This window comes from Myotis daubentonii, chromosome 5 (genome assembly GCF_963259705.1).
Source record: "Myotis daubentonii chromosome 5, mMyoDau2.1, whole genome shotgun sequence".
Lineage (NCBI taxonomy): Eukaryota > Metazoa > Chordata > Mammalia > Chiroptera > Vespertilionidae > Myotis > Myotis daubentonii.
The window spans coordinates 32,817,378-32,950,718 of record NC_081844.1 but is presented as its reverse complement, the minus strand read 5'-3'; the positions used below and the strand labels follow the sequence as shown (position 1 = coordinate 32,950,718).

The 133,341-nt window shown below is 52.3% G+C and overlaps 6 protein-coding genes, 1 long non-coding RNA gene, 1 other non-coding gene and 1 pseudogene across 12 annotated transcripts in view; 3 read left to right on the top strand and 6 right to left on the bottom strand.

The window, feature by feature from the left end:
- Positions 1-2,087, bottom strand: part of BTBD2 (BTB domain containing 2) — a 16,258-nt gene extending 14,171 nt beyond the window's left edge. The window contains exon 1 of the mRNA XM_059697295.1: positions 1,698-2,087. Coding sequence (XP_059553278.1) covers positions 1,698-2,065 — 368 coding nt within the window. The 5' untranslated portion in view covers positions 2,066-2,087. The remainder of the gene's footprint in view (positions 1-1,697) is intronic.
- A 6,713-nt stretch (positions 2,088-8,800) lies between these two features.
- Positions 8,801-8,907, top strand: LOC132236202 (U6 spliceosomal RNA). Its single transcript, XR_009453169.1, has one exon. It is a non-coding gene; the product is annotated as a U6 spliceosomal RNA (small nuclear RNA).
- Positions 8,908-12,303: 3,396 nt separating this feature from the next.
- Positions 12,304-13,118, bottom strand: LOC132234218 (RNA transcription, translation and transport factor protein-like; annotated as a pseudogene).
- An 11,089-nt stretch (positions 13,119-24,207) lies between these two features.
- On the bottom strand, positions 24,208-25,581 carry LOC132236089 (gasdermin-C-like). Its single transcript, XM_059699500.1, has one exon. The coding sequence runs from the start codon at positions 25,579-25,581 to the stop codon at positions 24,208-24,210; it is 1,374 nt and encodes a 457-aa protein (XP_059555483.1).
- A 3,341-nt stretch (positions 25,582-28,922) lies between these two features.
- Positions 28,923-41,066, bottom strand: MKNK2 (MAPK interacting serine/threonine kinase 2). 3 transcript variants are annotated; one of them, XM_059697292.1, is made up of 15 exons: positions 40,899-41,066; positions 40,618-40,752; positions 38,087-38,121; positions 37,784-37,871; positions 37,583-37,684; positions 37,402-37,499; positions 35,304-35,383; positions 34,507-34,580; positions 34,129-34,233; positions 33,910-33,965; positions 33,704-33,799; positions 33,054-33,248; positions 32,135-32,299; positions 31,347-31,390; positions 28,923-31,088 (listed from the first exon to the last, which is right to left on the bottom strand). In XM_059697292.1, the coding sequence occupies exons 5-15, from the start codon at positions 37,680-37,682 to the stop codon at positions 30,851-30,853; spliced, it is 1,251 nt and encodes a 416-aa protein (XP_059553275.1). In that variant the 5' UTR covers positions 37,683-37,684; positions 37,784-37,871; positions 38,087-38,121; positions 40,618-40,752; positions 40,899-41,066; the 3' UTR covers positions 28,923-30,850. The 3 variants fall into 3 exon arrangements, with proteins under 3 accessions (XP_059553275.1, XP_059553277.1, XP_059553276.1); XM_059697294.1 differs by lacking the exon at positions 38,087-38,121 and having other exon boundaries at positions 40,899-41,038; XM_059697293.1 differs by lacking the exon at positions 31,347-31,390 and having other exon boundaries at positions 30,914-31,088.
- A 4,364-nt stretch (positions 41,067-45,430) lies between these two features.
- LOC132235248 (uncharacterized) lies at positions 45,431-50,036 on the top strand. Its single transcript, XR_009452998.1, has 2 exons — positions 45,431-45,619; positions 47,146-50,036. It is a non-coding gene; the product is annotated as an uncharacterized LOC132235248 (long non-coding RNA).
- Positions 50,037-58,398: 8,362 nt separating this feature from the next.
- Positions 58,399-67,740, bottom strand: MOB3A (MOB kinase activator 3A). The gene is made up of 3 exons (XM_059697291.1): positions 67,320-67,740; positions 60,415-60,617; positions 58,399-60,055 (listed from the first exon to the last, which is right to left on the bottom strand). Exons 1-3 carry the CDS (start codon positions 67,738-67,740, stop codon positions 60,026-60,028), a joined length of 654 nt encoding a protein of 217 aa, XP_059553274.1. The 3' UTR covers positions 58,399-60,025.
- Positions 67,741-78,495: 10,755 nt separating this feature from the next.
- Positions 78,496-80,731, top strand: IZUMO4 (IZUMO family member 4). Its single transcript, XM_059699499.1, is given in 5 exon segments — positions 78,496-78,876; positions 78,879-78,950; positions 79,024-79,101; positions 79,188-79,255; positions 80,215-80,731. Coding segments are annotated over 5 exon segments (738 nt in total). The 5' UTR covers positions 78,496-78,737; the 3' UTR covers positions 80,596-80,731.
- A 1,452-nt stretch (positions 80,732-82,183) lies between these two features.
- AP3D1 (adaptor related protein complex 3 subunit delta 1) lies at positions 82,184-127,995 on the bottom strand. Of its 3 annotated transcripts, XM_059697287.1 has the most exons (32): positions 127,639-127,995; positions 114,568-114,663; positions 113,730-113,810; positions 111,611-111,691; positions 109,299-109,406; positions 107,417-107,546; positions 105,744-105,883; positions 105,498-105,571; positions 103,570-103,619; positions 101,925-101,974; positions 101,071-101,119; positions 100,281-100,426; positions 100,053-100,201; positions 99,741-99,971; positions 99,031-99,262; positions 98,440-98,585; positions 97,918-98,059; positions 97,099-97,170; positions 96,303-96,378; positions 95,842-96,038; positions 95,359-95,432; positions 94,930-95,104; positions 94,568-94,633; positions 93,784-93,897; positions 92,667-92,810; positions 92,314-92,361; positions 91,720-91,909; positions 91,452-91,540; positions 91,066-91,151; positions 90,236-90,357; positions 90,051-90,130; positions 82,184-83,368 (listed from the first exon to the last, which is right to left on the bottom strand). In XM_059697287.1, exons 1-32 carry the CDS (start codon positions 127,732-127,734, stop codon positions 83,273-83,275), a joined length of 3,630 nt encoding a protein of 1,209 aa, XP_059553270.1. In that variant the 5' UTR covers positions 127,735-127,995; the 3' UTR covers positions 82,184-83,272. The 3 variants fall into 3 exon arrangements, with proteins under 3 accessions (XP_059553270.1, XP_059553271.1, XP_059553272.1); XM_059697288.1 differs by lacking the exon at positions 127,639-127,995 and having other exon boundaries at positions 114,572-114,663; XM_059697289.1 differs by lacking the exons at positions 114,568-114,663; positions 127,639-127,995 and adding an exon at positions 114,311-114,515.
- Between the last annotated feature and the right edge of the window lie 5,346 nt (positions 127,996-133,341).

Here is a 133,341-nt window from a genome sequence, read left to right as displayed (position 1 = left end):
AAGCCTGTCCCCATTCTACCCGCCAAAGCAGACTCGGCCACCGCAGCCCACGGCCCCTCGCTCCCCCTGCGGAGGCCTTGCGTGGCCTCCCTCTTGCCCAGCTCCTCTGGGCTCCAGGCCTCACCTCGGAGTCAGGAGCCCTCCCTCCCCCCTCTCCCCCCACCCCCGCTCAGCACCACGTGCTCAGGGGTGTCTACCCTGGAGCAGGTCAGCCTGTCCTCACCCCCAGGCCGTGCCTCCTCCTGCTCTCAGAAATCCTCACGAAGTGTCACACCTGTCCTTCAGCTGTCCTCCATCTCCCACCAGAGCCCAGGCTCCGGCCAGCAGCCCCCTCTCCTGCTTCCCTCCGGGGCTCCTCCGGCCCCACCTTTTGTCCCCATTTTGCCACCAGCCAATGGACCTTCCAGCACAACTAAGTGCCTGTCCCAAGGTCCCCCAGTCCCTCCAGCAAAAGCCCTGAGGTTCCCTCACAGGCAGGGCTCCCAGCCGCACTGAGCAGCCCATCCCCAGGCCTCCTCAGGGGTCGGGTGGGCCGGCGGGTGGACTGGAGGGAGGAGTATTTAGGGGCCAGAGGCCTGAGGAAGGCCAGGGGACTGGAAGGGCCGCCCACACGGATGACAGGGATGACAGGGAGAGGATGGCAGGGAGGGCGGAGCCATAGGGGGGGTCCTGGGGACCCGACCACAGGCCTGAACCTTCGAGGACAGGAATCCAGGACCAATTATATATGAACAGCCATGAAGCCAGGAGGACTCTCAAAGGCGCAGAGTAACTGTCACAGGTCCCGGAGGTGGGAGGACCCTCAAGGCAGGTTGGGGGAGCTGCCAGAGAGGCAGGGAAGCCCCCACCCGCCTCCCCGGGAGAGACCCCCCAGCCTTCCCCACTGAGGTCCTGGGGTGCAATGGGGAGCAGGATCAGAGGGGCCAGGAGTGGGCAGAATGGTGTCTAACATCAGCCCATCCAGCCCAGGGTCTGGGGGCTGCACCCCGGAAACTAGCGGAAGGATGGGGTCTAGACCAACAACGCCCCCTTTTCCAGAGGGGAGACCTGGGGGTGGGTGCAGGGGCTGGGGAAGTCAGGGACTGGGTCAGAGGGCTGGAAGGGGTCAGGGACTTGGGGGGGGGGCAGAGGCTGAGGGGTTACAGCCGGGGAGGAGGTGAGGCGGGGGCCTGGGAGGGGCTATGTGGTTCGGAGTTCTGGGGGGCACAGACGGAGAGGATGGGGCGCGTGGCGGAGGAGGTCACGGGGGCAGGATGCCAGGGCCAGGGCCGCGGGTGCGGGTGCGGGATCTTCGATGGACGCGGAGAGGGGGAGGGGGGGACGGGCATCCTGGGGCCCGGGAAGGCTGCTGCCTGGAGGCCGGGGGATGGGGGCCTGGCAGGATCGCAGGGCCCGGGATTGACGCGGCCCGGGGGAGGGAGGGGGCCGGGTCCTGGGGGGCCCGAGAGGGTGACGGGTCCTCGCAGGGTCCTGGGTCCCGCTGGGGGGCCTCGGGGTCTCGGGGAGGGCGGATGCTGGGATGGCAGGGGCCGGACGGCGGCCCCGCGCTCCCGGAGATGACGCTGCGGGTGTCGGGTCCGGGATGGCGGTCCCAGGAGGGGGGTCCGGGGCGGGGGCGGGGCGGCCCCGGGGTGCGGTCCCGGGAGGGGGTCCGGGGCGGGGGCGGGGGCGGGGCGGGGCGGCCCCGGGCGGCCCACCTGTGCGCCGGGATGCGCTGCGCGCCGAGCCCCTTGCCCACCAGGAAGTGCACGTCGCACAGCACCTCGTTGTTGAAGAGGAAGGCGAAGCGCTCCTGCACCGTGGGCTTGCTGGCCTGCCAGTTGTACACCGGCTCGCGCAGCAGCGCCGCCGGCTCCTCGGCCGCCCGCTCCCCGCCCGCCACGGCCTGCGCGCCCGGCCCCGCGCCCGGAGGGGGCGCCCCGGGGGCGGCGGGGGCCGAGGCGGCGGCGGCCGCGTTGCCGGGGGCGGGGGCGGCGTTGGCGCTGGGACCCGGGCCGCCCCCCGCGCCCGCCCCGACACCCCCCGGCGGGCACGACGCGCGGCCGCCGCTCCCACCCGCCGCCATCTTGTCGGTGCGGCGCCGCGGGGCGGGCGGGGCGGGCCTGTCTGGCGGGGCGGGCGCGGGAGGGGGCGGGGCGAGGAGAGGGGGTGGGGCGGGCGGGACCAGTCGGGGACGGTCCACATCCGGTCCTGCAGACCCCGGAGCGTAGACCCCTTCCTCAGACCTGTGTCCCCACGCGCTAGATGTCCCACTTCAGACCCACACCCCGGTTCTAGACCCTTCACCTCAGACTCCAGACCCAAATCCCGCCTCCAGGACCCGTCCCGGACCCCCGACCTCAGACCCCGGCCCACTCGCTCCGGACCCCAAACTCCCGACCCCAGACTCCATGTCTAAAATCATCAGACCCCGATCCAGACACTTAACCCGGTCCCTGGGTCCCAGATCCCAAATCAAGACCATCCCAGAGCTTGGGCCCCAGATCCGGGACCCCAGCCCTCAGCCTGAGGGGTCTGCCTGCCCGGGGGAGGGGACCCCACTGCCCAGGGGGCCGAGGGCGCCGAGGAGGGGTGATGCTGCCGCATCGCGGGGTGCTCTGTGCTTCCTATGGGCCGGTCCCGTGGCCCTACAGCCAACCCCTGCAGCCTCGCTCATGCAACACCTGTGTGAAAAACAAAGGTGGGCGCTTGCAAATGCAAGAAAAAATACAGAGGGAATGAGTACCCGCTCTCGCGTGCCTATTGTCTTCTTCCGTGTTTGTTTTGTTTTGTGTTTTACGAAGAGCAGAGTCTTTTCCTGTGGTTGGTATCACCCTGAACAGACACCCTTTGGTAAGGGGCTATCGGCTGTTCACCTGGGGATGCTGAAAATGGCTCATCCAAATAAAACCAGGTGCGGCCAGCGATTTGAGAAAGAGTGGAAATCCGGATTCTTGCTTTTTGAGGATAATTACAGATTCAGACTTTAGTCATTTTTTTTTAAATCCTCACTTGAGGGAAGATATGTTTTTATTGATTTTTAGAGAGAGGGGAAGAGAGAGAAATATTGATCCATGGCTTCCTGTACATGTCTCGACTGGGGATTGAACAACCAGCCTATGTATGTGCCCTGACCAGAAATCGAACCTGTAGCCTCTGGTATACCAGAAGACACTCCAACCAACTGAGCCACACTGGCTACAGCTACACACAAAATTTTGGTGGAAAATTGATTAAAGGCTACTTCAGTGGTCAGGAAGAATTGATAAGTATATATATATATACACACACATACATATATATGTATATATATTATATGTTTTTATTTAAATTTCAAAGAAGGGAAGGGAGATAGAAACATCAATGATGAGAGAGACTCATCAAACAGCTGCCTCCTGCATGCCCCACATTCGGGATAGAGCCTATAACCTGGGTATGTGACCTGACCAGGAATCAAACCCGTGACCTTTCAGTGTATGGAACGATGCTCCAATCAGCTGAGCCACACTGGCCAGGGCCGTTGGTTGGTTCTTGCATGTGCCCTGACTGGGATCAAACCTGCAACCTTGGCATTTCGGAGACGACGCTCTAACCAACTGAGCTACCTGGCCAGGGCCAACTTGTGTAATTTCTTATTCGTTTCATCTGTCAACATAACATTTAAGTTCAGATCATAATAGTAATATCAATAGTATTAAAATAACTTCTGGTTGAAAAATAAGATCTAAACTCACAGCAGCTATCATGGCATGAATGACTGGCCAGCTGATCAGTCCAGGGCCTGGGCATGTGACCAGTGCTGGTCAGTGAGAGGAGAGGGCAAGTCTGCATGGTGGGGGCTCCAGGGAAAGTTTCTGCAGACTAACGCCCAGAATGGCAGAATCGGGAAACGGAAAGAATAGGGTCTGAAATGACATTGCTCAACTGTCCTGACGTCCTGAGCCTGGACGTTGCCTTAGCTTGGGGCTGTTTGTTCTCTGAGCTAATAAACCTCTTTATGAAGTTAAGCAAGTAGAGTCAGGTTTTCTGTTCCCTGTGGCTAAAAGCATGTAATTCATTCAGCTGGTCCTGCTGGCCCCTCTGAACACCTCTTTTTTAAAATATATTTTTATTGATTTCAGAGAGAAAGAGAAAGTTGGGAGAGAGAGAGAGAGAGAGAGAGAGAGAGAGAGAGAAACATCAATGATGGCAGAGAATCATTGATCAGCTGCCTCCTGCATGCCCCCCACTGGGGACCTAGCCTGCAACCCAGGCATGTGCCCTTGACCAGAATCAAACCCAGGACTCTTCAGTCCGCAGGCCAACACTCTACCCATTGAGCCAAACCAACCAGGGCTGAACACCTCTTTTTAATGACAGAGAGGGATGTAACTTTGACCTTGCCTCCCTTATAATAATCCTTGCTGCTATGTGATTATGTCTATACTAGTAAGCAGCTGCCTGGTGAGTAGTTCCAATTATCTGTGAGCACATACAAAGGTTTAGAGCAGCCGTTCTCAACCTGTGGGTCGCGACCCCTTTGGCAGTCAAATGATCCTTTCACAGGGGTTGCCTAAGACCATCCTGCATATCAGATATTTACATGACGATTCATAACAGTAGCAACATTACAGTTATGAAGTAGCAACGAAAATAATTTTACGGTGGGGTCACAACATGAGGAACTGTATTTAAAGGGCCAGAAGGTTGAGAACCACAGATTAGAGGCTTCACTCCGTGAACAGGCAGGAATTGGCTGGGAAGGGAGGGAATGTGTATTAGTTCTCTAGGGCAGCGGTAACACATTTTCACAAATGTAGTGGCTTAAAACAATACATTTATTGCACCGTTCTGGAGGTCAGGAATCTGAAATGAGTCTCATTGGGCTAAATTCCAGGCATGGGCAAGCTGGTTCCTTCTGAAGGCTCCAGAGAGAATCATTTCCTGCTTTTTCTGGCTTCTAGAGACGGCTGCATTCCTGGGGCCCTGGAAATCATCTCCTCTGACTCTGACCCTCCTGCCTCTCTCTTACACGAAAATTTTTTTTTTTTTAAGGTCATTGCTTTTTATTATTATTTTTTTAATTAAATCTTTATTGTTCAGATTATTACATTTGTTCCTCTTTTTTCCCCCCCATAACTCCCCTCCTCCCAGTTCCCGCCCCACCCTCCGCCCTCACTCCCCACCCACTGTCCTCATCCATAGGTGCACGATTTTTGTCCAGTCTCTTCCCACATCTCCCACACCCCTTTCCCCCCCAAGAATAGTCAGTCCATTCCCTTTCTATGTCCCTGATTCTATTATAATCAACAGTTCATTCTGTTCATCAGATTATTTATTCACTTGATTCTTAGATTCACTTGTTGATAGATGCATATTTGTTGTTCAAATTTGTATCTTTACCTTTTTCTTCCTCTTTCTCTTCTTAAAGGATACCTTTCAGCATTTCATATAATCCTGGTTTGGTGGTGATGAACTCCTTTAGCTTTTCCTTATCTGTGAAGCTCTTTATCTGACCTTCAATTCTGAATGATAGCTTTGCTGGATAAAGTAATCTTGGTTGTAGGTTCTTGGTATTCATCGCTTTGAATATTTCTTGCCACTCCCTTCTGGCCTGCAAAGTTTCTGTTGAGAAATCAGCTGACAGTCGTATGGGTATTCCCTTGTAGGTAACTGAGTTTCTTTCTCTTGCTGTTTTTAAGATTCTCTCTTTATCTTTTGCTCTTGGCATTTTAATTATGATGTGTCTTGGTGTGGTCCTCTTTGGATTCCTTTTGTTTGGGGTTCTCCGAGCTTCTTGGACCTGTAAGTCCATTTCTTTCACCAGGTGGGGGAAGTTTTCTGTCATTATTTCTTCAAATAGGTTTTCAATATCTTGCTCTCTCTCATCTTCTGGCACCCCTATAATTCTGATGTTGGTACGCTTGAAGCTGTCCCAGAGGCTCCTTACACTATCCTCGCATTTTTGGATTCTTTTTTCATTTTGCTTTTCCGGTTGGATTTTTTTGCTTCCTCGCATTTCAAATCATTGACTTGATTCTTGCGCTCCTCTGGTCTGCTGTCGGGCGTCTGTATAATATTCATTATTTCAGTCTGTGTGTGCTTAATTTCTAGGTGGTTCCCCAATATAAGATCGAGGGTCTTATTAGTTTTCGTGTAGATCTCATTAAGTTTATCGGCAGCTTCTAAACAGTTCTTGAGAGACCTTAAAAGTGTGGTTCTGAACTCTATTTCTTCCATTGACAATTTTGTCCTGTTTCTTTGTCTCCGCAGTTTGTTATGCTTCCTTGGTGCACCCCCTAGTGGTCTTTGTTCGCAGTCTTATAGATAAATCTTGATTGTTGTAGCTAATTCCAGGGAGGGTTTGACCTCCAGGCCAAGTGGCTATGAGAATCAGCTGTGTCAGCAGTGAGAGAACTTCTGTCCTCTAGGGAGGTGCTAATCTAGCCTTTGCCTGAGGCTATCCGGCAAATGCCTCTGTGCAGGGCTTGGGCGGGGCGGGTCGCACAGGATCAACAGGGTGGGCCGGAGAGAGCAGTTATGGCGGCTCTCAGTCCTGTCCCAAGGGGCTCTGCCTCTCTGAGTCCCAGCACCCGCTGCAAAGCTCGGAGAGAAAGCTGCACTCGCTCTGACCGAAGCCAGACAGTCCCGCTTCTCCCGTTTGAGTCTGGGTCCCTAAAGACTCGCCCAGATCTGGTGCTCAGAGTCTGCGACTCCCTCCCGATTGAAAACAACAACCACGCCCTCCGCCGCCAGCCCGCTCCGCGCACTCCGCACCTCAGAATTTGACTTCAGCACTGCGCCTCCTCTGAGTGTCCGTATGCGTTTCTCTTTCCTCCTAGTTGTAGGACTTCCACTCAGCCAGCGTTCCTGTGGTTCTGGGTGATGTCCCTTCCGTTTTTTGGTTTCACTTTTGAAGTAGTTGTTCAAAGCAGCAAACTCCGGCGTTAACCTATGCCGCCATCTTGGTTCTCTCTCGATGATGGAAAAATTTTTTTAAAGATATAAATTTTTATTGATTTCAGGAAGAAAGGGAGAGGGAGAGAGAGATAGAAACTAATGAGAGAGAATCATTGATCGGCTGCTTCCTGCACGCCCCCTACTGGGGATCAAGCCCCCAACCCAGGCATGTGCCCTTGACCGGAATTGAACCTGGGACCCTTCATTCTGCAGGCCGACACTCTATCCACTGAGCCAAACCAGCCAGGGAATTATAGGGACACTTGTGATGACACTGGGCCCCCTGAGCAATGGAGGACAATTTCCCCATCTCAAGATCATTAACTTCATCCCATAGGTAAAGTTCCTTTTGTCATGGAAGGTGACATTTTTATAGCTTCTGGGGTTGGATGTGGACATCTTTGTGGGGAGGGGGGAATTATTCTGCTGACCACAGAGTGAATGGACCATCATTTTTATGATTCTATCGGATGGCTGGGCATGTTCTGTGTTGATCTCACCTACAGTAACTAATGAGAACGCAGACAGACACCTGGAGGATTGGGAGGGCTGGGCTGGAAGGTGCAAGATGGCTTCATTGGCTAGTTCTCCACGCACTAGCCCAGCCTTCAAGAAGCTACACTGGTGCCTGGCAGGTGTGGCTCAGTGGTTGAGTATCAACCTATGAACCAGGAAGTCACAGTTCAATTCCTGGTCAGGGCACATGCCTGGGTTCTGGGCTCCATCCCCACTAGGGGCCGTGCAGGAGGCAGCTGAACAATTTCTCATCATTGATGTTTGTATCCTTCTCCCCCTCTCCCTTTCTCTCTCTGAAATTGATAAAAATATGTGTGTTCGCTTTTTTTGTTTTTGTTTTTAAAGAAGCTACACTGGCTTCCTTACGTATGGAGGTCTAATCCCCACACCTCACTTCTGCCACCTTCTATAGCTCAAAGCAAATCACAGGGCCATGCCTACCCAGGGGCAGAGGGGTGGAGAGCAGACTGCCCCTCTGGGTGGGAGAGGCCTCAACGTCCCACTGCAAAGGGGCATGCTGTTGGAATGGGAGGAATTTGAAGTCACTGCACAGCCCACCCTCATCCTTTGGTCTAGTTGTTTAAGTTCTTGTTCTCGGTTGGTGTTCTGACTCCTGATACTTCTCACCTGGTAGCTTTCCGCCATCAGTTCTTTCCTGGTAATGGGTGTTGGAGAGGTCAGCTCTAAGCAGCTCTAAGCAGCTCTGAGCAGACAGAGGGAAACCTCGGGAGCCATCCAATGTCTGAGGGATTCATGGAGGGTCCCAGCAACCGCCCACCTGCAATGGAATTCGTACGTGGCCGCTAAGTTGAAATTCGAATGCACACGGGCTGCCCAGGCGCCACCAGATGGCGTCGCATTCGTTGTGAAGTTGGAGGGCTCTGGGCTCACCACGCTTGGAAGGCTGGTGAAGCAGATGATATCACCGAGTTTGTAACTCTTCGTGAAATTACTGATTCGGGCAAATTTACCAATGATAGTCAGACCCTGAGATGCATGGATGGGGGGCAACAGAACGATTGTACACGGTGGATTCTCATCACACACAATACTGTCCGTGTTGCTAGCGAGACTTCTTAAACAGCCGTTGTCAATAAAAAGGGGGCCGAAGGACAGACAGATGGATAGACTAGGAGCCCAAGACAGACCATATCCACATCTGGAGGGTTGATTTACAATAGAGGAGGCAGCGCACTGCGGTGCGGAAAGGACGACTTCTCAATGAATGATGCTGGGACAACTGGATATCACTATTGAAAAAATACAAAATGTGACTCCTACCTCACACCGTACACAAGGCAATTTGGGGAGGACTACGGACCTGAATATGAAAGATAAAACAGTAACACTGTAGCATATGATACAGGTGCTCGCTTCGGCAGCACATGTACTAAAATTGGAACGATACAGAGAAGATTAGCACGGCCCCTACACAAGGATGACGTGCATATCCGTGAAGGGTTCCATTTTTTTTTTTTTTTAAAGAAAAGAATATGATACAGAAAAATACTTTTATAACCTTGTGGTAAGGATTTTTGAAATAGGTCACATAACAATAAAGGAAGAGAGTGATGCACTGGGTTATATTAAAATGAAGAACTGTTCAAAGACACCATTAAGAAAGTGAAAGGCAAATCACAAAGGAGGTATTTGTAATCCATGCAACTGATAAAAAGGTCAGATCTAGAATTTATAGAGAATTCCTAGAAGTCACTGAGAAAAAGTCAGGCAGACAAGTCGAAAACTGGGTTACACTTGGCTAGAGGATTCAAGAAGAGGGAAATCTGCCCTGCCGGTGTGGCTCAGTGGTTGAGCATCTACCCATCAGCCAGGAAGTCACAGTTGGATTCCAGTCAGGGCACATGCCCAGGGTTTCAGGCTCGATCCCCAGAAGGGAGTGTGCAGAGGCAGCCAATCAATGATTCTCTCTCATCATTGATGTCTCTATCTCTCTCCCTCTCCCTTCCTTTTGAAATAAAAAAATATATATATTTTAAAAAGACAAATATAGCCCTGGCAAGTTTTGCTCAGTAGTTACAGTGTCGGCCTGCTCACAAAAGGGTTCAGGTTCCATTCCCAGTCAAGGGCATGTACCTGGGTTGCAGGTTTGAACCCTGCCTCTGGTTGGGGGGTGTTCAGGAAGCAACCAAACTATATGTCTTCTCACATTGATATTTCTCTCTCTCTCTCTCTCCCCCTCCTCCTTCACTTTCTCTAAAAATCAATGGAAAAAAGTATCCTCAGGTGAGGATTTAAAAAACAAAAAAATACAAATATACCAACATTAAAGGACAGATTGCTTCTTTAATTATCTTAATACAACTACTTTAACTACTGCACAATTCCTTTCCAGTCGTACATTTTTTTTTAAATATATTTTATTGATTTTTTACAGAGAGGAAGGGAGAGGGATAGAGAGCTAGAAACAGCAATGAGAGAGAGAGAAACATCCATCAGCTGCCTCCTGCACATTCCCCACTGGGGATGTGCCCGCAACCAAGGTACATGCCCGTGACCGGAATCGAACCTGGGACTCTTGAGTCCGCAGGCCAACGCTCTATCCACCGAGCCAAACCGGTTAGGGCCAGTCGTACATATTTTTAAATTAAATTTATTGGGTTTCTATGTTACAAGATATGTGTATTGCACCGTGTGCCACACCACCCAAAATACATATTGTTTTATATCAGCTCATAAACCATTTTGTTTATTTTTTCCCATTTCACATTATAACCCAAACATGGCCAATGTTTTTTCACAGTTACTGTAGCAGAAGCATAACATTCTCCCTGTGGCTGTAATATAATTTTATCAAGCCACTCTCCCGCCACTGTACGTTGGCTTACTGGCTCTGCCTTTTCAAAAGAATTACGTGTTATTCTTGATTCCGTCTCCTCTTAGCTATGAGAATTTATTCTAACAATTAGCCCTCCCTTGCATTTGATTCTTTCCTTGTCTTCACACACCGTCTCTTCTGTCCGCAGGGATTTTCAACCTTATCAACCCCCAAATATATCTCAATCCTGGCATATGCCCTTCTCTGTAAATATACTTGATTATATTTAGAACTGAAAGCTTTCTGTAAGAATCCCTAAATTGGAAGCCACTTTTAATTTGTAAGTATCCATGTTTAGAAATCAGCTGATGATTGGAGAGGGGCCTGCCAGACCTCCCTCTTGCAAGTGTCAGAGCCTTGAAAAAGGTGGAGCTGATCATATTGATGAGAAAGCTCCTTCCTCGTTAGCAAAATCAGCCTGAAACACAAAAGCTGGTGAATTGACGACCACGCTATTTCCAATCAGCGTTTTCAGGACTCATGGGTGGTCCTTAAGTTACTCTGATAATTTACATGATCTGTATTTATTTTTTAAACATCTCACACTGCCCTGGCCGGCGTGGCTCCGTGTTGAGTGATGACCTATGAACCAGGAGGTCACAGTTCGATTCCTGATCAGGGCACAGGCCTGGGTGGCAGGTTCAACCCCCCAGTGTGGGGTGTGCAGGAGGCAGCCAATCAATGATTCTCTCTCATCATTGATATTCCTATCTCTCCCTCTCCCTTCCTCTCTGATATCAATAAAAATATATTAAATAAATAAACCAATAAATATCTCACGCTTCCATGTCCAGCCAGGGAAGAAATCAATGCATCTATCAATACAGGTTTTTATGTTTCAAGTTTTAAAAAATATTTCAAATTTCTCTCAGCACGAACTCTCTTACCTCATGGCATACATTTGTAAGGTCACACTCGTTCGACAGGCGACGAGGAAGGACGTCATGTGTGGTCCCAACCAGATGAATTTCTGGAACAGGCACAGCTTCTGGGGGGAATGGAGGGAACTTCCTGGGAGGCAGGAATGTTCTAGATTTTTTTTTAATCCTCACCCGAGGACTTTTTTTTTTTAAATATATTTTATTGATTTTTTAAAGAGAGGAAGAGAAAGAGACAGAGTCAGAAACATCGATGAGAGAGAAACACCAATCAGCTGCCTCCTGCACACCCCCTACTGGGGATGTGCCCACAACCCAGGTACATGCCCTTGACTGGAATCAAACCTGGGACCTTTCAGTCTGCAGGCCGACGCTCTCTCCACTGAGCCAAACCGGTTTCGGCAGGACTTTTTTTTTTAATTATTGATTTTAAAGAGAGAAGCAAGAGAGAGAAAAAAATCTATGTGAGAGAGAAACATGGCGATCAGTTGCATTACATATGTGCCCTGACCAGAGATCGAACCCACAGCCTTTTGGTGGATGGGACAATGCTCCAACCTGCTGTGCTCTCGATCTTGATGGGGTGGGGTGATGGAGGGCCCTGCCTAAGTTATGCATCACACTACACTCAGGATCTGTGCGGGCCATTGTAAGTAAAGCATATCGCGGTGAAGTTCAGGTGACGTAATGTTACACTTTTACCTTCAGGTCTGGCATCTTCTCCAAGACACAGAATTCGCTGTGAGTGCAGAAAGCGAGCCCATGTTGGCCCCAGGATGCCAAGGGGAGGTCACCAGGCCTTTTTTGCTTCACCTTATTGACATTTCTTGCTGTTTGCTGATCAAACACCTTCCCCCAGGAGTCCTTGAACCACCGCAGCCCCCCACCCAAGCCAGCAGTGGCCTCTAGATGGCGCTGTTTACACAGCCAGGAATTAATTATTTTTCTGCTTCTTTATTTTGTTTTCTTATTCGATTGTTACTACATATGTATTTCTTGCCTCCCCCTCACCCCTTTCCCAAGCTTTATTAAAGAAAAAGCAATGATGGTAAATCTCTAAAACAGTCCATTTTCTGGGACTCTTCCCTTGAACATGTGATGTTTGATTTTGAAACACATACCACCTGTGCATGGTTCCCAGCTGTACTAAACAGGTGAGAGGCTGAGATCCTAACAGATTCCTCTTCCAACTCTCCCCAGCCTGTGGTCTGTCTTTGGATCAGCAATAATTGCCTGGACAGCTACTGTGGCTTCATTCATTTTTGTCTGTAGCTCTCTGAGCTCTTCTACATGCAGCAATCGCAGAATTTGAGCAGCTTCATTAAGAACTGCATCTCCTGTGTCAAAACCAAGACAGGCAACCCCTCTTTCGCTTGATTTGCTTTAGCAACTGCCTCCTGTGTCAGGCGTTCCTGGGCCAAAATGCGAATTGCCTTAAGCATTACCAGGGAATCATCATGACGTTGAATCTGGAGAAGGTTAGCCAAAGCCATTGCACCAGCCTTAAAATCAGGACTATTAACATCCAAATTGATCAATGGCTCTGCATTTTTAGCTGCATTGTCAGCATTTTTTGTATTATCAGATACCGAGTCCTTATATTTTTCAGCGTTATCTCCATATTCGAGTCTAACGGCTAAACCAAGAAGCCAGTCAATTGCTTCTTGTCGATCTTGAATCTTGAAAGGACAGCTAACATCTGTGAGATACTTTTCAAAGAACTTGGGCCGGTCACTGCTGTGGATGTTTCTTAAATTACCTCTGCCTTCAATCTTGTAGTGTCTGATTTTCTGGTCTTAAAGCCAAACAATAAAGTTTCTAAATTCTGTTTCGTCTTTGCAGTTGAAGCCGGCGGGATTGTGGTAGTCGAGGGCCGTCAGCTTGTGGCGGAACATGGTCCTGGCTTCCCACTCTGTCCCCCGGGCTCCGGCCGGGAGAGGAGAGAGAGGCGAGGAGCAGCTGGCGGCGAAGCTCCCCTTCTTGCCATTTTATTGTTCATATTTTTAATCTTTTTTCCCCCTTCTTAATATGTTTTTTTAAAAGAATTGTTTATTGATTTTTAGAGAGAGAGGAAGGGAAAGAAGTATGAATTTGAGATGCAACATTAATTGGCTGCCTTCTGCACCCCCCCCCACCACCACCACCAGGGATTGAACCTGAAACCCAAGCAGGTGCCCTTACCAGGAATCAAGCCATTTATAGTCTCAAACATGCAGGACATTGGTGCATGGGACTACATCCAACCAGCTGAGCCACACAGGCCAGGGCTGTCCTTCTTACAGAGGAGCCTTTACTATTTCACAGAATACTGGTTTGTTAGTGATGAACTTCTCTAGCTTTTTCTTGTCTAGGAAGATCTTCATATGTCCTTGGATTCTAAATGAGAGCTTTGCTGTGCAGAGTAATCTTAGATGTATGTCCTTGCTTTTTTCATCACCTTGAATATTTCTTGCCAATCACTTCCGGCCTGCAACGTTTCTGTTGAGAAATCAGCTGACAGTCATATGAGAGGTCCCTTGTAGGTAACTAACTGCTTTTCTCTTACTGCTTTAAGATTCTCTCTTTGCCTTTAACCTTTTGCATTTTAACTATGATGTGTTTGGGTGTGGGTTTCTTTGGGTTCATCTTGTTTGGGACTCTATGGGCTTCCTGGACTTGGATGTCTGTTTCCTTCACCAGGTTAGGGAACTTTTCTGTCATTATTTTTTCAAATAGGTTTTCAATTTCTTGCTGTCTTTCTCTCTCTCTTCTCTTTCTGGCACCCCCGTGATGCAAATGTCGGTATGCTTGAAATTGTCCCAGAGGCTCCTTACACTATCCTAATTTTTAAAAATTCTTTTTGTTGTTCTGATTGGGTGTTTCCTATTTTCTTATGTTCCAAATCACTGATTTCATTCTTAGCCTCATCTATTCTACTGTGCCTTGTAAATTATTCATTTCAGTTAGAGTGTCCTTCACTTCTGACTAGTTCTTTCTTTACGGTTTCCATGTCTTATTTTATGCTGTTGAACTTCTCACCAAGTTCATCTGCTCTTCCCCTAAGTTCACTGAGCATCCTGATAACCAGTGTTTTGAACTCTGCGTCTAGTAATTGCTTGTCTTCATTCTGCCTAGTTCTTTTTCTGGAGGTTTTTGTTTTTCTGTTCTTTCATTTGAGACGTGTTTCTTTGTCTCTTCTTTTTGGCGGCCGCCCTGTGTTTGTTCCTCTGTGTTAGGTAGAGCTGCCACATCTCCTCAGCTTGGCAGAGTGGCCTAGTGTGATAGGTGTCCTGCAGGGCCCAGGGGCACAGCCTCCCGTCCACCCGATCTGGGCTCTCCGGCTGTGCCCGTGTGGGCTGTGTGCACCCTCCTGGTGTAGTTTAGCCTTGATTGCTGTTGGCATGTCCGTGGGAGGGGTTCACCCCCAGGACACTTGGCTACAAGCACTGGCGGCTAACACTGTGGAAATCGGCTGTGCAGTGGCCCACCCCATGAAGTACGATTTACTTCAGTGGGCTTTGAGCTGAGTCTTCCCCGTGAGCGTGTTGCTCGTGGAGGTGGTTGGGCGGTCCTTCAACGTGACCGGAAGCTGTTCACTGGGTGCACTGGCTCTGGGGCCTCCCAGGAGGTGTAGGCCAACCTGTGTTCTACCTGGGGCCACCTGGCATGAACTACAAAGTGATCTGCAGATGGTTGTTACCTGTGCTGGGCTGGGAGGTGCCCAGGGAAGGCCAACCTGCAAACCAAGACCAGCTGCCATTAGTGCTGGGCCTGGAGCCACTTAGTGAGGGGTATGGAGCACACTGAGGCCAGATGTTGCTTGTTGGAGAGATTTTAGCAAAGTCTGAAGCATGAGCCAAGATAGGCCATTAGCATGGAAAAGCCACTGGAAACAACTTGAGTGAGCCTGCAAGTTGGGTGGGGCAGAGTCTCAGAGAATCCACAGGGCTGGGCGAACAATGGGAGCCAGGTTGATGGAGACTCAGATATGGTGCCCAACCCCAGGAATTTAAATTTATTTTTATAGCTTCTACAATTTCTCTAAAACCCTCATTGGCCAGCAGGTGGGACAATGTCATTTCCCACCCCATCACCCTGACTCTGGGACACCAGGGCTGTCACACAGAGATATCATTCACACCAAACATGCATGACGTTGAAGAAAAAATATTGGACAGTTAGCAAAATACTGGGTGGGAGAGCAACTGCAGGGACCAGGATATGTCACCCCAAAATATGCTACTTTGGCATAAGAATTGTTTTGAGCTGAAGGCATTTGAATTCCTAAAATCTGTTATCTGCCTAGCCCTAACTGGTTTGGCTCAGTGGATAGAGCTGCGGACTGAAGGGTCCCGGGTTCGATTCCGGTCAAGGGCATGTACCTTGGTTGCGGGCACATCCCCAGTAGGAGGTATGCAGGAGGCAGCTGATCGATGTTTCTCTCTTATCGATGTTTCTAACTTTCTGTCCCTCTCCCTTCTTCTCTGTAAAAGATCAATAATATATATTTTTTAAAAAAATCTGTTATCTGCCTAAAAGCAGAGCCTCTTGAATGAATGAATGAATGAATAAATAAATAAATAAATAAATAAAGGTCATAAATCCCTTCCTGTGATCGGCTGTAATTTTCTCTTCTTGGAAAAGAGAAGTGGGAACCACTCCCAGACAGACTTTGTCACAATTGCTATCCCTCCTGTCTGTCCTCCGAGGGCCCCTTTACCGGCCCTGAAGTTCATTGCTGGGCCGTAAGCGGCCATTGCTGCCCTCTGTTCCCTATCACTGTGTCTGTAAGTTCTCAGGCCTCATGGTTCCTTTGGGCATTCACTTATTTATGTAACGCCCCAGCATGTAAAATTAAAAATTGAATTAATAAATATGTAAATTAAGAACGCCTCCTGTTAAAATGTCTTTTATTCATTTAATTTGCAGGTCCCCAGGTACAGAACACAGGAGGGCAGAGGGCAAGGTTCCCGTCTGCCCGTGAGACCCGCTGTGGGCTGATGCTTCGAGATTCCACTGGGCCTACGTTAGTGGGGGTCAAAGGCGGCAATGCTTTTAACAGGCCAACCCCAGGCATCCTGGCCCAGGAGGGGGCCCTCCTTCACGTGGGTCAGTGACCCCAAATAAGTAGGGCCCAGGCTAGGCAGCCGATGCCAGTGCAGTCTGCCTGGATTTATTTTTAAATTTTTTGTTAATTTATTTTAGAGGAAGAAAGGGAGAGAAACAGCAGTTTGTGGTTCCTCTTACTCATGCCTTCATGGGTTGAGTCTTGTTGTGCCCTGACCGGGGATCACACCCGTAACCTTGGTGTAGGGAGGAGGCTCTCACCACTGAGCTCCCCAGGCCACTCTGCCTGGTTTTCATCTTCGGGCCATTTATAGTCTCACACCCGGTCAGGTCCGACCGGGATTGGCCTGCGCACAGAATGGGATGTCCGCGCACAGGGGTGTGGACAGTGCGAACGCCTTTCGGTAACGAGGTTCTGTCCTTAGCGAGGAGGCCTGGCTTGCTTTCCCCGCACTGAGCAGAGACGGAGTCCGAGCGTGCAGCCCGGGGCAGAGTGCGGCGCTGGGCACATGTCACCGGGGACCTGCCGGAGCCAGCTCGGCAGACCGGCTCCGGAGAGGCTGGTCGCTGTCGTCTGGGGCGGCGGGACGCACCGCGTGAAAGGGGGGGGGGGGCCTGGAAAGCGGGAGCCGCTCTGCCTGGCTGGCTGGTGACGTGGAGGAGGTGGCAGCACGGCGTCCAGCCCTGCCCCACCTGTTTCTCTCCACGGGGCCCCTCTGTCCTCCAAATGCTGGCGCCACCTGCCAGCCCCCATCCCGGTGCCGCTCTTGCCTCATTCCCGCTGCAGAGCCAGCCCCGCGGCCCGCACAACCCCAGAGCGGCCACGGCTGCCGTTCCCGCGGTTCCAGGCGCTCCGGCGGCGGCGGCGGCGGCGGGCCGCTCCTGACACCTCGGGCTGGGTGGGCTCTTGTGAACGGTCTGGACGCGACTGGCCGGGAAAAGTCCCCCCGGAAGCCCGGCCCTTCTGAACCCTGTCCCCGTGGAAGGCCCGTGCCTGGGAGCGGGGAGATGCGGACAGACGGGCCCCAGCCACCTAGGAATGGAGCCAGAATGAGCCTATGTGGGGTTTGTTTGGTTTATTTTTACTTTTTTAAAAAATTGTAGTAAAATGCCAAAACCGGTTTGGCTCAGTGGATAGAGCGTCGGCCTGCGGACTGAAGGGTCCCAGGTTCGATTCCGGTCAAGGGCATGTACCTGGGTTGCGGGCACATCCCCAGTGGGAGATGTGCAGGAGGCAGCTGATCGATGTTTCTCTCTCATCGATGTTTCTAACTCTCTATCTCTCTCCCTTCCTCTCTGTAAAAAATCAATAAAATATATTAAAAAAAATTGTAGTAAAAATATACTTAACACAACTTTACCATCTTAACCACTTAAAAACATGCTTTTGTGTAAGTTTATTTGCACCAAACTGATGACGATGCCAGGAAGCAAGATCTCAAAATGCTCGCCATCTTCACCACTGTTAAGGGCACAGCTCAGGGGCATTAGGTCCAGTCATCCTCTTGGGCAATCATCCCACCATTCAGCTCCAGAGCTTTCTCATCTTCCCGAACTGAAAGTCTGTCCCCGTTAAACACCAACCCCCAAATTCTTGCTGTTCCCGTGGAGAAATCAGCCCTCCCCAGCTTCCACCAGCAACCCGGCCACGGCAGGGGGGGACCTGCCGGACTGAGAAGGCAAAACAAACCACAGACACGACCCTGCGGCGACGGTCACATCACCTGACAGGGCAGGACACAGCTGGAGAGCTCCTCTGTAGACGAGACCTGCCCTGGGGCCGCCTGCCCCAGTGGGAGGAGCCGTAATGGCTTCCTCCCCTCAGTGTGGACACCTTATGTACTCACTTACAGATTTGTTAAAACCCACAGCACACACACATTTTATATATTTTCATTCTGGGAAATAAAGTGGTTCAAAATACATATTGCTTTTATGACCAGAAGGCGGGGGGGGGGGGGGGGGGAGGCACGGATCGAGCAGAGAGAGGCGGACAGGCAGAGGAGATCCGAATGAATAAAGAGCAACTTCTAGAGAACCCCCTCCAGCTGTAGACACATGAGCTGTTTTCCTGTGGGCAAGTGACTTGGCAGCTCCAGCCTGCTTCCCCATCTGGAGCTGCCGCCTCCTCCCTGCCCCAGGCCCCAAATGCAGGGGTGCAGGGTGCTCCATCCCCGCTGGGTCCTTGTCCCCTGCCTCCGCACCTCGATTTCGGGTGGAGGTCCCGGCGACCCCACCGAGATGCCACCCGCGGCTGCGAAGTGTATTAATCCAGGTGGCCAGTACAGAGAATGAAACCCGAAGGGAGCCCGCCAGCAAGGGGTGTGGAAGACAGGAGGATGCCCCCACCCCATTTTACAGATGGGCCAAGGGCGGCCTGGGGGCGAGCCCTACCTCACACTAAGGGCACAGATTGGAGGTTAGAAAGCCACCCAGAGACCTCAGTCACCTGGCCTCTCCCTCCATGAGCTCTTATTGAGCACCACATGTGTGCCTAGAGGGACAAACAGACAGAGGACATGAGAGCTGGGGACCAGCCGTGGGCAAACTACGGCCCGCAGGCCGGATCCGGCCCATTTGAAATGAATAAAACTAAAAAAAAAAAAAATAGACCGTACCCTTTTATGTAATGATGTTTACTTTGAATTTATATTAGTTCACACAAACACTCCATCCATGCTTTTGTTCTGGCCCTCCGGTCCAGTTTAAGAACCCATTGTGGCCCTCGAGTCAAAAAGTTTGCCCACCCCTGGCTGGGGACCATCCAAGGACCCAGGGCAAAACACAGGACAACGCCGAGGTTGAGCAATTTCTCCTAAAAAGGGCGGGATGGACCTGTGTTCCCCATTGGGGCCCCAGCCGCCCTGCCAGGCTAAATAAATTTATATCAATGAAAATGTAGCAACGGAAGCATTCTGTTTCTCATTCTCACTGGCCGCCTGTCACATGCTCCAGAGCCACCCGTGGCTGCAGATGAAGAACATGTCCATCGGGCCAGAAAGTTATTCTGAAAGACCCGGTTCCACAGTCCAGTCTTCCCTGCTTCCGTTTCCCGGTGAGAACAGAGGGCGAGCTGAGTTCCCTTGGGTTAAGTACATGCACTGTTCGCTTTGAGACCTGAGGGCGGACAAGCAAGGAACTGGGAACAGCACAGTGGATGCAAGTGGAAGCGGCGACTTCCCAATAAGATGTATTGTAGCAACGTCATGTTGCGGTTGTGACATTGTAACCGTTTTTGCAAAATGCTACTACTGGGGAAAACCGGGCAAAACGTTATTTCTTGCAACTGCATGTGAATCTACAACAGTTCCTGCCGAAACTCACAGCACAGCCCTGGCTGGTGTGGTTCAGCGGTCAGAGCATCGTCTGGTGCCCCAAAGGGTTGTGGGGTCCATTCCCGATCAGAGCACACACCCAGGTTGGGGGTTTGGTCCCTGGTTGGGGTGTGTGCAGGAGGCAACTAATTGATGCTTCTCTTTCACATCTCTGTGTCTCTCTCACTCTTTCCTTCCTCTCTCTAAAATCAATAAAACGATATCCTTGGGTGTGTTTTTTTTTTAGTTTTTTTTTTTTTAAGCAAAGCTGCCTTTGAAGCCATTAAAAAAGACCTCAGCACATGTTATCATGATGAGTGCGGGTTTCTGGCGCTCTCTTAAATTTCCTGCCCAGGCAAGGGTCTTACTCACCCACCCTCTTTGGTTCTGGCCCCGATTAGGAGAGGTTGTAAGCTGGCTTCTTGCCATGCGTGCTTGGCACCAGGTCGCGGCAAAAGGTAAAACCATCCCAGGAGACGGGGACTGGGGTCCATGGTGAAGGTCTGCAAGTTGCACAGGGTTCGGGCCGAGTCACTGGGATGATGGCCTCGGGCCGGGAGTGGCCAGGGCTGGGACCCACAGCCCTTACATGGCCCCCGCACCTGCAGGGTGGGTGCCGCTCTGAATGTACAGGTAAAACTTTAGGCGATGCCAGAGCATCCCCGTTTGTCATTTTGGGAGTCTGTTCTGGGGACTTGCTAACCTCTTGCTGGAAAGTCTCCCAAGGGCCTTTGGCACGGGCGTCCTGGGACCCCAGACACGGAGGTCTCCGTGGCCCCGAGACGAGTGCCCAGCACAGGACAAGCTCCCTGTCATGGGTATCTGGGCCTTCTGCAGGCTCACAAGAGGTCACAAAAGGGAAACTGAGGCAGGGGAGAGAATAAGCTGTTGCCCTCACATTCCACGAGGGGAAACTGAGTCTCCGTGAGAGGCATCTTCTAGGGTTGCCCACAAACCCCAAACCCCACATGGGGAGGGGCCCTATGCGGCTTCGACAGAGGGAACGAATGCAGCCCAGAGTGGGGACCAGAGCCACCGGGCTCCAGCCACTTGTCCACACCCCGTCCCTGGCCCAGCTCACCCCATCGAGCTTTGAGCGACACGGCACATTCTTCCTCACTTCTGACTTGATTCCATCACACTTTGCTTTAAACCCGTTTCTCAGCCCTGGCCAGGTGGCTCGGTTGGTTGGAGCCCTGTCCCTGCACCACAGGCTGCAGGCTTGATTCCCAGTCAGGGCGTGTGCCTCTGCTGCCAGCTTGATCCCCTATGGGGCACATATGGAGGCAGCCAAGCGATGCTTCTCTCATACATTGATGTTTTTCTCTCCCTCTCCTCCCTCCGCTCCCTCCCCTCCTCGCTTCTCCCCACTCCCCTCTCTAAAAATCAATAAAAAACAGATCCTTGGTGAGGATTTTTTTTAAAGCACATAAACCCATTTCTCCTCCTTCCAAGTGAGTCTAAGACCAGGTTTCCTCTGGAGAATTAAGGGGGACAATGAGGTGGGGTGACTCACAGGGAGGGTTTGTCAAGGGGATTAGCGACAATGACAGGAATGAAGACTTGCACAAATCCCTAAGTCTGGGAGGAGATGCCAGTGCTGGCCTCCTCCACACCCCGCAGGCTGGTGAGTCATTCCTTGGTGCATTTATTGAGTACTCGCTGTGTACCAGACTCTACACAAATTTGGTCCCATCATCCTTTCAATTTTTATTAAGAAGAAAGCCACCCTTTTAAATCCAATGCCATTTAGTACATTTACCATATTGTGCAACCATCACCATCACTTCTTATCTAATTCCAGAATGTTCCACCACCCCAAAAAGAAGCCCATTCCCATCAGCAGTCACTCCCCATCCCTCCCTGGACCCCAAAAATCATGAACCCACTTCCTGTCTCTGTGGACTTGCCTGTTCTGGACATTTTACACAAATGAAATCACTGTGGCTTTTTGTGTCTGTCTTTTCTCACTTTATTAAAAAATAAATCTACACTAATGAAAGACAAAGATGCTAATTGGCTGTAACTTTGCTACACCCAAGCCACACCCACCAGCCAATCAGAGCAACTATATGCAAATTAACCCAACCAAGATTGCGGCTGGCAGCCACGGAGCTGGAGCAAGCAGGAGGCTTGGTTGCCCTGGCGATGGAGGAAGCCAAGCTTCCCACCTGCTCTGGCCTCCCCAAAAGGCAACAAAGTTTCAATTATAGAAGCTAAATAAATCCCAGATACCTGCTTCCAGCCAGCCTCCAATGGGAGCTTGAGTGGCTGGGGGCCCCCACCCATGCACCAGGCCTCCATCCTATATAATAAAAGGATAATATGCAAATTGACCCTAACAGCAGAGCGACTGGGAATCACTCGTCTCTATGACACACACTGACCACCAGGGGGGCAGACGCTCAATGCAGGAGCTGCCCCCTGGTGGTCAGTGCGCTCCCACAGGGGGAGCTCTGCTTAGTCACAAGCCAGGCTGATGGCTGCCAGTACAGCGGTGGTGGTGGGCGCCCCTCCCGCCTCCTCAGCAGCGCTAAGGATGTCCGACTGCAGGTAGGCCTGCTCCCCCCTGGCAAGTGGACATCCCCCAAGAGCTCCTGGGCTGCCAGAGGGATGTCTGACTGCCAGCTTAGGCGCAATCCCCAGGGAGCGGGCCTAAGCCAGCAGGTGGTCATTCCCCGAGGGGGTCCCAGACTGCGAGAGGGCACAGGCCGGGCTGACGGACCCTCCTGAGTGCATGAATTTTTGTGCACCGGGCCTCTAGTAAATAAAATATTGTTTAAAGTTTTAGGTTTAGCCCTGGTCAGTGTGGCTCAGTTGGTTGGAGGGTTGTCTCATAGACCAAAAGGTGGGGGGTTCGCCCTAGCCAGTTTGCTCAGTGGTTAGACATCAGCCCGCAGACTGAAGGGTTGAGGATTTGAGTCCCAGTCAAGGGCATGTACCTTGGTTGCAGGCTTGATCCCTGGCCCTAGTCAGGGCATGTGTGGGAGGCAACCAATCGATGTGTCTCTCTGCCATCAATGTTTCTCTCTCTCTCTGTCTCTCCCCCTCTGTTCCACTCTCTCTAAAAAATCAATGGGGTGAGGATTAACAACAACAAAGGGTGGGGGTCCAACTCCCAGTCGGAGCATGTAGGGGAGGCAACCAATAGCTGTTTCTCTCTCATCTCTCTTCCTTCCTCTAAAATCAATAATAATAAAAAGAACATGACACATATCTTTTCTTCTTCTTTTTTGAATCATAGAAGACATTTATTGAGAAGGCCAGCCAACTAAGAAGAGAGGGCGCTTACAAGCATTCTACCGGGGGACAGGGTTATACAGGGGAAGGGGCTGGGGTGAGGCTGGGAATGGAATGCAGCTATGCACAGCCCTGGAGGTCCCCAGATGTCAGCTATTGTCCTTAATCATCAGGTAATGAGATGATGTTGATGAGATGATGTTTTGACTCCTGGTGGCTCGGTCTGACCATGCTTATTGGTTCTGCTTGCTGGGTTCACAGCTGAGTCACCTCCTCAATTGCTTCCCACAGGCCTTGGAAAGGAAACTTAGGAAAAACTAACCCCCTATTCACATAAGTACTAGTGTACGTATTCTAAAATTTAAAATAATCTGATCATTTTTCAGATTAATGCAGGTGCTCTGTCTATCAGATTATAAGTCCCCCTATCATTTGCACCAGCCCTGCTTTCCAATGGGTTGACCAAGGTTGCAATATTTTGAACAGTTCCTGTGTTTGGCTGAATTCATTTAGAAACTATATACCCTGCTTACTGAGCGACATTCAAGCTCTTCACGGCTTCTGCCTGGGCTCAGTATGAGACAACAGGTTTCCCACAGAATCCATAGTAATCCCAGCAGAAGGGCTGGCGTTTCTGGAAACACTGGAAACAGCTCTAAGTTCCCCATAACCCACTCTTACCTCCCAGAGCTCTTTATGGCTTTTACTCAACACAACAAGTGCAGTGTTTAAAAGGAAGGTTCTAGAGGAAGCCGGTGTTGACCCCCTCTGTCCCAGCCCCATTTCTCCCAGCCTATTCTACGTTAAATGCAGCAGAGAGGCAGCAAAGGAGCAGGGGAAAGGCGGGGCGGGAGGTGGGAGAGCAGAAGTCCCAAAGCAAATCAAGGAAAGTGTCTGCCATCACCAGCAAGCTTCCTTCTGTGTGTCAATGCTGCCACCTTTGGGTGTAAATTATAAATTCATTAGAAAATAGGGCCAGTCACGGTCATTCATTAGATGAAGCACAAGGATGAGGTCCTGTGAGTTTACATATATATACCCCAAGTATTCCTGGGATCTATTCCAACCAGAATCAAATAGATCTACTTTTCAAGCTCCTACCTTTTAAGATGTACCACTGATCTTTTAAAAGATACCACTGAGTGCCTGGGCAATTGGAGAAACTCCTTCAATGTTCTCCCTACATCCACGTGGGCAGCCCACCTTCCAACCCATCCCCCACGCAGCAGCCAGAGTCGCCTGTGGTTCGTGACAACATGGACAAACCTTGAAGATCTTGTGCGAAGCGAAATAAATCAAAGACAAAGACATCTCTTCTTTGTGGAATAGATACAGACTCACAGATACAGAGAACAGCTTGGGGGTGTTTGCAGCAAAGGACCGGACCAGGACTGCCTAGCCTCACTGGACTAATTGCCTGGCCTCCCCCCCCCTCCCCCCCCCCCCCCCCGCCCAGGGCTCAGGCCTCAGCCAGCTGGTTCAGCAGGAAGAGGGCCCCATAGAGGGCAGACAGGGGCTCCTTGGCTTTCGGGTCCCAGGTTGACCTGGGGCTGTTCGGCTCCATCTCCAGGCCACACTCATCCAGCAGCTCATAGGTAATGGCCAAGCCCTCCTCCTGGAGTTGGGCGAGGAGCTCAGGCTGGAGGGTAAAGGGAATGTTCTGGAAGCAGTTGAAGTTGGGCTCCAGGATGCTCCTCACCAGGTCCCTCTGCGGAAGGAGGATCCTCCTCTCCATGGACTGAGCCAGCAGATCATGTTGGATGTCACTCAGCACCATTAAGGCTTCAAGCAGGTAAAGGAGGAGGCACTTTGAGCCAACCTCTGGATAGCAGGAGTCCTTTCGCAGTTCAGTCAGGATGGTGCCACCAGGGCCGTCCAAATGACCGCAGGGTTCCTGTTCAAGCTCGTCCGTGAGGTCCTGAAGAGCCTCACGGTCCCTAAGCATGGCCAGGAGGTTGGAGAACACAACGTTCTGCATGTCCTTCGAGAGCTTGGCCGCTTCTACCTCCTGGGAAACCTCCTCTTGTAGAATCCAGAAATTCATTTCAGGCATCATGTGGCATACTGGAACGCCTTGCTCTTCATCATCTGCCATGTACCTGAAGCCTGCTGGAAAGGTTTTCCGATCACCATCGTCTGCGGTGTAAAGAATGTCCCAGCCTCTGCTGCGGAAAACCAGCTGCTTCCTCCTATAGGCCAGCACCGAGCCCTTCGGCACTGTCAGCTGCTTCTCTCTCTTTTCGGTAGCCTCTGCCTCTGCTTTACCCTTGACCCAAATATCCAGAGGGTTGGAGAGTTTCCCTGAGATCTTCTTGCTGCTTAAATCCTGCAGCACAGGGCTGTTGAGCAGCTCCACGGTGTCGGTCACAACATACAGATTCACCCCTGCTTCCCGGCACTGCTTCAGGAAGGCCGGCTCTGAGTCCGGCAGTTTCCTCTTCTGAAGCTCTGTCCAGGTTTCATGTGGGGTGCTGACAATCCGGTACTGGAGGGAGGACTCTTGGCACACAGCCATCCCCCCTGAGATGCCCACTTCTGCCCCAGCATTCACGCTCCCAGCCGCCTGCTGCTTCCTGACCACAGTGTAAGTGAAGACGGGAGACTCTTCCCCAGCCACGTCTGGGACCGAAGAACCTGGTTCCAGGATGTGCATGAGGGAGACATCAAGTGGCTCCTCAGGTAGTTGCCAAAACCGAGAGCGAGCCTTCTTCCTCTGTATGAGAGAAAACCGGTGTATCTTGGTGGCACTCACCAAGCATCTGACAGGTCTGAGCTGTCGGTCTCTGAGCTCTTTGACCAATTTCTTGGTAATTTTCTCAAACATGGAGGGCATGTTGTTGCTTGCCCTGCACGGTTGTCTATCAGGATGTGGTTTCAGCCTTTAAAACCCCAGCTCTGCACCTGGTCGGGGCGGCTCTCTGGACTCCCAGTTGTATACTGTCTTGTCGTATAAAGAAAGGCTGCAATGGGTAGGGCTCCTTCCAATCTCCAGACTGCCTGAGGTCAGACAAAATCCAGAGAACAGAGAAGTGCGACTCTGCTGGTCGTGTTTTCTTCCTACCAGCAGGTCCCCGACTCAAGTTCCAGGGCCATATCCTGTAAAAAGCAGCAGATGAGGCCCTCGCCTCATCCAGACCAGGTCTGGGGCTGAGCTCTGGATCACGGTCTTACCTCTTAAGTCCTTCTCAGTTGAGTCATGACATGTATCTTGAACAAGGGCTAAAAATAGCATTAGGTTTCCAGGAAAACTGTGCCATTAGTGCAAATAGTTCCCATAGCCCACCCTGCTCCTCCTATTATTAGCATCGAACATCAGCATTGCCGCTGTCTTGTCAAGGGGAGTGTAGAGCAGCTTCCCGTCACAGATGTGATTTTGACGGTTCTGTGCAGGGACATGTGAGGCCAGTGCCTGGGGGCAGCTGGGGAGCCCAAGCTGGCATCTCCATTTACCCAGGTGGAGCCTGGGCCCAGGAGACAGGGCAGCCCGTCACCAGCCTGGGAAAGGCTCCCAGCGGCTCCAGTTCCGGGATTTTCCTGCTGCTCCCGGAAGAGAGGTGGAAGGGCGGGATCTACCGAGAAGAAACCACCAAAATACAATCCACAGCAGAGGCTCAGAACAGGCTGTGCCTGGCTGCAGGACTTGGCAGGCGACAGAGGGCAGGGAGCGGTCACTGGCATGGCCTGGTGGGGCTGGGCAGGGCTCTGTGCCACCTAAGAGGGTGGTGGCGTGGCATGTAGCAGCCACCCCTCCCTGCCCACACACCTATGCCAGGCTGGGAAAGGGACACAGGAGGGGCCTGGGAGAACTGAGATGGGACCAATGGGGACTGGTGGGGGCCAGGAGACCAGGCTGGGCTGTCGCCCTGGAAGGGCTGGTGGTGGCCTGGCTCAGGAGAGGGTAGCTGTGGGGTCTGAGAGGAAGGGTCTAGGACAGCTGTGGGCAAACTATGGCCCGCGGGCTGGATCCGGCCCGTTTGAAATGAATAAAACTAAAAAAAAAAAAAAAAAAGACCGTACCCTTTTATGTAATGACTGGAGGCCCGGTGCACAAAAATTTGTGCACTCGGGGCAGAGAGGGGGTCCCTCAGCCTGGCCTGTGCCCTCTAGCAGTCTGGGACCCCTCAGGAGATAACGACCTGCTGGCTTAGGCCTGCTCCCGGGTAGCAGAGGGCAGGCCCAATCCCTAGGTGCAGCCCCTGGTCGGGCTCAGAGCAGGGCCAATTGGGGAGTTGGGGCGCCGCCCCCTGTCATGCACAGAGCAGGGCGGATCTGGAGGTTGCGATGCCACCCCTAGTCATGCTCAGGGTATGGCCCATTGGGGGGTTGGGGCACCGCCCCGTCACACTCAAAGCAGGGTCGATAGGGAAGTTGCAGTGCCACCCCGTCACGCACAGAGCAGGGCGGATCAGGGGTTTGGGGCTCTGCCCCCTGTCATGCACAGAGCAGGGCCAATCAGGGGGTTGGGGCGCCGCCACTGTCACACTCAGGGCAGGGCCGATCAGGGGGTTGGGGCGCTGCACCCTGTCACACACAGAGCCGCAGGGCGATCAGGGGGTTTGGGCGCTGCCCCCTGTCACGCTGATCCCGGTGCCGGGAGGCCTCGCGGCTCCGCTGATCCCGGTGCTGGGAGGCATATTACCCTTTTACTATATAGAATAGAGGCCTGGTGCACGGGTGGGGGCTGGCTGGTTTGCCCTGAATCAGGGTGGGAGTCCCCACTGGGGTGCCTGGCCAGTCTGGCTGAGGGGCTGAGGGCAGTTTTCAGGCTGACGGGTGACTGAAGCTCCCAACCACTCCTTTTTTTCTTTTTTCTTTTTTTATTCTGGGCCAGCTTTAGGTCCGAGGCCTCCGCTGCTAAAAACAGGTTTCTGGCCTTTGTTTACCGTCTGTATTTGATACAATGTTGCGGTCCAGCTGGCTGAAGCCCGGCTGAGTAAAGCAGGTTTCTGGGGTTTTATTTAGCTTCTATATTTGCAACATAGTTGCTTAGAGTTGCAGCTGAGAGGCCGGCAAGTCAGGCGGGGAAGGTTTGGAGTCCTCCGTCACTGAAGCAAGCAAGCCTCCCTGTTCGCATCAGCTGCCTGGCTGCCGGCCGCCATCTTGGCTGCCAGTTAATTTGCCTATCTTGCTGATTAGCCAATGGGAAGGGTAGCGGTCGTACGCCAATTATCATGTTTCTCTTTTATTAGTGTAGCTGTTTACTTTGAATTCATATTAGTTCACACAAACACTCCATCCATGCTTTTGTTCCGGCCCTCCGGTCCAGTTTAAGAACCCACTGTGGCCCTCGAGTCAAAAAGTTTGCCCACCCCTGGTCTAGGAGGTAGCTGAGCAAATAAATGCAGGGGGCAGGGCACAGGCTCAAGAGTGTCCAGGTTTCCTACTGAAGGGCCAAGTAGAAGGTGTGCCACCTGCTGATCTCAGGTTTCTCCACAGGAGGGGTGACCTACTGCACCTCATGTCACAGGGATCCCTAGTGCCCGTACCTTGCCAGGTGTGCCTTCTCTCCAGACAGCCAGAGCACCCCCTTCTCACCCCGCGTCCAGGCTGTCCCCAGATGCCGGCCAGTCACCTCCTCACCATGCCTGGTGTTTGCCATTGTGTGGTCTACTGGGCACCGTCCCCACCAGGCTTGTCATCTCTCATCTGACTGGCTTCGAGGGTGACAATGGTTTATGGGGCCCTTCTGACCCCATCCACACTCCACATGGGCTCGGGTCTCTGCCCTGCTCACATCCCTCCCGTGTGTCCACCCGGAGAAATGAACACATCCACATGTGGAATGTTTTCCATCTGTTTCCACAAATGGAAACCTGTGCACGTGTCCATAGCAGCACGGTTCACTGTGGCCAAACCTGGGAGCACGGACAGATGAATAAACACAATGTGCTCCATCCGGACACTGGAGCATTACTCAGCCACGAACAGCATCAAAGCGCAGGCACGAAGGTGCATGCGCCTCGAACATGATGCCCAATGAGCCTGACACAGAGGGCTCCCGGGGCCAGCACGGATGGGTCACTCAAGGACAGCCTCTCCCCACCAACACGGATCCCCAGACAAGCCAACCCCACATGCCCTGCCCGAATTCCTAGGTCACAGCACCATAGTCACTGAATGGCTTAAGGCCACCAGGTCTGGGGCAGCTTGCTGTGCAGCAATAGAAAACCAGACTGAGTTTTTAAGAGTTTTATTAAATCCTTATAAAACAGAATACAAAATTCCGGCATTGACAGTTGGTGTCAAGGAAAACTTTTGAGCTGTATCAGTTTACCTGGTACAGTGGAGTTAAAGTGCTTGGATGTCTTTCCCCCACTTTTAAAGAAAATTGTCTTTTTTTCCTATATTAACATGGAAACACTGCCATTCCCCCTTCCCTCAGCACTAGAGCAGCCTCGCAGCCTGGGACACCCTGGGACCCAGGCCCTCATTCACAGTGACGGTTCTGGCCAGCCTCCTGGTTGCACCGGAGATGTGATGGGGGAAGAGTAAGTAGCTGTCCCACCTTTGAGAAGAAAATGCTGCTCACAGTCAGCTTTCCAGGCTGAACTGACCACACCGCCTGCAGCCAGTGAGGCCCAGTTCTGTTACAGAAAGGCAGAACCCCCAGTCGTGACACATGGAATCACTAATGGGCAAGAAATGATGGAGGTGGGGGTGGCCGCCCACCCTGGGGTCTTTGGAAAGGCCGGTCCACAGATTCAGGTGGCCAGGCAGGCATCAGCCCCCAGACTGCAACCATTGTCCAGGACTTGGGGGCAGGCAGTGTCTGAGCCCCCAACCCCAAGGCCCCCTGACATTCAAGTATTCTTCAAGAACAGGAAAGGGAAGTCAACTGATGTTCTTAAAATACTAATGAAACAGGATGAAAACTAGATGCCAGAGGGCTCTCCAGCTGGCCTGCCTGAAAGACCCAGCCAGAGCCCAGGCCGAGCTGCCCTGAAGAGGGCTGGGGGGCCGCCCACTGGCAGAAACACGTGTGCATGAAGGAAGAGGAAGCTTGTATTGCATAGTGTTTCCCACCTAAGGACAAAGAGGGGAGTCAGAGTCTCCTTGAGCCCAGCAAGTCACTAGACATCTGACGTGGACTCTGGGGTGGGGAGGTGGGGAGGTGGGGAGGTCAGGGAGGTTCCTGGGTGCCTGAGGGAGGCCATTCCCCTAAAGGTAGGCAGAGCAGGAATGCTGCCTTTGGGGTGAGGGATTCATCGGGAACCTGGATCAGCCCTGGCTCTACGGAGGGGAGGAGACAGGGCTGGCAGAGCTTCCATGTCAACTCAAGGGTCGACAGGGGGCAGGACGTGGCCATGGTCAGACTGAGCCCTGAGAAGGGGCACTGGGGTGCCCGGGGTGGGGGATCTACAGGTCCCCCATGTTGGCTGACGAGTGCCAGTCCAGCCCCACCCATTCCTCCAGTGCCCCTTCCCCCGCCCCAGGTAGACAGAGTCCCCAGTGGAGAGAGTGGGGAGTAGTGGTAATGGTGCAGCCTCTCCCCGTCAGCGGCAGCTTAAGGTTCTCAGTTAGGGGTGGGGGTGGGGTCCATGTGGGTGGCTGTTCACTCCACCTGCCCACACCTAGGACTCCCCTGGCCACGAGGGTGCCTTTCAGGTGGAAGGAGGTGCAGGGTTAGTCTGGCCTTGAGAACGCTAAGGGCAGGGAAGGGGGAGGGGCGCAGGTGTGTTCCCGGGTCCCCCAGCTCTGGAAGACAGCAAATGTCCTCCTCTCCTGAGTCACATTGGGCAGGGACCATGGGCACAAGGCCTTTCACAGTACAGCTGAGCCTGTACGGCCAGGGCGGCAGGGTGGGGGCATGCGCAGCACATGTGCCCTCTGCTCTTCTCCAGGGTGCCTGTTTACTTTTAACACCATTCAAAGGAAAAAAATGGGGGTGGGGGACAGAAAAAAAAGGAAAACCCAACAGCAAAAACTTTATATAAAAAGATACCCCCCAGCTGAGCTGAGCTGAGCACAGCACCTCAGAACCCAAGGGGGGGTGGGAGTGAGGGGTGTTGCACAGCCTGCTGGTCACTGGCTGGCAATAGCTTAAAAAAAATCTTGAGATCTGATGGGGGAGGGGGTGACCTATGTACAGCAGAAGGGAGGGGTCATGCATGGTCCCCCACCAGGACCACGGGGGCTGCAGAGAGGCTGGCTCGCTGCCGCCGCTGGGCCAGCTTGGACTGGGATGGTGGGGACAGATGCAGGTAGCGTGAGGTAGCTCGGATGACCACGGGCTGGCCCTGCCCCACCTCTTCCAACGCATCCTCCTCGCGCTGGGCCAGCTGCCGGTTCATGGCGATGGCCTCAGCTGCGAAGGATGTGAGGTCTTTGGCACAGCTGTTCCTGGGGACAAGACGGGACAGTCACCAAGGAAGGAGAAGTGGCTGCCAGGTATACCCTCTGCTTCCCTTAGGGCCCAGGATCTGTGCAGTGCCCTGGAGGAGGGGCTATGGCCCCAAGCTCCCCCGCCCCCTGGCCTGGGACCTAATCCACCAGCCCTACAAGGTCACCCAGTTCTTGAATGGCTTCCCCTACAACTTAAAGAGAACTAATTTTGCATTTTTATCCCCTCTCCACCCCGAGACCCCATGCAGGCCTCACCTCTGCAGAACCATGGGCGTGGGCAGGGTGTTCTCTGGGGCGCACTGCAAGGAGACCAGAGAAGCGGGTCTAGAGAACACAGCCAGGCTCATCCATCCTGCCCAGGGCCAACCCTCCCAGATCCCCCATGGCCCTGACACCAGTAAGGGTTAATGGGAACACCTGCCTGGAAGCTGGGGCAAACAGGATGTTGCAGCCCAGGTGCCTGTGGTGGGGGTGCCGGTAGCTCCGCAGGCCTACCTGCTCACCTACCACCCCGCCTAACCATTCCCAGCCCAGCCCCGTTCCCTTCTCGATCCATGGGTCTCCTCATATTCCCAGCAGGAGTTCAGAGGCCCCTCTACTGGCTACCTTGAGCAAGCAGTCCTCTCTCCCCACAGGGCCCTCTACCCTGGTGGCCCCAGCTTGGATGACCACTGGCAACGACAAACACAGGCTCTTCTGGGATCGGAGGGGATGGAGCCCTGTCCGAGGCTGGCCACCCACCCGTCCGCCCTGTGGCTGAGTGGAGCTCGCCGCTCGGTGCCAGGCAGGAAGAGATCCCACTGCCTCTAGGGCACAGGCCAGGGATTTGCCAAGCTCCTGCCAGCAGATGGGGAAGATTTCATAACTGTGCCTGGGCGCCCAGAAGATAAGTGACTGACCCCCAGACCCACATCACAACAAGGAGTCCCGACACTGGGCCCCAAGGCTTCTCCGACACTTGTTCCGAGTCACAGCCCGGCCCATTGGAGACTGGACAGAGGCGAGGACCCCATGTCCGGCTGCCCCGTGGGGCTGGCACTCACCCCCTGCACCCAGGGGTGCTGCAGGACCTGGGCAGCGCTTAGCCTCTGCTTGGCGTCCCGAACCAGCAGCTTCGAGATGAGGTCTTTGGCAGCGAAGGAGATGTGGGCCCAGTCCTTCTCCGGAAACTCATACTTGCCCTCTTGTATGCTCTCGAACAGCATGTTCTGGGGAACACATGCAGGAGGGTCGGCTGCAGCCAACAGGGCCGAGGCCCAGGTCCTGGTCTCTGATGGGCAAGCCTGGACCCCAAGGGAGCTGGGACACTGCTCAGTGACAGGCTCTCTCAGTGCCCCAGGCCTGACCTGTGGCCCAAGAACCAGGTGCAAGGACCTCAAACTACTACCCAGACAGGGATGGAACTTGGGCCCTGAGATCAGCTGGCAGGATGGGGAACCCTAAGGGGCCAAGGAAGGAGAGGAAAAAAAGGTCTGGGGGGCCTAGCCAGTTTGGCTCGGTGGATAGAGCATTGGCCTGCAGACTGAAGGGTCCCAGGTTCGATTCTGGTCAAGGGCACACGGGTTGCAGGCTCAATCCCCAGTAGGGGGCGTGCAGGAGGCAGCCGATCAATGTTTCTCTCTCATCATTGATGTTTTTATCTTCCTCCCTCTTCCTTCCTCTCTGAAATCAATAAAAATCTATTTTTTTTAAAAAGAGAAAGGTTAGGAGAGCCGACCTCCTAAGGACTCCAGGGTAAACATGAATCCTGAGCCTCAAGTATTGCATAGAAAACAGGCCTCACCTCATCAAACCATAGGCCTCACCCCACCACAGCTCACTGACCAAACTGCTCTATGCTGAAAGATAGGAGACCTACACCTCGAGAAACCCAGGAGGGTCAGGCAGGCCAGCACTCCTCTGTGGATGCAGTCAATATTCAGGACCCGGCCCTAAGGATTGCACAGGGCAGGGGGTGCGCACCTGGCAGGCCGGGCAAGCCTCACCGCGGTCCCAGCCGCAGTCGCTGCCGCAGTGGCCCACAAAGGGTGGGTAGCCACTGAGCAGGATGTAGAGGATGACGCCCAGGCTCCAGAGGTCGCAGCGCTTGTCATAGATGCTGGCCTCCTCGCTGAAGGCCTCCACCACCTCAGGGGCCATATACTCTGCAGAGCCGCACTGCGGGGAAGAGGGGGAGCGGTGATGACTAGATGCCATGGGGGAGGGGGACGCCACTGGCAGGGACTTTCCAGTGTAATGTGAGGCAAGGGACCGCCCAGTCACCTGAGCCTGAGCCGCAGTGACTGACAGCTCTTTTCGACCAATTACAGGCTGACGGCGGATGCCAGCCCGCCCCCACCTGACCACAGCCCCGCCCCAACCCCCGCCCTGCCCAATCAACAGGTGCTGGAAGCTCGCCCCTCCCTGCCTGACCGTGGTCCCGCCCCGTCACAGCCGAAGGGCCAATCAGCGGCTGTTGCTAAGCGAAATCCCGAGTTTCAAGGCCCCAGCACGGAGACCACAAGCTGCCCCACATCTCTCCTGGAGGTCCCAAACCACTTCTTTGGACAGAATGTAATCCTGTCCCCTCGCCCCGCCCCTCCCAGCTCGCCCCTGACCCCGTGGGTCCTCACTGGGGTTAGCAGCTCCGGGGTGGAGATGGGGGAGCAGTCCCCATTGAGTTTGATGCCACTGCCCAGGTCAAAGTCGCAGATCTTAACCGGGGAGACCTGGGAGGGGATTAGGAAGCAGCAGTGAAATGAGGTGAGGTGGCTGGAGGTCCTGTCCAGCCTGCACAGGGCCCATCCCGCAGGGAAGGCCAACCCCCAGGGTCCCTCACCTGGTTGGGGTGCTCACAGAGGATGTTTTCCAACTTTAGGTCCCTGTGGGCGATGCCTGTGGGTAGAAACATCCGGGAGTCAGTGGTGGGATGGGTGTATCTTTAGGGAGTCCTGGGCAGCTGTACTGGGGGCAAGGCTGGACATCCATGGGACCTAAGCATCTTTGGCAGGATGGCAAAAAGTAGGTGGTACCCTGAGCAGCCACCCCCATCAGCCACCTTTGTTGTGCAGGAAATCCAGGGCGCTGGCCACGTCCTGCACCACCACGCTGGCCTCCAACTCATTGAAGTGTCGTCGTTTGTGAATGTGGCTTAGGATGGAGCCTGGGGCCAGGTCATAGTGGAAGGAAAAAAACATGTAAGAATAACCCCTGTGTCCCCAGGCCACTGCCCAGCACCCACTCCCACCTGGTAGGGAAGCCTCCACTCTGGCCTCCTCGGACCCAAAATCTTTGACCCGAGCTGCTGTGTGGACAGGAAGCTCAGAGCCCACAAGCCTCCTCTGATGTACAGGACCCTCTGACAGGTCTTCCGAGGTGGCTCTGAGCCCATAACCCGTTAGGAACTAGCTGGATGTGTCTCCCAGGCCCCACATACCGCCCCGCATCTTCTCAAACACCAGGTAGAATCGGTCTTCCTCCTCGAAGAATTCAATCAGCTCTAGAACATTCCTAGGATGGGGGAGGGGAGCAGGACAGGAGTGAGACGTCCTAAGGCGCTTGCACATGCCCAGTTCAGCGTCTACACCCCCCCCCCCCCCACACACACACACCCCTCCAGCTGCCCACGGGAAGGCTGGGACTGGGCCCACAGGCTGCTTCCATCTTGCCCACCTCAGACTGCCAGCCTAACACTGGGTCCACTCACAACGGCCTGGGACACAGTGGGAACTCCCTAAATCAGGATGGGGAACATACAGCCCTCGGGCTGTTTAAAGCCTATGAAATCATTTGGTCTGGCCCTGCCAAGGCTTTAGGGATGAATTAATTAAATGTTTGACCAAATATAGCAGGCTTTTTAAAATATGGTTTATTGATTTTAGAAAGTGAGGAAAGGAGAGGGATAGACAGAAACACCGATTGGCTGCTTCCTGCATGCCCCTACCTACTGGGGATGGAGCCCGAAAACTGGGCGTGCGCCCTTAGGGAATCGAACCGATGACCTCTTGGTTCACGGTTCAATGCCCAGCCACTGAGCCACACCAGCCAGGCAGCAGATTAATTTTTAAGTTGATAAATTTGTATGGCCCATGAATGATGTTATCATTAGCCAAATGGCCCTTCACAGATATAAGGTTCCCCACCCCTGCCTTAAATGCTCACTGGGGGTAAAGAGACATTCAGGCTCATTCATCCACTAAAAGATGGCTCGGGGCTGAGGGTGGGTCACATTACCTATGTCCCTGGCACTGATACAGCATCTCCACCTCCCGGAAAACCCTACTCCGAATGTGGCCCGGCTGCTTCTCGATGATCTGAAACGTGTGGGGGTGGGGAGACACAGCAGCTGGGTCAGCCAGACTTTCCCCAGCCCACGGGGCCTCCACCAGAAACTTTCCCTGCACTACACCTGAAACTGTTAAAGCTTTAGACCGTTAGGATCTAGAAAGGTGGCTGAGTTCTCCTATGGGGACCCAGAATCTGCCAGTCAGAACTGCAGCATCAGCACAAGTAGTGGGCAATGTATTTCCCAAGCGGCACCAAGAGAGGAGTGAGTGGGACAGGAAAGGCAGGGAGAAGGAGCCAGCCCTATCCACTCCTGATGGAAAAAAGCCTCAGAGATATATTTGGAGCCTCAGGTCCAGCAAAATACCCCTTCACAATGTCAGGTTCCCTTGGACTAAGCAACCTCCCCTTCATGACCAGGAGACTGGTGGCCACCATGCTGACTAGCAGGGGACTAGCGGGACCTTAGGCACCTGGATGCCAGCCATGCCATATCCACTTGCTTCTGCACCAAGTCCTGCCTCCCCAGTTCCAACCCAGTCTGGGTAGATGTCTGTGACCCCATGAGCCTGGGTGTTTCAGGCCAGCCAGACTGCCCCCCCCCCCCCCCCCAACCAGCAGACACAGCTTCCCAGACCCCAGAGCCACAGGAAGCCAACACATACCAACGTCCCCAAATCCTTTCTGGCACACAGGAGCTCTAAGAATTAGAGAGTTCTGGGCCCATCCCCAAATGCCCCCCAGCAACGTTGCTCAGAGAGAGGTGGAGTTAGCAGGTGCCTCGGGCTCCCTTTGCTGGGTGAGTGGACAGGCGGGGTCACCACCTGTGCCCGGGGCTCCCTGTGCACCACAGTGGCCTGGAGGAAGGGAATGTAGCATGTTCCGCAGGCCAGGCTCCTGCAGCAGGCAGGCACACAAGTCCACTGGCCTCCAAGTCCTGGGCCTATGCATGCCCACCTGTCTAGTGACAAACACACCCGTCCCGAAGAGGGACAGAAAAAACAGATTCCAGGGCCTCTAGAGACAAAGCCACCAGCCACATCCTTCTACAATAACTGAAACTCATCCTGTCCCTTGGGAATCTGGCTAGGACCCCACTTCATAGAGAATACTGCAGTCCCTCGGGGGAGGGAGGTGGCCTTCTGGGAGGTCACACACAGTGTGACTCAGAGCCTCAATTTCCCTACTTGTCAAACAGTGACAGTAAGCCAGGCTGCCCAGCAGGTCCTTAGGAGAAGGCTACTCAGAGACACACCAGGTATTCAGAAGGTGCTCCATTCTTAGTGTCCAATTCTGCACCATCACCCCCACTCCACCTGGGAGCTTCCAGGGGGCAGGGACCACAGCTGCCTTTGTCCCTGGACTTCTACCAGGGCCTGAAGCATCTGGTCAACTGGCCTGCCGGGGAGTACCTGACCTCCCTGCCTGGGCAGCCAGCCTCCTGTGAGCCTACCTAGCTCAGATGCAGGGTCATGAGAGGAGCCTGGAAGGTTTCTTGGAATGCAGGGTTCAACAGTCTAGCCAGACAACAGAGGTCACAGGGCCACAGTTCCCAGGCTGGACCCTGGGTCAGAGGCCACATGGGCATGAAGGAGGCTCTGCCCTGGTCTCCCTAAATGCTAAGACCCCTGGGCCCTAAGTATGGCGTTGCTTTTTAACGAACTATAGAAATGATCCCTGAAAGTATAGTCTTTGGCGTTGCTTTTTAATCCTAGTAACCAACATGGGTAAAGCCCTAGTTATGCCTGGGGACCAGCCTGAAGTAACCCAGCAGGTGAACATTAGCTTTGACCAAAGCCCTCTCAACCCCCATCCCATTCTCAATGGTCACTCTGGCACCAGGTCCGCGGCCACCTGCATTAGGGGCCAAACTTCATGGTCATGACCCACCTCTGCCTGGCCTTGGGGGCTCAGCCCAGGCTGACCTGGATTCTAGGGGTCATTTTTAGACACTGGCTTTCCCCAGTTATGAGTCCAGGAGCCTGAATGCCAGATCTCAGGCATTGCTGGGGAGAGGTAAGGGGACAGGTGAGGGTGTTGTGCTTACCTTGACCGCATACTCCTGGTTGGTGATGAGATTGATGCAGGTCTGCACACGGGCATGGGCGCCCTCCCCAAGCACATCCTCCTGTAGCTGGTAGACATCTGGAGAGCAGAGATGGCAGTGAGAGCTGTCCTGGGCGACCTAGTCACTTCCCCCTATGGCCAGCCCTGCCCACCCCACTCACCTTCGAACCTGCCTGAGAAGCTGTCAGTTGCCCGACACCGCTTTTTCTTCTTGCCCCTCTTCTTGGCGTCTGGGATGTCAATGGGCTGGCTCGTGGGCATATCTGCATCAGGAGACCCGGGCATGAGGCCCACTTAGCCTCTGTGGCTCTCAGGCCCCACCTGGCCCTCACCCACAGTCCCCTCCCTTCCAGGTCCCTCACCAGGGCGGGCTGGGCACTCCAGGCTGAAGTCAGTCTCCCCGGGCTGGGCCTGTTCTAGGGAGAAGGCCAGCTCGAAAGGATTCTGCCCCTGTAGTAGAGAAGAGAGAGCTCTCAGGCTGTAATGCTGCCAGAACGGCCCCTTTACAGAGTGACCCAGCCATGTGTACATATGCCAAGGGGGAGAAAGCCTGGCTTCGCCTGACCATGAAGAAATAGCCCTTCTACCCCCACCCAGGGCCCTTGGGGCCACCAAGGTTAGGGTGTAGCTGTGCAGGGAGGAGGGGGTGCAAGTTACTGTGGCACGTTGGTTTGTTCACCTGCAGAATGGGGACAGCAGTCTGGAGATCAAAGGCAAAGAGCAGTCAGTGGGGGGTGAGTCACGAGCTCTAGGGCGGGGCTCCCCGCTAGTTGCCCTGCCTGCTTTCCCACGGCCTTGTGGGCTCAGCCCTTCCTGTGTCAAGGGGTGCCATCACCCTCCCTGCTTTATGCTGCTCTTTCTTCTGTCTCACCAATCCCCCAGAGGCTTACAGGAAAGCTATCCATGGGATCCAGCATGGATCTGGGCTGTTCTCTGCCTGGGCCACAGCCTGCACTGTCCTGTTCACCCACAGGGACCCCCAGGAGTGAGCACCACAAGCCTAGTACCCAGTGAAGAAACCAGCCCTGTTAAAGTGGGGCCTGCTCAATGTCACTGGATAGCCCCCAAAACTGGGGAGAGGGTACTATATCCTGCCCAAAGACAGGCATGCCAGGGATTGGAGAAATCGCCTACGGGGCCAACAGAAGGCTGTTAGGATAAATGCCATTTCTGCAGAGCAAAAGATTTTGTATGAAGGCTGACAGTCCCTCCAATAAAGGCTGAGAGACACTGAGACCTGGCCAGGTTCCTTTAGAAGTTAGTTCTAATTAGCTCCCAACATCCTGATGGACCAGGCAGCCAGGGCCCTGGTGGGCATAGAGGGGGCCTGTATACATAATTGTGGTGCTATGGCCGATGCTGGGTGACCTGGGCCAAGTCATTGCCCTTCTCTGGGCCTTGTGACAGCTGGGGTTGGGGTGGTGACAGGAGAATTATCCAACAGAAAAGGAACTCCAGGAGAACCCCAGGAAGACCTGGAGGGGCCCACTCTGCCAGGCCAGATTCCTACAGACAGGAGGCCCGGAAGCCAGGCCAGCTGCACAGGGTGCAGGCAGAGGTCAGAAGGAGCAGCTGAAAAACAGGCGGGCCCTCCTAGCCTCCCTACCCACCCTGCAGAGAGTTGCTAGGAGGTGCAGGGGAGGAAGGAGGAAGGGAGCACTGAAGCCGGCCTGCTGACGCTCATCCACCAGTCCCCGTCCTTGCCCACTGAGGAGTCTGGCTCCCATGAGGACGGCATTCAATGCTCTGATAAGTCTCCGTCCTTCCACCTGGAAGGAGTGGCTCCGGGATGGCCACAGAAGGGGTGATTAGGATGGAGAGTGGACGTCAGGAAGCTGCCCCCAACAATCAAGTAAAGGCTCTAGGACCCAAAGGGGCCAAACTTGGGTCTCCTCAGCAATCCCATACATCTCTCCCAGACCCCAATTCAGAAGAGCTGGACCCTGGAGGGCCACTTTAGAGCCCAGATTCCCTGTCCCATGTCCCCACTCCCTCCCTTGGGACTCCCACAGTCCCTCCTCAGCACAGGGCATGCACAGCTCCTGGGTGGCCTGCAAAGACCAGCCTTCAGGCCTAGGCAGTGTAGGCGGGCCAGGCCCAGGGCTGGCTGCGGGCCTTCAGTCAGCAGGCCTTGGCAGGAGGCAGCTGGAACCATCCAGAAAGTTTGAGTATGCTTTGACCGCAGAGCTGGCCCTGCCCACTGACCCTGTCTGAGCTCAGACACAGTCCCAAGAGTTAACAGACCACTGCCAGTGACATCTTGGGTCTACCACCCTTCCACCCAGCCCTGGCCACTTGGGGGACATGCCAAGGCTGTCACTATCCGGGAGTGGAAGCTAGGGTGCCAAGAGTGTGCACCGGGTGGGGCGCTGGCAGGTGAATGCTGGCTGGACAGGCTCGGGAATTCTAACCCAAACACACCAGGCTGGCTCCTCCCACACTGGTGTCCGACTTGCCTGTACACACATACACACACACACACACACACACACACAGGTCCTGCCTCCTCTGCAGGGCAACAGGTTCCTGCCCAAGGAGGCCCAGGAAAGCCATTACATAACTCAGCAGGCGGGTGGGGTGGCTGCTGACATCACTGCCTCCCCTGGGCCAGGCCGCATGGGGCCTGGCCCTGCACCTGCCAAACCCCCCTTGACTTGCTCATCTGAGACTAGAACTCGGAAGCCTTGGGGCCCCTTAGAGACTTCCCACTCCGACAGGAAACAGGACTTGGGCCTGGGAGGTGCATGTCTGGGGGTCATCCGATCCACACACACCCCTACTCTGCAGGCCACTTGGGAGGGGTGTTTGTCGGGGGAGAAACCTGCAACCCTGCCTGGCCTTTCTGGAGGAAGGACCTCACAGACCTCAAGGTGCTGGGGACAGGACTGTAGCCGGCTGACGCCCCACCCAGCACTAGACACCTGGCTGAGGTTTGCAGGGGACACACAACCAAGGGCCCCACGGACAAGCGCCCCTCGACCCACCTAGGGTTCCTGGAGGGAAGACCTGAGACCTCGGGGCCCATCAGCCTGGACTGTGGGCGCACGCACGGCTGGGCTGGGGCAGCCCCAAGGCCGAGACCAACGCGGAGACCGGCACCAGGCTTGGGGGATCCTGAGGGCGAGCTCCGCGCCCCTCCCACCGGCCACTCAGGTAGTCCAGCCCGCGGCGCCCACCAAACCAACGCGGCCCTCACCTTGAACGAACGATGGAAGCCCTGAAGTTCGGCTGTTTTCTTCTGCACCATCTTCTGTCCGGGCCCCGCCAGCGGGGGAGGGGACGCAGGGCCCGGGGGGCGGCCCGGGGGCGGGGGGCGGCCGGGGAGAGGACCCTGCAGGCGGGGGCAGACAAAGAAGGGCGTGAGTGGCCGCGGTCGGCGCACCGGGAGTACAGGCCCAGGCGGCGAGGTTCCGCGGGGCCCGATCCCCGCGCCCGAGTCGGGGCCAGGCCAGGCCGGGGTCGCTGGGCCGCACTCACTGGGGTCGGGCTTGGGGCGGGGGCGCTGTTCCTTCGCCTCCGCCAACTGAGGCGCGCAGCCCGGATCCCGCGGCGCGGACCGCGCGGGGAGTCGTCCCGCCGCCGCCACGACCACCACTACCGCAGAGCCCTCCTCCAGGGCCACCGCCGCCGCCGAGTGGAGTCTCGCGCACAGCGCCGCCTCCGCCTTTATGGTCCAAGCCAGGCCCCGCCCCCAACGCAGGGCCCGCCCCTCCGTCCCCGCCCACACGCGCGCGGCGGGGGCGGGGGCGGGGTTGGAAGGGCGCTCCGGACCGGAGTGCGGCTGCGCGCTCTGGCCGGGAGGCGTGTCTCTGCGGCCGCGTAGTGCGGCGAGCGGGGCTCCGGCCGCGTTAGCTGGACAGGCTTCCGGAGGCTCCGGGACCCGTGCGAGGCCTCGAGACGGAGCCGAGCCCGGCCCTGGCCCCTGGCAGCGCCCCCAGTGTGCCGGCCGGGGCCTAGGATGCACTGACTCCTTCTGGCGACTCTCCCGCTCGGGAGCCTGCCTCGCAGCTCCCCAGCCTGGTCTCAGCTGCCCCGTAGGCGCACAGCATGCTTGGAGCTCCCCAAGAGGTCCTCCCGCTGTTGGCAGGGACCACGGGGGGGGATGGGCGGGATCCTTGCCCAGTCCTGCACAGGAGCGGTTTCTTCTGGACTGATGCGGTGGGGAGCCAGCGCAGGAGGTAAAGCGATTCCGTTTCGGCTGGAGCACCCGACCCCGGTTGAGATATAGTCAGCCCCGGCCAGCTGCCTGTGCCCCCAGCACGGTTGAGCAAAGTTCTCAGACCCTGTGCCCTCCAGGCTCCCGTTTGTTCTTTCAGAAGCTTATGGCCACCCACCCCAAACTCTGCCAACCAGGCCCAGCTGACCTAAAGCTGGACTGTCCCTTCCCTGCCAGCCGCTTCTGTTTATATGCTTTCCCCCCAAAAACCACAGCTCAGGCTACAGGAGCTGTGAGGCCTCACCTCTGCCAGCCCCCTGGTCCTTTAGAAGAACCTCCCCAGCCAGCCCCTCCATGTGTGCGTGTTTGTGCGTGCGTGTGTGTGTGTGTGTGTGTGTGTGTGTGTGTGTAGACACATACATTGGCTCCAGGTGCCTGGGGTGGGGCTGCCAGACCTGCCTGCCCAAGAGAAGCCACGGGTCCCTCCTCATCCTCCCCACCTCTCCTCTCCCTTGGCTGTCCCCTACCACCCTTCCTCCTGCATTGATGTAATCACCTGCAGGTCTTCATACACCTCTGGATGGTAAGGTGGGTACAGACGGGCCACTGCCCCTTCCCGGAAGGTCAGCTCCACGAGAGCACAGTTCTGTCCACTGCCCGGCACAGGGCCTGGCACACAGGAAGGAAGTACTCACTGAATATTGCTGCAAAGGAGGAATGTGAGCATTTGTAAATGTGTTCATGTGCACGTGTATGTGTGTGTGTGTACTTGCATATGGGGATTGTATACGTGAATAGCTTCCTGAGGCTGCTGTAACAAAGTACCATACACAGGGTGACTTAAAAAAAACATAAATTTGCCCTAATGGGTTTGGCTCAGTGGATAGAGCGTCGGCCTGCGAACTGAAGGGTCCCGGGTTCGATTCCGGTCAAGGGCATGTACCTTGGTTGCGGGCACATCTCTAGTAAGGAGTGTGCAGGAGACAGCTAATCGATGTTTCTCTCTCATAGATATTTCTATCCCTCTCCCTCTCCCTTCCTCTCTATAAAAAAATCAATAAAATATATTTAAAAACAAAAACATAAATTTGCTCTGGCTGGTGTGGCTCAGTTGGTTGGGGTTGTCCCATGTACAGAAAGGTTGCTGGTTTGATCCTCAGTCAGGGCACATGATGGTTTCAAACTTGATCCCTGGTAGGCAGCCTGTAGGAGGCAGCTGATTGATGAGCTGTCACATTGATGTTTCTATCTAAAAATCAATAAACTATTCTGTAAACACACACACACACACACACACACACACACACACACACACGTCTACTCTCACATTCTGGAGACCAGAAATCTGAAATCAAAGTGTTGGCAGGCCTCACCCTTGCCATAAGGTTCTATGGGAGGATCCTTCAGCTTCTTCCAGCTCCCGGTGGTGCCAACCATCCTTGGTGTCCCTTGGCTTATAGACACAGGAGGCTGAGCACTGGGATTGGCAGGCATCTATGGGCGCCTTGGCTGTGCTGGCCTAGGTGAGGCAGCCAGCCCCAGCCCCAGCCCAGCCTGCGCTAGGGACAAGGGGGCTGCTAGTGGGAATCAGGGAAGGAGAAGGACCTCTGCGCCCTGCCTGCCAGCTCTCAGGCCTCAGCTCTGTCCTGCTGCAGGCCAGTCACCAGCCCCAGACAGCCAATACCTGCCATCTTCCTGGAGATGGTCCCCTTTACAGGCCCAGCTCCCAGAGGTGCTGGGCGCCCAGGGGCTGGGGAAGGAGAAGGGCTGGAAGGTTCCCAGGGGCATAGCTGGGCCTTCCCACTCTGCTTTTTCTGGGGCCCCCAGGGATATCCCCTGCCTCAGGGAGGGAGATGGCACCTGCCCCTGTGTGGAAGGAACCTGCTAGGCAGGTGAGGCAGGAAGCCTGGCCCCACTTCTCAAGCCTTCTCAGTTTTCAGGCAGAAGGTTTTCTTTATCCAGGCTGGGGCAGGTCCAGCCAGGGCTGGTGGGCAGGACAGGCAGGGCCCAGGACAAGGATACGCTCCACCAGAGGATGCCAGAGAAAATGGCCAGCCTGAGAGGGGGGCTCAGGGTTGCCCTGATGGGGCAGAGGCCAGCCTGAGGTTCCCAGAGCAGAGAGAAGGTCCTGGGAAGTGATGACTAAAAAGAAGAGAAACTAGTAGTAAATGCTCTTCCTGCCCAAGTCATGAGGGCTTGACAAGCCTTGGGCCGGAGGTGCAGGGATCTGGCTCTCTAGGGAGTACCCTGTCTGCCTCCAGCCAGCTCCCGAGAAGTCCCTCACTTCTGTGCGGGGGGGGGGGGGGGGGGGTGTCCACTTTGATCTGGTCAGGTGGCTGGAGCCCTGGCGTCCTGGGGGCTCAGTCGCTTGGAATTCAACTCCTGGGAAGTGTCCAGGGAACCCCAGGGCACCTCACAACCTCCACAACCAGCCCATAAAAATACAACATGCCAGTTAAATTTGAATTTCAGATAAACAATAACTTTTCAGTGTAAGCCCCATGCATAAATAATAATTATTATTATTAATCCTCATCTGAGGATATTTTTTACCATTGATTTTTAGAGACAGTGGAAGGGAGGGAGGAGGGGGAGAATGAGAGCCATGGATTGGTTGCCTCTTGCATGAGCCCTGACCAGGGCCAGGGATTGAACCTGCAACTGAGGTATGTGCCTTTAACCAGGAATCGAACTGCAAACCTTCAGTCTATGGCTGACGCTCTACTTGGCCAGGGCCCAGGCAATTACTCATTGTTTATCTGAAATTCAAATTTAACCGGTGTCCTGTATGTTTTCTGGCAACCCTGCCAAGGGGTGACAGCAAACATCTTTGTCCTCCGTCTAGTTAATCCTCACCTGAGGATATTTTTCCATTGATTTTTAGAGAGAGTGGGAGAGACAGAAACATCGATATGAGAGAGAGACAACGATTGGTTCCTCTCCCATGTGCCCGAGTGGGGCCAGGGAATCCAGCCTCCAACCGAAGTACTTGCCCTCGACCAGAATTAAACCCGGGACTCTTTAGTCCTCGGGCTGACGCTCTATCCACTGAGCCAAACCAGCGAGCGCTGTCTCCCAACATTAAAAAAAAAAAAAGGCACCAGTTTGGTGTGTGTGCAAGTGCGAGCAGGCTGGGGTGTGTATGTGTGTCTGTGCATGTTCAAAGAGGCACAGCCTGGGTCTGTGTAGGACAAACCCTGTGCATCAGTGGGAGTGGAATGAAGGTGTGGGGGCCATGCACCTACTGGGTATATGCACATGTGAAAGCAGGGGGTGCCCACCCGTGGATCTGGGTGCTGTGGGGCTGATACCATTGCAGTTTCCTCACAAGCCTGTGCCTTTGAGGGGAGGGTCACTCTCTTCTCTGCTCAGAGCCTGGCACCTGAGGCTCAGGTGTTACAGGGCTGGCCCTCAAGCACTGAGCTGCTGTGGGAGAAGCCCAGATCCCAACCCAAATTCTAAGCTAGAATCAGGGTATTAGAATCAGGGTCAGCACTAGAGGGTGTGGTGGCTGTGGGTATGGGGGGGCAGGAGTCAGTCCTGGGCTGGCACCCAGCCTGGCCTGCACTCCTTCTGCATGTTCCCACCTGCCTGGACCCCCCAGTGACAGAAACCACAAGCCCCAGGAGGTCCGCATATAAATGAGGGTCATAGGCTGGGGCCTCTGGCAGTGGGCCAGGAGGCAGGAACATCTGATGCAAGTGGCTGTAAGTGTCCCTTCCTGCTGGCTGACTCATGGCTCACTCCATGCCAGTGGCTCAGCAAGTCCTGGGGACGGAGCCAGGGCCCCAGTCCTCCTTGAGGGTGTAGGGGGTAGGGCAGAGAGAAAGGAAAGCAGGGGTGGGTGTGGCCAGGAGCTACCAACTGTGGGTGTCTCTGCAGCCTTGGGGCCCATCCCACTGTGATAGGGGATAGTACTGCCCAAGTCCTGCCTCCTAGGGGTCAGTCTGCTCAGGGACTGAGGCCACCACTCTGCCCAGTGACTGAGGATGGGGCACTTGGCTTATCATCGCTTCTCTACCACATCCAAGGCAACACCCAGGTGACTCTTGGGGGAGCCAGGCTTCCTGTTCTCAGCTCCCAAATGGTGACCTGGGGCATCATGTACAAGTGCCCTAGTTTTCTGTTTTTTTAAATTGAGTTAAAAGAGGAAGGGGCAGGGAGGAAGGGAAGGAGGGGAGGAGGGAGGGAGAGGGAGACAGAGAGAGAGAGGGGAAAACATTGATTTGTTGTTCCACTTATTTATGCATTCATTGGTTGCTTCTTGTGTGTGCCCTGATGGGAGATCCAACCTGCAACCTTGGCGTATCAGACAGGGCTCTAACCAACTGAGTGGCCCAGTCAGGGCGAAATGCCCTAGTTCCGAAGACAGTAGGGGGCTTTCAAGGCATACTATGGATCCTGGGAGGGGCACAGTCAGAGGAGGATAGAGAGAAGGGGCAGGGTATGGCTGGATGGATGTTGGGGGCCAGAGAGGAAGAGGGAGGTAGATGTGGGGGAAGCCCTGTGCCTGACCAGGCCACACCACTAAGCTGGCCTGCTCCCAAATCGTCTTGGCTGGAATCCAGGGGCCTTTCCCTGCTGGCTGACTCCAGGTGTAGTTTAGGGGCCACCTCCTTGCGGGAGCTCCCTGCGCGGCCTGGAGTAGCACTGAGCTTTACCTGTGCTAATGACACTCCTCCTAGGGCCAGGCGGAGGGCAGAGCTAGCTCCAAGCTTCAGAAAGCTCAGTCACACCCTGGGGTCAGCAGGATAACAGCCCCAGAGACATCGCCTTTTCAGTCCCTGTGCCTGCGGATGTGCCACTTCCTGAGACAGAGGGACTTTGCAGGTGGGATTAGTCAAGAACTCTGAGATGTGGTTGATCCTGGATTCCCTGGGAGCCCAGTGTCATCACGAGGTCTTCGTAAGAGGGAGGGAGGCGGGAGGGTTAGAGTCAGACAGATGGAAGAAGTGGCATTGCTGGCTGTGAAGTCAGGAAGGGGTCATGGGTAGAGATGCTGCGGTGCCACTAGAAGCTGGAAAAGTCCAGAAAAGGCTCTCCCTGGAACCTTGGGAAGGACTAGCCCCGACCACACCTGGGTTTAGCCCCAGGAGGTCCATTTTGGATTTCTGGCCTCCAGAATTGTCACAGAATAAACGTCTAAGAAAGTCCCTAAATCCGTGGTACTTTGTTACAGCCGCCCTAGGAGGCTCATATGGGCACTAACCTGGGCACATCCCAGAGTTCTCGTTTTTGCAGATGAGCAAAAACAAGGTGGCTCCAGCCAGGCCTGGGGAAGGCAAACCTGGCTTCTCGGCCAGGTCCCTTGATGGGCTAGGAGAGAGGGGCGACTTGTCCAGGGGACAGGAGAACCCTGGAAGCCTGGACTGCTGAGCCTCAATTTCCGCCACGGAGGCCTCTTGTGGCCTGAGGTGGCGGGTTCCTCTTGGCCACAGGCTGGTGCAGGAACCAGGCTCCAGGAATGTCCTCTCCCAGGGTTGAATTTGCTTGTGCTGCTAAAAGCTCGAGCCGATCTGCTGCCAGGCGTGTGACCCGGCGCCTCTGAACCCTCCCCGCCTTCTGCAGCCCGACGCCCGCGGCGCCCAGCCCGTCCCTGGAACCCCAGCCAGGCATGCCATTCCCGAGGTGCCTCCTCTTCATCCGCGATGCGGGCCTCTTGTCCGGCCACTCTGAGATAACAGGCGGCGAGGAGCGCCAGCGTGGGGCGCCGTGGACTCCGGCGTCCGGGCCAGCCCTAGGGACCCCAGGCGGCCAAGCCTGTGCCCAGACTCCGGCCCAGAGCCAACTCTGCCTCGCCGCTGGAGCGGTTGCCGGGGCAACGCGTTTGCGTCAAAGAAAGTGGCGCAGTGCCCGGGCTGCAGGGAGTAGGAGGCGGAGTCTTGGCGCTGGGCCAATAGAATTTCAGGGACCTAGCAAAGTGGCGTGGCCTTGGCTTTCGCTTCAGCCAATGGGATTGTTATTGTCCAGGCAGCGAGAGTAGAGCCGCACCCCTTTTAAAGGGACCGCACACATCTTTTTGTGGTCTGTCTGCCTCCTAGTTCAAGGTGGAAGGCACAGCCTGCAGTATGAAGACCGGTTCGCAGACCGGTTCCGGCTCTTCCTGAGCCGCAGTTTTCGCCAGATGCTCATAGCAAGGGCATGGAGGCAACGCATTCAGAGCCTGTGGCTTCCGTGAAGGGTGCCCCTGCATTTATGTGGCGCTACAATATGCAACTGGACCCTATGTAGCACCTGCCCACTCTCCCTGGGGGTCACCCGGTCCTGAGGTTGTAGTGCCTTGAGATTGCAATGCCAGCACGTACCACAGGAGACCACACGGCAGGTGGGGGGCCGGATTTGTTCCCCAGGCCTGGGCTCCTACGCCTACCCCTCTTCTCCTTACAGGGACCCTTACCCACCTGAAGGGGCAGAGAGGTTGGCTCCACCCGGCCTCAGGTCTCAATGCCTGGCACTATCCCTACAGGTGGTGGTAATGAGGATCTGGACCCTGTGGATTCTGGGGGGCGGCGACCACAACTTCAAGTCCTCCCATGGTGGACACACCCTCCTCTCCACTCTCCTGCCCCCTCCGTGTCTCAATCCTGGACTGCCTCCCTGGGGAGGCCTTTGGGGGTATGGAGATTGCCTGAGGCCAGGACCCTTGCCAAGGCTAGCCTCAAGGAATAGGGCTGGCATCTGGAGGGGAGGCAGGACCCAGAGATTTGGGGAGAAGAGGGGCAATTAGCCTGGTAGGGTTCCTGGTCCATAGCAGGTTTCGAGATGTGGACCCAGCTTCCCCCTGGTGGCCCTACTTCCTGCCCCCTCATCACCCCCCACCCCAGGACCTTTGGACGCCACTATCTTGGGGTGTCCTGCTTGGATCCTGTTCCCTTGTTCCTTATGTCCATGATGTAAGACATTAGCTTTAGGGAAACTGGGTTGGAGAACTCTTAGTATAATTTTGCAACTTTTCTGTAAGTTTAAAACTAGTTCAATATAAGTAAAATGAAAGAGAGAGCACACACCTAATGTTAAGTAATTTCTAAACATTGTTGTGTGTCCCTACTCCCGCTGACCCCTAAAATATGACCATCACAGCCCTTCATGCAGTGGACATGCCTCCCAGGCGTCACAGCCTCCAGCTCGTCTGCAAGCAGTCTTCCTGCTTCCCCCCAGGTGTGCTGAGAAGAGCTGGCTTCGGTCGAGGAGGGCTGTGGGCTGTCAGTGGTCTCCACGCTCCCCCTGGGCCCAGGGCCAGCGGGAAGCTTTCCCATGGATCCAGGATTCTTTGGGGTTTGTGCAGATACTACTGGGGTGGGCTGTGAAGATGGGGGGAGGGCCCACCTGCCAAAGATGTGGCACCTCTAGAAGCTGGAAAAAGCAAGAAAAAGATTCTCCCCTGGAACTTCCAGAAAGAACCAGCCTGGCCACACCTGGACTGTAGCCTTTTGAGGACATCTAGCCTCCAGATGTGAGGTGATAAAAGTCCGTGGTTTTAAGCCACCAAGTTTTGGTGATTTGCCACAGCAGCCCTAGGAAACCACCGTGCTGTCTCTCCAGGCTGATCCTAAGGGATGATGGTGCGTAGGTCTTCTGTTGCTGCTTTGACATATATAGGCATGGCTCCTCGGCAGCTTTTGAGGACTGGACTGATGGATGAGGATGCTCATTTGACAGAAGGTGAACTGGTCCACCCTCTCTGGGCCTTTCCTAAAGCACTCCTAGTGGAATGCTTGTTCTTTCTTGGCCTGGCTGGGTGCTCAGAACGCATGATGGCCCCCAGAGTTGAACCAGAGGAACAGGCAGAAAGATACGCTCCCACACATGGGTCAGACGGTGGGGGGAGAACAGAGGTTCCAAACGATGCAGGGTGTCTGCAGGGACACTGGGCTTGGGGCCACCTTCCTGCATCATGGCTGACAGGGACCGTGTTGTGGTGCCCCAGCCAGTCTCGGGGCCCATCTATCACTGAGGTCAAGACCAGAGCCTAGCCCTGGCCGGTTTAGCTCAATGGATAGACCATCTGACTGCGGATCAAAGGGTCCCAGGTTCTATTCCAGCCGTGGGCAAACTACGGCCCGTGGGCCGGATCCGGCCCGTTTGAAATGAATAAAACTAAAAAAAAAAAAAAAGACCGTACCCTTTTATGTAATGATGTTTACTTTGAATTTATATTAGTTCACACAAACACTCCATCCATGCTTTTGTTCCGGCCCTCCGGTCCAGTTTAAGAACCCATTGTGGCCCTCGAGTCAAAAAGTTTGCCCACCCCTGTATTCCATACAGTCAAGGACACGTATCTCAGTTGCAGGCTCCTCCTCCCCAGCCTAGACCCTGGTTCAGCGTGTGCAGGAGGCAACCAATCGATGTGTTTCTCTCACATCGATATTTCTCTGTCTTTCCCTCTCTCTTCCACTCCCTTTAAAAAAAAAAAGTCAATGGAAAAATATCCTTGGGTGAGGATTAAAAAAAAACAACGACCAGCCCTAACTGGTTTGGCTCAGTGGATAGAGCATCGGCCTGCGGACTGAAGGGTCCTGGGTTTGATTCCGGTCAAGGGCATGTACCTGGTTGTGGGCACATCCCCAGTAGGGGATGTGCAGGAGGCAGCTAATCGATGTTTCTCTTTCATCGATGTTTCTAACTCTCTATTCCTCTCCCTTCCTCTTCATAAAAAAATCAATAAAATATACTAAAAAAAAAAGGCCAGAGCCCGGAAAGGCAGAAGGTTCCAGCAACTTTGTCAATCAGCACTGGGGACTTGGGCTGGGGGCTCATGGGTGAGCGTGCCTGACTCTAACTTCCGCTTCCAACAATGTGTTGCAGGGAGTTCAGTGTCACCAGTGTGAAACTCAGGTCAAACTGGCATGTGATAGAAACTCAGATAGACCTTTGATGCCAGAACAGGGCAATGGTGACCTCACTGGCCTGGGTGCAGGGACAGGCTTTCACCTCCTCTGTCTCTAGCTGTTTTGCAGTGCAGCGGCCTTTCTGGGAGCAGAATTCCCGCCCAGTGGGAGGGGCAGAGCGTGGCAGCTGATTTTGTTTTTCACCCACTGTCTTTGGTTTGGAAAGCAGGGCAGATAACTCCAGAAATATCTAGGAACACTCTCCTCTCTCTCACCCCCTCCTCTGCCCTGGGTGGTGACTGGTGGTAGCATCAGAAGGTCAGCAGAAGTGCTGTGTAAACAGGGCTGCATAGCACAGCTCCTGGCACAAAGGCACAAAACTCTGCACGTGACTGGGGACAGCCAGAGGTGGCAATGACCTATCGAATGGATGAACCGACAAGCCCAAGAGCTCCCCCACACACTGGAATATCACTCAGCCACAAAAAGGAGTGCAGCACGGACACGCACTGCAACACGGATGGACCTTGCACACACGATGCTCAGTGAGTGAGGCCAGACACAAAAGGCCACATGCCGGGAACCAATTCCAGCGTGTCATAATTTCAAGAGTTTCATCAAAAGGTTGATGAGACTTGGGGACTCAACAGGGTTGAGTCACACCTGTAGTCACCTGTTGGGAATGGCTAAAGGCATTTCCCCAAACCTGAATAGGAAACTGATTGTGGCTGCCAGACAGCTAAAAGGCATCTTAATCTACATGTTATTGCCTCCTACTGGCCAAACACCTGAACAGCCGTAGGCTATTCCCCAAACTGACAATGCTTCTGTACCCTTTGAAACCTTACCCTTTGAAGTGTATTATCTCCACCTTGCCTTAGGACAAATTGTGTTAATAAAAGCAAGGGTCCTACACAAGGAGGGAGTCTTCAGTTCCTTAGCTGAAGGTCCTCTGACCCCTAATGCCTTTCAAAATTATAACTCGTCTCCGGGCTCTTTATTAGTCCCCAGATTCCTATGTCATCTACGCGCAGCCCCTTTTCCAGATTCCTGAGCCCTTCTTGATGCTGGGACAAGAACCCCGGCAGCCACACAGTGTGTGAGTCCATTTACGTGAAATTTCCAGAACAGGCACATCCACAGAAACAGGAAGTGGGTTTGTGGTTGTCAGGGGCTGAAGAGGAGATGGGTGGATGGATGACTACAGATGGGAACAGGGCTTCTTTCAGGGTGGTGAGACTATTCTGGCACTAGATGGAGGTGGTGATTGTACAACGCTGAATGCACCAGATACCACTGCAGTGCGCACTATAAATGGGTGAATGGTGCAGCTTGTCAGTGATACCCCCAAAAAAGATGTTTAACAGATGAGCCCAGCATGGTGGAGGCTCGCGATTGTGTGTGGTGCAGTGGAGCTTGATGGTGCCATTGGGGCACGAAGGGAGACTACTGTCCTATTGACCAAGACTGGACACAAGCAAATCACGCAATACAGCGCCTACTGGCCTGGAGAGGTTCTGAAGGAGAGAATCTGTGTGAACAGAAGAAGGGAACGGGTGGGGATCCCTGAGAGCCTGCAACATGTAGACTAAGAGCTGCACGCCGAGTCTACGCGCACTCAGACTGCACTCTCAAGAGAAGGATCAACACTGGGAAGCAAGGCATTTAAGGAAACGCCTGCTTCTCACTCACAAGAAGTTTCAGGAGAATGAACTGGGAAGGCACCACACCCTGTGCCAGGAAAGTACCCAGAGCCTTGGCACCTGGTGACATGTCTGGTGATATCTGTGTTGGTCACTTTGGAGGAGTTCCTGGCATCAGAGGGTTGGTCTAGGGCTGCTGCTCAGTATCCCATAGGGCTGAGGCCAGAGAATAATCCGGTCCCAGTGCCAGCAGGGCCAGGCGGGGAACTGTTCTAGAGAGACTCTGACGCAGAGCAGGAAGAATCATCCAGAATGTTCCAGCAGCACTGTCTCTAGAAGTGAGTAACTCCAACTGCTTTCATGTCTCTAAATAGCCACCAGATTGCTGTTCCTGTCACATAATGAAACAGGACCTGTGACTCAGGGGGTGTCCCTTCCACTTAGTGAGACAAAGCTGGACCGTTGTCAGGTGGTCACAGTGACCCACCTCCTGGTGGTCATGCCCTCCTGTGGTCCCCTCCCCCGACTCGCTCTGACCAATGAGTGGGGCCATAGTCACAGCAGCTGGTGATGCCCTCCTGGCCACTTTCTCTTGCTGGCTCTGATGAAGCACGTGGTCATGTTGGGGTGGCCCATGTCGCAGCCAGCAAGAAGCGGAGGCCCTCAGGCCCGCACCTGCTGGGAGCTGAATTCTGCCAACAGGCCCAGGACTTGGAAGTGGGCCCATCCCCAGCTGAGCCTCTGGGTGAGATCCCAGCCCTGCTAACACCTTCACTGCAGCCTGAGCAGGGGAATTCTGACCCCGGAAACTGTGAGGTAGCAAACATGTGTTGTCTTTTTTTTAATGTAAAGAGGGTTTTATTTGTAGGGGAGCAGGACTCTAATCAAACAAGCCAAATCCCATGCCAGCATCTGACTCCTCCTTCTTCTCGTTTTTGTTCTCTGCTGCAGCTGGGGCAGAAGCAGCAGCAGGAGCTGCAGACCCTGGGGTGGCAGCGCTGGCCACAGGCTTGCCAGCAGGATCTCTGGCCAGCTTGCCAATACCCTGGGTGATGGCATCTTTGCTGTTTTATCCCTTCAGCTCACTGATGACTCTGTTGAGCTGGTAGTTGTCGGCATCGATGTCCATGCTATCCAGGATCTTCTCTTTTTTATTTTATTTTATTTCTTTTTTATTATTAAATATATATATATATATATATATATTTCAGAGAGGAAGGGAGAGGGAGAGAGAGATAGAAACATCAATGATGAGAGAGAACCATCGATCGGCTGCCCCCTGCACACCCCACACTGGGGATGGAGCCTGCAACCCGGGTATGTGCCCTTGGCCGGGATCGAACCTGGGACCCTTCAGTCTGCAGGCCAATGCTCTATCCATTGAGCCAAACCAGCTAGGGCATATCCAGGATCTTCTTGATGTGTTTGGTGCTGGGGGAGGCATCGCCCCTGAGGGTGGCCAGGAGGTAGAAAACAGTTCAGCCCATCTCAGTGGCAGCAGCCAGCGTGTTGTCTTAAGTGGCTTTGTCTGTGGTCATTTATTATGTAGTAGCCCACGAATACATTTACTTTCTGATTAATAGCTAACTAATAGTTAATACAGCTACTCTTTATTATTATTTATTTTTAAATTCTTTATTGTTTAAAGTATTACATATGTCTCCTTTTCCCCTCATTGACCTCTCCATGGCCACCCCCACCCCACAGCACATGCCCTCACCCCCTCCCCCAGTATCTGTGTCCATTGGTTATGCTTATGTGTATGCATACAAGTCCTTTGGTTGATCTCTTACCCCCATCTCCACCCTCCCCTGCCTTCCCTCTGAAGTTTGACGGTCTGTTCAATGCTTCTCTAAAACAGCTACTCTTCAAGACACACATGTGCAATCTCCATATTACACACAGGAAGTTGGTGTTTAGAGCTGATGTTAGGTGTTCTGACCCTACAGCCGGGACTCTACCCTTCACTCTGTCTGGCTGTTCTCTCTCTCCAGCCGTATTCAGGAGAAGGCTTTGAACGTTCCTATGGCTGAGAGTTATGTAACCCTGACTATTAATCTCTCGTTTTCCTGCATTCTACTTAGAGGCAATCGCCTGTACAATGTTTGTTTTTTATGGTGTTGTTTTTTTGAATTTGACATTTTTCATAGAGTTGAATGTACAGTCAAAGAAGAAAATCAATTTTCACAAATGTTTTTATGATATTCTGGCAGAAAAAGAGGTTCACTCGTTGTCGAGTAAGAAATTTTAAAAATAGTAAATAAACCTTAACGAATTACCTATATATGAAATACGATTTTAATCTAAATTATATATTAATTTAATATGTACACAAATTATATGATATCTAAATATATGAATACATCTATATGTAGTGATATAATGAACATATCAGTAAACTTAGAAATTAATATAAATTGTTAGCCTGCCAGAAAAGTAACTTTAAGTGCTTATGAAATAAAAAATGTTTATGAAATAATTTCACCATGTTTTCCTTGGATTTGTGGCTCATTAATGTATTTCAGCAATATGGTTTCCTGACTGTTTTCCCCACAGACATGTTAATCAGGAAACTTGACCAACATAAGTGTACTCTGTCCCATCTTGCAACTCCTGCTTCCTCACAGTTTGCTTGGCATTGACATAACTTTGCCTGATTGACTTTGAATTCTTTATGCCTTTTTCATAACAGCTTTGTCAGGATAGAATGCACATATAAGACTCTCCCGTTGGAAGTACACAGCTCAGGGGTTTTAGCAGAGTTGTGCAACCATCACCACCATCCGTGTCCGTCAGAAAAGAATAAAGTGCTAAGATTTTGGCTTTTCTCCTCCTGAGGTCCTCATATTTTAAGAGAGAAGAATCAACCACTCTCTCTGTATCAGGGTTGGCCAATTTTTTTTTTTCTGTAAAGGACGGATAGTGGTTATTTTCAGCTCTGAGGGGTGGGGCTGGAGCCTCTCCCAGCTGCTCAGCTCTGCCTTATAGAGCAAGTTCCCAAGATATGCAAATGAGTGAGCTGGGCCATGTGCCAATAAAACATTCTTGACGAAAGCAGGGGTAGCCCAGCTGATGTGGCTCATGGTTGAGCTTCCAGCTATGGACCAGGTGGTCATGGTTGGATTCCAGGTCCTGGCAAGGGCACAAGCTCGGGTTTGCGGGCTTGGTCCCCAGTAGGGGGCGTGCAGGAGACAGCCGATCAATGAAGGAGAGAGTGATAGAAACATCAATGATGAGAGAGAATCATCGATAGGCTGTCTCTTGCACACCCCACACTGGGGATTGAGCCTGCAACCCGGGCATGTGCCCTGATCGGGAATTGAACTGTGACCTCCTGGCTCCGTAGGTCGATGCTCAACCACTAAAGCAGTGGTTCTCAACCTTCCTCATGTTATGGCCCAACCATAAAATTATTTTCGTTGCTACTTCATAACTGTGATGTTGCTACTGACTTCCAAATGGAGAGGGAGCATGGGGTCATGGAAGGGGAACAAGTCAGCGTGACATGGGGGAGTGGGCACTGTGGAAGGCTGGGCAATTTGGTGAAGCCCTGACATACATATATACACTTGCCTCTCTGTTGAGAACCATGCATTTTGTGGATGCCCCATAACCTAGCGAATCCCCTCTTAGTTGTAGCCATTGTGTCATAGCTACAATGAATATTCCCCTAGTCAAATCTTTATAAATATCCCTAATTATTGCCATAGGTAAACCGCCAATATTGGTGTTGGTGTCAGAGGGATTTGCCTGGGAGGATGTTTGCATGGTTGTATAGGACCCTGCAGCTAGGAGGTACCAATTATCACCTCCATGGACATTTTCATGGTTTTTATTTCCCCACAGCCTTCTCCCCACACTGTATATTAGGCCTTGTGTCATTTATCAATTTGATAGGACACATCCTCACTGCAGTAATGCATTGTTGACCATTTATGTTGCCAATTCACATCAGTGGGGAGTGGTCTTTGCTTATTGGTTAGCTAAATTCTTTATATATGGGCTTATGCTTTTACATATTTATTTATAAAAGCTTTTCTATACATATAATTTATCATATATATTACATAAACTTCTCCTGGTTTCTTGTTTGTCTTTAAGAACACTTTGACATATCTTTTCCATTTTTTTTTTTACATTTTTGGTCAATCTTTTCCCTGATGGTTTCTACTCTTGGTGATGAACTTATAGACTTGGGCTGGGGAAGACCTTTATGTAAATATTCTCCTTCATTTTCTTCTTATTCTCCATGGTTTTCTTTAATTTATATTACACACTGGGTAAACTAGAGAGTTTAATTTTCACGTATGGTGTGAGGTAAGGCTCTATGGAAATTTTGATTTTGTTCAATAACAAGTGAAGCCCCATTTCAGCACAAGCAATCCTTCTGTACAGATCAGAAGGCTACTTATTTAAAATGTATTTTTATTGATTTCAGATAGGGAGAGGGAGAGATAGAAACATCAATGATGAGAGAGAATCCTTGATCATCTGCCTTCTGCACGCACCCCTACTGGGCATGTGCCCTGACCAGGAATTGAAGTGTGACCTCTTAGTTCCATGGTCGGCAAACCGCGGCTCACGAGCCACATGCGGCTCTTTGGCCCCTTGAGTGTGGCTCTTCCACAAAATACCACGTGCGCTGCACACATACAGTGTGACTGAAACTTCGTGGCCCATGCGCAGAAGTCGGTATTTTGTGGAAGAGCCACACTCAAGGGGCCAAAGAGCCGTATGTGGCTCGCGAGCCGTGGTTTGCCAAGCCGCAGTTTGCCAACCACTGTCCTAGTTCATAGGTCGAAGCTCAGCCACTGAGCCACCGGCTGGACTGTGCAAAGCATTCTTTCTAGGGGGTGTATGACTTTCCGATGACTGCTGTAACCAATGACCACAAATTCAATAACTTAAATAAGTTTATTCCCTTAAAGTTCTGGGTTCAGGAGTCCAACATGGGTTACATGGAGCTAAACCCAGATATGGGCAGGGCTGATCCTTCTGGAGGCTCCAGGGAGAAGTGCTTCAGGCCTTTTCCAGCTTCTAGAGGCCCCACATCCCTGGCTTGTGGCTCCTTCCTCCGTCGTCAAAGCCAGCAGCTTCGTCTCTTCCATCTCTGACTCTGACCTTCCTGCCTCCTCTTATAAGGACCCTGTGATGACATCGCCCCACCCACCCCTGGGGAGTCCAGGGTCATCCCCATCTCAGATAATTCTATCGGCGAAGTTCCTTTACCACATGGGGTGACATGTCCACAGGTCCCTGAACTGGGATGAGGGCTGTTATTAAAATAACAATAACAGCTCCCAAATTCTTTAACTGGTCCTGGAGACTGAGGGTAAATCAAAGGGTAAGGAGACAATGGCTTCTTTAGACGGTATTTCCAAACAACATGGAATTAATTCACTCTGAAGGGAAACGTCTCCCTTCCCACGGTGTCAGCACGCCCCCTGGGGGCCGGAAGCCACACTGGGCTCGCAGGTTCTTGGTGGTCAGTCCACCCCAAGGCTCTGCGTGGCCCTTGGCGTCCATCAGGCTCCTCTTCCCCATCTGCTCCCGCTCCAGGAGCATGGCCTGCAAGCCCCCTTGCAAAAAACCAAATCCCATTGCCCTGAAATCATGACATTTTACATCTGAAAGGGGCCCCTGAGAGTAAGATGTCTGCTCCCATTTTTCACTTATGAGAGAAAAGTTTGTGTCACTTTGTCCTGTGTCCAAGGTTGCAGGGCTGGTTAATAATGGCTGGAATGGGCCCCAGCCGGTTTGGCTCAGTAGATAGAGCGTCGGCCTGCGGACTGAAGGGTCCGGGGTTTGGTTCCGGTCAAGGGCACATGCCTGGGTTGTGGGCTCGATCCCCAGTAGGGGGTGTGCAGGAGGCAGCCGATCAATGATTCTCTCTCATCATTGATATTTCTCTCTCCCTGAAATCAATAAAAATATTAAAAAATAATAATGGCTGGAACGGGAACATCCCTCTGTTCCCTCTCAACCATTCTTCTGCACTCAGTCCAATGTTCTCTGGAAACTTCTCTCACATGGCAAAAAGCCTAAGAGTTAGAATTACGTTGGTAAGGGGGGGAGTAATTTAAATGAGAACACAAAGCCCACCTTCCTATGGCATGACTCAACCTGTTTTTGACATTTTTATCCTAATAGCCCCACCCTGCTCCCCATGAAATTCCAACCCCCCCCATTCTGTGCACTTGTTTATCTATTGGGGGCACTCTGGTGGACCACAAGCCACCAGACATTTATTTTGCCACTTCGGGAGGAGAGCACCCCAGTGACAACAACAGGGATGATTCCTGACACCAAGCCCCCTGCCAGGAAAACAGAAATGGCAGCCAGCAGCGTCGGGTATAAAAAGACAGTTTATTCTGAAGTTCGTGGTGGAAGACCCGCAGGCACAGAGGGGGGAGGGCCCTCCCTGCCCCGCAGGCCCCGCTGCCTCCCCGGCCTGGCCGGGGCCGAGGGGGAAGCTGGCGGAGACCTGGGAGGGGACACAGTGGTTCTGGTGTTTGGTTGTGGTTTTGTATTTAAAAAGAGCTACATTCGACTGGATGGTTTTCCTTCAAGGCCCGTGTCCCCAAGGATCCGAGAGCTCGACCCGGTGGTATCCAGGACCAGGCTGAGGTTGTGTTAATTGCACTTGTATGGCATTGGGAGACGGGGCCCCTCTTCTGTGGATGCCCCAGACGCCTAGAGGACCTCAGAGGTGGGTGTGGTTGGGTGGGAAGGGCTGCCATGGGAAAGGCCACTGTTGTGCCCTGAGGGCAGGACTGAGATGCAGGGAGCCTGGCACTGAGGCAGCACGTGACTTCCTGAGGTCACTTCCATGCCTGGCCGTATGCCCCAGTGTTCTTTGGGGAGACAGTGCTGGGACGCTGGTCGCCTGGCCACACCAAGGGCTTCATATAAAGTGGGCGGGCACCCGAAGAAAGGCCAAGTTCAGACCCCAAATCCAGGACAGGTTCTGGGGAAGGGTCACTGGGCTACTCACAATGGAGGGATATTTGTCTAGACGGGAGGGGAGCTCACTGTTTATAGATAAAAAGCCGCTTTCCCTTAATATCTACCTCAAGGTGGTTGTCAGTGCGACTGTATAAAAACCTCAATCTTTGCCCCAGCTGGAGTTGCTCAATGGTTAGAGTGTTGACCCACGGACCCAAGAGTTGTAGGTTTGATCCCCAGCCCTGTTAGGGGTGTGTGCGGGAGGCAACCAATCGATGTGTCTCTCTCACGTTGATGTTTCTCTCTGTCTCTCCCCCTCCCTCCCTTTCACTCTCTCTAAAAAAATCAATGGGAAAAATATCCTCGGGTGAGTATTAACAAAAATATAAAAATAAACAGAAGCTTGATCTTTTATGACATGTGAAAGGGCCCCAGGAAACCCTGACGGATGAGCCAAATGTTCTGGGGGCCCTGGAGGAACAGGGGACTGAGGAGCGGAGGAGGGGAGAGAGCCAGGGCCGCGTCGTACCGCTCATGACACGGACATGGGGCTCAGCAGGCATGCGAGGGAACTGAGGCTTGAAGCCCAGCAGAGGCGGGTTCCTGTTTGCTGACTGAGCCTGCGCAGTCTGTCCTCTCCTGGCCGAGCATACTAGGGGCATTACGGGAAAGGCCTGCGAAGGGCAAGCAGAGTTCCAGCCTCCAGGCAGATCCAAGTGCTTTAGAGATAAAGTGGATTTTCCCAGTTGCTCACAGCATACAGAATCACAGAGTTCAAGTTCAAGCTCCCCCCGTGGGGCTCTGGGAGGCTGGGCCCGTGGTGCATGGACCCACAGCTGCTGTCATCTCAGAATCAGAGAGGGGACTTGACCCCGGCGTCCAGTGCAGCATTGGGGGCACAGAGGTCACCACCTGACAACTGTGGGGGTCACCGAGCTGCCAGGGCGGAAACAGTGCATGTTCCGGGAAGGTGGCCCTCAAGCCGAGTGTCCCTGGCACTGCGTCGGTGACAGCGGGGCCCAGGGGCTCTCAGTGGCACATCCGTGCGGTCATTTCTTTCTGTTAAGAACAAGCAGGACATCGGGGACTGACACAGAGGTGACGGGAATCACACACACACAGAAGCAGGGGGTGCGGCCTCAGGAGACTCATGGGCCTGACTTAAGGTCAAACCTCACAGAAAAGGGATCAGACTGCGGCGCGCCGAGGGCTGGGGTGGGAGCTCTGCGAAGGGCTCGAGAGGCCACCTGCCAGCCCTGGAGGCCAGATGGTGTCTGGCTGCTCACCTCTGCCCTGTTGCTGAGAGCAGCAGGAGTAGTAAGTGAACGGCTGAGTGTGCCAATAAAACGATTCACAAAACCCGGTTTACTGGCCCCAGGGTCCCCCTCCCTGGTCCCCTCAGCCCCTGCCCCACTCACCAGTGGCTCCAGCTCCTTGGTGTCTATGAGCCCGAACTCCTTGACGAAGTAGTAGAAGTGCTTGTAGCAGGTGTTGACGTGCGCCTCGGAGCCCATCTGCGCGATGCGGTCGAAGTGGTGGATGTAGACGTGCACGAACACGCGGAAGAGCCTGGACAGTATCTTCTTCACCACCTGCAAGAAGTTCTTGGGGAACGGCGTGCCTGTGAACAGAGAGGGCCAGGGCACTCAGGAAGCAGCCTCGGGCCCAGGCTTGGCGCTGACACCACACTGCCCCTGGACCGCGGCGCGAACAGCCTGTGAACTAGAGGCTCGGGAGGCGGGCTCCTGCCCGAGCTCACACAGCGCACGTCCGGTTTCCTCTGAAGTCGGGTGTTGACTGGGTGGGAGGCGTCTGTCCCCAGGAAGGAGCCCCTTTCTGCAGGATCCTCGGCTTCCTGATCCCCACCCTGGTCTTCTCACCTCCAGCTCCAGGGAGCCCACCGAATGCCACGAGAAACCCACGGTTCTCCTGCGTGACTACGCCCAGGGAACGGAGGACAGGCCTAGAGGTGCAGCCCATCCTCCGGGGTCCGACAGCAGCCGCTCCGGCCCCGCTGGTCCGGCCCTCACTGGGATGTGCTGGGTGCCACACACTCCTTTTGCCTTTGCCTAGCTCCTTTCCCAGAACCCGTAACCAACATTTTATTCCCCGCCCACATGTGCAAACTGTGGATCTGCTATGTGCACTTTGGGATCTGGCCATGTGTAGGTGTGTATTTCTAGTAACATTTCTTTTTCTTTTTTTTCTTTTTTAAGAAGTCGGAAGTGTTCCCTCTTTCTTTATATATGTGTATACATAGTTAAATACAGAGGAAGTTTAAAGAAACAGGCTACAATCTAAATAGAAACAATATACCCAATTTTGCACAAGAAATATGTAACTATTTCTAAGAGAGAGCTGATCAAATGTTCACAATGTTATTTCTCTGTGAAAGGATTTTTGAATAGTTTTCTTTTCATCTATCTAGTTGTTTATTTCTCAAATTTTCTATAATAAATCTGTATTATGTTAAAAATCAGGAAATAGAGACTGCTTTGTAGCAACTTGTGAGTTTTGAGCATCACCTTCAGCTTGAAATCTTTGCAGACGGGTTCTAGGAGGAACTTCAGGCTGTGACTAGACTTGCAATGGATTCACCAGCAAAGCTTAATAACCCCCTCCACTGGGTCATTTTCTCAGATGTCCGATGAAAGCTATTCACTGACACTCAAGCTGTCTCAGAAGCACTAGCAAAAAACCTTAGTAAGTTGACTCTCAACCATAGTATCCAATTCTGTTCCCTTCCACGAAAACATTCACCCCAACAGCAGGACAGAGAAGAAGAAATGCCCGAGTATGTAGTGGGGGTGAGTTATGGCCTGGTCTACAGTAGGAGACGTGGAGTGAGGACAATGGCAAGTCTTAAAAGAGACCTCAAAGGACTGTTTCCAACATGGCTGAGGAGGAGGAATGAGGCAATTCAAAACCGCAAGAAGAATAGGTTCGTGGTGGCATCCTGTCCAGGGTCTTCTTAACGCCAGTTGGTCCTTTCTGCTTAATGATTTCTGCAAGACATCTTGATGCTTTCACAAGCCATCTATCCAGGAACCTACTTCATCACCTGCCTTTTCCTCTGTCAAGTTCCCATCCTCTTCTGCTTCCTGATGCTTATCCAGTTTAGCAATCAATTCTTTCACTGGATTGAAGACGCCATTGGTCTGCTGGTCACAGACGTAGCAGCGTGGGGTCGTGCGGAAATGCTGCAGTGCACAGCTCTCGCAGAAATAATGCCTGCACTTGGTGACGACTGGGTTTTGGAAGTATTTTTCTTAACAGAATGGGACAACCCCTAAAAACATATTTTTTTTTGACCTCTGATATTTTCCACTTGATAACTCTTTCTCTCCATCTTAAGTAGTTTTTAAAAAATCCTCACCCAAGGATGTTTTTATTGGTTTTTCAGAGAGAGAGAGGAAGGAAAAGAGAGAGAGGGAGAGAGAGAGAAAGAGAGAGAGAAACATCACTATGAGAGAGAAACAATGGCTGCTGCCTCCAGCACACACCCTGACCAGGGGTAGAACCCACAACCTTTTGGTGCACAGGACGACATGTTAACCAAGCCCACCGGCCAAGATTTAACTATGTTTTTCTTTCTTTCTTTCTTTCTTTCTTTCTTTCTTTCTTTCTTTCTTTCTTTCTTTCTTTCTTTCTTTCTTTCTTTCTTTCTTTTTTAATATATTTTATTGATTTTTTACAGAGAGGAAGGGAGAGAGACAGAGAGTCAGAAACATCGATGAGAGAGAAACATCGATCAGCTGCCTCCTGCACATCTCCTACTGGGGATGTGCCCGCAAGCCAGGCACATGCCCCCGACCGGAATCGAACCCGGGACCTTTCAGTCCACAGGCCGACGCTCCATCCACTGAGCCAAACCGGTTTCGGCTTAACTATGTTTTTATAATATAATTTCATGTACTTGTCAGAGCTTAATTGAATCCATACACCATGTTGCAATTTCTTCTCCTGTTATTGTATTTAATTTCTTTACTTTAAAAAACTGTGGCCGAAGCCGGTTTGGCTCGGTGGATAGAGCGTCGGCCTGCAGACTGAAGGGTCCCAGGTTCGATTCCGGTCAAGGGCATGTACCTGGGTTGCGGGCACATCCCCAGTGGGAGATGTGCAGGAGGCGGCTGATTGATGTTTCTCTCTCATTGATGTTTCTGGCTCTCTATCTCTCTCCCTTCCTCTCTGTAAAAAATCAATAAAATATATTAAAAAAAAAAAAACAAGAAAAAAAAAAACTGTGGTAAAGTGCACCCACCTTGAGCTTCTCTATCCGAGTCACTCTAGGCGACAGTTTGGTGCCTTAGGCACATTCATGCTGCTGTGCATGGGGCACCATGGGCTCCTCCGCTCCTGCCTGTTTACCCCACCAAGACTTTAGGTCCCCTTCGTCCCACAGGCAAGACAGAAGCCACATGTTCATGAGGTCCAACCAGTGCTACCAGGGAGGTGGCCTGGGACCAGGACTGACAGACTGGCCCATCCTTTTTGTTTTTTAAATTGATTTGAGAGAGAGAAACACATAGATTTGTTATTCCACTTATCTATGCATTCATTGGTTGCTTCTTGTATGTGCCTCAACCGGAGATTGAATCTGCAACCTTGGTGTAGCGGGATGATGCTCTAACCCACTAAGCAAGGGCTAGATCAGCCCATCCTCAAAGAGAGGGGCTCAGGTGAGGACACAGATGTGGCTAACCGTGGGAAAGCTGCGGTGCACCAGACACACACTCTCAGGAGATGGGACCTCTCAGGAGATGGGACGTAATAAGCTGGACAGCACTTGGTCATTGGGCCTATGGTGGCTGAGTAATGGCCCAGTGAAGTCCAGGTGAGTGCAGGCTATCCATGTGCCAGAAGGCTCAAGATACAGTGTCCGCAGCAAAACTGGGACCTGACGCTCTGACATGGGGAGCCAACCAGCTGCTCACCACAGCGGAAGGTCTGAGATGTGTCCATTTAAAAGGCAATTGGGAAAGAACAGGCTCTCTGTACATGGAAGGACCAGCCTGGCTCTGTTCACTCCTCTGACTCTGGGGCCAGATGACCTCCTCCATGTGGGACTGATGGTTCTTGTATTGGAGAGGGGGTATCAGGAGTCAGCAAGGGTGATGCTGGGAAGGGGAGTGATTAGGAGCAGCTCATCCTAGGAGAAGGGCTTAGAAATGTAATCTCCAGGCCTGGCCAGAGTGGCTCGGTCGGTTGAGCATCATCCTGTGCACCTAAAGGTTGCTGGTTTGATTCCCAGACAGGACACAGGCCTGGGTTTTAGGTTTTTGATCCCCAGTTGGAGCAGTAAGGAAGGCAATTGATCAATGTCTCTCTCTCCTCCCTTCCTCTCTCTAAAACATGTCCTCAGGGAAGAATAAAAAAGAAAGAAAAAAAGAAAGGTAATCTCCAGGACTGCATAGCCTAAGCATGCAATGGTATTCTCGTGCAGGGGTTGAAATTTGGCCCACTGCCTGCTTTTGTAATAAAGTCTTATTAGAATACAGGCCCATCTGTTTGTTTACACAGTATCTATGACAGCTTTGGGTTACATGGCAGGTCTGAGTAGTTGAGACAGAGACCTTCTGGGTCATAAAGCTGGAAGAAAGATATACTGTGTGGTCCTTTTTTTTTTTGTTCCATAGAATTTTATGGTTTTATTAACACAAACTAGAGGCCTGGTGCACAAAATTTGGCCTGAACCCTCTAGCAGTCCAGGAACCCTCGGGGGATGTCCGACTGCCAGCGTAGGCCCACTGGCAGGCCTAAACTGGCTGTCAGACATCCTTAGCACAGCTGCGGAGGCACGAGAGGCTCCCACCACCACCACTGCGCTTACCAGCTGTGAGCCTGGCTTCTGGCTGAGTGGTGCTCCCCCTGTGAGAGGGCACTGATGGCCAGTGGGCAGCTCCTGCATTGAGCATCTGCCCCCTGGTTATCAGTACGCTTCATAGCGACCTGTTGTTCCACCGTTCGGTTGATTTGCATATTAGCCTTTTATTATATAGGATACATTCTGTCTATTCATTTTCTTCACTGGCACTGGGATTGGTGACTAATGGCCAGCTGGGCTGCTCTTTCCACAATGGCTTGTGGTTCTTTGAGGAGACACTGTGAGCATCTCAGCACAGGAAGATTTGTTGCACATCAGCAGCACTTCAAGTTCCTTGACACTGTGGACCAGAAACTTCTAAAAGCCACTGGGCAGCATATGCTGTGTTTTCTTGCTGCTCCCATAACCAATGTTGGGCATCAAGATCTGGCCTTACATCTTCTGTGCACTCCATAGTCAATGCCTCTGGGTGTCCACCAGTTATACTTAATTTTGACATATCGGTCTAACTGGTGCTGGATGAACTTCTTGGTCCTCATTTAAAAAACATGTCTATTTTTATTGATTTCAGAGAGGAAGGGAGAGGGAGAGAGAGGTAGAAACATCAATAATGAGAAAGAATCACTGACAGGCTGCTTCCTGCAAACCCCCTACTGGGGATTAAGCTTGCAACCTGGGCATGTGCCCTGACCGGGAATTGAACTGTGACCTCCTGGTTCATAGCTCAATGCTCGATCATTGAGCCACACTGGCTGGGCCTTGGTCCTCTTTTTGACAATCCTGGATTTCACTAGGGGTCTGAGGGAAGCCATGATGCCAAGCAGGAGATGGCTGCTACCTCTGCAAGCAGTGCCAATGAAGAGCTACTGTGTGGTCCTTTACAGGAGAAGTGTGCCACCTAATCTAACATTAAAGAGCGTAAGCTGGTGGCTTGGGGTGGGTGTACAGGTGTCAATGGCACAGGTGTGGGACATGGGGATGAAATTTGGACCCCGTCCTTTCTTGGCTCAGCCATAAATCTAACCCCAGGGAGCACCCGGCAGACTGGTTCTCAGAAGCACCACAGACAGGAAGCAGACACGCTGCTGTCCGTGTGAAGCATTTTATTCCATTGGCTTGACTAGGGGTCAGAACAGGCTGAGGGCCTGGGTTTGCAAACAGGGCAGGAAGATGTGGCCTGGGACAGAGAGGCTCCCAAGGAAAGCAGCGGTGCACCCAGACCCCGTGATGTGGCAGAGGCTAGAGCCAAACAGGGTAGGGCTGCCAAGTTCATTTTCTCTCCATTGGTCATCAGTTTCCTCTCTGGTAAAATTGCTAGAATTACCATTCCATAGGCAAGGAACTGACTAGAGGACTCAGGGTCTAAGTTCTAGGATGAGGACTCCTTGAGGAGCTGTCAGGACTTTAGGGGGACCCAGGAGGCTGTGAGTCAGAACAGCGAGCATGTGCAGACACGGACTCCAGGGCGGGTGGGGGCACCTGTGAATCCCTATTTTGGGAAAGCGTCTATTCTGAGTCAGTCTTTTCTCAGATGGGCCTCTGAGAGCCCTCTGCCAGTGGCAGGCCCGTTCCCTGTACAGAGGGTGAGGGAGGTCCAGAGGGGTGAGAAACTTGACCAGGGGTAGACCCCGTCTGCGACCAAGAGCTGGTTCCCCGCAAACTGTCTTCCATGGTGCTGTGTTGATGCCAATGGTGACAGTGCGAAGGGCCTCTGTGTGGGTCTCCTAGGACTGCTGTAACAAATTATCACCAACTTAGTGCTTAAAATCACTCCTCTGTGCTCCCTCATAGTCCTGGAGGCCAGAAGCCTCACGGCAGTTTCATGGAGCTGATGTCAGGTGTGGGCAGGGTTGCTTCCTTCTGGAAGGTCCAGGGAGGATCTATTTCCTGCCTTTTCTGGAAGCTGCTGACATTCCTGGGCTTATGATCACATCTTCCTTCTCCTGTTGTCACATCACCTTCTCTTCTGTGTGTCAAATGTCCCTCTGCCTTCCTTTCACAGGGACCTTCTGATGAAATTAGGGCCCATCTGGATAATCCAGAACAATCTCCCATCTCAAGAACCTTAACATGAAGCAAACCGTGGCCGATCCACAGACTGGAGTGGTACTCAGCCATGAGAAGGAGGGAAGCTCTGACACTCGCTGCAGCGCGGGCGAGCAATGAACACATGGTGCTCAGTGAGAAGCCAGACACAAAGGCCACACCGGGTGAGTCCATGTATGTGAAAGCCCAGAACAGGCACATCCACAGGGACAGGAAGTGGACTGGTGGTTACTGGGCTGGGAGAGAGGGGTGCTGTGGGGATACTGAAATGTTCTGGAATTAGAAGGCATGGCTGCACAACCCTGTGAATATACTAAACGGCACTGAACTTACACTTTAAATGGGTGGATTTCACGGTTTGTGAATTCTATCTCAGTCAACTGTTATTACAAACACCCCGCCTCCCCCCCTCCCCTCAGGCCACCCCCCCTCCCCCCAGGCCACCCAACTCACCAACGTTGGTGGGAAAGATGTCCTCGTTGTTGATCTGCACCTCGATCCAGTCCATGAGCAGGTCCATGTACCGTGGGGCCGACAGCGCTGTGGGCTTGCGGAACTTGTGCTCGTCCTGCCAGCGGTACTCGTATTTGGGGCCCCCCGACATGATGGGGCACGACTGCTCCGTGCAGCCATCGCTGATGGTGCCGTAGATGAGGTTGACGCGATTGAAGAAGTCCACCACGTGCACTGCCACCCAGTCGTTGAGCTCTTCACCGCTGGGCAGCTGCACGGCCAGCTTCAGGTCCAGCCCCGCGTTCAGCGAGGCCTGTGCCTTCTTGTGCAGCTCGAACCGCTGGGTGCCGGGCTCAAACTTGCGCTTGGGGCGGAAGGTCTTGTCCTTGTTGAAGACCTGCTTCAGGAAGGGGTTGGACATCGTGGTCCTCACTGCACACTCCTGGTGTCGGCCACCGGCCCAGAGGCAGCTGGAAATTCACTGGCACCCAGGTCTTCCCTGAGATCTGAAATGCAGACAGAAAGAATGATCACCTGTTCCTGGAAACCCTGTTCCAGAAGCAAGAGTGGGCCACACCAGGACTTGTGGTTTTGAGTTTTACCAAAAGGGTGCCAGCTCCTCAGTAAAGCGAAGTGCCCCAAGGTGTGTCCCGACTGCCTCAGAGCAGGAGAGGCCGAGTCAGTACCTCTGAGAACCCAGACAGGCAGCATCCTACTCCCGCCCAGCACCCGGCGGCTCCTATAAAGTGGGAGAGGGTGTGCTAAAGCCTGCAGGGGCTCAGGGTGACCGCAGTGGGCTCGGTGGTAGCCTCTGTACAGAGATGTCCACATCCCCAGGACCTGTGATTGGGACCTTGTTTGGATTGTCTGGGTGGGCCCTAGATGACGAGTGCCCTGACAGGAGGAAACACACAGAACACAGGGAGAAGTCCATGTGACAGGGAGGCAGAGATGGGGTGACGTGTCTACAGGCCAAGGGACAGCAGGGGTCACCGACACTGCCAGAGCCAGGAGAGGAGCCTGGAACTATCACTCCCTCTGGCCTGAGACCACCAGCCCACTCGGGATGACACCCTCCCAGGCTGCGAGGGAATACATTCCTGTTGCTCTCTGTGTCTAAATCTCATTAGATTAGGGCCCACCTCAATCCAGTGGGAACTCATTTTATCATCTTGATGATATCTGCAAAGACCCCACTTCCAACAGGTGGACATGAATTTGGGGGAACACTATTCACCCCAGAATACCATCTGAGAAGGGTGGACCAGCTTGTCTGGGACTTGTCTGCGCCTACATGCGAACATGCCATGTTCTGGGGGTCAAGGCCTTGATGTGGGGGCTGTAGCCGGCGTCCCCTGCCATGAGGCTTCAATCTCCTACCCAGTCCACCTTCTCCCGTCTTTGCTGTTTCCTCCTCTGCTATGTGGGGAGAGTAACAAGGTCCACTCAGAGGTGAGAGGACGAAATGAACATGAAGCCAAAGGCCCTGCATCACCCCAATATGACCATCCCTCCCTCTGCCATGAGGATGGCGCCAGCCAACCTGCAGCCTCCTTGTCTCATCTGCAGGCCGGGGGCCCCTCCTGGGAGTGAGCATGTGGAGGAAACACGGAGGGCGGGAGCCCGTAGGGCTGGCGGGGTGGGGTCTTTAGGGAGTTAACCAGAGAGAGGTAATAAATCATCATTTATAATGTTAGAGTAAACGCCCCCCTTTTCTTTGCTTGAATTGAGGTGTGAACAAGAAAGCGGCAACAGAGTAGAACTGAGAAGCTTGGGGGCCCTATGGCAGGCCTGGCAAGCTCAGTGACCAAGAGCAGCCATAGAAGATGATCTGATCGATCCCCTCCCCAGGCAGGTTGTGGCGGGTGGTCACATCCCAGGCCTAAGGTTTCCTCAGCAAAGGTCAGTCTTTACGTTAAGTGAGCCTGCCCACTGTTCTTGTGCATCTAGGTGAACACCTTTGAAATGTCGGAGCAATCTCTCTTCCCAGACCCCTAGGAGGGTAACCACCCCCACCAGCAAGTATATTCCTCAGTGTTATCTGGTTGCCCACATACCATCCCTATTCACTGTAAAGGCTGTTAACTATCCTGCACCCTTCAATGTAAAAGAAGTACATGTTTCTTTCATTTTACTTTACCTAATCCTAGGATTTCCCACTCAGCTTTCTCCTTAATCTCCCACCAACGATTTCATGTAACCTTTCTTATTGTCCTCCTCTGATTCCAAATGCATAAAAAGAACTGCAGCCCTAGCCAGTTTGGCTCAGTGGATAGAGTGTCGGCCTGCGGACTGAAAGGTCCCGGGTTCGATTCTGGCCAAGGGCACATGCCCGGGCTGCGGGCTTGGTCCCCAGTGGGGGCCATGCAGAAGGCAGCCAATCAATGACTTTCTCATCATTGATGTTTCTATCTCTCCCTCCTTCTCCCTTCCTCTCTTAAATCAATAAAGAAATATATTTTTTAAAAAATTTAAAAAAAAGAACTGCAAACTGCCATTCTCTGGAGCATTGCTCAATCCCTTGAAAACTAACTTCCAGACATGTCCTCGGTTTGGCTCAAAAAACCTCTGAAAAATTCTTACAAGATCCTTCTATAGGTCTGGATGTTCTTTTGTGGGAGTTCATTTCTGTGACATGTGGCCAGCTGCACTGGTCCAGTGGCCCACCCTCACGACTCAGCACACCACGTAGCAAATGACCACAAACTAAGGGGATTGGACCTCACCTCCTCTACAGGGATGCTGCTCAACCTCAAGGACCCAGGACAGCCCCAACGGAGTATGATCCATGGAGCTTGCACTGCCAAGGCCAGGCTCAGCCAAAGGCAAGTGCACGTCCACTCTGAACACAGCACCCAGCTCAGGGCAGCAGGGTGCAGGCCAAAGTCAAGTCTAGTCCTTCCCGGGCCCAGAGAGTGAGCCGGCACATACGCACTGTGTCCCTGGGGCCAAGGTGACGTGACTCAGATGACAAGATGGCTTAAGGGTGAGGATTTCAGAAAATTTACAGAGAGCTGAGTCACGGCTCAGGCCACATCCTGGAGCCCAGAGAGAGCCTCCTTCAGGCTTGGCCCTGCCCATCTCTGGGCCCAGGAAGAGTCTCTGAGGGCAGAGGACTCCTGGGCCTTGGTCTTCAAGAGATTTCTCCAGAACCACCGCCAACTCCAGTCTCTGCCATTGCAGGGGTCCGAGGGGACAGGCAGATCTGCCAGCACCACCCTTACGTACTCTATGCACTCAACGAAGACTTCATGGCAGAAGGCCAGGCTCTATCTTCCAAAAGCCTTCAGTTTAATACCAGATACTAGATATATAATAAAAAACGCCTAAACCAGTATTCTCACCTGGGTCATCCTGCCCCTAGAGGACCCTGGGCAATGTCTGGGCACATCTGTGGTTGTCACAACTGGGGGTTATCACAAGTGGATGGGGGATGGCTCCCACATTAGAAGATACTGACTCAGTACTAACTAGCTATTAAGTCAGTGTTTCAGGCCATGCAGCTGGTAGAAGGAGGAGCCTGAGCTCGAACCCTGAACCATGCGGGTGAAGTTGTGGTTCTTTCTGCTGGGCCCCATGTCTCCTAACTCACCACTTATCCATTATTCCAGCTTCCACTTGTTTTATCCCAAATCCAGTGCCAGGCACCCCCGAGGCTGGTCTCTCCCGCACCCGAAACCTCTAAAATGCCAGCACAGAGTGCAGACCAGCACCCTTCCCTGGTTTAGGTGAGCGGGCACAGCCCTGGGGGTACAGGGCCTGGAGGGTGGGAAGGTGGTGCCTCTAATAGGGGAAATGGGCAACCACAACATCCACCTGCCCACCCCTCTCCTACCGTAGGGCAGGACGGGGCCCAGTCTCAGACGCCTCCAGGAAGCTCTGGTGAACCGGCCACCTCGCTGGCCCTTGTCTGAGAGGTGAGCTGCATCCCCCAGGGCTGGACATCCCAGGACCCTCCGTGCCATGGGCGCGTACACTGGACACACCAGGTGCGGGTCCTGCAGTCCCACCTGTGACTGCTAACTGCCCAAGTGGCTCAAACACCTGCCAGCTGATGAATCTGCAAACCAAGTTGCTCTCAGGCCACTGTGGGGGCAACTCACGGCACAGAAACCCCTGTGGGCCACCCAAAAAAGCCAGCCACCTTACCCGTGCCCACTGCCTGCTGGCACCATGGGGACACTTCCTCATTCCTCATCCTTGGTCTTATTTCAGCCTCCCAACGCCCCTCCATGTGGGGCAAGGGCTGCCCCACTTGGTAATGAGAAGACAAACTGGAGTGCCACACCCCTCATCCAGCAGAGCGGGGCTGGCCAAGCCAGGCCACAGGGCCCCGCAGCTGCCTCTACTCCAGGTTCCTGTTTATCCTGCAGCAAACCTTCTACCCTGATGGAAACCCCAACACAAAGAAATCTGCACCCCCCAGGGCCCGGTCGCTACCTTCTATTTTGGGGCCTCTCTGGTATGGGAGCTTAACCGCTGACGTCACTTGGGGACAGGAGACCTGGGAACACAGGAGCCTTAGGGGCAATGACAGGGCCACTGAGAAGAGCCCCTGCCCAGCCAAGCCTTAGGGAGGAGGCGGCCCCACTGTGCCCCACAGGAGGGCCACTTGTCTTTTGTCCACATCCTGTCATGCCATTGCACAGTTCTGGAAGATGGGGTAGGGCAGTGAAAGGCAAGGCTCCTGCTTGCCTTTCTGACTCAGAAGGTGGGAGGATTTTTTTTTTAAGTGGCAGCGATGATTTTCTGAAAAAGTTCCTAGATGGGCAGAGTTCCCATTAAAGATAAACAACTTTGTACCAGAAACACACATTCCAAGCCTGAGGGTGGCCGGCTGTGAACCAGTCCACATGGCTGCCCCATTACCATCTCGGGGCCTATCTCTTCGATATTCTTAGAACCCCTCCAAGGGTGCAGCGTGGGGAGGGGCTGGAGAACCGTCTCAGAATTCAATGCTCAAGGCTCTCCTGGCTCCCTGGTTCTTCCACAGAAGCACCTAGAAGCTTCTAGAGTGACACAGGTAAGATGACAAAATCCCCCACTCAATACACACCCACCCCCACTTATTTCCTGTAAACAAAACAGTTCCTCCAAGCAACGGCCTTGCCTCATGAGGTGCAGCAAAGCCCGGCCCATCACCACTTCCTTCCGGTGCCTCCACATCCTGCCTCAGCTGCTGACATTGCCACCACCTCAAGGACACTACCCCGGACCTGGTGGTGGGGGTGGGTTGGAGGGACAGACCCCAGTCTGGAAGATCAGCCCTAGGCTCAGGCCAGCAGCCCAGGTGTTTAGCTGGAAGATGCTTGCGGCCCAGGGTCTGTTCCATTACAGAAGCCAGTGCCCAGCACTGTCTTCCACCTCCTAATGTTCATTTTTATTTTTATTTTTTTAAACGTGTTTTTTAAAAACTGATTTTTGAGAGGGAGGAAAGGAGAGGGATAGAGATAGAAACATCGATTGGCCCGACTAGCATGGCTCAGTGGTTGAGTGGCGACCTATGAAGCAGGAGGTCACGGTTCGATTCCCAAGCAGGGCACATGCCTGGACTGCGGGCTCCTTTCCTAGTGGGGGGTGTGCAGGAGGCAGCCAATGATTCTCATCACTGATGTTTCTATCTCTCTTCCCCTCTCCCTGACTCTGTGAAGAAAGAAAAAAGAAAAGAATAGAAAAGAGAGAACGAAACATTGATTGGCTGCCTTGTGCACGTCCCCGAGCCCGCAACCCAGGCATGTGCCCTGACCGGGAATTGAACCAGCAACCTCTTGGTTCATGGGTTGACTTCAACCACTGAGCCACAGCGCTGGGCAATGTTCATTTTTAAATATGACCACAGCTCCCTGTGCAGGAAGGCCCCACCATCCTGTAGGGTACTTGCTGAGACTGGTTTCGGGCCTCCTCCTGCATGGGGAGAGGATTTGCATTTTGTTGGCCTTTTGTGCGCAGGTGTTGGTTTTGGGTGATGTTCTCCAACATGTATTGTAGAAAGGCAGGAAGTAAGGTTTGAGGGGGCCGCTCCAAGCCAGGTGCTGTTGAGTGGTTCTGTAGATTCCAGCCCAATTGAGATATAATTCACATCCTGGTAAATTCCACCCTTTTATATTTATTCAGTGACTCAGACCCTTTATTTATTTATTTATTTATAATATATTTTTATTGATTGCAGAGGAAGAAAGAGGGAGAGAGAGATAGAAACATCAATGATGACAGAGAATCATTGATTGGCTGCCTCCTGCATGCCTCATGCTGGGGATCGAGCCCACAACACGGGCATATGCCCTTGACTGGAATTGAACCCGGGACCCTTCAGTCCACAAGCTGATGCTCTACCCACTGAGCCAAACCAGCTAGGGTCAATTCCAACCTTTTAAAGTATACAAGTCAATGTATGGTTTTAGCAAACTCATAAAGTATGCAACCATCCCCAATTCCATAACATTCCCACTACCCCAAAAGACACTGTGCCCATCAGTAGTCACTCCCACTCCCATTAAGAATTGAATCATGTCCCCCAAAAGACATGTTCAAATCCTGACCCTGGTAACTATGAATGGAATCTTGTTTGGAAATGGGGTCTTACAGGTGTAATTAGTTAAGGTGAGGTCACACTAGAGTAGAGTGACCCTAATGCAAGGGCACATGTTCTCATAAGAAGAGGGAGATTTGGACACAGACCCACAGAGACGATGGTCATGTGATGACAGAGGCAGACATGGGTGATCCGTCTACAAGCCCAGAGGCACTAAGGACTGCCAGTAAGTCAGCAGCTGAAAGAGGCAGAAGGGACCCTTCCCAGGGCTGAGAGCTAAGAACTCACAGCACACAGAGGTGGGCTGAGATCTGAACTGGATGTCCCTACATCCCAGCCTCTCCATCAAGACAGAGAGGGGTAATGGAAGAATTAAACAGGGAGGAAAAAAAAAGACAGAGAGGGGTGTGGTGTGTGCATGGACCAGCTCTCTCTGCTTCAGTTTCCCACTGGGGCAAATACTGGCACAGATATATTGTTTGACAAAACCGTGTCACCTGGGGGACAGAGGAAGGTGAGAAAGGTTATGGGTCATTGATGTGTCCACTTAGGGCCACACCTCTTTCAATGTACCTTCACTGGCCAGAGGCATGTCAGGAAGGGCAGGACACATGAAACAGTGCCCCTGAATGCCCATCCACACTTATGCCCATCACTGGCTGTTCACGCTTCCTTTTCTTTTTTTAAATAATAATTCTTTATTGTTGACCATGCTTCCTTTTCACATCGGGATCCTCAGATATGGACTTGACTGTGCACTGACCTCAGAGACAGGGGGCTATGGAGGGAAGGAGTCACAGCTCTGAGCTGTCCTCTGAGGGCCAGGCCCATCCACTCAAGGGTTTCACTCTCTCCGGGGGCGGGGGGGGGGGGGGGGGACAGTCTGTAAAGAGCTCCCAGCAAGTCAGCTACAGCTGTGGGTCTCACCCAGGGTGGTCCTGCCCTCAGGGGACCCCAGGAACGTCTGGGGACAGCTATGTTTGTCACACTGTGGGTGTTCCTGGCATTGAGTGGGCTGGGACCAGGGATGCTGCTCAACACCCTACAGTGCCCAGGACGGCCCCTGCAGAGTGCCCACCCCAAATGTCTTCCTTGGGACTCAGTGCAGGAGTGACCTTGTCTTTCCCAGAATCCAGTTTCTGAAGCCAGATTCCCCTTTTCTGCTTAAACTATCTGAACTTCGTAATTCCAGGAAATCAGAAACAGAGCTCACCAGCTGGGGCACGTCTGGAACTTCCCAGAGTAAAAACCCAGCTTCCTAGACGCTGCTGGGGATTTTCTTAAGCCTCCATTTTATGAGGCTCTGGAGATGTGAGAAGAACTCTCAAAAGGTAATTAATGGCTGACTTTGCCATGAACGTAGAGCTCAGCCGCGGAGCAGGAGCCCTTCCACAGAAGAAGCAGTCTGGCTTAAACCTGTCAGAATATGAATGGTCTAAAACGTTCAGGAACTGAACTAGCACTTCCACGAATCCCCTGAGGCACTAAAATGCAGCTTTTGCTGAGAGAGAGAGAGAGAGAGAGAGAGAGAGAGAGAGAGAGAGAGAGAGAGAAACTTACAGATGATCAGTTACTTGAGAGGCCTGGGACACGGAGAACGTTGAGCTCTGCTGTGTAGGAGATGCAAAGATGATAAAGACACTCTCTCTCCTTTAGGGAGGTTCCAATAAAAAGTGCGTTATCAGCCACGAAAGACATGAGGAACTGTAAATGCCCGTGACTAAGAGAAAGAGTACAGTCTGAGAAGGTGACATTCGGAAAAGGCAGAACTACACTGACATTAAAAGGTCTAGGGTGCCAGGGGTTGGGGGAGGGAGGGATGAATAAGGGGGGCATAGAGGGTTTTTAAGGCAGTGCCACTACTCTAACACTGTCATGGTCGACACATGTCACTATACATCTGTCCCAACCCATAGAAGGTACAACACAAAGAGAGAATGAACTCTTATGTCACCATGGACTGGGAGTAACAGTGGTGTGTCAGTGTAGGTTCATCCTTGTAACAACTACCCTTCTCTGGTCAGGAAGGCTGACAGTGGGAGCGGCTGTACATATGTGGGGGTACAGGGTAATGGGAAATCTCTGTGCCTTCTGCTTAATCATGCCATGAGTCCAAAACTGCTCTAAAAGTCTATTAAGCCGTAGCCGGTTTGGCTCCGTGGTTAGAGTGTCAGTCCTCAGGGTCTCCGGTTCGATTCTGGCCAAGGGCACGTACCTCGGTTTGCAGGCTCCATCCCTGGCCCCAGTTGGGGTGCATGAGGGAGGTAACCAATCAGTGTGTCTCTCTCATATTGATGTTTCTCTCTCTTTGTCTGTCCTCCTTCCTTTCACTCTCTCTTTAAAAAATCAATGGGAAAAAAATGTCCTTGGGTGAGGATTGAGAAAATAAATAAATAAATGAGTCTATTAGAAAAACTGTAGCTAACATTAATTCACCAATTAAAAAAACACCAAGCATTTGGCTAAGTCCTTTAAGTAGCTCACCCTTATGAAGAAGTTACTGAAGCCACAAACAGGAAGCAAAAAACCACGAAGCCTAGGAAAGCCAGAATTGAACACATATTTGCAGAAAAAATAAACACCATGGAAGGCACTAGAAATATAATGTACACCCATGGTTAATTTCAAAATTTTCAGTAGCTACATTGAAAAGTAAGAAAATGAAAAGAAACAGGTCAAATCAATAGTCATAATATATTCTATTTAACATGAGGGCAACAAAATATCATTTAAACACCTAAGAAATACAGAAAATATTAAGGAGATATTCTGCCCTTTAAAAACATAGGAGCCTCTGTGATCTGATGTTCATTTTGCACATATAGCAGGTCCTAATTTAATCCAGCCATGTTTGGAGGGCTCACTAGCTGCCCGTGGCCGCTGCCCTGGACAGAGGGTTTTTTTGTTCATCATCACCCTAGGATATTTTTTCCATTGATTTCTGGAGAAAGTGGAGAGGGAGAGAGAAAATACATCCATTACCTGTCTCCCCCACACCCCAATCAGCCTAGGGATCGAACCTGTCACCCAGGCATGTGCCCTTGACTGGGAATTGACCCTCCACCCTTTGGTGCTCAGCCAACACTCTAACCATTGAACCCACGGGCCAGGGCTCCAGAGGGTTTTAAAAGAAGGGAAAATCCAGTTGTCAGAAGAAAGACGCAACGGGACAGGTGCTGTCTAAGGTGGGTGTCCAGGGAGGAGAAACACAGCTATCAGAGCAGGATCTGGGGTGAAGAAACAAAGGGTGCCTTTTGGGAGGGAAGCGGGAAGCAGGGGGCCCTGGGGCCAGGGCAGCCAGGACTCGCACTTGCTGTGTTCTCACTCCATACTCAGTCTCGGGTTCGACTGACCAGTTGATGTGTCTCTCTCACATCGATGTTTCTATCTCTCTCTTTTTCTCTCTCCCTCCCTTCCATTCTCTCTAAAAATCAATGGAAAAAATATCCTCAGATGAGGATTAACAGGGAGAAAAAAAAAAAGGCCACTCATTTTTTAAGATGTCAAAGGGCAGAGAACAGGGGCTCAGGGCTTTGGGGAAGCGGCAGCCCCGTTGCGTCACTGAGCACTGGGTCTGCAAAATGGGCTTATAAGCATCCCCTCTGTATCGGGTGAGGGAAGGAGGAGAAAGCAGCTGCCCAGAGGCCACGTGTAACACCAGCAAGTCCAAAACCAGGTAGCGCAGACAGGCCCTGGGCTGTGAAATATGCACATCATACTCCAAATTCACCTGCGTGCTTTAAATATGTGCAGAGCATGGATACCCGTTACCCCTCACGTGACCAGAAGAATCTCACCCTAAGATTAACACTGGCTCTCTGGGTGGTAGATCACCCATGATTTATTTTCTGCTTTGTGACTTTCTGTATTTTCCAACCACGCCCCTCTTCCCCTTTCAGTGACATCTTATAGAATACGTGGTCCTTTCCAACAAATGCCGGCCCACCAGCCAGTGCAGGGACGGAACTGACTGCGAAGTCCCCGCAATGGGCAGTGCGGACACGCCAACACCCCGCGCCCAGCCCTTTGCCCAGCGCTCAGGGACTCGGGACCAGGAAGCAAGAAGCTCGGGTCCCGAAAAGCCGACTCCCCGTGGGGCAGGAGCCCTGAAATCCTGCGCAATTGCCCCAAACCAGTGGCGGGGGCCTAGCGATAGTAAGTGGCACGGCTCGGGGTTGATCCCTACGTGACAGTTGCAGCCACGAATTCGACCGAGAGACCACGACTACTCCCTCCCGCCGCCCGCGTTTGCCGCTCCTGAGGGACCAGAACTCCCGCCGCCCGCGCCCGCCACTTCGCGGTCGTCCGCTGTCCACCGCCCGCGTTTCCCGGCCGAGGACCCACCTGCCGCCTCACGCCGACCGGCCGGGCTGCGCTGGCCTCCGTCCTCGGACTTCTGTCCCCGGCTGCCCGCCAGTCCGCACCTCGCCTCCCGCCGAGGAGGAACTCCGCGCACAGCCTGCCCCGGCCCCGCCCGGCCGGATCTACTTCCGCTACAGACGAAGGCCTCCCCGGAAGCGGAGCTGGCGGCCGAGGTATCCACCGAGAGGGGGCGCACCGCGACACCGCGCTCTATGTTGCTTGGCAACCGAAGCCGTGATGCCATTGGTTAGTGCCTGCGGCCGAAGCCTGTGGGCGGAGCTTCCACTGTGCTGGGGATGAGGGGCGGGGCCTCGAGCAGGAAGCGGCCTGGAAGGAGGAGCTGACGCCGCGGACTGTGGGCGCTCGGAGGGTCGCGGCCCGAGGGTGGGGCCGATGTGGGGCTGGGAGACTTCCAGGGAGTGGCGGCTCGTGGGCGAGGCCTGGAGGCGGCGTTGGTGGGTGCGTGGTGGCGAGGCGTGGCGCGGAGGTGCGGTTGGTCAGTTGGTGGTGAGCGTGGCCAGGCCATGGCCCTGCCGCTGTGCCTGCAGCTGAAGGCCGCGCTGGCCCGCAGCTGCCTGCAATGCCATGGCAACTTCTTGGCGTTCTTCACCCGCCATCACATGAACCTCAACTCCTGGTAGGGGGACGACATCCCCGTGTCGGGCTGCTGCTCACCGACCGGAGCCAGGACATAATGAAGGCGCTGCACTTGGCCATCCCATCCCCGCGATCGGTGCGTCCCCGGCCCGGGCAGACCCCGGCCCCGGCCCCGGCCGCTCACCGGACCTAGCCCGGTCCGTCAGTGCCTAGCCCGGGAAAAGCTGAATCAAGTGGCAAACACCGTGTACCAGTAGCTGGATCAGCTGTACCAGGGGAAGATGTATTTCCCGGATAAGGGGACGGCCCACCCGCCCTAGGACACCCCGGACCGCGCACCGTTCGGACCTGACTTCCCTCCTCCTGCCAACCCCCATCAGGGATTTCCCCTAAGGAGCTTCACACCATCTTCTGGGGGCGGGTGCACCTCATCCGGAATGCCACCGTTTAAAGTGAGCTAGAGGGGCGGAGGCAGGGGCATGCTTCCCAGGGCCTAGGGGACCCAGGACCACAGGAGTATTTTAGAGGCCTCTCATCCGCTGGGAGCCCCGGGCCAGGGCGTAGCTGGGGCTGGAGTTATGTGGATAGGGTGTCAGTGCATCCGGGCATTAGAACTCAGAGCCTGCGGCCAGCATGGGACCAGACAGAAATCCCGGAGCAGGGCATCTCCCTGAGGGAGGAACCCTTTCATGCCCTGGGCGCCAGCAGGGCCCCTTGAAAGATAAATCCCATCTCTCCTTCCTTGCCACCTTCCCCAGCTGGCCCCTAGAGGCACTGGTGAGTATTGCTGCCACCCTGTCCAGTAGTCACTCCATTCCAGGCTAGGAGCCACCTCAAGCGACTGATGGACAAACCCTAAGCCTTGGCAGGCCTGAGAAGGTGGGCTGGAGTCAGGGACAGGCAGGGCCTGCTACGAAAGTGCTCTCCATGCTCTGGTCCCTGCACAGGCCGCATTGATTGTCAGCATCACTGTGGTGAGTGAGCCTCTGTCCAGGCCATGGGTGTCCCTCCTCTACCTCCTCCTCTCTGCCTTTCATCACGTGGGTAGGATGGGGTGGGCACCACTGGCCCTCTGAACTCAGGGCCACATTGGCTCCCCACAGGTTGCTGGTGCAGTGGAACACAGCTGTGCAGGGCTTCCTCCTTTACATGTGAGTTGTAGAAATAATTGGCAAAAGTCCCCCCTCTCCAAACCAACATGAGTTTTATCAGAGTCAGTAGGGTATGTGTGAGGGCAGCCACCAGGAGGCAGGACCTGGACCCTGTGCTCCGGGCCCCAGCCCTTCCTTCCTCAAGGGTCTCTGAGCTCAGTTGGCATAAGGGGGGCAGATCATCTTGGTTAAAGCGTCCCTTCCCACAGTTTGGTCTTACCCTGCCCCAAGTGGGTGGCAGGATTGTGGTTAGAACCTAGGAGGAACCCCCACTCCCATGATGGATGTACCCCAGTGGAGGGACCTGGGGGTCATGGGGTTAACCAGGGCCCAGTCGTGTCTTTCAGACAGGGCACCAGCACAAGGTGAGCTCCCCCTCTCCAAAGCCCTGGCCAGGTGGGAGTTGGGTGGGGACAAAACTTTGAGGGTCTGTCTGCAGCCCTGTCACATGCCCCACATGGGAGGCGAGGCCCAGGCCCCTAGCAAACACCTACCAGTTAGGTTGAAGTGGGATGGGAGAGGACGTACTGAGGCACCTGTTTCTCTCTGCAGCCTGATATCACCAAGCTTCGTGGGTCTGGAGCCCCCACACCCCATCACCCTGACACTGGACAATGCTTCTTCTGAGTGCTGACACAGCGCCGATAGCCATCGGGCCCACCGGACCCACCCCAGCTGCAGTGTGGGGCTGGGACTCAGCTGGGCTGTCCCAGCCTGACTCTGGAGCAGGCTTGCAGCTCTCTGGGGGTCCCTGCACAAGCCCATCAGAGCCAGGCAGGGCCAAGGCTGGGGGGAGCGAAGGGGGATGGATTGTATACAGCAGATGCTGGGTGGGATCAGAACTATATGATGGGTGATTAAATGTCCCTGACACTTCTCATCATGGAGCAGTCCCTGTAGGGGCAGGGAGAACCATGTGAGGCCTGGGCAAGACACATCTGGTCATGGGCACAGGGTCCAGAGGTCAGTCCCCACACCAATTTGATGGTGATTTGCCAGAGCGTACCTGGGCAGGCTCACCTGGAAAGGAGCCTGGAGTGAGATGGTTCTGATGATTCAAGGGAGACTGCAGTCTGGTGAGACAGGGTTGGCTTCAGTGTATCATGGGGCTCAGGTCATCAGGTCATGTGGGGCTGAACCTCAGTCCAAGGAACCCTACAGCACTGCTTCGAAAACACTCCACATGGATTGTGATCCAGGCTGTATAGCTGTTCCAAGACGGGAGGGCGGCTCTGAAATGCTGCCCTGAGGTACCTTTCCTGCCTGTCAGTCTGTCCTGAGCAGGCACTCCTTTCTCGGCCTGGGTGCTACTTCCCTGACTTCCTCCTCCAGCTCCCTCTTGTTCTTGTGTCTGGAGGGGGAGAGTGGGAGTTGAGTCACAGGCCTTTTGAGGACCCCACACATGCTGCACAGCTAGCTTCCTACTGAAGTTTCCCTGACAGAATGCTAGCCACATTTTCACCTATGTGTTTATCCGGTAGGATTTAAACAAAACAGCATGAGAGAGGCTCAGGTGATATTTGGATAGACTGTCAGATAATGGAGTCGTGGGACGTCTTCAATAAACACAGGGAGGGGTGTGTGCCAGGAGCAGGGCTGGCTGATCACCAGGATCTGGTCACCCCGTCACTATTTCTACATTGGCCTTTGCCTTTCCAGCCTGAGGGCAATCAGGGGATTGGTGTGCTACACGATGCACTTTTCTGCACTGAGAAGTGGAAAGGGCCTGCTGGCTGACGGTGGTAGAGGCAGGACTGGCGAGGCCTTTCTCCCCACTGGTGCTCCAAGTGGGGTTTAATGTGGGGCTAATCTCCACCCCCTACACTAGGAGATTCCAGTTGTGATTGATTTGGGCTCTGTCCACTGACCCAGCCTGACCGGATGTGAGTCACCCTGTCCATGTGTTGTCAGGAAAAGCCAGTGGCAACGTGGTGAATGAACAGCAGCAGGGCTTTCCTTCTAGCATCTGCTCCTGCCACTCACCCAGCACACCTCGTACCAGTGAGGTTTCTGGGAAAGGGAGGGTGATGGCCACTGTGTGGTGTTGGACCCCATTACTCCCAGTCCAGGGACCTGGATGGCAGGGGGATCATGTCGCCTCCCGAGAGGATGAGGGTGTCCCACAGCCCCATCTGACTCTGAGCGAGTCAGGGATGTTCACAGACCCCCACAACCTCCCTGCCACCAGGAGATGACCCCCCCCCCCCCCGCCAACAGGTAAATGCCTATTTTGCAAGTTTATTGGATCGTCTTGACACAAAATCATGACAGCAGCGTGATATGTCTCCTTTACATGGGAATGTTGATAGCAAATTCTTATATAACACATCATACAATTTCAAGATTCTAGAATCACTGCACAGGATTCTGCAATAGATTACATGCTAAAGTGACAGTTTTCATCAAAAGGATAGTTAAAACATCATTGAGGACCATCATCTCTGAGGAAAGTCTCACTGGGGTGGGCCAGAGTCCCCTTGCCCTGCCCATGAGGCACATTAAGGGACCCGACCTCCCCAGGACGCATGTGCTTCACCATCGGGGCCATGGAACCCAGGACTGGGCCCTCCCAGCAGCTGTGGATATGACGGGAGGACAAAGCCTGTGGCTCACCCCAAGCAATGTCAACCGAGACCTATTTTACTGAAAAGGAAACAAAACAATGTCCAGTCCCTGCTCTGTTAAGGGTCCTGAATAAATCCCTACCCAGACTGCAGCCCTCACCCCTTGCAATCCATTGCCATTCTCTACCCGGCACACAAACACAGCAGTGGGACACAATGCAAGGACAATGGCTTGCATGACCACTTCCCCACCATGTTTCCTGCGGGAGAGAACTGACTGGCTGTGAGGTGTGAAGGGGAATGTCACTGTGGTGAGCAGCCAGCCCATTTCTCGCCTCCCAGGTGGGGACGTGGAGACTAGTGGGATTGGATGACTTCACAGAAGCAGGACGTGCCTCCCTGCCCTGTCCTGTCCGCTGTACACCCATCACCCGGGCCCACCCAGTCCTGGCTTGGACAGTGGTCACACACATTCCTTGAACAGCTCTTGCGGCCATGTACAGTTGACCCCGGCTACAGGAGTCACTGATGGTTTGAGGACTGGAGCAGGGTTTCTCCCCAAAGAGAGTGGGAAGAGTCAAAGTAAAAAAGATGACAGGAAAAATCTGAACATATGACCTCAATGTCTAACCATGACGACAGTGGACTTAACGCCGGGCTGAATAAGTACATGCGACAGAGGAGAAACTAGCAGTTGGAACCCGTCTCTCCTTCACGTCCTCTCTGTGGTGGCCTCAGTGACAACAGTCAGCAGTTGGCCAAGGTAGCCTTCATCTCCTCCAGCAGGTTGCTGAGCAGTGTGGCATCGCTGCACTTCCCATCTACCGATACAGACTTCTCACCCTGAAAAAGGGAAAGCGCAGTCCAGTAAGTTGAAAACTGCATGAAAATCCTGCCTCACGAATACATGTACTGCACTTTGGATTTTTCCAAATGCGGTCCCTATGTGGGGGTGCTTTCAAAACCGGAACAAACGAGGAGCTGTGGAACCTGGACTGAGGCCTGCAGTGGTGGCCAGGGGCCCACAACTGGAATCAACCCTGGGAAAAGCTTGACAGAGCTCGGGGAAAGTGACCTGCAAAACTGTTCATGAGCTGAGGACCTGCCGGAAGCTGAGCACACATGGCCCTCACCCTGACGAGCCAGCACACCAGACTCTGAGAACACAGAGCACCACCCGGCCCAGGCCCCATGCACGGGGGCGTGTGAGGCAGCTCCGTGCTGTGGAGGACAAAGGTGTGAAAACTGCAGTAGGAGCCTATGCATCAATATTCTCCCCAGGACTTAAACAAGGCCCAGACACTAGGCATATTCAACACATCTAGGATATAGTCCCAGATTACTCAGCATATAAAGCCCAGGGCGTCTCAGCTCAGTGGGAAAGACAATCGGTAAACACCATACTGAGATGAAGCAGATGTCAGACGGATCGGACAGAGGTGAGGAAGTGGCTGCTGTGAGAATCTCCCAGAAGCAATCACAACACTCTCGAAACTAAGAGAAAACAGAGCACCTCAGGAAACAAACAGAAGATATACAGAAAAACCTCATGGAAACTTTAAACCAAAAATGTGATAATCAAAATAAAAAACTCACTGAATGGGTTCAACAGCAGAGGAAAGAGTCAGTGAACTTGACAGCAGGTTACTAGAAACACTGCAGTCTGAACAGACAGCACAAGGGACTGAGGGAGTGGGGGGTGGGCAGAACCTCAGAGACTTGAAGAATGGTAACAGAAAGTCTGGGTTCAGGTCTCTGGGCTGCCAGAAAGAGATGATAAAAATATGCAGTGCTGAAATCGTTAATAATAGCCAAAACTCCCCAAATTTTATAAAGAAATGCAAAGATTCACCAAATTCAACACACTCCAAACAGATAAACCCAAAGAATTAAATGCTCGGAAACATCATAAACTGCTGGAAACTAGAGACAAACAAAAATCTTGAGAACAGCCAGAGAAAAAGTTGCACTCCCTATATAAAGAATAAAGGTTCAGAGGAGTGTGACTTCTCACCAGAAACCATGGATTCCAAGTGGAAATGGCATATTTTTAAAGTATAGCAGGTCTCTGACTTACAATTTTTAGACTTTAATGCCAAATTTTGAATCTACTAGTAGATCTTTTTCTGGCTAGTGGTAAGCAATACAATCTCTCTTGTGATGTTGGGCTCCTGCTGCCCCATGATCATGACAGGGAACAACACATTATAATATGTTGTGTTGGTTGCAACATTTTCTGGATATTGTGTTCTGCACACCTTTAAGACAGGCTGCGCAGAAAGGAAACCAAGATGGCGGCATAGGTAAACACCAGAAATTGCTGCCTCGCACAACCACTTCAAGAATACAACTAAAAGACAAAACGGACATCATCCAGAACCACAGGAAGGCTGGCTGAGTGGAAATTCTACAACTAGAAGGAAAGAAAAGCACACTGAGACTCAGGAGGTGCGGAAGTAAAGTGCAGAGGTACAGAGGCGCACGTGGAAAGGGCTGGCAACTGAGGATGCCGTTGTCTTTTTGAATTGGGAGGGAGTCTCAAGATCCCGACTGTTCTGAGCTCCAGTTCCGGGCGAGTCTCTGGGGACCCAGACTCATACGGGGAGAAACTGGACTGTCTGGCATGGGGCAGAACTCGAGGACGGCTTTCTCTCAGAGGTGCTTGCAGCGATTACTGGGACACTGAGACGCGGGGCCCCTTAGGGCAGGGCTGAGGATCAGCCATAGCTGCTTGCTCCACCCTGTTGATTCCCTGAGACCCCACTCCACCCAAGCTGTGCGTAGAGGCTTTTGCATATGAATGCCCTGGCCCTTTGCAATCTAAAATTACCTAACAAACTGCAGCTGGACCAGACAGACCCAGAACTTCCAAGAGAAGGCCCAAGGCCCCACAGCAGCTTGCACTGCTTCACAGCTGGGCCTCATCTGGGAACCTCCAAACCCCAAACAAAGAAGAGGAATCTGTAGATCTCTCCATAGCTCCTGCTGGGTAGCCTCAGGCAGAGACTAAATTAGCACCTCCTTAGAGATCCAAGTGCCAGGGTGCCCAGTGGTCAGAGTGGGACCATCCAGATTACAACTCCTCAGATCCATAAGGGACACACTCAGGGGGCAGACTCAGTGAGCACCAAAGCCCCACTGAAGCAAGTCTTGCCCCAGAAGGCTGTCTCCAGCACAGAATTCTCCCACCATAACCACAGCTGATTCTCACAGCCAATTGGCCTGGAGGTCAATTCCTCCCAGTGATACCTACAACAATCAAGGCTTAACTACAACAAGACTGTGCACAAAGCCCACAAAGGGGTGCACCAAGAGTGTCCACCTCAGGTAATTGGGGAGGCTGAGCCACTGGGCCCTGTAGGACACTTAGCACAGAAAGCCACTCTGTCAACACAGCGAAGCATAAAAAATGCGAAGACAAAGAAACAGGTCACAAATGACAGAAATGGAGGAAAGCAAACTACTGGATATAGAGTTCAAAACCACACTCATAAGGTTTTTCAAGAATTTTCTAGAAACCGCCCATAAATTTAGTGAGACCCTCAAGAAATCTAGTGAGACCCTCGAGGATATGAAAAGGACCAACTAGAAATTAAGCATACACTGACTGAAATAAAGAATATTATACAGAGTTGCCCTGACCGGTTTGGCTCACTGGATAGAGCATTGGCCTGCGGACTGAAGGGTCCCAGGTTCGATTCTGATCAGGGGCATGTACCTTGGTTGCGGGCACATCCCCAGTAGAGGGTGTGCAGGAGGCAGCTGATTGATGTTTTTCTCTCATTGATGTTTCTAACTCTCTGTCCCTCTCCCTTCCTCTCTGTAAAAAATCAATAAAATATATATTTTTTTAAAAAGTATATTATACAGAGTTCCAACAGCAGACTAGAGGATCGCAAGAATCAAGTCAAATATTTGAAATACAAAGAAGCAAAAAACACCCAACTGGAAAAACAAAAAGAAAAAAGAATCCAAAAATATGAAGATAGTGTAAGGAGCCTCTGGGACAACTTCAAGCGTACCAACATCCGAATTATGGGGGTGCCAGAAGACAGAGAGCAAGATATTGAAAACCTATTTGAAGAAATAATGACAGAAAACTTCCCCTACCTGGTGAAAGAAATAGACTTACAAGTCCAGGAAGCGCAGAGAACCCTAAACAAAAGGAATCCAAAGAGGACCACACCAAGACACATCATAATTAAAATGCCAAGAGCAAAAGACAAAGAGAGAATCTTAAAAGCAGCAAGAGAAAAAAAGCCAGTTACCTACAAGGGAATACCCATACGACTGTCAGCTGTTCTCTCAACAGAAACTATGAAGGCCAGAAGGGAGTGGCAAGAAATATTCAAAGTGATGAATGCCAAGAACCTACAACCAAGATTACTTTATCCAGCAAAGCTATCATTCAGAATTGAAGGCCAGATAAAGAGCTTCACAGATAAGGAAAAGCTAAAGGAGTTCATCACCACCAAACCAGTATTATATGAAATACTGAAAGGTATCCTTTAAGAAGAGGAGGAAGAAGAAAAAGGTAAAGATACAAATTTTGAACAACAAACACACATCTATCAACAAATGAATCTGAAAATCAAGTGAATAAATAATCTGATGAACAGAATGAACTGGTGAATATAATAGAATCAGGGACATAGAAAGGGAGTGGACTGACTATTCTTGGGGTGGAAGGGGTGTGGGGGATGCGGGAAGAGACTGGACAAAAATCGTGCACCTATGGATGAGGACAGTGGGTAGGTAGTGAGGGAGGAGGGTGGGGTGGGAACTGGGTGGAGGGGAGGTATGGGGGGGAAAAAAGAGGAACAAATGTAATAATCTGAAAAATAGAGGTTTAATAAAAAAAAAAAAAAGGAAAGAAAACAACAAAGTGATGAATACCAAGAACCTACAACCAAGATTACTTTATCCAGCAAAGCTATCATTCAGAATTGAAGGTTAGATAAAGAGCTTCACAGATAAGAAAAAGCTAAAGGAGTTCATCACCACCAAACCAGTATTATATGAAATGCTGAAAGGTATCCTTTAAGAAGAGGAAAAAGAAGAAAAAGGTAAAGATACAAATTATGAACAACAAACATACATCTATCAACAAGTGAATCTGAAAATCAAGTGAATTAATAATCTGATGAACAGAATAAAATGGTGATTATAATAGAATCAGGGGCATGGAAAGGGAGTGGACTGACTATTCTAGGGGGGGAAAGGGGTGTGGGGGATGTGGGAAGAGACTAGACAATAATCGTGCACCTATGGATGAGGACAGTGGGGGGCGGTAAGGGCAGAGGGTGGGGTGGGAACCCGGTGGAGGGGAGGTATGGGGGGAAAAAAGAGGAACAACTGTAATAATCTGAACAATAAAGATTTAATTAAAAAAAAAAAAGACAGACTGCGCAAAGTTCATGTTTGGTGTGTTAGGTGTATCACATTTTTTTAAAACTTTTTTTTTTGAGCGAGAAAAGAAGAAACATCAATTTGTTGTTCCACTTATTTATGCATTCATCAGTTGATTTTTAAAAAAATATTTTTGTTGATCTCAGAGAGGAAGGGAGACAGAAACATCAACGATGAGACTCACTGATTGGCTGCCTCTTGCACGCCCCGGACTGGGAATCGAGCCCACAACCCGGGCATGTGCCCTTGACCGGAATCGAACCCAGGACCCTTCAGTTCACAGGCTGATACTCTATTCACTGCGACAAACCAGCTAGGGCACATTAATTGATTTAAAAAATTAATTTTTTTAGAGAGAGAAGAAGGGAGAGCGAGAGAGAAACATGTGAGAGCAGAACATCAATCAGCTGCCAACTGCACGCCCCCTAATGGGGACCAAGCCCACAACCCAGTTATGTGCCCTGACCAGGAATTGAACCAGCAACCTTTTTGTGCATGGGATGAAGCCCAACCAACTGAGCCACGCCAGCCAGGGCCATTGGTTGATTTTTTATTGTTGTTAATCCTCACCTAAGGATATTATTTTTTCCATTGATATATATATATATTTTAGAGCAAGTGGGAGGGAGGGAAGGAGGAGAGAAACATCATTGTGAGAGAGACACATCAATTGGCTGCCTCTTGCATACGCCCTGACTGTGGCTGGGGATTGAACCTGCAACCCAGGTATGTGCCTTGACTAGAAATTGAACCTGTAACCCTTTGGAGTGGGGGGGCCTGTCCCTGAGGGCTCCCAGACTGCGATGTGATGGCATCTTTGATGTCTCCAAGTGCAATACACAACTGCTCACAGAGGGGGGGTCAAGGGACAGACAGGGTGGTGACGTACCCATATTCCACCCGAAGTTTTTATATTGATCTTTGAAAAGATTAATAAAATTGAGAGTGTTAGATAAATTCAGGTCAAAGCTGCAGGTACGCAGTCCTCAAGTGTCATAGAAAAGCAATTCACTGATGACTGATCTCTCCATTCAGAAGTGTGCAGTCTCAATGTACAGTGATGAGAAACTGTTATTTTATTATATTTTCATTAAAAGCTGATTAAAAACTAAAATAAATAAATAAAATTGATAAACTCTAGGATAACCAAGAAAACGAGAACACAAACAATAGTGTGGTGAAGGCTTGGGGGGGCGAGTGCGGGATAAAGGGGGTCAATGGGAAAAAAACAAAAACGAAAACCCAAAGGAGACATCTGTAATAATTTCAACAATAAAGAAAATTTAAAAAAAACAAACACAACACCAGAAAAATGAGAGAAGACACAAACCGCTAACATCAGAATTGAAGGAAAGTAACTACTACTGACCACTTGGGCATTCTAAGAACAAGGGGACCACAAATGACTCTGCCCACGTCAATTAATTCGGTAACTTCGGTGAAACAAACTAATTCCTTGAAAACCACAAACTACCAACACTCACCTGAGGGGAAATAGAGAAATTGAGGATCCTATGACTAGTAGATAAAATGAACGTGTAGGTAAAAACCTCCCAAAAAAGAAACCTCCAGGCCCTAACTGGTTTGGCTCAGTGGATAGAACGTCGGCCTGTGGACTGAAGGGTCCCGGGTTCGATTCCGGTCAAGGACATGTACCTTGGTTGCGGGCACATCCCCAGTAGGGGGTGTGCAGGAGGCAGCTGATCGATGTTTCTAACTCTCTATCCCTATCCCTTCCTCTCTGTAAAAAATCAATAAAATATATATATAAAAAAAAGAAAAAGAAACCTCCAAGCCTGGATGGTTCCCCTGGTAGATTCTGCAAAACGTGTAAGGAAGAAGTACATGAATCATACACAACCTCTCCCAGGAAACGCAGGAGGGGAGAATAGCCCCCACCTCATGTGATGAGGCCATGGGTGCACTGATGCTCAAACCCAGCAGAAAACCAAGGCCAACTGTCCTCATGAACATGGGCTCCATGGACCTCAGCAGAGCAGTCACAGACTGAACTCAGCCATGTGTTACATAGGAGAGTCTGCAGGGACTAGAGGGAGGAGACATGGTGTGAGGGCATGGTGGCAGGGAGTGAGCGGCTGCCTTCATGTAGGCTCACCTTTTTCACTAGGAGGCAGACGTGGTGACCCTGGATGGATCGGCTGTACAGGGAGGCGCAGGAGTCCACTCGTTCCACAACTGCAACAGAGCAAGTGGGTGAGGCCAATGTGGCCCCGAGGGGAGCAGAGTGAGAGCCACGTGTGAGCAAAGACTCCCGCCTACCAGTCCCATCAAATCCCTTACCAGAAAAATGGTGAAGAAAGCAGATCTTTGTCAAAAGGTTCTGGAAGGACATATTAATGCCATCAACCTTGATTGAGCTCATGCTCAGGTCCCCAGACTCCAGCAACTTGGCAAAGGCGTCACTGTGGAAAAGACACAGGACAGGGAGGCTGACAATAGGCAGGGTCCCCAGCATCAAGGCAGACAAAGCCCCCAGCTGTGGAGGTGGGACCCCTCCTGTGCGCCAACGACTCGGGAGGTCTCCAAGGGTCTTACAAGGTATCATGGGCTAAACTGTGTCTCCCCCACCCCCACCCCTTGCCCAATTCCTATGTTGAAGCCCTGAACTCCAGGACCTCAGAATGTGACTATATTGGGAGATGGGGGTCTTTAAAGGAGTGACTAAGGTAAAATGAGGTCACTGCCCTCATCCAACATAACTGGGTCCTTGGAAAAGATCAGGACAGAGGGACAGCCATGTGAGGACACAAGTTGTAGTCTACATGCCAAAGACAGAGGTCTCAGGAGAAATCAACCTGCCAACACCTTGATCTGGGCTTCCAACCTCCAAGGCTGTGAGAGAGAACTAATGTTTGCTGTTTGAGCTGCTTAGCCTATGGTGCTTGTTATGTGGCCTGAGCTGCTGACATGGCAGAGGAGCCGGACTTTCTACACTACCTACAAGCTGGTCATCTAACCCTACTGCCTTTTCACACCTTAGGGCAGAGGACTTTGTGAGGTAACTGCACAAAGAGAGCCTCACACAACAGTAAAGTGGGGTGGGACCCACTCTGGCTGCCCCATGGGACTCGGGGTGAAGGTGGGAAGGGAAGGCAGGTGGGCTCATGCACCTGTAGCACGGAGTCGTGATCAAGTATGAGGTGCAGCTGAAGTGCAACTTGAAGTCCAGCTTCTCGTGGGTAGAGCCCTCGTCGTTCTGTGGGAGCAGTGATGCAGGGTGAGTAGGGAGGAGGGGCTGGGTGAGTGGGGTGCAGGGATTATGCCTGAAAGCTCCGGAGCAGGGTGAGTGGGCAGTGGGGGCCAGGCCTTGAGCTTGGAAACAGGATGACTAGGGAAAGGGGCAGGGTCTTCGAGCTCAGATGCATCCAGGTGACCTGGGAGTGGTTCCCAGGCAGGGCCTCACTTGCTCTCTGGACACCCAGCCCTGGGTTCTGGGTGTGCTTGCAGTGGTATGGGGGTTAATGCAGGCCGTTCCACTACCTCAGGCCCCGCATACCTTAGCAATAAATGACAGGGTTCCCTTGAGTTTCTGGGCCATGATGATACTCTGAATGGTGAACACAAACTGAGCTTCGTTGGAGATGCCTGGTGAGGGGGGAAGGGAGAGAGAGGCGGGCTGGCCTGAGAAGCTGCACGAAGCCAGCCCCCCGGAAGCAGGTGAGTGGGCATCCCTAGGACCGAAGGAAGGAGGTGTGATAAGAACGAGCTCAAGCCTGAGAGAATGCCTGGCCTCCACTGAGCCCTGGGCGTCAGCCACTGCTCACCTGGAGGCAGCTGGAAAGGCACGGGGACGCCGTCATGGACAGAGGAGCCCTCTGGCCGGGCCAGTTTGGTGTTGAGTGAGTCCAGCACGTTGAGCTCCATGCTCTTCAGGAAGCTGCTGCTCTGGTTTTCCAACACAATGAACACGGTGACCTGGCTGTCCTTCTGTAGGCTGCCCTGAATGTCGTATGTCTGCAAAGCAAGACTGGGCTGAATGGTTGTGGTGGGAGCCCATGGGGCCCATTCTGGGCCAGCACAGGGACCCAAGGGAATGCAACACCCATTCTATAAGCTCAGAAGAGTGTGAAGGAATGCTTCCCAGTCCTCACTGAAAACCTCATCTCGGTTTTGTCTGCAGTTATTTAGCTATTCCTGTCCTTCGCAAACAGTTTGCCATCCCATCTGCCCCTGACCTCGCCCATGGTGAGCAGGCCTTGCTGTCACACATGTGACGTGGGGTTCTTTCCATGGAGAGGCTGCCAAGGGGGACTCACAGTTGGAGCCACTCATGCCCCCCATGGTGCAGCCACCTCCCCCTCCCAAACAAAGGGACCCAAGCCACCCACCAGCACCTGTGAAATGCCTGCACTGCTCACCATTTTAACGTAGGAATTCTCAGCCAGGAGGGAGTAGCTGGACATGGGCTGGGAACAAAGGAAAACGATTCAGCTTTGGTTCACCAGAGCCTCAGCGTGCCCTCACAAAACAAAGTCGGCGGGAGCTGCCAAGTGCTCTGGGTTGAAATACTAGGATTCTGAGATCTGGGGGCCAAGGAGCACCCCTACAGACAACACAAGTTTACGCCCAGGGGATTCCGATACCAGCATGGTGAGAGAGACGAACCCCGCCCTCCAATGTCCAGTCAGACCCAAGGGACCACCAGCCCACCGCCTAAGGCCCGACAGCCTGCCACAGCTGGCTCCTAAGAGGCAAGTAAAGTACCCCTCACCGGAAGAGGCTCATTGAGCGCGCCGTTCTCCACGGGTTCTGCCACCCCCTCATTTGCAGGAGGCTTCTTCTTGGATTTCTTCTTGTCTTTGGGTCTCTCCTCCTTTTCCTTCTTATGCTTCTTCTTCTTATGCTTGGAAGGTTTCTGAAGCCAGAGCAAAGGTCAGGGTCAACCCCAAACTTTTATGGCGATGCCCTCCCCTCATGTACCCTGGCTGAAGACACAGGGACCAAATGCACCCAGGTAAGGGTCAGATGTCAGGGTGGATGGGCCAAAAACTCCCCAGGGTCCACGGGGAATGGACGAAGCTCAGTACAGCTGAGATAAGAACCTGGGAACTCACTGCCGGACAGTCGCTGCCGATTTGGAGCAAAAACATACAGGGGAAAAGAGCAAGAATTCATTTGATGGCCCAGCAAATAGGAAACTCCTCAGAACACACCCAAGAATTGAAAACCTATGTCCACACAGAAACCTGCCCACGTGTTCACAGCAGCAGAATTCACAACAGCCAAGAAGTGAAAACAATCCAAAAGTACTCCAGTAGATGAAAGGATAAGCACAATGTAGTCCATTTGCACTGGAATATTACTCAGCCGTGAAAAGGAGTGAAGCACTGACACAGTGGATAGTTTGAAAACACAATGCTCAGCGAGAGGAATCAGACACAAGGGTCACAGTGTGTGACCCCATTTATGTCCGAAACAGGCAAAATCAGAGACAGGAAGTAGATTGGTGGTTGTCGGGCTGGGCGGGGGGGTCAGCCTTCCTGGGGTGATGACTACTGATGGGGGGGACAAGTTTTTTGGGGGGAAGAGAAGATGATGAAATGTTCAGATGGTTACACAACTTTTAGAATGCACCACCAACCAGTACAGTGAACTGTTCACTTTAAAGGGCGAGCTTTGTAGTATGAGTTACAACTTAATAAAGCTGCCATAAAAACCAGAACCCCATAAACACAGTGACAGGAGACCACTATCAGGTCAATGGCCCCCACTGGAGGGATTTGGGCAATAGGTAACCATCCTCCACCCCTGAACCTGGTCTCTCCCCCACCAGCCCTCAGTGTAGGTGCATGGCCCACCCCCGTGAGAATGACTCGGTGGGAATCCACCTTCTCAGAGTCTCGCTCCTCTTCCTCCTCCTCCTCCTCATCTTGCTCCTGTCTCTTGGGCTCCTCACGCTCTTCCTCAGGAGCACTGATGACTGTGCTCACCGTTGGCTCTCCCTGCAGGGAACACGGTGGTGGAGGCTCAGGGGTGGGTGGGGGGTGGAGGAGGGAGAGGGTAGCCAGGACTCAAAATAGGGTGTCCTCTACCCCTGTGCCCTGTCCTACCCTCATACTGGGACACACCCTGGGCCTCCTCTGCCCAGGCGGCCTCCTCTTGCGTGCCAGATATTTTGTCAGCACGCAGGTGTGTGGCCATCAAGAAGTGCAAGTGGCTGACAGATGGGAGAGGAAGCCTGGTCTGAGACCATATGGCACTGACTGGGGTCACCGCATAAGACTCCAGAGCCACAGAGCACCGTCTACTTTAATAAAGAGACTGCTCAAGGCTGCTGCCAGACTCGGGGTACTGTGGATGGGGCTGGGGCAGTGGCAGGCTCTGTATTGAGGGCCAGTCGCCCAACCACTGCCACATTGCTACAGCCACTGCCTTGGTAAGGCATGAGGCATGAAAGCTGCCCAAATCTGGCTGGCCTGTGTGAGAGCCCATCAGGGGCCTGGACAGCCAGGAAGGCCCCGATGGGTGATGGAGGGGAAGGGCTTATGTGGGCAGTACGCAGAGAGGGTGTCCCTGCACTCCTTAGAGAGGCAGCTCTGCCAAGGCCATGAAATGCACCCATCCAGCTGAGGACCTTGTGGGGTTAGCACAGTGCACTCATCAGGGTCTTACCATGGATGCGGCTGGGGCAGCGGCAGGCGGTGGTGTGGTGGACAGCCAGAAATCTAAGTCCTCGCTCTGAAACCACAGAAAGATGGGCCTGTGGCCAAAGCAGCAGGACAGGCCCCAAGAAAGCCTGGGTGGAACCTGCAAGGCAGCCCCCACCAGGCACAGGGCCACATGGATAAAACGCATGCAAACAAAAAGTATCTGGATGTTCCACTTAGGGAGGCTGAGAACGGTTCACCTTCCCCTGATCACAACAGGCTGTGACAAGTCTCAGTGCCACCAATGACTGGGGTGCCCGCCGTCTCCCATACGGCTGCCCGCCTGCTCTGGAGGGAGGGAGGATGAGATCCACAGGCAGGCCTCACCTTCCGCTCCTTCTCCTTCCTTCTTTCCCGGTCTTTCTCTTTGTGCTTCTTCTCTTTCTTCTTGGGCTTCTTGCTTTTCTTCTCTATAACAGGTATGTCCTCTTTCTCAGGGGACTTGGAGGTCTCGGCATTTCTATGTTTCTGGACGGGCAGTTTCTCACTGTCGGCTAAGGGCCTGGGGGTGGGGTAGGGGCAGGTCACAGGAAAAGCCGGGCTTGTCCTCCTGCACTTGATCTCTGCCACCAGGCATGCGTGTGGCCTGTGACGAGGTCTGGAGGAGGATGAACCCTTCGCCACCCCGTCTGTCCACACTCGTTGTATAAAAATGTAAAGGGTGGAGAGGGATGGCAAGGACAGAGAAACATCAGGAAAGCCTAGGCCTGAGTCCAGCCCTGCAGGGCCACTACGCAGGCCCAGCCCCACACTCACTTATCCAAGTCAATGTCCAGGGCTCTGTAGGGATCATTAGGGTCTTTGTCATCCTCATCACTGGGCAGAGCATTCTAAGGGAAGAAAGAGATTTGGTGGTGTTCACCCAGCCCATTGGACCCTGAGCTTGAGCCTATCAGGAGTCCCCCACCCCGCCCCCCTTCTTGGAAACAAATGCCCAGGTCCATAGACATGAGAGTATCTGATCGGCCCAAAAGGCTGGAATGGGCCAGTACCTCCAGGCTACAGGAAACAGAGTGGAAGTGCAGGATGGGGGAGGGAGAAGAGACCATACACACACACACACACGTCCACTCATAGCTCAGCACTCCCTGGCCTTTAGGATTGGGCAGAGAACAGCACTGGCTTTGGTCTTCCTAGGGCACAGAGATAGTGGCAGTGAGGCAGCACACGAGTGTAGCTCTCTGACCAGCTGGGTCCCATGGAGGCAGGAAGAAGCCTGAGTCAGGCTAAAAGGCTGACCTCAGGCATCTCCTCAGTGATGATGTCCACCTGCTGAGCCGGGGCAATGTCCTCGTCACTCTCTGTGTGCAGCGAGCTATGGCGTCGCGCCTTGCCCTTCTTCTCCTTCCTCTTTTTCTTCCGCTTGTCCTTCTCAAGCCGCTGCCGGTGCCGCCTCTCCTCCTCCAGCTTCACGTACTGCTCTGATGTGGGCAGCCCTGTAGGCATGAACATGGGCCTCAACCCCATCCAACTCTGGCCCCAGAGCCCTATATGAGCAGCCCGGGGCTCAGGAGACGCACCCTGCACCCTGCCTGCACTAGAGGGTATGGGACATGCAGGCAATGCCCCTCGAGCCACTAGACTCGGGTGGAAGCTTTCTGAATGACAGTCAGGAACTGGGCTCAGGGTCTCCTGCCACCCTTGCCATCAGAGAGCTCCCTGTCCGTATGCCACCTACAGTCCCTAAACTAGACACTTGCCTGGCACCTTCAGGGGCACTGAGAGGTCGATCTGCACTACGGGTATGTGCTCCACGCCCGGTGCATCCTGGTAACGCTGCAGAGGCAAACAGCAAAACATCATTGGGCAGGATGAACGGTGACACCCGAGGAAGGGCTCACTGCCCGATGAGAGTTGTTCTAGTGACGACGACATGGGGAAGCAAGGGGTCCTCCTGGGAGATTGTCTACAGCATGAACAAGTATAGATTGAGACACAAAACTTCCATTAACTTTCTCCCTCTGAATCCCTTTTTTCCAAGTTAGGCAGACAACACAGGTACCCTCTCGCACCACAGGTGGGGAAGGGTCTGTGGGTCCCTTAGGAGGCCAAGCAGAGTCACCAAGCAGAGACCCAGCAAGCCCAAGAAGGGAAGCACCTGAGCCCACTACACAGAGCCACTCTCCTGTGCAGAGCCCAATGTGCCCTCCATTGGGAATCCACTGGGTGAAGGGTACCAATGAAAGCAGCCAGTGACACCCCCGGACCAGTATGTAGAATGTTCCTGCCAGGCAGAACATCCCACGTGCAGTCCCCACATGCTGAGAGGCGCCACCTCTGCAGCCTTTCTGCCTGTTGGTCAGAGTAGCCTGAACTTGAGCACCATGTTTGGGACTGCCTGTTTCCCAGGTCCCGGGTCTGGAAACCTCCTCAGTCCTGCCATGTCGATCTATAAAGACAGCCCATCACTGTCCTGATGGTGGCCCCTGATCTCCCCAACAAGGGCCTCCGCAGGGCCGGTGTATGTCCCTGGAGGATGTTTCAGGCAGGCCTCACCTTTTGGGGGGACGGGGAACTTTTGATATAGAAGGGGTTGTTGGCTTGCTCCTGTTTCCGGGCTTCTCGACGCTGTGGGGATAAGATTCAAGGTCAGTGAGCATGTGGAGCATAAGCCCTTGTTCCTTTCCAGCTGTGGGCCACCTCCATGCTGCAGCTCCCGGGTGGGGGCCAGGGTTCACCGGTACTTTCACTATGGGCCTTTGACCGACAGGGATATTGAGGTCAGCAGTGGGAAGTAGCAGGTGTGGGGATAGGCAGCAGGTGGCAATAACTGCAGGAGGGGGTAACTACCATCTCCAGTGCAAGGACGAGATCTCAAGTGGGGAGACCCCCTCAACTCCAGGGCACAGCCGAGATGGGAGCCGGGTCACACTGCCCAAAGGCTCAGCCTAGGAGGCCCAGGACAGTTCATAAGTGGGGGGCTGGAGGGGTTCCTGAGGTGAGGGGTAGTGTCCCTAATTTCAGAAAGAGAGGAGCCAGGTATGGTGGGGAAACAGGGAAACACAGCATCTCTGTACTTTCTTGGGCTGTTGTTATAAAGTCCTGTACCCAGGAGGCTATGGAGCTGACAGAAGAGTGCTGAGTGCACCTCCAAGGCCTTGGGCACCAGGTCAGGCCCCCATGGGTCTCTCTAGGGTCAAAGGAAGTTTCTCCTCACTGCACTAAAACTCAACTCTGGCGTCAAGGGTTGACTCAGCGCTCTGTGGAGGACAGTGGGACACAGCCTAGATCCAGCAGGACCATGCACGTCTGCCACGAGCTTGGGGTTCAGAGCCTGCTCTGAGCGGGCCAACTGCCCAGAGCCACGCCACTCACCCGGGCCAGCTCCTCCTCATCGGCCTTGGGCAGCTGCTGCTTGGCATGCCGCTGCTCCTCGTCATGGAAGATAGCCTTGGGCATCTCATCCTCAGACTCACTATCTGAGAGCGGCTCATTGATCCAGGCATCCAGGTCCAGGCTGCAAGGCACAGCGAGGTCACACAGCAGCTCCCGCCTGTGTGCCTGAGCCTGGAGCCTGGGCTACACTTCAGGGCCCTCCCCATATTCTGGAGCCCCCAGGTAGGCTCACACCACCCCTGAGGTTTGTGGCAAAGAGTTGCCAGCAGACCCACTTCCTGGGAATGGCACTAAGGATGGAGACAGCAGGGCCCCACAAGAACTGGTGAACTCTGGTATGGCCTGCGTGATGGGGGTCCAGCCTATGGGAGCCTGGGGTACAGGAGGCCCTTTTCTCCTGCTTAGACTCAGGTCCAGGGTGCAGTGCTGCTCCCACCACCCCTCTTGGGGCCACAAACCCTGCCCCCAACTCCATTTCCTCTTATGAGCCACATGGCTCACCCTTCGGGGACCGGAACCTTCTTCTGGGCCTTGGGAGCCACTGGGTTCAGCTCCCCGGCAAAGAGGGCGCTCACTTCTTCTGCCACTGGCACATCCTTGGCCTGAAGCTTCTGGATGTGCTTGACCAGCTGCAAGATGCAGGATGCCTGTGGGGGGCCATGGAGGAGCTATGGATGAGTCAAGGAGCACAGGGCTCTGAAAGCCACCTGACAGTCACAGGCATCACTCAGACCATGCAGGAACCCAGCCCGCGGAGGGACACGCAGCTGCTTTGTCTGGAGCCCTGCCGAGGACACCTGTAAGGCTCCACAAGAAGTCGGGCTGTGGAGCAAGCAGTCCTGGCTCCCACTCCTTCAGCAGAGGTAAGTGTGGAACAAAACCAGGCCCACAAGCAAGATGTGTAGAAGGGGCCATGCCCAGACAGCCAGCAGCACTGTGGAGTTCTAACTTAGGGTTCAAGAATACAACCCACTGACCCTGAGTCTGCCGACCACACACCCTTAAATCAGATCCTATTTGTCCACACATTCCCCATAACTCTCGATGGGCTCCACCTGTGCCCCCTCAGAGGTGCTGCCTACTAGCACGTACCCGTTCTTGGACCTCCAGGTCTGCACTCTGCACAAACTGGGGCAGCCGCTCCACCATGAGCTGTGTGAGCTCCTGGGCTGCCTCGGCATCTGAGTCCCGCTCCTTCTGCTGCAGGATGGACGCGTACAGCTTCACCACATTCTGCACATACACGGCCTGGATGTGGCCTGGCAAAGTGGTGACCTTGGGCTGCAGCATGGCCTCCAGGGTCTGGTGGGGCTCCTGCAGGTGCCTGGTGGCAGGGAGAGGGTGAGCAGAGAAGGGGGGTCATGCGCTCTGCTAAAGGAGGGGCTACTCCCCACCCCACCCAGCATCAGGGGTTGAGGGAGGGGATTTAAGGGAAGAAACCATGGCAACAATGTGACAATCACCGAGTAGCTAAAAAAGAAAAGAGTTAAGAGAAAAAAGCGAAGGACACCATTCACCAGCAAGAATGTGGTGATGGACAACCTGAAATGGACAAGAAAACCTGAGAAAAAACCCCCATGCACGTGAGGATGGTCACAAAGCTTCCAGAGACTTTTCCCTAAAGAGAAAGCAGCAGGGATGCTGCCAGCGCAGAGGTGGAGTGCTCTGTGATGGGGAAACCAGGTTTGCAGACTAGGCTTTGGTGTGGCAGATGCCAGGGAGAGGACGGGTCTGCCAAACACGTTCCCTCATCTTTTCTTCTTGTGAGCACAGGCCCCGGGAGCCCCTTGGAGCCCACTCACTCTGAGAACTCCCCACAGATCCAGGCAGCGGCGTAGAGCACCTCACAGATCCCATTGCGCTGGGTGCTACTGGCCACCAGGTGAGTGCTGTCGAGCAGCACAGACATCTGTGACACGGCGAACTTCCGGATGGCCTTCACTCGAATGGCCACATCTAGCATCTGTGCAGCAATGAGGTGGCCATGGCGGGTGCCTTCCAGCCGGGTCAGCTCCACCAGGATGCTGATGTACCTGCAGGAGGGAGCCACTGAGACACGCCCACCAGGAGGCTGGTCCCTGTGTCCCCTGGCCTATGGACGCACGGGGACGCACCACTCAAAGTTCGTGATGTGCTGGTAGTTGGACTGGCTACAGATGTCAATGATCTTCGTAAGCAGCTCGTCCCGGTAGGTTGTGCCCTCCGCCTTGTCCACGTGGGTCATCAGCTTCTTGACAATCTCCATCAGGTTCTTCTTAGACACCTGTGGGGGGGCCTTGTGAGAGAGGGGTTGGGCAAGGGAACACGGAGAGTAACAAAACCAACCCCAGAGGGGCACACACCATTCCATACAGGAGGTCGAGGGCCCGCAGCCGGATGGACTCGTCCTTGTCATCCAGACACTGCAGAACGAGGTCTTTGTGGGCCTGCACAGACTTGGGGTGCGTTCTCAGGATCTTGGACATGGCCAACAGCCCCAGGTACTTCACTGAGGAGACAGTGAGACACGGTTAAATCCGAACACACTGCCAAAGGCTTCAGGGCTGACACAGAGAGGGGCCAAGTCTGCAGATGGCCTGCCACCTGGCCCTGACCACCTGGATACCCTGAGAACGTGTTTCACTGCTGGCCCCCTTTCACTGCACCCTCCAGAACCCCCTTCAGGCCATGTCCAGCCTGAAGCCTGTTCTGTAAATGAAGCTGAACTGGCACAAGGCTACTCCTGTTACTTAAATGTTGACTAAAGTCGGCTTTCAAGCTACAAGAGCAGAGACTATGTGACTGCAAAGCTGAAGATTTATTGGCTGTCCTGCTCTAAACAAACAGATCTGAACTCAAAAAGAGTAGTCAACACGCCGGGGCCTTAGAAGCCCTGGCCACCGCAGTCAGGCACTAGACGGTGCCACTGGCTGGGATCTCTCAACAGAACACATTTACAACAGAAGAGTGCGCACAAGACCAGCAGGGTTGCTACATTTACAACAGAAGAGTGCGCACAAGACCAGCAGGGTTGCTCCATGTCTGTCAGGAGAGACATCAAGGAGCTACGAGCTGCCATATCTAATTAACGACAAAAAAGTCTCATGCACCCCAGCAGGAATGTGCACAGCTCTACAAAGGGGAGCGACTTACAGTTTTGGTCGGAGTCTTCTATTAATATCCTTAACTTCTGAACACAGAGCTGCAAACGGGGAGATGACACTGGTTACATCTCTTGAAGCAATGATGAATGCAGTGAACTCCAGCCTGCCCCACACCCCTATGAACCCGGGGCCTCTGCACATCATGGCCTCCATACTACGGAGCACCCTTAAGCTCAGGAGGGCTGTTTGTAAGCACCACTGAGGACAGAGAGACAGTAGATACCCAATGTAGATGCATCTTACAGATGGGCAGTGAGAGCACCCACAGAAACATGCATGGACACCCTGGAACTTTCCACAGTGCTCACATGTGTGAGGACACAAGACAGCAGAGCAATGCTTTCTGGGGCAAGGATGAGATCCGGGGACCTACTTACATGTTACTTATGTAATAAAAATAAACTTGAACCCCCAAAACAATGGAGTGACCATCGCAATGGTCCCCAGGCCACTCAAGGAGCCCATGGGACTCTGTGCTCCAGGGTGAACACAGCATTTACAGGGGTCACAAAGAGGATAGAGGTTCAGGACGGGGGAGACCTGAGAACAGAGGACAAGACATAGGCACAGGTTCGGGTGTCTGTAAGGAGAGCCAGGAGCTGCTAAAGAACTCAGAGCTGTACCAGGGCAGTTGAGCAGGTATGGCCACTGGCTTGCTCCCTCCTAGGCATAGTCCAGGGTGCAGGGCACCAGGCATGAATGATGGGGACATACGAGGGTGGACCAGCATCTGTCAGATCACAGGAGCAGGAGGCTTCCAGGGCAGGGACACTGAAGGGAGAAGAGGCCCAGACGATGGCAGAGCCTCAGGACCCTGAGGCATGTGTCTGGCCCGGGACATACCTGGATGCTGGCACTGTGATTAGGCATGCCGGAGGACAGGGAGATGAGAACTGAAACAGACAACCTTCAGTTAAGAGCCTGGCAGACTGACGTCCACTCAACATGTCCAGTGAGCGTTTGAGGGGAGGGACCCAAACACACAGTGGTCATACTGAGTGGGAAATACCATCACATTGGGAACTGCCTGGCCCAGCTGATGTTTGTACAGGAAAGGATTAACACAGCAGCCTGACCACTCTCCCTGGGAAGGCAGGCTTGCAAGGCTGGTCCTCAGAAGCAGAGTCCAGGAACTGAACTGATGGTGGGGTGGGGGGTGGGGGGGAGCACTCCCTGTCCCTAAACTTCACAAACCCATGGTTTATGTGGAGCACCTGCACTTATCCTGGAGTCTGGGCCTCGCACATTCTGGGCAGAGGCGCTTGTGTGACTAGCCTCAGTGAGAACCCTGGGTGCTGGGGCTCTGTGGTCAAGAGAAAATCAAAGCCCTAAGAGTACAGGCATCTCTGTCCAGGGTAGTTCCATAGAGCTCAGGCCACACGGTCATGCCTGGTGCTCAGCACAATCACATGAGACCCTTGGCCTCTGCAATGTGCCAGCCCCTGGACAACCTGACCAAGGCCACTGCCCTCCCAGTAACCCCAATTGCTCCACCTATCTCCAGGGCCATCTCTGATCCTTCCATGCTCCAGCCCGCCCCATCTACTTCCCCAATGCAGGAGACTACTCTCTGGGATCTGTGGTCACCATCTCCAGGCACCAGCCTGACCTACATGCCACCCCTTTTTCTCCAGAACTGTCATCAACCCTTAGGGATACTCATGGCTCAGGCCACACAGCTACAGGCACGGAGCACAGACCCTGGGCCAGCTTCCTGTGAATCACTGAATTGAAGGTTGCCCATGGGTCCAGGATGAAAGACCACGAGACTGCTCAACAGCTTTGGGCAGGGACGGGCAGAGACAGGCAGGCAGTGCAAAGCTGAGTCCCCCGAGCCTCCAGCTCTCACTGCCCATCTGTAAGATGCCCAGCTACAGCGACACACGGTTCAGACATCGAACCAGGAGATAGCCAGCCGGCCCGGGAGTAACAACTTGAGTTCCAACAGATACACGGGGGAGAGAGACTGTAAGTTCTCAATGGTGTGGACACCCACTAGCAGCGTTCTGTGTGGCCCTGGGCCAAGTCCTGACCCTGACAAATGGCTTCTCAGAAGACCTTCTGAGGAGCAGCCATGATTGCATTGCACAAGGTCTGTGTTGTGGATTCCTACACCTAAGTGCCTACAGAGTGTGATTGTAATGGATGGGACAAAAATAGCAGGATTGGACACTGAAGCCGGTGAGGGCAGTGGACTCTGGCTGTGACACTTCCCGTGGGGCTGGGAATGGTTCAGAGATGGAGTAAACATATAGCACTGAGAGCAGGTGGGAATCGGGTGGAGAAGGCTGGGAATCTGCAACTCCAGGTGACCTTGTATACACTGGCAGGGGCTGGGGACGGCCATCAGGGACCAGCCCATCCCAGGCCCCATCACCAGGATAGGCACGCTCTTGTCCCCACGTGAGACCCCATGAGGTGGTAGTGGGGTAGGGCCTCTCACTATGGACAGCCATCTGTTTCAGAACCAGGTAACTGTGGTTCTTACCTGCGATGACGGTGTTCACACATTCGTAGAGAAGGGACATGGCGGATGTGCTGGAGAAGGAACAAAGAGGCGTGAGAACAGTGATGAGCTATTCTGTGAGACACAAGAGGACCCCAGTGCACTGCATCTGAAAAAATATGGTCATGTCAGCAGTGGGTCCATGACAACTCAAGTCGGAAAGTCACATCGGATATGGCTCCGGCCTTTGGCCCAATCCCCCCCTTTCCCTGCTCCAAGGTGGGCTAGGGTGGCAGTTCTGGCTCTTGTCCAGGCTCCTGGCATCTGGTATCTCTGCCTGGTCTGTGAAGCCCAGAGGCTGCTCTCTCGTCTCAGTCATCAGATGCTCTGAAGGACAAGAGCATCTCATCCACTCACCACAGACAACCTGCAGCACTCCCTCCACAGAAGCCTATTCCCTTAACCTTCCACCTGTGCAACATCCATGAGGGAAAGTCAAATTCCCCACGTGCTCTGGCAGCACAAAGACAATTCTACCAGCCAGAACACCACTGCCTGGTTCTACTCTGATGGAGGAGCCTGAGGGGCAGTCAGACATGGCCCCACACAGACAGGCAGATCATAGAAGCCCTAACATCCCCCCAAGGCACCCAGAGAAATGTGAGTACAGCCCAGACCTACAACTAAGGTGGGGACCAAGTGCATCTACTCAGCTGATATTCTCACAAGTGATGCTCTCCAGCCTAATCACCGAAACCCCAGAGTATGGAGGCCACATGTTCCAGGAGCAGGGACACTCAGAGCCAGTCCACATCCCCAGGCACACGACTGATGGCTCCTTGCACAATAATCTCTGAAAACCACAGCTATGAGGTAAACTCCATGATTGGTTATTTATATAAAACCCCCAAAGCCCCAAGCCCAGACACCCGTTGTACCTAATTATCTTGGAACATCTGATTGGTTTATGTACCAGTAGCCTGAAGCCCAGAGGATGTCTTGAGGCCTGGACCTCATGGGGAGGAGCATGTGGCTCTGATTAACGTGGGGAAAAGGCACCCAGCCCCGGTAGAGGGAGCCACAAGCTATGGATTGCTGATAGCCCAAACAGGGTACTCAGGGCCAATCAGAAACAGAGTCTGACAATGTCCTACACTAGAGATTGGGAGTCGACGCAGATCTACCTAATACACAGACACAAACCCAAACAGGCAGCCAACTGGGGAGACAAAAAACAACCCCCAAACAAAGAGCATGGGGACCCTGACGACCACCGACTGGATCCCTGTAAGATCAGAGGGCTTCTCATCAATACGGGGGTGGGGGAGGAGGCAGGGATCTTCAGCAGGCTGACCATTCAGTGTGCAGAGACCCCGCTTATGCCTGGCATTGAGCCCATGCATCACCTGTGGGCACAGCTCAAACCCAAACCCCTTGGAGCCCTCACCACTATCACTTCCCAGAGAAAGTGACCTCATGGCTCTAGTTCCTCCCGCTGCCCACATCTGCCCCACTGGGGGACCCTGGCAGCAGATCTACTGAGCCACGTGCCATTTGGCCCCCACGATTCAACTGCAGGCATCTTAAGTGGCATGGCAGCTCTTAGAGCACAATCTAACAACAGACGAACTAACACCACCACGATCGTTTAAGGCCTTCGCCATGACTGCCGAAGTCCACTATGACCAAGAGCCTGAGTGAGTACCTCTCTTCATTTTCCTTTGTCTGTGCTGTTTTAAAAACGGAATGAGGGAAAGCCAGCCCAGCCTGGACCCAGGAGGGCCAGCAGGTAACGAGTTTTTCGTCTGCAGCAAAGTCATAATGTGTGTGTTTGCTTTTCCATCCCAAGACTTTCCTTGGGTTCACCCCTCCCACATGCCGACAGCCTCCCAGGGAGCACAGGCTTGCCCACAGCAGGTGGGCCAAAGACAGGTGTGTGTGTGGTACCGGGGACAGGCCCCCGGGCTCACCTGTGGATCAGGTTGGTGAGAGGCTCGATCAGCTTCTTGCCCAACCTCGGCTCCAAGGGGGTCAGAGCACCAAACTAGGGGATGAGAGGTCCAGGTCACAGGCAGCAAGAGCAGGATGGCACATTAAGGACTCCACACGACCATGCTGACCAACTCCAACCCGCCCCCCATCCCAGCACTGAGAGCTCCCAGGACACCCTCATGGCCTTTCCACACATGAGAAGAAGGAAAGTTGGGGATACTTACAAGTTTGATGATTTTAATGAGGACCCAATTGTTTGTCGAGGAGGTCATCAGCTTGAAGAATAGCGGGGCCAGGGAAAGGTAGTTTTTGGGGTTGCGTCTGGCCAGCTCACAGATGACATTGACTGCCGCCGACTGGACCCCTGTGAGATCAGAGGGGTTGAGCATATGTGAGGAGCAGATGGCCCCTTCCCAAGATCCAGCTCCCCCTCCCAACGTGTGGGAATGTAACGAAGGCCATCTGTACTGGCCAGCCCTGCAATCGGGAAGGGCCAAAAAGAAACTGCTCTCAAATGTGACCCGGGTTGTAAATAGCTGACGTTGTTATCTCACACAGCTTGTGCATAAGCATGTCTACCCCGCATGTCCTGTTTGCTTTGTTTTCTGTACTCTATACAACCCTGTGCTGCAAAAGCTTGTGCTGTGGAGACTTCACCAGTTGGCTACCCCTGGTGCATACACAAGCTCTAATAAACTCCTGTCTTTCTCAGTCAGTCCTCCAGGTTATTTCTTCAGAACCAGCAAACAATACGTTGAGGCCTTCTTGGACCTTGGCACTTTACATAACAGAGGTCCTCATCACTAAGGGATGGGGTCCTAGGCAGGCTGGCCATTCTGTGTGCAGGGTTCCCGCTTAAGCCTGGCACTGCAGCCATCACCTGTGGGCAATGCTTAAAACCCCAATCTCTTGGGGCTCTGACCACCATTGCTCCCCAGAGGAGAGGACCCAAGGCTGTGAGGTGAGTCCCTGTAGGATCAAAGTAACCCCCAGAACAAGATGCACACCACACGAAGTGACTGTACTCCCCTCCACCTGACGGCAACCACTCTCGCCCCTAGCCCACCATGTCTGCTGCCTTGGCTGCTACTTCTCCAGCCAGAAGTTTCTGCATCTATTAATTCTCTGTGATGCACAGCAGATTCCCCGAGACGCATCGGAACCCACAGTGGATTTAGAGAAGCTAGTTTGAACCTGCTTAGCCCAGACACGGAAGAAACGAGTGAGAAAGAAATGGGAGGAATGAGGGCTGGAATAGCCCCCTGCTGTAGGATGGGAGTCGTAATAAACGTATGACTATTAATATGCAGACAGATGCCGGAACCGGTTTGGCTCAGTGGATAGAACGTTGGCCTGTGGACTGAAGGGTCCCGGGTTCGATTCCGGTCAAGGGCATGTGCCTGGGTTGCTGGCATATCCCCAGTGGGAGATGTGCAGGAGGCAGCTGATCGATGTTTCTCTCTCGTCGATGTTTCTAACTCTCTGTCTCTCTCCCTTCCTCTCTGTAAAAAATCAATAAAATATATTTTTTTTAAAAAAAATATGCAGACCGACAGACAGGCCCCTGCCCAGGGTGTTGGTGTCTGTGAGTGTCTAGGACAGTGATGGCGAACCTTTTGAGCTCGGCGTGTCAGCATTTTGAAAAACCCTAACTTAACTCTGGTGCTGTGTCACATATAGAAATTTTTTGATATTTGCAACCATAGTAAAACAAAGATTTATATTTTTGATATTTATTTTATATATTTAAATGCCATTTAACAAAGAAAAATCAACCAAAAAAATGAGTTCGCATGTCACCTCTGACACGTGTGTCATAGGTTCGCCATCACTGTTGTAGATACTAGAAAAATGCCACAACCCAGTACAATCCTCATCTTATCTCAAATCAACAAACCAGGGTCAGGGTCCTCCAGCTTCTCCTTCAAGCGGGGGAAGGCGGGGCGCAGAGACTCGGGGTGCTTCAGGAACACCTTGTACATGATCAGCACAGCCTTCTTCCGGATGTACGGCTTGGTGTGTGACATCTGCGGGAGCAGCGGGCCATCAGGCTTCTCTCGGCACTACGTCCTGTGCACCGCCCTGTGCACCTACCCTGCTCACCTGCCACACCTCCTACCCAGGACTTACCCCCCCCCCCCGCCCTGCTCACCTGCCACACCTCCTACCCAGGACTTACCTCCCCCACCTGCCCTGCTCACCTGCCACACCTCCTACCCAGGACTTAACACCCCCACCTGCCCTGCTCACCTTTGTGCACACCTTTGTGCTCACCTCCCACACCTCCTACTCATGCTCACCTCCCCACACCTGCATGTTCACCTCTTACACTGCCCTGCTCACGTCCTATGCCTGCCCGTACCTCACCTCCATTTCCCAAAGGAAAACCCTCTCTCTAGCTTCCAACCTTCAAGCCCAGGTATCACACAATAGTGTGCTGAGTGGGACGAAAGCCTGTCTCCCTGTGTCCATGACCCTAGGCTTGCCCTCCAGAGGCCGAGACCCTCCTCCATGGACTCGGTGGGGAGGTGGGGGCAGAGAAGGTGAAAAGAAGTTCACACTGGAAAGAGAGCCTGCCCATCAATGTTGGCCTCAGGTTATCCAGGCTGCCAAGACCTATCCCTAGACCAGGATGCTGAGGGGCGTTCCAGATTCCCTTCAGCTGGGCCTCAGGCTGCTCTGTGCCCCCACATTCCACAGCCCTGGAGCTCTGTCCTCCTGGGACTGTGTAGCAGCCATGAAGGCCTCTTGGCCCCAGGTGGGCACACTCGTCACCTGTCAAGGCCCCTGGGAGCCCCCCCTAAGAAAGCTGTCCCAGACCCCCATGACCTGGCACCAACGTGCACCATAAGCAACTCACTAACACCACTCTGTGGGATCATACTGCTGTCACCTAGTCTGAGTCAGCACACTTTCCAAAAGCACCAAACAGTCAATATTTTTGGCTTGGTGGGCCATAAAGTCTCTGTCCAACTACTTGGTTCTGCCTTTGAGCTCTGAACCCACTATAGATACCGAGTAAATGAATGGCAGGGCCATGTACAGGTACAAGGATTTACAACGGATGGCTGTGGTGTGCTGGCCCGATCTAGAAGCTGACTGCACTGACAGTCCTTGAGGTCATGAGCTGAGACCTGCCCACCAGCAAGCAAACAGGCTGACTGTGTAAGGCCAGAATTACCCTCCATGTGGCATTAACATGATCAAAAGAAGTGCGCACACGCACACATACACACAGTTGGAGACCTAGTGCACAGTGTCTCTGAGGGCCATGATTTCTAGGAGGCCATCCATATTTAGAATGAACTCCCAGACACCCCAAAGATCAGAACTGGTTGGGGTTATGCCTTTCAGATCAAATAAACCGTGAGAAGTCAAACTGTAAACAGACAGAAACAAATGGCACTAGGGGTGGAGAAGGAAGAAGATAACCCTGACCTCACTGCTTGTTGAGACAACCGATACCATCACCTATACCTCAATAAGAGAGTAACTGTCAGGTCACACACCTGATCTCGAGGGAGAACACCCTCAGCTAGACCTCACCTGCCAGCGACACACACCCCTTCCCCAAGCAGAACTATTTCAAAGGAGGTGAAGTAAGAATTTGAGAATGATAGTGGCCACCAGATGACGGCGACGAAGACAGTGACTCAGTTTCCCCCTCTTATCCCAGGGATCCAGACCTATTTCCACATGCCTGAGTGTTCTTAGTGTGACGATTCAGCCTCGATTTTCCAGGCATCCATGCGTTTCAAATTGCACACTCACAAACTCACCAGTGTCATGATGTCGTTGGCCAAGTCTCTGGCAAGATCTGGGGTAACAAAACAGGACAGTCCAGTCAGTGCAACCCCAGTGTCGTATTGGCTGGGGCTGCTCAGGTCCTGGAAAGAAAGGAAGAAGGGTTAGGGGCAGGCGCCAATCGTGCATCACCCAGGACCCCTTGTCCCCCGCCATCCCAAGGAGTAACACAGAGCAGCCAGTTCCTCACTGTCATTGAGAGAAGACCTGGGATAGGTATAAGAGGAGTGTTGCACCTCACTCCTGGCACAGCCCCATGTCCCAGGGATGTGACTAGGGCTGAACTCCCTGCCTGTGAACCCAGGGCGGACGAGATGGTGTGGCCAGCCAGTCCCACCCACCCACTGGGAGCCCCTCTACCTCCATTGGGGTGTCTCCCCTTCAATAGCCAGGGACCATTCCTCCGGGCCCCTCCCCAAAGCCGAAGGTTAGACCTATGCCTCATCCTCGAGGCGAACAGGAAAACCAGCCACAAGGAAGAGCACATGCCTAACCCCATGCCCCACAATGTCACTCACCTGCTGCCCTCAATCTCTAGTTCTAAGACCAACCGCAGAAGTGCCTCATGTCAACATTAGGAAAGTATTCTTTTTATATCACAAACTTGTTTTTGTGGAGACATTTTCTAAGGAACCTCTCAAAACAGTTTATACGTGCATATGTGATAAAAAACAATACTGATGCATTTTAAGAATTGAGCTTCTAGACTATGCTAATATAAAAATTACTGGCTTTTAAAATCCGCTCCAGCCAAGGCTGACGAGATAAAAACACATAAGAACTCACTGTACAGAACTCGGTCCCTGGCTGGCGGACTTTCCATCTCAGAGTGATTCACAAAGGGCCAAGCAGAGAGTGGACACTATGGGGAAATGCCACAGGGCTTCTCAAAAATGGAGGATTGTGAAGAGGACACTGGTGGGCAAGTCTGTCTCAGGTTCATTTAAAACGGCATGCACAGGGCCTGCCAACATTGGGGATATGAATGGAGAGGAGTGGCAGACAGGGCTGTGGCTGCTTAAAGAGAGTTCGCTGTGAGTGAGGCTGAGATGACAACAGGCAGAGGGGGCAGTGGTGGTGGTTAAAGTCACCAGCCCAGATGTTACTATATCATCTGCTTTATTATGAGGACATTCTCAGGCTTGGGCCATCTCCCCAACAGAGCGGATCTAGGCGACATGTCTCTAACACATCTTAATGTGAATCAGGGACAAATCTCTGTCTAAATCAAGGTGGTAAGGATTTGCAGAGAGGGCCAGCAGGAAAACCAAAACTGGGCCTCAGCAGGTGGGCTGGTGTTGGGTACCCAGAGCCCCTCCACCCTCCTGCAACCCTCCCATTTACTGTCCCAACACCCTACACCCAGAATGCTTCCTCAGTCCTTCCCCTCCTCCTCTCCAAGGCCACTACCAGTTAAGCTCGGCCCTCACCACCCCATGGCATCTGATATCCAGCACTGCTGCACAAACTGGCCCACAGCCACGCATCCTCCCTATCCCCCAAGCCCTCAAGAACTGCGCGTGTAGCAGTTAAGTTCTCAGACACACATCTTATCGGTGCCAGCACCAGTACCTAGCTAGTGCCAGCACAGCCAACCTGCCTGCTCACAGTATCCACCCAAGAGCCCATTCTTAGGTCACCATGTGGGATGACCAGAGCTCATGGGTGAGGACATTCTCAGGCTTGGACCAGAGTCACTGAGAGCCTGGGGCTACTGCCTCCAATGTATGGTCTGGGGCCAGGACAGGGTGACACCCCCTCTGACCACAGGAAACAAAAGATGTTCAAAGTACTGGGGCTAAGGAGGACATTTTTTCACTCAATGGCCTTCAAAGCTCATTTCAAAACAAACTTACACGCAACTGAAATATAAACATAGTATGACTGGCGGGAAACCAGCATACTGGGAAGGGCGTGCAACCTCAACAGGCACTCCTGCAAGAGGGACAGGACTGGAGAGAAGAGTGACCGTGAAAGGAGCCCTCCAACGCCAAGAAATAAAAACAAGAGGCAGTCCAGCAAGCTTCCACCTCTCCCCCTGGCCCAGGCAAAAAGGCAGACCTGCTCTGGCACGTGTGGGTGTTACCTTGGGAATGACGTGGCCAAGGGCAGAAGACGCTGCTCGGTAAGAGAACTGTGACAGTGAGATCTCGCTGACCTTAGTGCTTTCTCATCTCACGTAAGTGACAGAAAAACCAGTGCTGGAGAACAGACATTCATGTAGGGACCCAAAGGAACCTAGCCACAGAGCCGAGAGGACCATGGGCCTATGGGAAGGGCAACCTACCTTGCGAATCTGGTTTGTAGTCAGCATGATGACATCGGTCCCCTCATGAAAGCACTGGGAAGCAGCAAGGTAGCCAATGCGCTGTTGAATTGAACAAAAGAAGGCATCAGAGGTGAGACAAGGGGACCATGCAGTATTCCTGGAGGCTCCCAGCCCTTTGCCTGATCTTGGCACCAAGCAGCCCTTGGCCTGGGGGTCACAGGTGGGTGGGCACAGGGAAGCCATTCAAAAACCAAGCTGGGAGTCTTTAAAACTCCAGAGGAGTATATGGTCTTTGAAATACGATGCTCTTTTAAGGTTCGCCAAACCATGGAGTCCTGTTACTAATGCCAACTTTTCACTTGTCAGCCAGGAATTGCTTTTATGATCTCATGCAGTAAGTCATCCTAAGCACTGGTTTTCTTAGGATTCAAATCTCTCAGCCAGGCTGATGCAGCTACCTTGTCCCACTCACACATGCATATGATGCTTTAAGACATATGCAGAGCACCACCACAATTTTGGCAAGTGTGGCATTTCATTCAAGAGTAGCCAGCAGGCAGGACGACCATGTCCTTTAGAGGGAACCTGAGCTTGATCATAGCAGAGACTCACAGGCAGTTGCTTAGGGCCCCAGGGCTGGAAACACTGCCTGGTTGGTGTGCGTTCTCATCGAAAACTGAGCCAACCCAGGAAAATTCCAGAATACCCACAAATGAGCCAGGATGTGAAAAACAGTTTTTCAGAATATGTACTAAAACAGGAGACATGTTTATGTTACAACTAGAGGCCTGGTGCATGGATTCGTGCAAGGTGGGGTCCCTCGGCATGGCCTGAAGGGATTGGGCTGAAACTGGCATCCAACATCCCCCAAGGGATGTAGTAGTGCGTGAAGCGGCAGGCGGCCGGAGAGGAGCCGCTACCACTCATCCCAGCCCATGGAGCGTCTGCCCCCCCTCGCATCTCCTGGTCTGCCACACTTAGCTATGGAGAAGCGGGTCCCTAGGACAGAGCTTCCACAGCCTCGCTAGGGGTGACTGAGGCTCGAAGAAGTGGAGTGGGTGCCCGAGGGGCACCCAGGGTAGACTGGGGAGTAGCGGTAGCTGCACGCCGTCCTGCAAGTCCTGGGGTGGGTCCGGTCTGATAGGAGGCGAGCACTAGGGATGGAGTTCGTGGTCTCTTTTTTCCCGCCCTCTGTCCCTCGATCCCGTCTGCCCGGGGAAGATGCAGCCGGAGGGGTTGACGGGAGTCGGGGGTGCCGTGCCTCTGGATTGGTGGAATTTGAGCTGATGGACTGGCCTCCCAATGCAAACTGCTGCTCTGCCCCACCTGCTTGTGATCTTTCGCAGACTCAATTGCCTGTTTCTCTTTTCATCTGCCCGAGTTGACTGCCCCCTGGTGGTCAGTGCATGTCATAGCAACCAGTCGCTTAGGCTTTTATATAGAGAGATATCAAGTGAGAAGAAAACAGTGTCCCAAATTGCTCACGAGTATATCCCTCAGAAAATGACTGAAAGCACAGGACAATGTGATGAGTGATGGCCTCTGGGTGACATAATCAGTGCTTGTTTTCTTGAAGAGTAATGAATTCATTTTAATTTGTATTTAAAAATATATAACCAGCCTGGCTGGCGTGGCTCAGTGGTTGAGCATTCACCTATGAACCAGGAGGTCAGGGTTCGATTCCCAGTCAGGGCACATGACAGGGTTGCAGGCTCGATTCCCAGTAGGGGGTGTGCAGGAGGCAGCCCACCAATGAATCTCTCTTATCATTGATGTTTCTATCTCTCTCCCTCTCCCTTCCTCTCTGAAATCAATTTAAATACACACACACACACACACACACACACACACACATATATATATATATAGTCTTAGCCAATCCTATAAACCCATAATTTTACTTAAAATTGAAAGGAAAATATTATATAAATAGCATTAATTTGACAAAAACTGGAAGTATGATGTTTGAATGGCTAGTTTGACTGAAACAGGTAACTATTTTTTTATTTTGTTTTTTCACAGTGCAACCTCTGTCCATAGGACCTCAGGAATGCCCAGGGAATTCCCCTTCTCCACCAGGGACCTGCTCTGCCCAAGTCCCCATCACCACAAGGTTCAGGCTCCAAAGCAAGCTCACCTTGAACGTGAACTTGGAGGCACTCATCACTTCTATGATGTTGAAGGCAGCCCAGCTGATGTCGTATCCCAACATTTGCAACTGTTGGGAGAGAAACAGTGACTCACAAGCCTAAGCCCTAACATCCAGCATCCCAGCTCTTGAAAGGACACATACCACTCGCACTCTGAACACACAGGTCACCCAACACACAACCTGGGGCATTTCATTTTTCCTGAACAGTTAAATCTTCATATTAAAGACTAGAGGGACAGATTAGTAACAAACACTATAGGATAATGAACATATGTAGCTGAAATCCTAGCATCCTGTGTATTGGTTAAAATTCTCTACAATGATATTCATGAAACCTACATGACTCTGACCAAGAAAGAGGTGGGGCTGGGGGGGGGGGGGAGAGTGCATGGCCCAGGCTCCCACACCAACCACGGACCACAGCCAGACAAGGAACACTGCAGAAAACCCACCCAGGATGGTTCAGAGCTCCACCCACCAGGCTCCTCAGCACGGCCTGAAGGGGAGCTGGGCCAGATGGGTCCGGGCTCCACCATGCTCTGTGCCACCTGATAATCATTGCTCACCTCTCCCTTGACTCTTAAGAATTAGCCCTGTGTGCTGGAGGCCAGTGCCTGGAGCTGATGGCATCAATCAATGTTTGGCAGGTGGACAGGTGATGGACCGATGGCGGGATGGATGGACAGACAGAAAAATGGATGGACAGACAGAAATGGATGGTGGGCAGAGAAATGGAGGGATAGATGGCTTGATGCTGGAGTTGGTAACAGCACCAGGGATGCAGGACAAGGGCACTGTGCAGAAGCGCCGCCTGAGCACTCACATACGTCAGCTTGCAGACGGCGTTTGCTTTGACTGCGATGTTATCCTGCTTCAGCTCTTGCTTGATTTCATCAATGCACTGAGAGATATACTTTGCCTAAAAGGAAAAAAAATTTTGAGAAATTATGAGTGCCTGGCTAAAATAGTTAAGAATAATTATTTCAGAAAGAAGGGAGACCCAAAACAAAAAGCCACAGAGCATTTAATTAATGTGAAAAGCCACATAGTATTTCATTTATGTGAAAAGTCCACAGCAGGGAAATCCAGAGAGACAGGTCCTAAAACTGGTTTTGTGATAGTGGCACGACTGATATACTAAAAACCACTGAATTTTAAAAAGCCATTTCTTTTTGCTAAATATTTTTTTTATCTTCACTGGAAGACATGATGAGGGAGTGAGAGAAGGAGAGAGGAGAGGAAGAGAAGAGAGAGAAACATCAATCGGTTGCCTTCTATTCGTGCCCTGATCGGGAACCAAAACCACAACCCAGGCACGTACCTTGACCAGGATTGAACCAGCAACCTTTGGTGCACAGGATGATACTCAACCTGCTAAGCCACTCTGGCTGGGCTTTTTAAATTTTTTTTTAAATTTATTGATTTTAGATAGAGAGAGGAAAGGAGAAGGGGATGGGGAGAAAGAGAGTGAGAGAGACAGGGAGTGGGAAAGAAACATCGAATTGTTCTACTTATTTATTAATTCATTGGTTGCTTCTTGTATGTGCCCTAAATGGGGACCTGAAACCTTGGTGTATCAGGATGATGCTCTAACCAACTAAGCTACATGGCCAGGGCCTAAAAAACCATTTCATTTGGATAGGATGCCTCTGATTCCTTCACCATCCTCCTCCTGAGGGCAGGGAGGGCCGGGGAGTGGCACTGGAACAAAAGTGGTGGGGGAGGGGGAGGATGGGCCAGGCCCTGTGGCTGCCCAGGAACAGTGTCAAGCATAAGTAGGCCAGATTGTGTTGGGGCTGTGACCAGCATGGAGGTACAGATAGAAGCCAGCCTAGGGGAAGGCTGGCTGTGAGAAGAGCCTCCTGTCCTTAGGAACCCAGGCATCCAGTTGCTCCCAAGGAACTGGGCATCAAGCACATTCAGCCAGCTCCTCCCCACCCAGCTCCCCATCCCCTCTGAGCGTCCCATCAGGGCAGCCTCTCCCAAAGCAGCACAAGCTTGACTAAGCGTCTCTGCCTGTGGCTTCCTTGCCTCTCACTGAGCATGATGTCAAGGATCATCCAAGCTGCAGCAAGCATCAGAGCTTCATTCCACTTCCACCACTGCATGAGGATAACACTGTTTCTATCCATTCCCCCATGGACACTTGGATTTTTCTCACTTTTTGCCTTTTGTGAATAGTGCTATTGTGGTCATTTGTGTACAGGTATTAGTGTGCCCATGTTTTCAATTCTTTTGGGTTTCCTTGCTAACTCAGAACATCTTCTAAAACACCATTCAAAAAGGTCAGACCTGGCCCTAGCTGGTTTGGGTCAGTGGATAGAGGGACAGAGCGTCGGCCTGTGGACCAAAGGGTCCCAGGTTCGATTCTGGTCAAGCGTGTGTACCTTGGTTGCAGGTTCCTCCCCGGCCCCAGCCCTGGTCAGGGCTCATGCAAGAGGCAACCAATCGATGTGTTTCTCTCTGTCTTTCCCCCCTCTTCCATTCTCCCTAAAAATCAATGGAAAAATATCCTCAAGTGAGGATTAATCAAAAAAACACAAAAAAGTTAAACCAGAAGCTATACCAATCCACAAGGTCCAGGGCAACTGATGTACCTACCCACTGGGAGCAGCAGGGCACCTATCACACGGGCACGCATGGCCAGGATGCTCCTAAATCTCCTCCAGGCACAAGCCTCCTATCACCCCAGGAGATACGCCATGGCAGCCCCAAACAGAACTGAAACCTGCTGCCAGGCAAGGAACAGTCACCATGGATCACAATGCGTCTGTCCAGCACTCCATGAAGTATGAGGAGCCCGCCAGCAACAATAGCTGTCCAGCTGGCACAGGATTCCATGTTCCCCTGCTGCACCACCTAGAGATCCTGCCTCCCAGACACAGGGCTGAAAGCACGCAGAGCAATAGCAGACAATGGGCTCCTGTTCCACGTGTCCTGCATGTTACCACGCGTGCTCCAGGCTCAGTTCTTCAAGGGCAGCCCTAGGGACACTGCCATTCACATGCCACCTTGGACCACACTCTGAGACCCTCAGCCACCAGCAGTCTCACAGGGCAAAGAACTACTCAAGTGCCCTCAGCCACAAAATATTTTATGAATATTTTATGATCAAGAGTTGGTACAATGGAACAACTGTCACCATATCCTTCCAATGGGCTTCAGATTACTAAATCCTGCTCAGGGGACCTCAGCTCCCTGTCCCTCCACACAAATGACTCCTTCCTGCCCCCTGGATCGGGATTATTAATGATTTAAAAGGGAAAGAATAAGACAACAATCACAAGTGTTGGGGAAATCAGCCACACAGTGGCTGGGGAGTGAATAGGGCAGACGTTACAGAAGACAATGTAGCTCCCCAGAAGGGTGAGCACAGTGCCCACTCCCAGGTGGACCCCCAAGAACACTGAAACAGGTGCTCACACACACACTGGCACCCTAATATACAACCTGTGACAGCCCAAAAGTAGAAACAACCCAAATATTCACTGGCTGATAATACACAATGTGGTCCACCTGCCTATGGCAGCTTTCAGGAGGGTGGGGCAGGGTCCACTTCCGGTAATGTCTGAGCAGTTCCCACCAGACCAAGGCCACTACAAATACTGTTTACATCAGCTATCTAGACACACTGGAGAACAAGCAAAAGCACTGGAGAATGTCCTGTTCTTCAGAGCTTTTATATTCTTCTTTTTAAAAAAATATACATTTTATTGATTTCAGAGAGGAAGGGAGAGGGAGAGAGAGAGAGAGAAACATCAATGAGAGAGAGTCACTGATCGACTGCCTCCTGCACGCCCCACATTGGGGATCAAGCCCACAACCCGGGCATGTGCCCCGACCAGGGATCGAACTGTGACCTCCTGGCTCATAGGCCGATGCTCAACCACTGAGCCACAGCAGCGGGGCCATCACTTTTACCTTGAGTGCCAGGCAGAGAAGCTAAGATTCAGGGAAGAGACCTGTGTCCAACTGGCTTCAAGAACCAGAGCAGTGTTTGGGGTGAACAGGGCCACTGAAAAGTGAAGAGGGAAATCCCAGAGAAGAGAGAGATGGGGGTAGTTCCCACATTCTGAATATAAAACCCACATAAATCTCTGGCCGACCCCTTAACAATGCACGCATGGGCACATTCCACACAACCCAGCCAAAGCTAGAAAAATAAGCATTTCACAGACCTTGTAAGGGCGGCCGAGTTGTAGTTTCAGCCCAGATGAATTAACTGCCCACTAAACAAACCCTTCTCCCCACAGAATCAATAATCCTCAGAGAATACAATAGAATCCAGTCTCTACAATGTCCACAATTCAATCCAAAATTATTCAAAATAAGAAACAGGAAAACTCAACAAGAACCAATGAAGGCTGGCCCTGAGAGAACCAGGATAATGAAATTAACACAGAGATTTCAACTCAGCAACTGTAACAGTGCTCTCATGGAACACAAAGAAAATGCACTCACAATGAATAAAAAGAGGAAATCTCAGCAGAGAAAGTGACAGAAAATAACCAGAGGGGTGGCCACTTGAACCCGAGGTAGCTCTGCTGTTCAGGGACCTAGCACACGGGCACGCATGGCCAGGATGCTCCTCAATCTCCTCCAGACACCAGTCGTTACCCCAGAACCTAGAAGGCAGAGAAGGTGCCCTAGGGCCAAGACCCTCCGCGTCAGCCATGGACCAGCACCCCTAGAGCGCAAGCCTGAAGCCCCAAGGAGGTGCCTAAGACCACTGCCCTCCACCCCCACGCAGTGGCAGGGCACCTCCTCAGGCACTTCCTTCCTTTGAGCTGGTCACCAGAGACATCTGGTTGGGTCTGAAGGAGATCCAAAATCTTCAGAAGAGCACATACCTAGTGTTAAGGAAGAACCCCCTCAGCTGCCTGGCAAGAGAAATATGAGTTAATACATGGTGTGGACTTCAATTGGCAAGCCCAGGCCCTTTTGGCCTTACAAGAGGCAACAGAGGCACCTCTAATACATCTCTTTGAGGATGTCTATCTCCTCTCTCTACATGCTGGCCATGTTACTCTCTTCCCAAAGGACGTGCCGCTGGCCAGGAGGATATGAGGCTTCAGGAAGGGCTCAGTTAAGCTGCCACCTGCCCTTGGATGATACCAGGGACTGTCTGGAGCCAGGACCAGATCCATGAAGCCTGAGGTGTTGTGTGGACTTGCTCTGAGTAGAGTGTGCATGTCGCAGAGTGTGCATGTCGCTTTTGTAATTTTTTTTTTAAGGAGTAGACTGCAATAGCTTTCCTCTGCAACAGAGGTTAATGTATAAGAAAAACAACACAGGCATTAGCTGATTTGGCTCAGTGGATAGAGCGTTGGCCTGTGGACTGAAGGGTCCCAGGTTCGATTCCAGTCAAGGGCACATGCCTGGGTGCGGGCTCGATCCTCAGTAGGGGGCATGCAAGAGGCAGCCAATCAATGATTCTCATCATTGATGATTCTCTCTCTCCCTTCCTCTCTGAAATCAATTAATATATATACATATATATACATATATATATATATCCTATCTAATAAAAGAGAAAAATGGTAATTGGCGTACGACGATACCCTTTTCATTGGCTAATCAGGGCTATATGCAAATTAACTGCCAACTATGATTGGCAGTTAACTGCCAACTAAGATTGGCAGTTAACTGCCAACAAGATGGCGGTTAATTTGCATATGTAGGCACAATGCAGGGAGGCGAAAGGGAAAGCAGGAAGAAGCCCCCTGCCACTGACAGTGATCAGAAACCCAGGGGGGAGCTAAGAGCTGGGGGGCAGGGCAAAGGTGGCCCTGGGGCCGCCTTTGCCCTGCCCCCCAGCCATGATCGGAGAATCAGGTGCCTTTTCCGCCCTGGCCAGTGATAGCAGGAAGTAGGGGTGGAGCCAGCGATGGGAGCTGGACACGGTCGAAGCTGGCAGTCCCGGGAGCTAGGGGTCCCTTGCCTGGGCCTAAAGCGGAGCCCATGATCGCGGGGCCGCTGCAGCTGCGGGTCCCCGCTGCCCGGGCCGGACGCCTAGGTCAGAGGCGTTAGGCCTGGGCAGGGGTGGAGCCTGAAACCGCAGGGAGCTAGGGGTCCCCTGCCCAGGCCTGACACCTCTGCCGGAGGCCTCAGGCCTGGTCAAGGGGCCGATCCGGTGATTGTTGATCGGAAGGTGATGAGGGTCAACTCCTCTGGCTGAGGCATCAGGCCTGGGCGGGGGGCGGAGCCGGGGATTGGGGGGATATGATGGTCCCCTTACCCAGGCCTGAAGCCTGGGTCAGAGGCATCAGCCTTGGGCGGGGGGTGGAGCAAGCGATCAGAGGGAGATGGGGGTCCCCTGCCCAGGCATGATTCCTGGGCCAGAGGCCTCAGGCCTGGGCGGGGGCCAGAGCCAGTGATCAGGGGAAGATGGGGGTCCCCTGTCCAAGCCTGACACCTCTGGCGGAGGCGTCAGGCCTGGGCAAGGGGCCGATCAGGCGATCGGAGGGTGATGGGGGTCTACGCCTCTGGCCGAGGCATCAGGCCTGGGCAAGGGGCCGATCCTGCGATTGGAGGGTGATGGGGGTCAACGCCTGAGGGCTCCCAGTATGTGAGAGGGGGCAGGCTGGGCTGAGGGACACTCCCCTCCCCACACACACCCAGTGCACGAATTTCGTGCACCGGGCCCCTAGTATATATATATATGGCTAATATGCAAAGTGTCCTCTTGGGAGTTCGATCACTCGCTATGACGTGCGCTGACCACCAGGGGGCGGCACAGAATGACAGAGGGCCACAATTGGTCCTGATTGCTGGCCAGGCCTAGGAACCCTACCTGTGCAAAAATTTCGTGCATGGGGCTTCTAGTATGTGTGTATGTGTATATATATATAATCAACACGATTCCAGAGGCCTGAGAATTATTTTCGGATAGAGATTTCCAAGGTTGACTTCAGCCTGTAAATTATTCCTATGACTTCTTAGTGATTTTGAAAACATCAGATTTTCTGATATTTGCTTATTATTTTAAATTTTCCCATACCATTAAAGTTTCTTACCATATGTGCATTTACTTCTATTTAATATATAAGGGGAAAAATAAGAGAAGAGCACTTCAGTCAGTTGCATGGAAGAGCCTGGCGCATCTAGCATACAAACCTCTGTCCTTCTGATGAACTCCATTAGTGGCAGCAACAAGCACCTATGTGGACTGAGCCTGTCAACAAATTAACAGCTTTTCGAAAACTCAATTGGGGTGAAAACTGAAAATTTTTTAGGGTTTGGTGTTCTGGTTCTTAATAAATTTCTATCAAAATCATTCAGAAATCCTAACTTGTAGAACTTTATTATTTGTAAATCACAGATGTAGCATAGCTTAGAACTTTAGAATCTTTCATTCCAGGATTTTACGGTATTGACAGGTATTTTTGTAACTTCCAAGTAGAGAGATGCTGGAGAGCAAAATGGAGATGAAAGAGTTAGCAAATTTAAAGGTGGAACCACAGAAGTCAGCCAGTCACAGAAAAAGTTTTTTTTTGGAGGGAGATAAACAAAGCCCTCAGGGACAATGTCAAAAGGTGAAATATATGGATAACTGGGGTCACAGGAATGGAAAGGATGAGACAGAGAAAATAATTGAAAAAATAATGGCTGAAACCTTCTGAAATTTGGTGAAAGACATACACGTCCAGGTTCAAGAAACTCAGCACCCCAGACAGGAAACAGAAAAGAAAACCACACCCAGGCATATCATGGTCAACCTGCCAAAAACTGAAGATAAAGAGAAAAATCTTAAAAGCAGCCAGAGGAAAATGACATGGTACATACAGAAGATAAATTTCTGCCAATTTTTTAAAAAAATATTTATTGATTTCAGAGAGGAAGAGATAGAAACATCAATGATGAGAGAATCATTGACCGGCTGCCTCCTGTGTGCCCCACATTGGGAATCAAGCCCGCAACCCAGGCATGTGCCCTGACCGGGAATCAAACCATGATCTGGCTCATAGGTCGATGCTCAACCACTGAGCCTCGCTGGCCGGGCAATCTCTGACAATTTCTCACTAGAAACAATGGAGGCCACAAGAACAGTAGAAAACACTGCTGACTCAGAATTCTCTATCCAAGATTATATCCCTTTAGGTAGAACCGAGCCCCATTACATCTATCCCTGCACCTCAAAACACTCACAAGGAAGCAAAGAGACCCACAGAAAGTGGCTGATGTTCAGGAAGACTCTGCCTGAACCTTATTTTTAGGTATAAAACAGGTACACAGGATCATGGTTCCTCCACACAGGGAAATATAGGAAAAGGTCATAAAATACGGAAAATAGGCCTGGCCTATTGGTTAGAGCATTGGTCTGTGCACTGAAGGGTTTCGAGTTCGATTCTGAATGTAGGGCCCGTACCTTGGTTGTGGGTTCATTCCCCGTCCCCAGTTGGGGCACATGAGGGAAGCAACCAGTCAATGTGTCTAACATCGATGTTTCTCTCTCTCTCTCTCCCTCCCACCTCTTCCACGCTCTGAAAAAAGCAATGGGGAAAATATCAAGCCCTAGCCAGTTTGGCTCAGTGGATAGTGCGGGCCTGCAGACTGAAGGGTCCCAGGTTCAATCCCGGTCAAGGGCACATGCCTGGGTTGTGGGCCCAATCCCTAACAGGAGACGTGCAGGAGGCACCAATCAATGATTCTCTCTCATCATTGATGGTTCTATCTCTCTCCCTTTCCCTTCCTCTCTGAAATCAATAAAAACTTATTTTAAAAAAATTTTTTAAAGAAAATATATCAAGTGAGGATTAACAAAAAATAAATAAATAATCTGCTTTATACTCACTTAAGAGTGCTAAACATTTATCTAAAACAGTTATGTAAAGCTAAAGTGAATGTGGGAAGAAATGATTATATTAATCTTTTATTTCTATACAGCATTGTTGACAGAAAGAAAAATATTACTCCTCCTTTTACAAGAGGAAAAAAAATGGTCAGGATATACATACATAATTTAGATCCAGAAAATTATGTAAAAACATAAATCAGAATTATTTTAAAGTTTAAGATAAATGGCTTTTTATCATTGACATTTTTTAGAAGAAACCAGAGGTGCAAACATGGTTACAGTTCTCTAACACCTCAAGCTGTCCCATGCCATTCACACTTTGCCACAGGGCAAATCAGCATTGTTTTTATTGTGACAGAACTTAATCTGAAACACAGGATACAAATATCCTTCATAGATGAACCCCTCAGGGCTGTAATAAAATAACCATTTCAACCCTGGCTGCTCAGGAGAGCTCCCGGGGGCACTTTTTAAAAGATCCAGACTCCAGGGCTCTCCATGGGCGAGTGGTCAGGATCTCTCAGGTCAAGGCCCAGAGAGTCTGTGTTTTTACTGAGCCCTGAGTGGACTCCACGGTGCTGGCAAGCTCTACAGCTACATTCCCAACATCGCCCAGTGTCCTCCGAGGCAGAAGCTCCCAGTATGAACCACTGCCCTAGAGCCAGGACATACAGTGGAAGGACACAGGGACCCATAGGTTTGGGGGAGCAGCAACAATATGAAGAGCCACAAATGGCCGTGCTCTTGGGGAAACTGGGAAAAGTGCATGGGTAAGAGGGGTGGGTAGTTTGAGGAGCGTGCAGAAGGCTGAGGGGGCCCTTGTGAAACAGGAAGACCACCAAAAGGTCTGCAGTGGTGCTCAGGGCCCTGTTCTGGGAGTGGCTCCATCTGTGAGATGGACTTTTAAAAAAAAATTTAGAATTATCTTGTGGGGTTTTGTTATTATTCTGGATTTATTTTTAATTCTAATTGACATACAGTAATACATTAGTTTCAGGTGTACAATATAGTAATTCAACATTTACATACTTTACAAAGTGACCACCCCATAAGTCTAGTTAACATCTGACTCTATTCCCTATGTTATAATTACATCTCCAGGACTTATTCCATAACTGGCACAAGTGGGTACAGCCCAGGGCTGGTGTTGCTCAAGGTAGTGAGCAAGATAAGATGGTGGCAGAAGAGCAGCTGGAGACTACCGTGGTTCAGAGGGACGAGGGCGTGTGGCGTGGGGCAATGTGTGTGTGACTGCAACACTTGAGGGGCTTAGGCTGAAGGAGCAGTGGCTGTGTGGAGCTGACTGGGGGAAGGAGGTTAAGACTCAAAAGCCAGCGAGTTGGTCAGTGTAAGTCTCCTGCAGCTGCTGCAACAAGACAGGTGTGACAGAGCTGGTCCTTCCAGAAGCTCCAGGGAGAACATCCCAGCCTGTTCTAGCTTAGGAGATGGGGAGGACCATGGATACCCCACAGGCCCCAGTGTGATCACAGAGGTCCTTATAAGGAGGCAGGGGGGGGGGGTCAGAATCAGAGAGATAGATGCGGCTGTGCTGCTGGCTGTGAAGATGGAGGCAAAAGGAGAGGCATTCCTCAGGGAGGCTCGAGTGTCAGTGTGGGCTTTGAAAGTTGGTAACAAGAAACCAGGTCAGTAAACATGGGCAGAAATCCAGGCTCCCCCACCCGCTCCCAGTAGTAGCTGACCCCAAGATGGGGTTAAATGTGCCTAGATATTGTTGAGGACAACTCCTGTGAGAGGAAAGAAGAGGGAGCCGGGAGTAGGCTGTGTGGATCTGGCCGAGTGAAGGGCCAGGGAGGAAAGGCTGGATGGAAGCAGCTAAGGAAAGACCGGTCACCTGCCTAAGTGGCCCGGCACAGTCACCAGCTGGGAATGGCAGCATGGCCTCTGGAGCACAGGTGATGGGCTTCGAAGCTGGGCCCCTGGTCCATTCAGCGCAGTAGCTGAGGTCTTAGAGACGGCAGCTCTAGGGCTACCAAGGGGCACAGAGGGAGGGCTCAGGAGCCTTGGGAAGGACAGGGAGCTTCCAGGAGACAGGTCTAAACCAAATTCAAAAGCAAAGGTGAAGGGAGGATGGCTAGTCACTGGGTACTCAGCCCCAGGCAGCAAAGCAATAGATGCAAGTGCAATGCTTCCCAAAACCTATTCCACCCAAATACTGAGAGGTACATGCAGAGCTTGTGCCCAACGGAGGAGTGAACTGCAGCCCCAAAGAGCAAACAACTGGAACCACTTAATGCCTACCCAAGGGGGCTGGCTAAATAAACGGAGGGAGGGTCTTCCCATGCTCTCACAGAAAGCTGTCAGAGAGACTGTTCCACCCACAGGCAAGCACACAGGCTCTTAACCTACACTCAGAAACACCCACAATTTCTATGCGGAGAAAAATCTTAACGTAGACACAAACTGATTTACAGGGAGAAATGTTGTCCCCTTTTACCTAATAAACACTGAGCTTATTACAAAAAGTTATAGGTATAATTTTATAAAGATTAAAAGAAAAAGTTTCCCCCAAAATATGAAAAGTGCCCATGAAAATAAAACATTAAGTCAATTAGGTTTTTTCCTAGTCATATCCAACTTTTAGAAGTAAGAACATTCACAAGTGGATTTCCCCTACCTGCCAACATTATCCTTGCTGTATCTTTTTTTTTTTAAATATATTTTATTGATTTTTTACAGAGAGGAAGGGAGAGAGATAGAGAGTTGGAAACATCGATGAGAGAGAAACATCGATCAGCTGCCTCCTGCACATCTCCTACTGGGGATGTGCCCACAACCCAGGTACATGCCCTTGACCGGAATCGAACCCGGGACCTTTCAGTCCGCAGTCCAACGCTCTATCCACTGAGCCAAACCGGTTTTGGCTATCCTTGCTGTATCTTAAGGATAATAAATTTAAGCATCCAGAAATGTGTAAATCAGGCCTATTTTGGGGACTTGTTTTAAGCAATATGTTTTCCCTGGTAATCCAATACATACACACATATACACACTGAATACATAATCTGAAATAAAAGTTTCAAGAAACAACAATTATTCTCTGTTTGAGAATAAACAAAGTCTGGGGTTTTCTAGTTTCTTCTCCTTTTTTAAAGCATAACCCATTAAATTGAATTCATAACGCACTAAAGGGTCACAGGTTGAGGCCTGGAAATAGCCAGGTACATGACTTCCTGGGGTGCTCTGGTGCTCACAGAAGCCTGCATTATGATATTCACTGCTTCCTTGTAAGCACCGTCAAGGAGAGGAGGCAACGTTACCCCCACTTTACAGATGAGAAACCGGTTAGGGGGTCTCCCTAGGTCACTCAGTTAAACAGGCTCAAGAACTTAGACCTCCTAAACTCCATACAAGCTCCACTAACTTACCCTGCCTTTCCACGCAGCTTTTAAAGTCACTGCTAACCTCATTTCTATGATAGTGCGCAGAAGTTTTAAGCTAAAATCTATTATAAAAAGTAACCTTTTGGGGAAAACTATTTCTGCTGCAGAAAAGCACCCTGTCAGAAGTCTCAGTTGGGGTGTGGTGGGGTGGTAGGGAAGAGCCTGTTTTAGAGAGTGGGGGACCAGGAGAGTAACTCAGCAGTCACGGGCTGCGCTCCTACAGGGACAAAGATAAACCGTCAGAAGTGACACCTCGAGATCATAACCATCTTCTGATGACAAAACAACAGCACCCAGATGCTCTGTCCTGCCAGGAATCGCCCACAGGCCCAGGGCGACCTGAGACGTTTGAAGACTTCCAGCACCAGCTCCACCAATACCCCGGTTTCATGGGTCCCAAGACTGTGGGAGAGGCGCTATTAATTCCCACCAATTTCAAATGAAGAAACCAAGGGTCAGGGCACTGCCCAGTGATTTGCTTAGCCACTGCTCAGTAATCAAGGACTATCAACTAAACTACTCTTTCAACTCGGAAGGAAAGATCAGGATAGGAGTTAGCCACCCATTTGTAACCATTGCCATTTCCTACAAGATGCAAAACACAGTGAGAGGTTATGGAGATGAACGAAAATAACCTAATCACATTTCAGTGAGATCACACCTATTCTGAAAAAGTGCCACAGAGGCAGAAACTCGGGCTCCCAGCAGAGGGACCGGGGCTGAGGGCGCAATTGCCTCCCGGCGAATCCCACTTCCTTGCACCTCCTATTCTGCAATGCCCGGCTTCCTGGGCGCCATTGTTTGGAAGGCGGGTTGGCAGCTGGTAGCGGCACCTGCACAATATCCAACAGCGGCTCTCCTCAGGGCACCTTCTTTCTCTAGCCAGGGAAGCGGGGACTTTCTTTAAGATCCCACGTGTAAGGACCTGCCTGGGCCTTTTCCATGAAGCCAGAGGACTGGGGGCCACTAATTGTCCCTATTCCTCCTGAATTTAGGTCACACAGGTTGGGGGGCGGGGGGAGGGGGGAGGGGAGGAAATATGCCCACGGCTACAATTTTACTTCTGGAAAACCTTTCCTTCCCCCTGGCTTTTAGGCTTCGCTATTCCAGGACCCCTCAGCAGCTTCCTTATTTTGGCCCGGACGCCAGCTGCCGCCGTCTCTCTCCCGAAGGGGGAGGCCCCACCTTCCCCGCCCCCTCCCAGCCCCCCGGCACCCGGCCCGGCCCCAGGGAGCGATCTGGACACGCACTAACCCCATAGGGATTACACGAGGGTCCCTCAACCAAGAGGCCTGCGGCGGGTCAGGGACCCGGTATATTTTGAACAGGTGATCCAGACACACAAGACTGGAGGGCCGCCGCTCCGAAGTCTCTTCCGGGGTCACCGCGGGAAGGGGAGGGAGGGCCCCATCACCAAGCGGGTAAACTGAGGCTCTCAAAGGGAGGCCACCCCGCGGCAGGTCCCCCCAGGGCAGAAGGGGCTAGGAGGGGTGTCGGAGAACCGCGGCTTGGGGACCTTCGGGGTCTCGTCTGGGGCCGCCTTCAGCCCTCGGGGGTAAACTGAGACTCCGGGAGGGAGCGGGTGTGCGGCGCCCAGGCCCGGGGCAGGCGGGGCTCAAGCTGGGAGGAAGCCTCCGGGACCAGCCGGCAGATCGGGGTCGCGGGCAGGGCCAGGCCAGCCACGCGGCCGGCTCACCTCCTCCTCCTTGTGGTTGCGGATGCCGCGCACCAGGTCCTGCAAGTTCTTGTCGAACATGCGGTCGATGCTGCCCTTGACCATCTTGAGGGCCATAACGGCGGCGGCCGGCGGGCTGGAGCCCCGGGAGGCCTGATGCCGGGTGCCGTGCGGGGACCCAGGGGCCGCCCTTGCCGCCCGCGGAGCGCTGCGCCGCCGGCCGCCACTGCGGGGCGGGCAACCAGGCCAGGCCTGCGGCGGTCGGGGCGGAGCGGCGGCAGCGGCGGGATCCGCTGGGCAGGCCGCGCTCCCCTCCCCTCAAGCTCCACGGAACTTGCAAATGGCGGACAAGATGGTGGCGGGTCAGCTGACAGCAAGCTCCGGGGCCGACGGCCCGCCCCCGGAAGTCCCTCCTTCCATGAAGATACCACGTTCCTACGCGACACCAGGCCGCCCAATGGAAACACGGACAACGCCCTCTGAGCCTACTTAGCCACGCCCGCCGCGGCTCAGAACTCTTCCCTCTTATTGGTCAGTGTCCTCCGGAGCTCCACCTACTTCCTCGCTTCGGGCAATAGCCACGCCCCTAGGAAAAACCTCCCCATCCTGCTCCTTACTAAGTGACAGCCGTGGGCGGGGCGCCCACGTGGAGCTTCTCTGGCAAGTTCCTGGGGAAGAATCCAGCTCTGCTTTTTCTGATTCTAAAAGCTGACGCTACCTGAAACTTGCAAACCCGACGCTGCGGTGAACAGATCCTGCATCTCCTGCACTTCTCACAAAATCCTGTGATATGGGCAGGACAGGTATAACCATGGCCCAGAACTAGGCAGTCATTCATTCAACAAACTTTTTTGTTGTTGTTAATCTTCACTTGAGGATATTTTTCCATTGTGGGAGAGAAAGGAAAAGACAGAGAAACATCATGTGAGAGAAACACATCAATTGATTGCCTCCTGCACGCGCCAACGTACTGCCCTTGACCGGAATGGAACCCGGACCCTTTGTTCCCCAGGCCAATGCTCTATCCTCTGAGCCAAACCGGCTAGGGCTCAACAAACATTTACTGAAGGCCTTCCATGTGCCAGGAATGGTAACGAGATAAGTACAGTGCCAGTCCAACAAATACACCATTCAGAGGGTAAATAAGCCACAAACTGAGATAAGACATTTGCAATACATATATCTGACAATGGACTTATAGCCACAACATGGCTCAACAAAACAGAAAACCAAGAAGAACGATACAAAAATTCTTACAAGTCACGAGAAATGGCAAAACGAACATGCTCATCACAAAAGAAGACATCTGAATGGTCAATGGGTATATGGCTCCATCTCATTAGTCATTAGGGAAATATAAATTTAAACCACAATGAAATACCTCTGTACCTCTATGAGCATAGCTAAAATTAGAAAGAATAATGACATCAAGAGTTGTGTGGGGTTTTTTTTGGGGGGGTTGCTCTTTTTTTTTTTAATTGTTTAAAGTATTACATATGTCTCCTTTTTCCTCCCATCCACCCCTCCCTGGCCACTCTCCCCCCCACACATACACACACATACACACATCAAGCGCTGAAAGGAAGTGGAACAACCAGATCTGTCTCTTACATTTCAGGTAAGAATGTAAAACTACACAGCTATATTGGACACCTGTCTGGCTGTATCTTTTTTTTTTTAGGCTGTATCTTTTAAAACTAAAATATGTATAACCCTGTGACCCAGCAATTCCACTACTGTTCCCACCAAAGACTTGGACAAGAATGTTCAAAGTAGCTGTATTTTAGCTACTTTAGCTGTATTTTAGCAAAATCCACCCAAAATAGCCCAAATGTCCATCAACAGAAATGGATACATAACTTGTAATATATTCACAACATAGCCACATGGAATACTATGCTGCAACTAAAGAACAAACTACTTACACACAGAATGAAATGGATGAATTACACCATACAATATTGAACAAAATAAGCCAGGCACAAAAGAGTGTATACAGTATGATTCTACTTCTGTGAAGTTCAATTACAGGCAAAACCAATAGTTAGAATTAAATATTATAATTAGTACTTAAGTATTAGTATTAATAGTTAATACTACGTGATATAATTAAGTCTTAAGAATGACTAAGAGAACCCTGGATTGTGTGGCTCAGTTGGTTGAGTGTCATTTCATGCACCAAGAGGAGAGGTCACTGGTTTGATTCCCTTTCAGGATACATGCTTGGTTTATGAGTTTGTTCCTCAGTAGGGAGTGTGCTGGAGACAACCAATCTCTCTCTCTCTCTCTCTCTCTCTCCCTTCCTCTCTCTAAAGTCAATAAAAACATTTTTTAAAAGACTCATTATAAACCTGTGGTAATCAAAACAGTGAAACAGACAAAAGAGAGTAAAGAAAAAGTATTTTCATGTTTAGATAGTCAATTGCTACCACAAAGGTTAAATAAATGAAGGACAGAAATAGTCTTTCAACAAATGGTGCTGTAATGACTGAATAACAAAATGGGGGGAAAAAAATAGTTGTCCCTATCTCTTGTTTTTAAAATGTGTTTATTGATTTTAGAGAGAGAGGAAGGGAGAAGGATAGAGAGATAGAAACATCACTGATTGGCTGCCTCCTGCCTGCCCCCTACTGGAGAATCAAACTAGTGACCTCTTGGTTCATGGGTTGATGCTCAAACACTGAGCAACACCTGCTGGGCTCCCCATGAACTTTTTTTTTTTTTTTAATATATTTTATTGATATTTTTTTACAGAGAGGAAGGAAGAGGGATAGAGAGTTAGAAACATCGATGAGAGAGAAACATCAATGAGAGAGAAACATAGATCAGCTGCCTCCTGCACACCCCTAACTGGGGATGTGCCTGCAACCAAGGTACATGCCATTGACTGGAATCGAACCTGGGACCCTTCAGTCCGCAGGCCGATGCTCTATCCACTGAGCCAAACCGGTTAGGGCTCCCCCTGAACTTTTAATGTCTATTGTGTCTATTGGTTTGAGACTTGCTGGGACACTGGGCAGCTTCTGACTTTTTTGTCTCAGGGCCTTCTCCACAACGTGCCCCAAGAGCCCCTCTCCAGAGGAAACCGCCACTTGTAGTTTGATATGTCTCCTTTCAGACCCTTCCCTCTGCATTTATACACTCCATTCCATTAATGGGTGGGTGCATTTTCACATAAGTGAGATCACACTGTTTTATTCCTTGCTGTCACATAGTATGTCTTGGATGCTGTGGTAGGCAGAATAACGGCTCCAAAAGACATCCTCATTCTTGTCCCAGGACCTGGGGACGTGTCGCCTCATGTGGCGGAGGGACTTTGTAGGTGGGATTAAGAACCCTGAGATGGGGTGACCCTAGATTCCCCAGGAGCCCAACGTCATCACAGGGTATTCATAACAGGGAAGCAGGAGGGTCAGAGTCAGAGGCCGAAGAGGCTGCGCTGCTGGCTGTGAGGATGTAGGAAGAGGCCATGTGCCAGGGAAGCCATGCCTCTAACCCAGGGGTGGGCAAACTTTTTGACTCGAGGGCCACAGTGGGTTCTTAAACTGGACCAGAGGGCCGGAACAAAAGCATGGATGGAGTGTTTGTGTGAACTAATATAAATTCAAAGTAAACATCATTACATAAAAGGGTACGGTCTTTTTTTTTTTAGTTTTATTCATTTCAAACTGGCCGGATCCGGCCCGCAGGCCGTAGTTTGCCCACGGCTGCTCTAGAAGCTGAAAAGGACTGGAAACGGTTCTCCCTGGAGCCTCCAGAAGAACCAGCCCTGCATTTAGCACCTTGAGGCGTTAGACTCCTGACCTCCATACCAGTGTATTACTAATGCTGTTTTAAACCACGACATTTGTGGCAATTCATTGCAGCAGCCATAGGAATCTCATACAGGTAGTTTTCTGCAATAGATTATGAAGCTCTGTCTTGTTTTCCGTTTTATTTTTGAGACAATTTTAATCTTACCACACCAAGTTTTTTGAAAATACATTTTTATTGATTTCAGAGAGAATGGAGAGGGAGCGAGAGATAGAAACGTCAATGATGGGAGAGAGAGTCATTGATCGGCTGCCTCCTACATGCCCCACACTAGGGATCGAGCTTGCAACCTGGGCATGTGCCCCGACCAGGAATCAAACCATGACCTCCTGGTTCGTAAGTCAATACTCAACTACTGAGCAACACCAGCCTGGCCTAAGTTTTTTATTTTATTTTATTGATTTTTTACGGAGAGAAAGGGAGAGGGATAGTTAGAAACATCGATGAGAGAGAAACATTGATCAGCTGCCTCCCGCACACCTCCTACTGGGGATGTGCCTGCAACCAAGGTACATGCCCTTGACCGGAATCGAACCTGGGACCCTTGAGTCCGCAGGCTGATGCTCTATCCACTGAGCCACACCGGTTAGGGCAGTTTTGGGTGTTTTTTTAAAAATGTTTTTATTGATTTTAGAGGGAGGGGAAGGAAGAAGAGAGAGAGAAACGTGGATGTGAGAAACAGCAGTCAGCTGCCTCCTGCACGCGCCCACTAAGGATCCACCCCACAATGAGGATATTTTTTTCTGTTGCTTTTTAAAGAGAGTGGAAGGGACGGATGGAGGGAGAAGGAGAGACAGAAACATCATTGATGTGAGAGAGATACATCAATTGGTTGCCTCCCACAAGCAGGATCGACCTGCAACCAAGGTATGTGCTCTTGACCAAGAATCGAACCCGCAACCCTTTGGTGTGCTCTAACCACTGAACACACCAGCCAGGGCTGTTTTCCATTTTCTTATTTAACCTATTGACGGAAAGACACATTGTTGCCATGTTTTGCCCTTAAAGCCATTGCAGCTACCATATTCAGAGTGAGAAGCCTCCTGGGGAGAGGGGCAAGGAAAATAAAGGCAGGGAGGTGACCAGCATCATGGCAGGTTTGGAGCCTGCTCTGTGTATGTGGAGGGAGACAAGAGGTGGGGCCTGGAAGGAACTTGGGGTGCTGCGATGAAGAGGGGGTTGGAGACAGAGCTTTCTGTTTCCCCTCCCCTGAGCGCTGACAAGGTAGAACTGGGTCTCCTTCCTTCTCCATCCCTGACTCTCAGGAGTTAGCACACAATAAGGTTTATGGTAGGGTGGGTGGGTGCCTAGATGAGTGACAGGAATGTTAATTCCCACCTTAGCAGCCTAAAGCAGCCATGGTCCCACAGAACTTCCTGCCATGAAGGACACGTCTTCTACCTGTGCTCTGCAGTGTGGCAGCCACTAGCCACACATGGTTACCAAGCACTTGAATTGTGGCCAGCGGGATGCAGAAACTGTATTTGGAATGTTACTTAAAATTGAACATGTCGCCCTAACTGGTTTGGCTCAGTGGATAGAGCGTCGGCCTGCGGACTGAAAGGTCCCAGGTTCGATTCTGGTCAAGGGCATGTACCTTGGTTGCGGGCACATCCCCAGTAGGGGGTGTGCAGGAGGCAGCTGGTCAATGTTTCTCTCTCATCCATGTTTCTAACTCTCTACCCTCTCCCTTCCTCCCTGTAAAAAATCAATAAAATATATTAAAAAAAAATTGAACATGTCAACAAACCAGGAATTAATAAGAGTTGGCAAGGATGTGAAGAAATCGGAACCCTTATGCACCACTGACGGGAATGGAAAATGGTGCAGCCACTGTGGAAAACAGTCCGGTGTTTCTTGAAAGAACTAAACACAGAATTAATGCGTGACCTAACAATCCCACTGCTGCGT

What these genes read in the sequence shown, in the direction of transcription:
- LOC132236089 (XM_059699500.1), bottom strand. Translation starts at nt 25,581, where the DNA reads ATGCCCTCCATGTTTGAGAAAATTACCAAGAAATTGGTCAAAGAGCTC.
- MKNK2 (XM_059697294.1), bottom strand. Translation starts at nt 40,668, where the DNA reads ATGGTGCAGAAGAAAACAGCCGAACTTCAGGGCTTCCATCGTTCGTTC. An exon ending in CTTCTCAGGCAGGTTCGAAG is followed by an intron (nt 37,500 to 37,582) that starts GTGAGTGGGGTG and finishes TCTGCTCTCCAG; the next exon opens with ATGTCTACCAGCTACAGGAG. An exon ending in GGATTTCCTGCACAACAAAG is followed by an intron (nt 33,966 to 34,128) that starts GTGGCTGATGGG and finishes TTCTACCCACAG; the next exon opens with GCATCGCCCACAGGGACCTA.
- MOB3A (XM_059697291.1), bottom strand. Translation starts at nt 67,740, where the DNA reads ATGTCCAACCCCTTCCTGAAGCAGGTCTTCAACAAGGACAAGACCTTC. An exon ending in CATCTTTCCCACCAACGTTG is followed by an intron (nt 60,618 to 67,319) that starts GTGAGTTGGGTG and finishes CTCTGTTCACAG; the next exon opens with GCACGCCGTTCCCCAAGAAC. An exon ending in CCAAGGAGCTGGAGCCACTG is followed by an intron (nt 60,056 to 60,414) that starts GTGAGTGGGGCA and finishes TGTTCTTAACAG; the next exon opens with AAAGAAATGACCGCACGGAT.
- AP3D1 (XM_059697287.1), bottom strand. Translation starts at nt 127,734, where the DNA reads ATGGCCCTCAAGATGGTCAAGGGCAGCATCGACCGCATGTTCGACAAG. An exon ending in TGTGAACACCGTCATCGCAG is followed by an intron (nt 101,975 to 103,569) that starts GTAAGAACCACA and finishes TGTCTGTTTCAG; the next exon opens with TTCTCATCTCCCTGTCCTCC. An exon ending in ACCTGGAGGTCCAAGAACGG is followed by an intron (nt 98,586 to 99,030) that starts GTACGTGCTAGT and finishes GGCCCCCCACAG; the next exon opens with GCATCCTGCATCTTGCAGCT.